Source organism: Pogona vitticeps, chromosome 4 (assembly GCF_051106095.1).
Source record: "Pogona vitticeps strain Pit_001003342236 chromosome 4, PviZW2.1, whole genome shotgun sequence".
NCBI classification, from domain to species: domain Eukaryota; kingdom Metazoa; phylum Chordata; class Lepidosauria; order Squamata; family Agamidae; genus Pogona; species Pogona vitticeps.
Genome location: NC_135786.1, coordinates 41266626 through 41367678, shown reverse-complemented (window position 1 = coordinate 41367678; position 101053 = coordinate 41266626). Strand labels below are relative to the sequence as shown.

Here is a 101053-nt window from a genome sequence, read left to right as displayed (position 1 = left end):
CTCAGTCTGTTCTTTGTAGTTTGTGCCTGTTCAGCCTTTTATCCTGGTGGGGAAATGCTTTCTTTCTTGCAGAACAGGAACAGATGAGGTCATGCACATAACTGGATTGTTGGTGAACTCACCCCAGATTTTCTGAGATTTTCATACCTCCCTGTTTCAAGACTGTGCTGTTGCTTAACTTCGGCTTGGGGAGGTAGAAAAGGCTAAGCGAATCTTTGGCTGGAAATGGGGTCTAGGCTGTAGCTGGAGAGTACTGCTGCTGCTTTCCTGGTACTGACATGGAACAGACATCCTGAGCCTTGCTTAGCAAAATGAAAAAGAAGAGCCCAAATGCAGCAGGCTAGCCTACCAGATTTTGCAATAAGTTGGAGAGGGACATTCTTGGAGGCCATTAAGTCCCAAATCAGCAGTAACATACTGATGGAGAGATTGTTTCTAGAGTAGAAATTAGTACATATGTATGGCATGGAAAGATTACAGTTGTTTTGGTATGCCTAGCTTCACATCATCTGCAGGAAGCAGAATATGAGAATCCAATGGCTGGAGCATTCGGGAACAGCTCCAGGGGTGCCCAGTAGAGATGGGCAGAAACCAAACTGACAATTCAGGCTGTTTCATGTTCACAACTCCGTTTGGGGCTTCCAGAAAGGAAGCCAGTCACTGCCTTCTGAGCATGTGCCTGCCTCCCAGCTGATCAGCTGGAGGTTATGTGCCTATGCAGAGGCAGTACCTGGGCTCCTTGTGCACTTACCACCACAGTAGCACTATGGTGGCAGGGTGGGGGGGATGAGGGAGGCAGCAGCATGTTGGGCACAAACCGAAAACTGGACTGCAAACCAGTTTAGTTTTCCCATTGGTTCATGGTGGTTTTAGCTAACCACGAACCATGAACCATCACAAATAACCATTTTTCAGCTTGTGCTCATTTCTAGTGCCCAGTATGTGTCATTGCTACTGCAGCTCCAGGGACAATATTGACATGTACTGCAATGAAGAGGCCTGAATTATTCCCTCTCCATGAAGGCAATCTGGTACACTTCACGATTCATTCTCTCTCTCTCTCTCTCTCTCTCTCTCTCTCTCTCTCTCTCACACACACACACACACACACACACACACACACACACACACACACACACACACACACACACACACACACACAGAGAGAGAGAGAGAGAGAGAGAGAGAGAGAGAGAGAGAGAGAGAGAGAGAGAGAGAGAGAGAGAGAGTCCATGATACATTTCTTTCTTTAGCTAGATCGGGGGCCCTTTCCTTGCCACATTCCCCTCAATCACATCATGACAATCCAGTTTTTTAAAATAAAGGCTTAGAGATTATCAGCAGCCAGCTGTTCATGTGGGCTTTTTCTTTTTCTTTGCCTGCTTCATTTTTCTTTCTTTCATGTTAAGTGCATCTTCCCAGCCTGTACCAGATGGCATCATAAAATGAAACATGTTCAACAAATCTTCAGGGGAAGGAAGGACAGAAAAACGACATTAACAACTGCTCCTGCTATTCCAGTGCGCTGTGACTCCTTATTCCTAACCTAGAAGGATGGGGGGAAAAAGAGGATTTGTGAGGAAGGGGAAGCACAGAAAAGGTCATTGGGGATCTCTCAATAAGCTCAGTTGGTTGACCATACACAGTACTGTATTGCAGGGACAGCAAGAGAGCTGGGTGCTTCCAGATGAGGTTGTTGTTGCCCTGCTCATCACAGAATTTTACAGGAGTTCAGATGATGCTGGGAGTTTTCAGTCAAGGCTTTTATTGTACAACTCTTTTTCCTCCCTGCTGCTTGGACATCCCTGATCTACATGACATTGCGCTTGTCCTACTGCCAGATGATTCCAGCTCATTCTAATCATAGCTGTTAACTCCGATTTTAATATAGGATATTCTGCTATTTTTGGGGTGGTTTTTTTTGCTTACTATGATATGTGTTAGCATGTAAAGAATTACTGTTCCTGTCATGTCTTTCCTGGAGCTACAATTTGCTTGCTATTTGGGCCTATGTTCTATAGCCACAACCTTTTTCACACAGATTTGCTTGCAAGGATCTACATTTCCTCCTCCTTCTGCTGGCTTCTCAAACACAATAGGTAACCCTGGCATCAGGAAATCATATTTTGCAGAAGACCAAGCTGCAGGGTCTCTGTGACCTCCAAAGGATCTATGTAATGCATCTAAATCAGCCAAGGAAGAGGTATAAATGGAAAGTTCCTATGGTAACAAATGCATACTAACAAGTATGCATTGGGATGTTCCTGTGAAGTAGCTGGGAAGCAAGAGGAGATACTAAGGCAGGGGTCAGGGAACTTTTTTACCTTCCCCCCCCCAAAAAAATTATATAAGCCAACATTACCCCCTTGATTTGAAAGGAAGGAAATGAAACAGTATTTGATGAAGCCACCCTTTTTCCCATCTTAGTTCAAGCCTTACCTGTTCTTTTCATAGTTTTAAGTCAGTCTCTCTCTCTCTCTCTCTCTCTCTCTCTCACACACACACACACACACGAACACACATCCTCCCTCCCTCCACCCTTTTTTCCTGCCTTAATTCAAGTCTTGCCTGTTCATTTTTTCATAGTTTTGAGTCAGTCTCTCTCTCTCTCTCTCTCTCTCTCACACACACACACACACACACACACACACACACACACACACACTTCCTTTCTTCCACTTCAGAGTTTATTGTTGTATTATTGTATAATGAATCTAATGTAAATTATATGCGTATTATTCCAGCATTCTTTGATGAAACATGTTACATTCCAGATTGAAAGTCACCAACTAGAGAAATGAGCAAGTTAACACTACAGCTCAGCTCAGCTTTTCCTATGCTAATGGCACAGGAAAAGCTTGAAACTTTGTTGAAAGCTTAGAAGCTAGCCGACAAGTAAAGATATCATAACTTATTTATTGTATTTATTTATTTTTCTCATTTATAGGCTGCCTTTCTCCCAAGGAGGAGACTCAAGGTGACTCACAGCGTTAAAAATAAAAGCAAAATAAAAACAAAAACCCAATTATACATTTAAAGCAATTAAACTATATTAGTAACTAAAATACACTGAATGATTAAAAACATTTAAAACTTTAAAACAAACTTAGCTAAAAGCCAACATTCAGAGGCTCAGTTATGGTTATTAGAAGGCTGCCTAATGAAATGGGTCTTGAACTGTTGGTGGAAGGGTAAAAGGGACAAGGCTAACCTAATCTCTGAAGACAGAGCATTCTACAACCTGGGAGCAGCCACAGAGAAGTCCCTCTCTTATGTCCCCATCAAACATGACTGTGATGCTAATGGGACCCTCTGATGGTCAAGGACCAGAAAAGTTTGTATGCAGAGATATGATCCCTCAAATAGCCTTGACTCAAACCATGTAGGGTTTTATAGGTGATAACTAGCACTTTGAATTGGGCTGAAAAAATTGATTGGCAGCCAGTGCAGTTGTTCTTGCAGAAGTATCATATGCTACATATAACCGGCCCCAGTCAGCAGTCTGACAGCTGTATTTTCTCTGTTTAAAACATTTATATTATAAGAACAGAAGAGGAGTCATGATGGATGAGACCACAGGACTACCTAATCCAGCCGTCTGTTCATACCAGAGACAGCTAGATGCCAGTGCAAAGCACCCAAACAGGATATGCAAAAGCACATTCCTAGGCACTTTCCCTGGCAACTGATATTAAGAGGTCCCACGTAGCTATCATGAATACAGTAATAGCCATTGACAGCTTTATCCTCCATAAACTTATCTAATTCTCCCTTTAAAACCATCAAACACGGTCACCATTGCTGCAACTTAACTCTGTGTTAAGTGAAGAGTTATATGCCATAACAGTCCTGCATCTCCCACACTCAGTTTTGCTGGGGGAACCTACAGTGTACCTCACAGTGTTATGGTAAAGGAAGGAACTTTTCTCCCTATCCACTTTCTCTGCACCCATGCATTATCCATACACTTCTATCATGTCTCCTCTTTCTTGTGTTCCCTCCCCCTGCAAACTAAAAGGTCCCAAACATTGCCCTTTTCCTCACAGGGAAGCTGCTTAATTTGCCCTTTATGTACTTTTCCAATATTGTAATATCATCTTCATCCTTATTTCCAACTAACCTGGTTGATGTAAGATGAGAGGGCAGTGCAAGTCAGGATGATCTTCCCCTGTAGTCTGTTCTCTTCAGTGTTTGATGAATACTCTTTTGCTGAAATTTCATTTTTTGTCACAACCACTGGCAGATTAAAATTACACCCATATGACTATGGATATTAACAGTTTGTGTGTGTGTGTGTGTGTGTGTGTGTGTGTGTGTGTGTGTGTGTGTGTGTGTGTGTGTGTGTGTGTGTTTTGCAAACTGGGTTTTTTTTTTATTTGTACTCCAGTTTTCTTCCCAATATGGGAGACAAAATGGTCCAATAAACTGGTGCTGATTACTCCTGGATGAAGTGGATTATCTGCTTCCATTTCAATCTGGCTTCAGGTAGCTTTGGTCATTTTGGTAGATGACGTATGCTGAGAGTGTGGTTCTAGTGATTTTTCTGGACCTCTCATCAAGTTTCATCATCAACAACCATGGAATCCTTCTGGATCAACTTTCTAGGGTGGGTCTTGAGGACATGGTTTTACAGTGGTTCTGATCTTTTCTAGAGAGCTGAGCTCAGCAGGTAATGCTTGGGGAATCCTGTTCAATGCCCTGACCATTGGCTTGTGGGGACCCCAGAGTTCAGTTCTATTCCTCCAGGCTATTTAACATTTACATGAAACCACTGGGCAAATTTATCCGGTATTTCAGGGTTGTCTAATGACATTCAGCTTTATCTCTGATCTTGATCTGATTCCATGGAAATTCTTCTGGGCCTCAGCCAGTGCCTGATGTCAGTAATGCACTGAACTGAACTGAACTGAACTGAAGCTTAATCCAGACAAGACAAGACAGAGATATTCTTTGTCTGTCAAAAGGCATATCAGAGAATAATGATTCAGATTGTAGTAAATAAAGTCACTTCCCCCTTAAAAGTCAGATCCACAGCTTGGTTGTACTTCTGGATTCCACTCTGAGGTTGGATGTGCATGTTTCAGTGGTGGCAACAAGTACATTGACTCAGTTAAAGCTGCTGCACCAGATGCACCCATTCCTCCAAATGTCTGATCCAGCTCCAGTGACACATGCTTTAGTTATTTCTAATTTGTATTACTGCAACATGTTCCATGTGTGCCTTTGAGAGTTCAGATGCTCCACCTGGTTCAAAACGCTGGAGCCAGACTGCTGACCAAGCACAGATCTCCCCATAACAACAGCTGGACTGGCAGCCAGTGTACTCCTGGGTCTAGGCTAGTAAGATCTTCTGGAGAGGCCCTTCTCTTGGTCCCACCATCATAATGGCCTTTTTGGTGGGAATGCAAGAGGGCTTTTCCCCCCTATGGCTGCTGCCAGGATGTGGAATGCATTCCTCCAAGAAGCCAGGTTGGCCCCTCCTATCCTTCCACTGGCAGAAAAAGACCTTCCTTTTCAGGCAGGATTTTAAGTGATTTGAATAAGTAGAGTGCCAGATCCCCAGACAGGGCAGTCTACACATTTTTCTTATAAACCAAATTATTTGCAGATCTACAAGAAATAGAAACCTATATTTGCTTATAGCTGGCAAACATTTTCTAGGTTTGTCATAGCTGACATTATCCCAGTAAAGGATTAATCCCAGGATGAAATCAGACAATCATTGGCAAGCATTTCAAAATGCATCTGGGTATCTTAAGTATAAGAATGTTCTTTGTTGTAATAACTCCAGGCAACTCCAAAACTTGTATTTTCACAAGTTTTTTTTCTACATAGTTTATAGGGTCCATAAGCATAACATGGAATCCAATAGTATTTAAAATGTAACGTTTGAGAAGTCAAAGGCATATCATCTTATCTTGCAAAACTCATCCTTACAGTTATAACAAACTGTAAGCACATCACTGAAAAATATATTAATACTGAACTTAAGCCAAAACATAGGTATATTTCAGTTATAAGCATTTAACTATACAAAGCCCAGAACTTTAATCATTTCTGAATCAAAAAGAAAGGAGTCGATTTAAAAGAGACATTTTAAAAACATATGAAAGAGAATATATCTCTGCAATATTTTATTTAAAAACTAAGATATTATAAACTTTAAAAACTGTAAGAGCTTTCTTAAAAATGCATGAAAGAACATCAGAGTTCTTATAAATAGGGAAATATAAAATTAAAAGCATTTATGAGCCCTTAAGTGTGTTTAGCTACAAAATACATGATATTCTAAACCACTTTTTGCTAGATTATGATCAAAGCCTATGTAATATCCATTTACTTTCTGGAGTTACTTCCTTATCTTTTGCCTTGGATAATATGTCTCTTGTGGCAGCTTTGTCCTCTGATTGTGGTGTGAGAAATCAGCATTTATTTATATTTTAAGTTTTGTTTACTTATGCTGCTATAAAGCAATAACTACCCTCCCCCCCCAGTAAGCAATGTCTGTTTACTTTCCCTGCTTCCCAGGTTCCATGGCTTCTAACAAGCGGAGATATAGAAACAACACATGCAATACACCTGCCCAGAAACAGTTAATTGTCTGTATTTAAGCCAATAACCCATCAGACTTCAGTATTTACTATTTTCGTATATTTTATGTATGGGTGGCAAAATGAAATAGGAGATTCCTAAAGAATTCTTATAAACTCAGTGACCTTGCTTACCAGACTGGATTGTAGTAAGCAATGTTTCATGACACACATTTAAAAGTACTATAGTATACTTTTGAGGCAGCATTTTCTGTAGTCCCCATAATTTTCTAACATTTTTGCACAGACAAGGTATCAAATAGTGAGATGGATTATTATTTTTTAGAAATTATATCTATATTTATTGAATTCAGGGATCTTTAAAAATGTTTTTAAAGTGTTTTTGATGGGTTTTTACATCGGCGTACCTTATAATTGCTTTTCAGTATTATATGGTATAATAAGGTGATTACAGTGTTGTTTGAACTGACTGTGAGCCACCTTGACCTTAGAGAGGTCTAGAGAGAAAGGGAGCATGTTAGATAAAACAAACAAACAAAACTATTTCCCATTGTTATGGCTCATAATGCAGCATTACTGATTAACACAGAACAAAATGGGAGCTGCAGTTCAACACATCTAGAAGGCATTAAACTAGGGAAAGCTGTGCACAGTTAAATATGGTTTCACCTAATCAAACAAATTTTATTTATGGCTTGGGGTGGGTTTTTTTAGCTTTTTTGACTATACACTTCTAAGTATTCAGAGCAGCGTTTTAGGTGCAGCCCTATACATGTCTACTCAGAAGCTAATGCCATTGAGATCAGTGGGCTAACTTTCAGGTAGACAAGTATAGGACTACATCCTTATCGTTATTTGTATGTATGTATGTATGTATGTATGTATGTATGTATGTATGTATGTATGTATGTATGTATGTATGTATGTATGCATGCATGCATGCATGCATGCATGCATGCACGCATGTGCGTGCACGTGTATGTATGTATGTATGTATGTATGTATGTATGTATGTATGTATGTATGTATGTATGTATGTATGTAATACAACTAAAAAGTAACAAAAGTTTACAACAATTGTTGTAGGTACTGTTGTACTTTCCTTGTGAAGTAGGAGGATAAACAGTGATTTGTCCAAAACCAAGTCCCAAAACAGAGAGGATTACACCAAACAATTTCCTTTAAAAGCTCTTTCTTTGCACCAGAGGAAGATCAGATTCTTATGTGTGCAGCATGGCTTCCCTGTGCTTGTCTTCAAGTAGATGTACTTACTTTAGCTTGGACCTACATATATAACAGCAAACCTGAAATACAAGGTTGTGGTTTTTCAATGTGCTCAGTCAGCAGTGGTATAGCAGGGGTGCTCCACTGAATGTGTTTCTTTCCAGTCTGGCAAGAGAGCTGTGTTCTTTGCTGATAAATTTTATTTTAGCTGCATGTCAGTGTTAAATAATGTATCACATAAATAAAGATGCACATGTATTTCTGAGCTTTCTCTTTCTCTTCACTAAACTTGTAACTGTGTGGCTTCTTCTGTAGCCAGACAGGAACCAAAGGATAAATGATTACCCTTAAGATTGCCTTAGGGAAAAAAATTATCTCCCCCACCTAAATACCAGTTTCTTTAACCCCCCCCCAAAAAAAAGTACAGAGAGTTGTTAACTACACCCAGGCTACCGGGTTGAGAGGCCCAGCTCTGGAACTCCCTGAGGGAAGTATAGGGGCTTTAAATCTCCATTCTAGGACCTACTGTCAATGGTACACTGCTTTCAATATTTATCCTGTGGAGATCTACATGCATGTAGCTAGGGCTTGCACAATGGCCATGTCCTCCACTTCTACCTTATCCTAACCCCTGTCAAGGGGACATGGTGCTGCTGCGGGTTAAACCACAGAAGCCTCTGTGCTGCAAGGTCAGAAGACCACCAGTTGTAAGATTGAATCCATGCAATGGAGTGAGCTCCTGTCGCTTGTCCCAGCTCCTGTCAACCTAGCAATTCGAAAGCCTGTGAATGTGAGTCGATAAATAGGTACCACCACAGTGGAAGGTAACGGCATTCCATGTCTAGTCGCACTGGCCACGTAACCACAGAAACTGTCTTCGGACAAATGCTTGGAGACGGGGATGAGCACCGCGCCCTAGAGTTGGGACACGACTGGACTAAATGTCAAGGGGAATCTTTACCTTCAACCCCTGTCAGCTGGTGTTAGTACTGCTCTGTCCAATATCTTCACACCTCATGATTGTTTTGCAGTTTTTAATATATATTACTATACACCATCAACAATGAAATAAAAGTTATCATTGCATGTAATGGATCTGGTGATATCGGACACAAACTATCACTGTCTTGTATCTGTCAAATGGCAGTATGAGAGAAAGTAATCCAATATATGTCAAGTATCTGACATATATTAGATTACTTTCTCTCATATGACCATTTGACAGATCTGACATATTTTGCATTGAGCATCCAGCTGATGATAAAAACTATTTCATAACAGTTGTGAAGTATAGTATAGATGTAGTTTCAAAACTATTTTCTGGGGAAGCCTGTGTTATCTGACAGCTTATCAAAGGCTCCTCAATTAGGGTCAAATTAGACATTAAAGGGAATGAATATTCCCAGTAAATACATACATCCACAGAGAAAATATTTTTCAAATTGCAGAACATAAATTCTACCAACAAATAAATACATTTTAAATAAATAAAAAGATATATTTAACACCTTTTCTGAGACATCTGTTCCATTAAACAAAAGAAACCCAAACAGATTAGTAATTATAGTCTAATTAGAACAAGTTGAAACATAATAATTATTTTCCCAGTCTGGTACTTGGAGTCAGAATCCCAGCCAGAGCCAAATCTCTGCATAAATAAAGAGGAAGGATGGAAGAGAGCAGCTTCACACCCAGCCTTATCATCTCCAATTAGTCAATTTCTCAAGCAGATGCTTCTAACCTGGTATTGAAACTGTCCTGGCACAAACCTAGCCCTAAACCCCACCAGTCTGACCCTAGCAGCTTTTTATAGACCAATTCAAACAGAGCAGATTGTTAATTACCCTCATAAATCCCAGGAAACTGTGACACATGACTGAAACATATTGCTTTCCTGGGAAATGGTGCTGTTGAATGTTGTAATAAGCTCAAAGCAGCAGCTTGAATCAAATCTCTGTTTCTGTGTTTTGTTCATGCAGTACCACAGCATGATAAAGTAATTCTGAAGCTAACCTTCTGTAGAAAGACTGATTTTAAGAAGAGGGAAGAGTAGGCCCAAAGGCCTTCACAAAGTCAAATTAGGCAACATGCTTGGGACACATTGTCAAGAATACCCACACTAACCACTCGGATACATTGCCCTGTCTGTCTCAGCAGGCCTGACTAAGCAGTGCTACCAGGGGATTCTCAATAATTCACAGGATTAAGCACTTTGACTCTTACACCAACCTTGCAAGGCTGAAATGCCACCACACCCACAAAACATACCAGTTCCTAGTAGATAGTCAAGGCAAGGCCTGGTTTTAAGTACCATCAACCCTCTTAATGCAAGAGAATCAAACAAGTATAAACATTTTATATTTTATTAAAGGTGGAGAAAAAGTCAAAAAGGGCAGAGAAATTTCAAAAATGTTTTCAATTACAGAAACAGTCAAAAAGACTTTGGAGCAATTAACCAAAATGTTAAGGCAGAAGCAATTAAAAAAAAACCCACACAAAGTAATTGAGCTAAACCATTCTAATACTTGCCTCCTAGCATAGGTTCATTATAGTTTCAGAGCATACATACAGTGTGTTTCCTGCAGCAGTGTAGCAGATTAGCATAGCATTCTCTTAAGAGAAAAGTAAGCCAACTACAGCAACTTCTATTTCCATTTGTATATCAAAAGTTTCAGCATCAAGATTGGCAAGTTTCTCCAAACAACCACAATGAAGAGAGCAATTTCTTATCTTGAGTCAGCTATTATTTTCCTTATAAGCGCAGTACTAAGGAATGAGCCCAAGTCAGCCTTTAACTTCTCTCACATACTGATAAGCTGCAGATATTACTTCCTTCCGATTCCTGGTGGCCATTCCCCCTTCTCTCAGCCAGCTAATCTCAGGCACTGACTAGAAAGCCTGATTTTTTCAGAAGAGCAACAGAGTCCATAACCATTAGTTCTCCCAATCTCTTGACACACATTTAGCACATATGTTTTCTGAAGTAGTGAAAGACATCTGTCGGACATAACATGCGCCTTTCGTCACCTCCATTTCTTGCACTTAGCATGCTTTGTTTTGTGATTGGTTGTTGTTGTTTAGTGGTACTGATCTCTAAACCTGGATTAATCTGCAACAATAATTGGTGAGGCATGTATTTCTGAGAAAATCTTATTGTCAAAGGGAAAATTGTTTAATCAGAGGGAATATACATTTCCCCCTTAACGTCCTGCCTCCTCTAGGCACTGTTGCTAAATGGACACCACTCAAGGGATCAGCTGTTTGACTGGGAAATGAACCATACCAAACTGCCAAACAAGCAGTTTATGCCATTCTCTACACACAACTTCTTTCCTGTCACTGCCCAGGCCTGCAGTGACAGGAAGGAAGTACCATATAAACTTTTTGAATGCAGATGCCTTTTAGCATCAGTCTGGCAACTTCTAGGTAGGAGGAATCAGTCATCCAGAAGAATAGTTGTAAATAGTAGTAAAGTCAATCAGAACAGTAGCCTCAGAGGCAGTGATAGACCTTTTTGTCTAGGTGGAACTGTCACACTTCCAGAAGGAATCTCATATCGATCTTAATGATCCTAATTTCTAAAGCGCTGTGTTTGCACAAGTGATTGCTTATGCTCACTGCATGGAAGTAGTGGAGAAAAAGATGACTTCCTTTCCCTCTAAGACAGGGGTCCCCAACCTTGGGCCTCCAGATGTTCTTGGACTACAACACCCAGAAACCTTCACCACCATCTCTGCTGGCCAGAATTTCTGGGAGTTGAAGTCCAAGAACATCTGGAGGCCCAAGGTTGGGGACCACTGCTCTAAGAGACTTCCCGACTTCATTGCTATATGCATTATGGTAAAGAACTACAATGTCACAAAGTTCTTTCCAGATAAGCCTTTTGTCTCAATTTGGTATAATGTACAATTTAACTGTAGAACTAGTACTGACACCAAAGAAATATGTTCTTCTCATTATAGGGGATTGGAATGCTAAAGAAGAGAGTCAAGAGATAAAAGGAACAACAGGGAAGTTTGGCCTTGGAGTCAAAATGAAGCAGGGCAAAGGCTAATAGAGTTTGTCAAGAGAACAAGCTGGTCATCACAAACACTCTTTTCCAACAACACACCAGGCGACTCTACACATGGACATCACCAGATGGGCAATACTGAAATCAGATTGATTATGTTCTCTGCAGCCAATGATGGGGAAGCTCTGTACAGTCAGCAAAAACAATACCTGAAGCTGATTGTGGCTCTGATCATCATCTTCTTATAGCAAAATTCAAGCTTAAACTGAAGAAAATAGGAAAAACCACTGGGCTAGTCAGATATAAACTAAACCAAATCCCTTATGAATACACAGTGGAAGTGAAGAACAGATTTGGTGGACAGAGTGCCTGAAGAACTATGGATAGAGGCTCGTAATATTGTACAGGAGGCAGCAACAAAAACCATCCCAAAGAAAAGGAAATGCAAGAAAGCAAAGTGGCTGTCCAATGAGGCCTTACAAATAGCAGAGAAGAGAAGGGAAACAAAATGCAAGGAGATAGGGAAACTTACAGAAAATGGAATGAAGACTTCCAAAGAATAGCAAGGAGAGACAAGAGGGCCTTCTTAAATGAACAGTGCAAAGATATAGAGGAAAATAATAGAAAACGAAAAACCAGAGATCTGTTCAAGAAAATTGGAGATATTAAATTTTTATTTTATTTTATTTTATTTTATTTATATCCCACCTATCTAGTCACTTAAGACCAATCTTTGTGCAAAGATGGACATGGCAAAAGACAAAAATGGTAGGGACCTAACAGAAGCAGAAGACATCAAGAAGAGGTGGCAAGAATAAACAGAGGAATTATACCAGGAAGATCTGGATGTTCCAGACAACGCAGATAGTGTGGTTGCTGACCTTGAACCAGACATCCTGGAGAGTAAACTCAAGTGGGCCTCAGATAGCATGGCTAACAACAATGCCAGCGCAGGTGATGGCATTCCAGTAGAACTATTTAAAATCTTAAAATGACACTGTTAAGGTGCTACACTCAATATGCCAGCAAGTTTGGAAAACTCAGCAGTGGCCAGAGGATTGGAAAAGATCAGTCTACATCTCAATCCCAAAGAAGGGCAGTGCCAAAGAATGCTCCAACTACTGTACAATTGCACTCATTTCACACACTAGCAAGGTTATGCTCAAAATCCTCCAAGGCAGGCTTCAGTAGTATGTGGACCGAGAACTCCCAGAAGTACAAGCTGGATTTGAAAGGGGCAAAGGAGCTAGAGACCAAATTGCTAACATGTGCTGGATTATGGAGAAAGCCAGAGAGTTCCAGAAAAATATCTACTTCTGCTTCATTGACTACGAAAAGCCTTTGACTGTGTGGACCACAACAAACTATGGCACGTTCTTAAAGAAATGGGAGTGCCTTATTTGTCTCCTGAGAAATCTATATGTGGGACAGCAACAGTTAGAACTGGATATGGAACAACTGATGGGTTGAAAATTGGGAAAGGAGTACGACAAGGCTGTATATCGTCTCCCTGCTTATTGAAGCTATATGCAGACTACATCATGTGAAAGGCAGGACTGGATGAATCCCAAACTGGAATTAAGATTACTGGAAGAAATGTCAACAACCCCCGATATGCAGATGATACCACTCTGATGGCAGAAAGTGAGGAGGAATTAAGGAACCTTGTAATGAGGGTGAAAGAGGAGACTGCAAAAAATGGTCTGAAGCTCAACATAAAAAAAAACTAAGATCATGGCCACAGGTCCCATCACCTCCTGGCAAATAGAAGGCATTGACAGATTTTACTTTCTTGGGCACCATGAACCCTGCAGTTGGTGACAGCAGTCACATAATTACAAGATGCCTGCTTCTTGGGAGGAAAGTGATGACAAACCTAGATAGCGTCTTAAAAAGCTGAGACATCACCTTGCCATCATAGAGCCCAGGAAATTAAAATCTGTCACTACCTCCATATCTTCCCCTTCTATTTGCCAGTAAGTAATGGGACCAGTGGCCATGAACTTAGTTTTTTTTATTGTTGAGCTTCAGACCATTGATGTTGAGTTTCAGACCATTTTTTGATGTTGAGCTTCAGACCATAAATTTAGCATATTTGATTACTACTGAACCCATCCTGATACAGGAGGGTTAAATAGTAATAAAATCTGCTAAATTTATGTTGTCCTATGAGCACATGTCAAGATTTAGGATATGAATGCTGCTGAGCTTGGCAAGAAAAATAAAGCATTTTTCAATTGCAATATTTCCAAAACCAACCATCTGTGCATCATTTAAAGACCATACGACTACTCTCACTTCAGTACTTCCAGGCTGACATATGTAGGAGGGTGTATGGAGAACAGCTCTGCTTCTTCAGGGATATTTTTAATGTGAGGAATACTCCCCTAAAGCATCACTTGTTAGCTGCTATCATTACAGACAAGATGGTGGCAGAAATGTAACATGACATAGTCTGGCAAGTCTCAGGTTCTTGTGACTGTTTCCGCAACCTCCACTTCATATCCAGTTGAAAATAATTGCTGATATTTCAAAAATTCCAATAGGACAGAAATCCCATTCCTCAAGCAATATGGGACCTAGCAGCAGTGAAGCCCTGTTTGTGTCTATCCCAGCAGAAGGATACTGGAAATAAGACACCAAGTTGATTTTTCTGTTCCAGAGTTTAACAAGTGATCTAATTCTGCCTGTGCATCATGCACAAAATCTTCTGATTAGTGAGGCAGCACTCCTGGATCCAACTTTATGCTGTCACCAGAAATTTCACCTGATGTTAAATTCAAAGTGAGCCTAGAAAATACTCTTACATACTTATGAAACATCCTTATCCCAATTATCCCTTACCTCACCCTATCTCTATAAAAAGAAAAATAAATTATTATTATTATTATTATTATTATTATTATTATTATTATTATTATTATTATTATTATTATTATTATTGATGATGATGATGATGATGATGATGATGATGAAGAAGAAGAAGAAGAAGAAGAAGAAGAAGAAGAAGAAGAAGAAGAAGAAGAAGAAGAAGAAGAAGAAACATCTCAAGATCATCACTGCATTTTATCTAAAGCAATCAATACAAATCTTGAGGCTTCCTTCAGGGGAATCCTTCAAAAGTGAAACCTTTGTTGCTGATGCTGCTGTTAAGGCTAGTATAACGTGTTATGTCCAAGACAGAGTTGACTTGTACACTGCTGGAAGAATGTTTGTCCCCGGACTTGAAAGAAAGAAAGAAAGAAAGAAAGAAAGAAAGAAAGAAAGAAAGAAAGAAAGAAAGAAAGAAAGAAAGAAAGAAAGAAAGACCTGCCAGTAATAAGAGTATATGAAGAGCAATGCAACTCCAGCATCACCATTTCCACAGTGGTCAATCTTATGCTTCTGGATATTGTCTGGAGGTTTGCCCTTTGCCACCCCATAACTGCCTCTGAACTTAAATGTCGTATTAACTATCATAGATAATACTGGCATTGATGGACCTATTTTCTATTCATCTGTCCATCCTTCTTTTCAAAGCTCTGTAGTGGCCGTCACTTAATTGTCCAGCAGTTAATTTCATAAGTTAAATAGGAGTCATGTGATGAAATTTTGTTGGTGTGGAATCTATTTTAAATCACTTTGTTTGGGAAGCCCTGCATTCTAACATTACAAGGCGAGTGGCTCCTTTCTCATTCTTTCATCCCCTGACTCCCACAGCATGTGTCATATTGTCATGTTTCCTTTTAATCTTCTTCTGCCCACCCACCCTGTAACCAATGCCTTAGCCTTTTTCCTCATAGGAAAGTACAGAGGTGAACAATTGAATTGACAGGAGGAAAATGACAAATCAGGTGAAAAAAGAAAGCCATCCTCAATGGGAAGACACATTTTCTGATAGACCCTTTAAATGTATCATATACTATATGCTAAGCATATACTCCACAGTCTTACAGAAATCTTTTTGAAGAAGTAACCACATTAATCTGTGCAAGGATGTCTGATGAAAAAAAACCTACACAAAAACAAGCAAGCAAACAAAAAACCCAAGAGACATAAACATAATGGCAACTTAAAGACCAACTGCTATACAGTATTTTAATGTGAGCTTTCATGGATCAAGTCCACATTCTCAGACATGGATCCATGAAAGCTCACATTAAAATATAGCAGTTAGTCTTTAAGGCATTAGAATGTTTTTGTCTTTTGATTCTGTTTGTTTGTTTTTGTTTTGTTTTGTTTGATATGCTCTCAGAAACCCACGGAAGAATGTTCTGAGATGGCATACAATTATGAAACCCCATTTAATACTTTCTTGTCATTTTGCTTGTTTCTGTATGTTGCTATTAATTTTTAAAAAATTAATATGAAGCAATAAATTTCATGCTAGAATTAACACATTCCTATATGGACTTATCAACTTCTCTCAGCTTGTAGCCTTGACTGCATGGCGACATGATCAAAGTCAGTAACGGTTACATCAAGAAAACAATTGCTAGAAGGACAAAAGCTTTGCTTTATAGCTCTATTCTTAAGAAAAACATGATGTCTTCCTATGAGATATTCCATGGCTAGATAAACAGTTTCCAGTGGAAAACATCCAATGCACAGAAACTGGCAGTCTTCAATGCCCTTCCAATATACAGTAATTTATACTGCTGTGAAATGGCAATGTTTTCTCTTTTTATGTATATCAAATATTTGAAATCTGAAATCTGCTACAGAAAAAACAGGACCCACCATAACAGATTATGTGTGGTAAACTAGGAAGAGTGGGTCTACTGATTCATTAGTTTGTTGCTTTCCTAGCGTCTCCATATTGTTTTTTTTCTTTTTACTTAACTTTGCCATCTCTGAATGGCCCTTAATCAGGGGATTTCTGTATATGTGATTAATTAGCTATTTTGCTACGAGCGATTATCAAGAAGGTGCTAAGATCTAATACCAGGAAGCTTGCAAGGGAAATGTGAAAATAACAAGTTACTAACCTTGTATATTGCTAAATGGATACCAAATGCTGAAGGGTAATTAGAATCTCAGAAGGATTCCATGACTAGTCCGAAAGGGACAGTCAAGCAATTTGCATATTGAAAAAGCAAAAAGAATTTTGCTTCAAGCAATAATATCTAATATTCTAGGAAAATACACACACAATTACATAAGAGTTTTTCACCATAAGGATGCTTGCAGGATTTCCTTAACAAAATCATTTCAGATTTCCTCTCTCTCTCTCCTCCACATCTTTTTCTGTACAAGCTTAATGCTGTGTAGTTTTGACATGGAGTGAAATCATTTCTTTTTTTTTCCTCCCCCTCTCCTGAAGAGCTAAAAAAATGATGCTCACACTGCTTGTGACAAAGACTTTTCTATAGTATTCAATTCCATTTCAGGAGATAGGGATCAGCCCATCTGGAGATATGCCTATCTTAAATGTAAAAATAGAAACTAATTCCACAAATGTCCTAAAGGCTTCTGTGTTTCCCACTCCCTCACTACAGAAAACAGCTACCTTGTCAAGCAGTTGTCAGAGCCATCCAGCTCTGCAATAAAGTGTTGATGCCTCCAACAGAACTGCTACTGTGTTTGTGACACTTATCTCTGCCCTTGGTTTGCAGTGCAGCTAAAGTGACCCTCCTAAGCTCCTCAAATCCTCCACTGGGGGAAATAAAATGAGAACTGGTTTGAGAAAAGTCTGAGGCCTACTTAATCCCTGTTTATTAGAACACTACTAGGCATGGGTGCATTACATTTCGTATCCCTCCCTTCCACCAGTGAGCTCAAGGAAGGCTCTTCTCTTCCCTTACTGTATCCTCACAACAATGTTGTGAAGTAGAGCAAGCTAAGAAACATTGACAAGGCAGAGGCCACCAAGGGACCAGTAGCACCTAAGTTAGGGTTAGATGATATGTTGTATACATTGGGGTCTTGACTTGAGAACTTAATCCATATTGGAAGGCGGTTCTCAAGTCAAAAAGTCTGTAAGTCAAGTCTCCATTGACCTACAGTGCATTGAAAACCGATTAATCCCGTAACAGGCCGTTTTTGTTCCATTTTGGTTTTTTTCTGGTCTGTAAGTCAAATCTCAGTCTGCAAGTCAAACCTAAATTTTGCAGCCAGAGAAGTCTGTAACTCAAAAAGTCTGTAAGTCAAGCCGTCTGTAAGTCAAGGGTCCACTGTATGTTAGTAACACAGAACTCTTTTTCTTTTCTTTTCTTATTCTAAAATAAACACACTCTGTCCTGCTATGAACTGGAACCAGATTCCAGGGTCAACCTTCACACTGTCCAATTTCTCTTTATTGTCTACAAATCCTCCATAGACATAACAAAGCAGGAGAAAGAACCTTACACTGGCAGAGGTTTTTAAACAAAAATCAGATGGGGTGAGATGTAAACTGGATGTGTATTCTCAACCAGAGCAGGGCCATGCATATTTACTTACACTCAATGCAAACATTCTTTAAAAAAAAAACACCAACTCAGAAAGTGTTCTTTAGCATAACTGCCTTTCCCTCTGCTTGCTTTAATGTCTGTTTTCAAGCTTTGAGAAAAGGATAAGAGAAAACAGAAGTAGCTCACCTCAGTTCTGTGCAAATTCAAAATACTTGCTCAGAAGCTTTAATATGAATGATACTCCTGCACATTTTTCTCCTCCCCCCTCAACATCTAACATGTGTAAGAAGACTTCTCCAACCCTCTTTGCACTTTTCTTCTTTGTCTTTATATATATATTTATATATACTGCATTCTGGTGCCAACTACGTGTAGAGGAACATATGATCAATATGATCAAATATTACTGCTATTATACCTGTACATTTAAATGTAAAGAATCTTGTAATCAGCCTCTATAACTAGAATGCGAAAGAACAGAGTGTAACTCAGAAAGAAATAACAACTTGATTTCTCATTATATTGAAAGCTGTTATGTCTAATGATCTGCACTGTGGTTTTCAGCCTTCTTGAACATATGCAATGACCCCTTGAAAAACAATCACATATGGGTGCCATACATCTTATGAGAAACATGTATTAGGTTTAAAATTAATTTAAAATTTTGGGGTACTTATGTAACTCTAACCAATTTCTGAAGTGAGGCGTCTCCAAGGTAGTTTGCAAAATCCAAAAATACAGTAAAACAAGGAATAAAACGGTGTATTCAACCTTTGCAGGAATGCCCATATTAGTTTATCTGTTCTAAAGACTGTCCAATTCAAGTCTGACCTACATAATGATAAAGAACCATAAGAAGGGAGATCAAGGGCCCATCTAGTTAACTGCTGGTCTGCAGACTTAGCTGGGACAGAAATCATCTGACTGCAGTCTTCCCTATTATGGTGAAATGATTGTATTTTTGTTTAAATTATAGTCATTATTTCTAAACTTGCCACTGTAATTATATGCTGTGTTATGTGCTGTCAAATTGCATTGAAGTTATGTTGACCCTAACAGTGTTTTCAAATGATCTGAGATATTTAAGGAATAGTTTTACCATTGCCTCATACTCTCCAGTTACCGTATTTTTTGCTCCATAAGACGCACCTTTCCATAAGACGCACCATTTTTTTAGGAGAAGAAAACAGGAAAATATAATCTGTTTTCTTTGCTCCATAAGACACACAGACTTTCCACCCCCCTGTTTTGTGGGGGGAAAGTGCGTCTTATGGTGCGAAAAATACGGTAGTTTCTGTGCCAAGCTGAGATTTGAACCTAGATCTCCAGCAGCCTAGCCTATCACTGTATCACTACACTAAATTACACTACACTACACACTGGATCATATATATAACAGAATAACACATTTCTATTCAAAGAGTTCTCCCTTGTCCCTTTTTTCCTTGGCACCACTTAAAAGTAGGCAGTATTTGATTCCTTCTTAGAAAAGATGTTTGGTGATCACTGAATGCAAACATGCTACTGATTCTCAAAGAATATTGTCTCCAAATGGGTACTTTTTTCACTTTATGTACCAATTTGTCCTGTTTTTATTATGTCGAAGCAAGCTGCGCTATTTAGGACCAACCGCAATTATTCAATCACTTTTTCAAACACCTTAACCCAGAAATTATATATTCTAGGGCAATGCCACCAGGAATGTAAATACTGTATGTACCAATTTCTTTACAACCTAGTGTTTGAAAAAATTAGAAATAAAACACCACAAAGTATGGTTATAAGCCCAGCACTGGGATTAATGCATTTATTCTTAGATTCCAATGCACTATTACACCACAAGGAGCTAATTACATTTGCCTGTGTAGGAGTTGGACTAATAATTGCTCAATGTTGGAAGGCAGCTGTAGACATTTCAATGAATGTTTGGGAACCTAGGGTGTGGGAATTAGTTTTCATAGAAAAACTCACTGCCCACTCACAGTTGAGGTACCAGAATTCCAGTATAGATTCGTTTTATAAAACCTGGCTTCCTTTTATACAGTATTTTAATAATTATACTGATTCTCTTAGCAAGCCCCCAGCCACTCATGCTGATCTATGGAAAGATACGTTATGTTAACTAGTAATACCATTTGATATGTTTACTGTGGGGAGGTTCATGGTTTATAACTATTTTATTGTTTTGTATATTGTATCTTATTAAATTTTATCATTAAAAAGTTTTTTTCTTTTTTTCCTTAAAAACAAAAGACTGGGTTTGCCTTTTCTTTTTTTAAAAAAAACATACTGAACTAATGCCCTATGATTTTCCTCTCTAGCTTCAGGTTCAATTGTAAGAACAATTATGGCCAGTTACATCATTTCTGATTTCCAGTATGAACAGTTTTTTGTTTTGTTTTTTGGGGGGAGGGCTACAAAATGAGAAACAAGGATCTGCTTCAGAATTAATATTCTAAATCTTTCCACCTGCTGTGTTCTACATTTCAGCAAAATGTAACCACCTGCTTTGCTGCATATCTCCATGATTTGTTGTGTGAAGGGAGTTCCACTTGGAACTAGGCAGCCTCTTGTTTATTGGCTACTCTTCTGTGTACAGGACAAGCCATATATTCTACATTCATTTACTCTAAACAGCTGCTGAGACAAGATAAAATCTGGTAGTTATTTGATAATAAATGGAAGCATTTTTCAGTCTCAACTCTTCCTAGACAACATAAATTTGTATCAGCATATGCAATAGAAGAGAACATGCCGCATGATTTTATTTTTATTTTTTTACGATTTGAACCACTGTACATTTACTTGGAAATAAAGCCTATGGAATTCAATGAGACTTACTCCCAAGTAGCTTTGCATAACATTGTAGGCTTGCAAGCTCTTACACTGAGTGAGATTCCCTTGCCAATCTATTCTAGTGGATTTAGGCAACAAACCTCTGCATAGTATTTAGGACATAGTTCTATTTCTGGATCCCATAACTCATTTTTATGGCTTAAATGACTGAGATTTGACTTAAAGTCTTCAAATACTTGACCAGAAACTGGGTTCTTTACCTTTTGGACATCATTCTTGCATGACAATTCTGCTATGAAAGAAATTAGGTGACCTTGAACCAGCCAAATTCTCTCAGCCTAATCTACCTCGGGGAACTATAATGAAAACAAAACAAGTACAAAATCCTCTTAGTTTCCTGGAAGAATGACAAGGAATAAATGAAGAGAGAGTATATATATATTTCTATAAGCCTCTGTGCTGCAAGGTTGGAAGACCAGCAGTCCTAAATTCTAATCCATGCAACGGAGTGAGCTTCCGTCGCTTGTCCCAGCTCCTGCCAACCTAGCAGTTTGAAAGTATGCAAATGCAAGTAGATAAATAGGTACCACCACAATGGGAAGGTAACAGCGTTCTGTGTCTAGTCACGCTGGCCACGTGACCACAGAAACTGTTTTCAGACAAACATTGGCTCTATGGCTTGAAAATGGGGATGAGCACCATGCCCTAGAGTCGAATACAACTGGACTAAATGTCAAGGGGAACCTTTACCTTTACCTAATATATATATATATATATATAGAGAGAGAGAGAGAAATAATGAGAAAGTAGTGTCTGTACCAGCATTCAGTAGCGAAATAGGCCTTCCACTGTTACACATTAAAGCACCCATACATTTTATTGACAGAAATTAAAGAGGGCTGTAGAAAAGAACCATAAAGTACAGGACGAATAAATGTGTTTTCTGGTCACAACAACAAAGGCAAAATTATCAGCTACCCTAAACAACTGAGCCCTTCAAGCAACCAAGAGGAAGGCAATCCTTAATGCTAAGTGATCCCAGTACTGAAGTCCAAATATATGTAAGTGGATGTGTGGTGAAGAAGTCCAACTCTGGTTGTTTGACTTCATGAAAGGAATCTTCAAGCTGAAGGGACTATTAAAAGTCAAGTTCAATTGAAATGGCAAGAGGATCAAATCTTTTGTGAATGCTTGGCTATTACTCAAGCCCTTTTCCCTCCCCAAAAGCTAGAATGACCAATAAACCTGCTGGCTGAAGATGATGGGAATTGCAATCCAATACAGCTAGAACAGTGGTTCCCATCTGTAGGTAATCCAGGTGTTCTTGTCCCAGAAGCATCCCTTTTAGGAGCTCTTCTCAGGTTCCTGTCAAACAAGGAGATCCTTGAGTGGTATGCAAACAAATATACAACACAAACAGATGAATCTGTGGCCCCTTAAAATGTGCCATGGGCCCCCACGGGCCCATATGATACCCATTGAGAATGGTTGATCTAGAGCACATCAGATTGGGGAAGCCTAGAGTAAACAAGATAGACATATGACCCAATAATACAAGACCATATCCTATGCTCTTCATTACAGAAGGTAGGGAAAAATAACATGGAAAGGAGCCCCAGAGGTCACCAAACTGAGCAAAATATATATTTTTCTGGTGCTGTCAATAACCTACACTGACAGGCATAGCAGAGAGCTACATGAAAGCATCATCCTAGATGACAGGAAAAACCAATGAACCAAAATGGGAAGTTTTCCATACACTTGTTATTATCTACCAGCTGGAAATGAGCCAGTATATGCTTCAAACTGAAAGTCTTGATGGTTTATGGATGCAGACACAGAGTACATTAAAGGATGAAACACCCATCTGAGCAGGTTTTAGGATTGGTTTCTAGCTGCCTGATGTAAGCACTCTGGGGAAGATCACATTAAAATACTAGTTAGCATACAGCTAATGGCACAGCTAATTAAAATAAAAACCTTCTGCCAATGACATCAACAGTGGTGTCATCTGATTTTCCTCTCTATTTTTATTCTACTTTATGCAGAAGGGGACATTGACTGAACTGTTTTTCTCCCCTGAGTATGACTGGTCATTTTTATGTGCCCTGTATTAATTCATCAGGAAATGTACTACACCTTGTTTCTGCCTCAGATTCTGCTTGCTTTGGCTGTTCTGTCACAACCGGTTTTCCATCTTGTCATGACCACTATGCATCCAGTTTTTTACTTCCAAGATGTTACGTCCTCCTCTGGTTTGGTGTAATATTTAAATTTGATGTGCATCCTCTCTCGTCCTTCATTCAGTTCCTCCACAAAGATTAAGGCTGTGCAAGCTTCACTGCCCCTCAATTCTGTTTGGGGCCTGATTTAATGGTTCAGGTTGAACACTGATTTGGTTCAGACCAAGCAGAACTTGACCAAATTTGGTTCCAAAGCCAAACTGAAATCCAACAAGAAGCAAAAACAGCCATAACTCCTCTCCTTTTTCACAAAGGTGCATGAACTATGGAGACATGACAGTCTCTTTAGAGAGATTATGCTTGCTAAATCACATTCAAGTCTACGTTCTTTTGTACTAGCCAGCTTTAAAGTGTGCCTTAAAAATGGCCATGACTTTTTGGCTTTTCCATAAAGCTAGAAATCTTGCACTTTACAATGAATGTTTGCAGAGATATTCCTCCTGAGTTTTCATTCCAGCCATAGACCTTCTGTTAATCATCTATCCATCACAAAATATTTGGAGAGTGGAAACAAAAGGTTTCTTCCCACCCTTTCTTTGAATTATTGACTGTGGGCAGCATGCAGATAGGAGAGCAGGCCAAAAAAAGTCATACATTTATTTTAAAGCCAAATGAAACTGTTTCTGTGGACCTTGTATGTCACAAGCCAATCCATGCGAGAGACAGGCAGGCAGGCTGCAACTCTTCTTTGATATAACTTTAGAGAGTTGGACTTTACATATAAATAGAATCATTTAAAAAAATACTGAGATAAAGATAAATGCACTGCAATCTTGTATATCTGTTCTATGACTAGAAAAAAAGATCAAATAGAGTATACAGAATATACCTCTATTTATATGATAAAATAATTTTGCTCTTTCCTTATAAATTCTTATTTCCTGTTTTAAATTAAAATATTGTTTAACTTGGAATTTAACAGACACTTGTAGCTCTTTATACAGTGCTGCCCAAGCTGCTTGATCTCACATTTGGTAGCGCAGCAATTAAAAGGGTCATGTGCATTGGATCGACTTTTCACATACTCAACAAAATTCTCTGTTATTTGGATATTATTTTTTTTAAAAAAACTGCTAAGAGCTACACAACTCTTGACCTGTGGGACAGTAAAATTGTGAACTGATTTAAGGTGTTCTCTTCACCATTGCCTTCATTTTAAGTGATAACAGACATAAGTGATATTTTCTGCACCATCTGCAAAAATTACTTGGCTACCCTTGGGGGCTATATATATTGGCTGGATGTCATCAGCAGCTCTGGTTCAAGTAGCCAAATCCCAGAATCATGGAACTGTAAAGACGGAAGGTACTCCTTAGGGCATTTAGTCCAACTCCTAACCAAAGGACATTCACAGATAAAGCATCCTTGTTCCTTCTCCAACTGGAAGGAAGTAACAAGTGGGATACCCCAAGGCTCAGTCCTGGGCCCAGTGCTCTTCAAAATTTTTATCAATGACTTGGATAAGGGAGTGTAGGGAACGCTTGAAGGATTTGCAGATGACACAAAATAGGGTGGAATAGCCAATATCCTGGAAGACAGAAACAAAATTCACAATGTTCTTGATAGGCTGGAGCACTAGGCGGAGAACAACAGAATAAAATTCAACAGAGACAAGTGTGAAGTACTGCACCTCGGGGAAAAAGAAACCAAATGCACAGTTACAAGATGAGGGATACCTGGCTCAACAATGCTACAAATGAGAAGGATCTTGGAATTGTTGTAGATCACAAGCTGAATATGAGTCAACAGTGTAACGTGGCTCCAAAAAAGGCAAATGTTGTTTCAGGCTGTATTAACAGAAGTATAGTTTCCAAATCCCGCAAAACAATACACTGTTTCCCCCAAAAGAAGACCTGAAAATGAGCCCTAATATGATTTTTCAGGATGCTCATAATAAAAGCCTTACTTCAAAAATAAGGCCCAGTTAAGTGACACCCTGCCCTCCACCATTGTGCAGCAACTAAAAGAAGATGACCTGACTGTATTTGAATAAATGTAGATTGTTGTCCATGAAAAAAAAAATCATTCTCTGAAAATAAGCCTTAATGTATTTTGGGAGCAAAAATTAATATAAGACCCTGTCTTATTTTGGGGGAACATGGTAGTTCCACTTTATTCAGCACTTGTTTGGCCTCACCTTGAGTATTGTGTCCAGTTACAGACATCACACTTCAAGAAGGATGCTAACAAATTGGAACAAGTTCAGAGGAAGGCGATAAGGATGATCAGGGGGCTGGAAACAAAGCCCTATGAGGAAAGACTGAAAGAACTGGGCATGTTTTGCCTTGGGAAAAGAGGACTGAGGGGTAATATGATAACACTTTTCAAATACTTGAAAGGCTGTTATATAGAGGAGAGACAGGATCTGTTCTTGATCATCCCAGAGTGCAGGACACGTAACAATGGGCTCAAGTTACAGGGAGCCAGATTTCTATTGAATATCAGGAAAAACCTCCTAACTGTTAGAGCAGTAAGACAGTGCAACCAATTACCTCAAGAGGTGGTGAGTGCTCTGGAAGCATTCAAGAGAAACGTAGAGCATTTGTATTACTGCATCGAGCAAGGGGGTTCTATGAAATGGCCATCCAACTTGTTTAAAACTTCTAACAAAGGAGAGTGCACCACCTTCCAAAGGAAGCTCACCATATTCTACCACTGAATAGCTCTCACCAGAAAGTTCTTGATTATTTGACATCCCCTTTCTTATAGTTTGAATCCACTGGTTTAGGCCCATTTAGGCCCTACTCTCTAAAGTGAAAGAGAACAACTTTGCTCTATCTTCCTTGTGACAGCCCTTCATATGTTTGATGATGGCTATCATATCACCTTTTGATCTTCTTCAGGCTTAACGTACCAAATTCCCTCAACTATTACTCTTACTAAATTCTTTCAGGCACATTACTGCCAATTCAGATGTCACCCTCCTATATTTGTACATCTACTTTTCCTGCCCAAATGCAGAACTTTGTTTCTATTCCTATTATAATTATTTCTATTTGTTTTGATCCAGTTCTTCAGTCTTTTCAAGTCACCTTGATTCTGATTCTGATCAGATTCTGATTCTGATTCTGTCTTGCTAAGTATTAGCTACCCAGTTTGATGTCACCTCTACTAATTTCACGAGCACCCCCTCTGCCCGCTTTCATGAAATTCATTTATAAAGTTGGGAAACAATATCAGGCTCAGGATAACCATGCAAAACCATACTTGTCTCTTCTCCACAGTATAACAAGGAGCAACTGGTGTGAACTCTTTGGCATCCTATCTTCACCTAACAGCAGCAGCGTCTAGCCCACATTTTACCACCTTGTCTGCAAGAATTTCTTGAGAAATCTTGTTGAAAGCTTGGCTGAAATCAAAATACACTACACCCTCAGCATTTCCCAATCTATGAAGCTTGTAACGCTGTTAAAGAAAAGAAAAGAAAAAAGAAATATAAGATTAGTTGGCATGGGGTGTTTTTTTGTTTGTTTGTTTTTTTAGATTTTCTGCCTAATAAGCCAAAATAACTCGTCTGGCCTTCAGTGCTCTGTGCATTGACAGGGTGTCATTTGCTGATCTGCCTTAGGTAGCAAAATATCTTCGCCCAGCTTGCAATGTGTTTAGTTCATGAGGGTAGTTCTTGTACAGACAAATGGATGGAACTTTTACATAAGTACAACATGGTGATTTTTTTTTTTTAAAAAAAGAATTGCTGTCCTCCATAAAACGGATCTTAAGTATGTATTCTAGGTTTTTTTTTCCTCCAGTAGTTACAGATATGCAAAAATGTATCCAAATCAGTAGAACAGTGATGAAAATTTTAGAATGTGAGCTTCACTCTAATGGTTAAGAGTTATAGAGTGTTTCCCACAGAATTCTTGTGGCATTTCCCAACAGTCTTGAAATTCAAAATATGTTCAGACACCTTTTTAAAATTGACTTCACATTTTGCCAATTGCTTATATGTAGGTTGTTCTAGCATGTCAGGCAAAAGCAAAACAAAAATAAACAAATTAATTTTAAAAATTAAAATGTTGTGGCACCTTGAAGAATAACTGTTATACAGTATTTAAATGTGAGCTTCCTCAGATACATGGCAAAAATTTATACGTTTATACATGACATCAAGATATAGAGGCAGTGGTTGCAAATTCTGTGAGTCAATGTGTCATTTCACAGTGGGGTGATGATTTCTGTTCGACATTCAGAGGAACAGAGAACAAATATTCATAAACTCACTTATTTGAGCTGTGAAATTGCTGTTTTTTGCTTTGTGCCTGAGATGGTCTTTCTCATTGTTAGCAGAGCTTTAGTGCCTATATCCTGTCATAATTTGATGCACTTCACCCATCATGTCACTATGTAATTGTCTGGTAATTAAGAAAAAAAACTCCAAAATGTTATGTGCCATCAAGTCACCTCCAATGTCTCATGATTATATAACATTAATGACTTCCAAAAGGTCCTGTCATTAACAGCTCTGCTCAGATCTTGCAAGTCAACATCATCTCAGGTTGTTCTCTCTTCCTACTGCCCTCTTTCCCCAACTTACCATTAGTGGCTTCCTTTACTGAGCCAATCTCCCTCATATTAGGTCTTCCTCTCTTCCTATTGTCTCTCCCCCCCCCCACATACACATACACCCCTTTTTCCCAGAAATATTGTCTTTTTCAATCACTTCTGTATTTTTATTATTTTTTATTATAGGCGCATGGAACACATAGAGTGGTTGTATTTGACCAGATAGGCGGGATATAAAATAAATAAATAAGTAAATAAACTTCAGTTCACTCATTTGTTCTCTAGCACCCACTTGATTGAGTACCCACTTTTCTGCCTTTCTGGCTGTCTGTGGTATCTGAAAGGCTTTCTTCCAACAGCACATCTCAAATGAGTTGATTTTTCTCCCTGTCTTTTTTCTCCCTGTTGATTTTTCTCCCTGTCTTTCTTTCACATAGTATGGATGATTTTGACCTTGGTCTCCAGTGGCAATCTTTGCTGACTCTCCGTTCTCCCTTTCTTTTATTTCAAAAGACATCTTTTGATAAACATGCACACAATGTGCTTATAGAACTTTTGGTCCAAAATAGCTTCCTCAGCTTACCTAATTTGAGGAAAGAATTTAGAAACTGGAAGATAGCTTTCTAGTCTGCCTTCTGCAGAACAGGCAAGGCAACATGAGTTCACTTGAGAATACAAAGGGTGCACATATTTTTCCATTGTATGCATTGCACTTACTCATACCTTTCCGTCACCATTTCATTAAGTCCAAAAACAGCCCGTCAAGATATTTTGGCACTGAGGATTTACATCCACATCCCAGATGTTCTTGCTTCTGTCCTCTCCTAGCAAAACATAGTACAGATCATGTGATCATCTTTTGGGATCTTTTCACACTGGGTATTCCTACATGAGTGAAGTTTCTGTTAGAATTTGAATGTAGTTTATATATAGTCAAGTTTCCATTTAAAAAAGTCAGGAAATGTAATTCTTCAAAAAAAAAACCCTTCTGGTTTATGAAATGCTTACAGCATATGCTCTTATGCTTACTACTGGAGATGGGGGTATTCGTATATGAATACAAATATCCCCCCCACAGGTGCAGATAATAAGGGTCCCCCCCCTTGGCCAGACCAACCACTCTGGCCTATTTCACAGCTGCTGCAAGCTCCACAGAGCCTTCATGTCTCCATTGCTCGTGATGGATTAGTCACTCTGTGACCTGGCAGAGAGGCTTGTCATCCCACATTCTGCCAGGACTGGCTAATCTGTTGTGAAATCGTGACTGGTCAGTCTGACCCCAGGGGGCCGGACCCTTGCTATCTGCACCTGTGGGGGGGATATTCTTATTTATATACAAATACCCCCATCTCTACTTACTACCATTCACAGACTGACAGCATGCAAGGGAAAATCCTAGAAGCAGATTCCTTTTTTTTTTAATTAGTTGAGTACTTCTCACCAAAGTTTTCATTGCTATTTTTCAACAAGGGTGAATGGTAGTGAGAACTACAGAGTATCTTGACTGCTGCCAATTGTGCTGTCAACATTCATGCTAGTCTTAGCTAGGGAACATTTGTCATCTTTTTTTCCTGCTGGCATCAAAGGCTCAGTATTGTGCAGCAATATTGGACCATTACCTGGCTTACTGAATCGTGGGTACAGAAGCACAATATCCCATATTCATAAATGGGACTTTTTAAAAAGGAACTGAATTAAAACAACTATCACTTCTCATGCTGTTAAACTGAGACAATAAGGTTAGGTGTTTCCATTCCCTAAGCTACAGGATACGTCTATGACAAGGAGATAAGACCTCCAATCTCTAGTTCATACCCTGAGCTTTGCACAGAATGCCCTATTCACACTTGTTGGCAGCTTCTAAAACTGGTTCATTTTCTGTCTGTTCCATCATAATGTCAATATTGGTTTTTGCTTTTCTGCCAGCTGAGCCATTTACTTTTCAACAGCAAAGGGCTGTCGCTGCAACCAGAGAGAAAGAGGAATGGTTAATACTATGTATGAGGAAGAAGGGAAATGAAAAAAAAACCTGCTTACATTTCAAAACCACTCATAGACTAAGATCTGCTCAATGCCAGAGGCGTTGGGTATCAATGGTTCCCTACACCTAATGGAGCTCAAAGTAAATTGATCAGTTTTCCTACATAAAATAAAATATTCACTCATATTATACCTTGTTTTTAGGGCAAGCTATTCACCATAGCTTGCCCTCAAAACAATGTCAAAGATGGTTTTAACTTTTACTTTTCATTATCAATCAGAGGGCCAGCCAGCAGTCCAGATAAATATCAAAACTGTTGAAATCAATCATTCTTTATGGTAAATATGCTTGAAATACAAACCAGAAAAAACTGCTGTTTTCTTCTGGTTGCTATTTTTGCTGGTTTTTCTGCACGTTATGCTGTCCATCTCAAAGGATGTCATCAACCACAGCTGATAATAAGGAGAATCATGTTTCAAAGCACAACTAACTGTATATGCTTAGAATCTCCTATAATACCTTTGTCTTCAGCACGAAAAGGTAAAAAATGGTGCCAGCACATTTTGTGATATTGCAGATAGGGTGTGTGCCACTATCTTCCTCCATAATTCCAGCCCGTGCACATTAAACAAAATGCCTGAATATTCTCTAATTTACAGGAAAGATATGCTTTAGCTGTAAGAGGGAAAATGCTTTGTTTTTAAGTTAGATATTCACTGCTTTAGCTGACAGGATATAACATCAGATTCTTTAGACATGGTACTTGTGCTGTCCTCATATGAATCCTATGGATTTTTTAAAAAATGAATTTTGTCTGAATTCAGCAAAGTTATTCCTAAATTTGTGAGAGAAAATACAGTAGAACCGTGGCATCCATGGGGAATCGATTCCAAGCCCCCCCCCCCCCGGAAAATGTGGAAATATTGAACTCTGTACATTGCAGAGTCTCTGGCTCTGTCTAGTGGCCCATTCTGAGAAGCACCACCCTGGAAATACATATAAATACATATTTCTGGGAGTTTTTATTTAGTATGTTCAGGCAGCGGATACTGATCTCGTGGATAGGGGAGTCCTACTGTAATGTCAAATTCATGTATGTTTTTTTTCCTGCAATCCCAAGAACATTTACTTCGAGCATAAGCCCCTGTTGAATCAAAGGAACCATAGTAAGGACTGCTCTCTTGCCTGGGCATGGTATCAATAGCTAAATTCATCACTATCTTGTCTTTCCAGAGCTACCTTTTAAAATCTTATTCTTTTTCATTGCATCATGCTAATTCACATGACAATCTATCAGAGAGCAATCCTAAACACAGACATGTGAGATGAGATTCCATTTAAGGCTGGGATGCTGTCTTTACTTTCAGGGCTCTGCTTTCCTAGGAGTCACACGGTCATGCTTCGATTTGCACATCCCACCATTACTTCAACTGCAGGTAGCCTGCTAGGGTAAATGAGTGCTCCTCCCATGCAGACAGCTGCGGCACAAGACACCAGCAGGATGGAACCCTTGTTCTAGCTTTGGTATGCTCTCTCTAGCCTTGCTTCCTGCATCTGAGCAGGATGCTAGCTTTGGGAAGAGGAAGCTCAGCTGCCACAGCTCCAGTTTCAACTATTAAGCTGATTTCCCACAAAGGTAATTTTCTGCTTCCTTGACTCGATTCTATTCATCTTTTAGAAGGTAATTAGTATCCCTTCAGTGTGCCTTTATGCCCAACTAATTGCACCTTGGTTCACGAGTTAAAGTTAATGCCTACCCATTTAAGCTAGTGCAGTAATATCCAATTAGGAATGAGCTCAGGCAGAAATGCATACCAGGGTACCAGGCTCTGGTGTAATATGCCTTGCTGGTTTAATACGCCTTTTTGTTTGCACCAGTAAAAACATTACAGTTTGAAGCCTAAGCCATGGCTGAGCTGTATGCCTTTGCTTTAAAGAGGTTGCTTGCCAGGCACAGGACATTCTACAAACTTGCTCAGCATCAATACCATCTCAGAACTGGTCCAGAATGGGAGAGGTTTCTGCTCATGCAACTTAAAATGAAGATGCATAGTTCATCTCTGGCTTTACTACTGAGTTGTGTCCTTTAGAAGCAATGGTTGGATACTCTGGTTCATGCTTTGGACACAACTTTCAGTTTGTAGCAAGCAATGAAGTTCTAAAACCTGGATCACTTGAAAAATAATGCACCAGATAACTATGCCAAAATAGGCAGGCAATCCAGGAATATGGCTCATGCCAAGCTTGAGGGACATTTCTCCTAGCCATTTACTCAATCACTGAAAGGAGGAGTATGCAATTCATATTTATTTATCAACCTACAACAGGGTCCTACGTGCCCAATGTTGCATTTGTGCTCAGGGTTTTTTTTTTAAATTATAATTGACAGGAAAATTTAGAATGCCAGCAGCCATTCAACAAATTGTAGTTACACGAGCTATTGTTCCAACTCATATTTCCAAATTTATCATCTTTTATGAAGGACAAATAATGTATACAACTTGTGTATTGAAATTGTGACATGAGGTATGAATTAAACATTTAAAAGTTACTAAGAGTTTCAAAAGATGGTACGTACATAAAGTGGGCACTATTTCATCTGGGACTGGCTATTTATAAAGTTGTTCCATTTACTGCTACAACTAGCCCTCTTCTTTCAGGGCAAGTCGCAGTTCATTCAGGACAAATCCCAGTAAATGTCAAAATTATATTTTCTGAGTGATTCGGTACAAAGGCTGTATATTGCATGCAGGGGTTCATACAGTGGACAAGAGAAGATCAGTTTCTGTGGAAAAGTTAGCCAATAGAAGTGCATTTTTCTCCATATTTCAACAACATTGTAGAGAAAAAGGTTACGAGCCCCACGGTGCAGGGGTTAAACTGCAATACTGCAGGCAGGCCTCTGGTCATAAAGTGAATTTGATCCCCGATGGGTTCTGGTAGCCGGCTCAAGGTTAACTCAGTCTTCCATCCTTCTGAGGTCAGTAAAATGAGTACCCAGCTTGCTGTGGGGAGGGGCAAGTTGTTCTTTGCATAATTATGTTGTAAGTTGCCTGGAACATGCTTCAATCATTATGGGGTGGTATATAAACCAAAACTATGAAAACAAAAGCAGCTAGCTTAGCTAGGGAGATGGAAGGGATCTCTGTAGTCCTAATAATCATGATAATCACTAGTAGTAAGTGCTAGTCTAGACAAAAACATGGCTGAAAGATCTAAGGGAAAGGTTATCCCATCACCGTGGGATGAGGACATAGCCCTAGGAGCATGGGCCAGTGTTGCGAAGCAAAATACTCTTAATAATCATATGTAAACCAAAATTAAGCAAGGAGGATATATCTGCCTTGATGTGAACACTTACTGCCTTTGAGTGAGGAGCAGCAGATTGCTTCTTAGCAAAACAACAAATGCAGATTACAAAACAGCTGTGTTTTAAGGATAATCAAGAACAATACCCTACTAAAACATTTCCCAGAGAAAAACAACTAATAAATAGGCTCTCAATGGTTGAAGATAGAATGATAAACTGTGATTAGAAGTAAAGGTTTTAAAAAGTAAATATGAGCTACTGACTCTTAGCAATAGACATTTTCAGGAAATCACAGATTCTCAGGGCCCTGCTAGGATGTCTGTGTACCTTCTTTTACTGAGGATGGTCTTATATTTTGAAACTACTCATCCCCTGTTAGGAGCCTCATGATGCAGTGGTTAAACTGCAGTACTACAGTCAAGACTCTGCTCATGACCTGAGTTTGATCCCAATGGGCTGAGATAGCTTGCTCAAGGTTGATTCAACCTTCCATCCTTCAGAGGGTGGTAAACTGAGAAACCAGCTTGCTGTGGTGGGGAGGGCAACATATTGTTGCTGTTGTTTAGTCGCTATGTACTGTCCGACTCTTCGTGGCCCCATGGATCAGAGCATGCTAGGCCCTCCTGTCTTCCACTGCCTCCCGGAGATTGGTCAAATTCATGTTGGTTGCTTCGATGACACTGTCCAACCACCTCGTCCTCTGTCATCCTCTTCTTCTCTTGCCTTCAGTCTTTCCCAACACCAGAGTCTTTTCCAAGGAGTCTTCTCTTCTCATGAGATGGCCAAAGTATTGGAGCCACAGCTTCAGGATCTCTCATTGCAGTGAGCACTCAGGGTTGATTTCCTTCAGAATGGATAGGTTTGTTCCCCTTGCAGTCCAGGGAACTCTCAAGAGCCTCCTCCAGCACCACAATTCAAAAGCATCAATTCTTCGGCGGTCAGCTTTCTTTATGGTCCAGCTCTCACTTCCATACATCACTACTGGAAAAACCATAGGTTTGTCATCACTTTCCTCCCAAGAAGCAGCCGTCTTTTAATTTCATGGATGCTGTCAACCTCTGCAGTGATCATGGAGCCCAAGAAAGTAAAATCTGTCACTGACTCCATATCCTTCCCTTCTATTTGCCAGGAGGTGACCATGATCTTAGGAGTTTTTTTTATGTTGAACTTCAGACCATTTTTGGTGCTCTCCTCTTTCACCCTCATTAAGAGGTTCTTTAATTCCTCCTCACTTTCTGCCATTAGAGTCGTATCATCTACATACCTGAGGTTGTTGATATTTCCTCCGACAATCTTAATTCTGGCTTGGGATTCATCCAGTCCAGCCTTCTGCATGATATATTCTAAATACAGTATAAGTTAAATAATGATATACAGCCTTGTCGTACTCCTTTCCCAATTTTGAACCCATCATTTGTTCCATATCCAGTTCTAACTGTTGCTTCCTGTCCCACATATAGATTTCTCAGTAGATAGATAAGGTGGTCAGGCACTCCCATTTCTTTAAGAACTTGCCATAGTTTGCTGTGGTCCACACAATCAAAACCTTTTGCATAGTCAATGAAACAGAAATAGATGTTTTTCTCGAACTCTCGGGCTTTCTCCATAATCCAGTGCATGTTAGCAATTTGGTCTCTAGCTCCTCTGCCCCTTTGAAATCCAGCTTGTACTTCTGGGAGTTCTCGGTCCACATACTTCTGAAGCCTACTTTATAGGATTTTGAGCATAACCTTGTTAGTGTGGGAAATGAGTGCAATTGTACGGTAGTTGGAGCATTCTTTGGCACTGCCCTTCTTTGGGATTGGGATATAGACTGATCTTTTCCAATTCTCTGGCCACTGCTGAGTTTTCCAAACTTATTTATTTATTTATTTATTGGATTTATATACCGCCCCATAGCGCTACAAGCACTCTCCGGGCAGTTTACAATTTTAATTGTACAGGCTACACATTGCCCCCCCAGCAAGCTGGGTACTCATTTGACCGACCTCGGAAGGATGGAAGGCTGAGTCAACCTTGAGCCGGCTACCTGGGATTTGAACCCCAGGTCGTGAGCACAGTTTTAGCTGCAGTACAGCATTTTAACCACTGCGCCACGAGGCTCTGTACTTGCTGGTATATTGGGTGTAGCACCTTAACAGCATCATCTTTTAAGATTTTAAATAGTTCTACTGGAATGCCATCACCTCCACTGGCCTTGTTGTTAGCCATGCTATCTAAGGCCCACTTGACTTTGCTCTCCAGGATGTCTGGCTCAAGGTCAGCAACCACACTATCTGGGTTGTCTAGGACATCCAGATCTTTCTAGTATAATTCCTCTGTGTATTCTTGCCACCTCTTCTTGATGTCTTCTGCTTCTGTGTGGTCCCTACCATTTTTGTCTTTTATCATGTCCATATTTGCACAAAATGTTCCTTTAATATCTCCAATTTTCTTGAACAGATCTTTGGTTTTTCCCTTTCTATTATTTTCCTCTATTTCTTTGCACTGTTCATTTAAGAAGGCTCTCTTGTTTCTCCTTGCTATTCTTTGGAAGTCAGCATTCCATTTTCTGTAACTTTCCCTCTCTCCCTTGCATTTTGTTTCCCTTCTCTTCTTTGCTATTTGTAAGGCCTCGTTGGACAGCCATTTAGCTTTCTTACATTTCCTTTGGTTTAGGATGGTTTTTGTTGCTGCCTCCTATACAATGTTAACACCCTCCATCCAAAGTTCTTCAGTCACTCTGTCCACCAAATCGAGTTCCTTAAATCTGGTCTTCACTTCCACTGTGTATTCATAAGGGATTTTGTTTAGTTTATATCTGACTAGCCCAGTGGTTTTTCCTACTTTCTTCAGTTTAAGCTTGAGTTTTGCTATAAGAAGCTGATGATCAGAGCCACAATCAGCTTCAGGTCTTGTTTTTTCTGACTGTATAGAGCTTCTCCATCTTTGGCAGCAGAGAACATAGTCCATCTGATTTCGGTATTGCCCATCTGGTGATGTCCATGTGTAGAGTCGCCTCTTGTGTTGTTGGAAAAGAGTGTTTGTGATGACCAGTTGTTCTCTTGGCAAAACTCTATTAGCCTTTGCCCTGCTTCATTTTGAACACCAAGGCCAAACTTCCCTGTGGTTCCTATAATCTCTTGATTCCGTACTTTAGCATTCCAATCCCCTAAAATGAGAAGAACATCTTTCTTTGGTGTCAATTCTAGAAGGTGTTGTAAGTCTTCATGGAACTGGTCAGTTCCAGCCTCTTCAGCATCAGTGATTGGTGCATAAACCTGGATTACTATGATGTTGAAATGTCTGCCGTGGATTCCTATTGAAATCATTCTATCATTTTTGAGATTGTATCCCAGTACAGCTTTTCTCACTTGACTATGAGGGCTACTCCATTTCTTCTACGGGATTCTTGCCCACAATAGTAGGTATGATAATCATCTGAATTGAATTCACCCATTCCTGTCCATTTTAGTTCACTGACACCCAGGATGCCAATGTTTATTCTTGCCATCTCCTGTTTGACCACACCTAGTTTACCAAGATTCATAGATCTTACATTCCAGGTTCCTATGCAGTATTTTTCTGTGCAGCACTGGACTTTCCTTTCATGTCCAGACACGTCCTCAGCTGAGCGTCCTTTCGGCTTTGGCCCAACCACTTCATTAGCTCTGGAGCTACTTGGACTTCTCCTCCGCTCTTCCTCAGTAGCATGTTGGATACTTTCCGACCTGATATGATGCTCATCTTCCAGCATCATATATTTTAGCCTTTTGGTTCTCTCAATGGAGTTTTCTTGGCAAAGATACCGGAGTGGCTTGCCAGTTCCTGCTCCAGGTGGAGCCCGTTTAGTCAGAACTCTCCACTATGACCTGTCCGTCTTGCGTGTCCCTGCACGGCATAGCCACAACAAGGCAGCAATCCGTGAAGGCGAACATATAGCCTGTATAAATATATTGTAAACCACAGAACAAGAGCTTGAAGCACTATAAGGCAGTACACAAGCAGCAAAATTTGCTTTTGCTTTGCTTTATTTGACAGTGGACTCTTTTTTAAAAAGAGCTGTCTAATCCCTCTCTGTTTTTAACATAAAAACCATTAGTGGAGGAATCATAGACTTTGAAAGTAACCATCAGTGCACAAAAATCAGCTACTCATTGCCACTCAGGTTAATTGTATTGCAATTCCATTTAAACTAAAAATATGTCTAATTTTACATCTATATCTATAAATTAATTAATAACAATTACATGCAACAAAGTCAGTTCTAACTCATGGCTCAGTTCCACTGACAATAAAACTACTTTAAATGGGGTTCTGCTTTAAAATTTTCATTTAAGTTTTGACAAACACACAACATACATGTAGAACAGTGTGATGGGAATTGTTGTTGTTTTTCAAGTGGTAGCAAGTTTTTCTACTCCTCCACCAGAGATCCATTTATTTTAAGGTGGATGTGGAATCAATTGACTGAAATTAATTCCACATATGTAAACACCCCATCCAGTTTTTAAAATTTCAGCTTTCTGATACAGCGCTATATTAGATAGCAATAATTTTTTTAAAAAGCATTTCAATGCAGTTGCAAAAAAAGCTGGTGGTGCTCCATCCCTCAACCAATCTCTTTTCACTTCACCTGTCCCTGAGCCACTCTCACCCTCACCTCTTGCCCCCTCCTTCCCTTTCCACCCCTTTCCCTCTTGTCCTCCTCCCCCTTCTTAATACTGTTCTCCCTGCCACCGCCCACCCCATCTCAGCCAAGCTGAGCTATCTTCTTGGAAGCAAAGTCAGAAACGACTTATAGCAGCCCTAACAGCCCGTGGGATAGGAATACGAAGCTCCCGTGTCTAATACAAATAACAAATTTTGCAGACCTCTCAAACCAAGGGCAGCAGGAAAAAAATTATAATCCGTTTGCTTTGCCTATAAAACATTTTGAAGGGCCAGCCCTCTCCTCTACTGCAGAAAGAAGTACAGTACTGGGGAAAGATCCATTTAGCACTAGCAGGTGCAGCCAAATGAGCCACAGCTGCATAGGTGATCACCAGGGAATTGCTGTGCCTCATTTGCCTAAATGATTCACTCTCAGACCCATGAGACTTTCCCTTCCCCCAAAAGAATGTTTCTCTGCAGAGAGGTCGATGAAATTTACTGACTGAGGGTAAATGCTCCATCTGTGGGGGGAGCGCCGGGCAGGTGAGAATGGAGTCTTCTGTAACTCTGTTTACTTGTAGCTCAGATGAGATCTGTCTGAGAGGCAGTGTGGTATAGTGGACAAAGTGAAGGACTAGGACTCAGTAAACCTGGATTCAAATCCTTGCTCAGCTGTAGGCACTACTTTGGGGTGGGATGGCACTGATAAATCCACACTTCAAGATATTTCATGTATCTTGAAACCCCATTAGAGTTGCATAATTCAGAGACAACTCGATGGTGCATAGCAGCTACCAATGAAAACAAACTAGAGCAACACTTCTACGTTCACCTTTTGTTCAAGCATCTCTTGGAGGTCTTTGCTTTTTGCTTTTATGGGAAGCAGCACCAGCGGGAGAGGCTGAATTTCTTATCTGATTTGTCCTGCTTCTGCCTTTCTCCCTTCCCTTCCCTTTACTGAACTGTACATCTTTTCTGGTGCAAGTGCTGTTCTTTGCCTGCTGTCTTTTTTTTTTTTAATGGCACGTTATACAATGCAGTTTATTGTATTAACACAGTTTTGCCAGCTTAGCATCCCTTAAATTATTACTGCTGATTAAGCATAGGCCATAATGTTGCCTGATTATGAATATATATATATATATATATATATATATATATATATATATATATATATATATATATATATAAAGTATGATGGATAAATCTTTCACTTCTTGTTTTATTAAGTCAGAGATGAATTGTTCCCTTCAGCACAGGATGCAACTAGCTGTAATTATGTCCTATTACTTCTAAGTAATCTGTCAATGTTTCTTTGTTTGATTTTTTTATTTCTTTTTTTTTTTGCATGGAGCTGCATATTAACTCCTTTTTCATTAGCAGAGAGAGGCGAATGAAATAATGTACATTGAACTCAGTATTTTCAAAGCAAACCCAGTAGGGTGGAGGAAGAGATTTGCATGAATTGTTTGTAAAGGGTGGGAGTGCAAAACTACAAGACTAGCAAAAATGAAAATGACCTTTCATAATACAATGGGAGAATCTCTTTGCTTGGCTGAATGGTTGTCTGGCCTTATATAAACGCAAATATTAATGTAGCATCTTAATTGACTTTGGGTAGGGTCACTGTGTCCTTTTCGTGTTAATGTTCTTCTAATGAAGGAGGCTATTAGTAAAAACCAAATGTCACTGTGTTTACCATTGCATGTACTCCAACTGAATTAACAAAATCCAATAGGACTGTGATAACAAAGCAAAGCAAAAACATTAATGTTTGCAGGACTGGTATCTCTACATCTGATTACAAATGTTATCCAAGACATCGTACTGTACCATAGTTGTTGCTTCCCTGTTTATGCATGCTTTCAGCCTTCTGGATATAAATTAAGGTGAGCATGATGGCATAATTGACATGTCAGTGGAATATTCTCACGAACAAGGAAAGGTTATTTGCCATTTTGAAAGTGTGCTCCATCTGTGCTGCCCCAAACCTGCAAATCTGCTTTACAAAGTGTACATGAATCTATTTAGAATTACTTTAAAAGAAAGCTGAGGATTAGTATATGTGGAATTTCATAAAAATTGTAATAAATCAATTAAAGCACGTGATTTTAAAAAAAAGAAGGCGGTGTGTCCAGAAAACAACAGCCATTGAAGCATTCTCCCCTCCAAAAAATGCATCATCAAAAAGGAGGACTAAAGAAGATAAAGGTTTGAATAAATTGTACTAAATTATGCGCTAACTTGCAAGGTAGGAAATGATAGAAATAACAGCTACAATTTAAATAGAGAGGTAATAAATATAGCTTATGTTTCTTGCATTAGAAGAGCCTTTCTGTGTTTACATCAGGACTATTTGATTAATTACTACTCGAGGGTGGCAGCTTCATATGTTATTTTTGCTTCACATGTTGTTTTTGCCCAAAAGCTTTTTTCTTACCAGTAACACCAATAAGATAAAAAAGCAATTTGTAAGAACTATAAAGATGACCTTTTCATTTATATTTTATATTCCCAACAGTGAACTGCATGATTACAGATGTGCAGTTCTGGGAAAGAGGGGGGATTTAGAGGTAGAAACAGGCTCTCCATTATTTCCCAGGTCTTCATATTCCTACTCATGATTATCTGAAATCAGTTCATGTTGCTATAGCAACAAATGCTTTGGACCTATATTGACATGTGCAAGTCCATGTCTTTTCAGGTCACATGCATATTAGCCACTGTACTGTTAAGTCAGCAGAGTGGTGCATAATGCCGCTGCGGTAAAATGTCATGCATTTTATCTACATTTGTTAAAGTGCCCATGTTTGTGTTAAACAGGGAATCTGAATTAAATGCATATTGGGCGATTAATACATCTGTACTTGATAGTATTATGTGCATTTTATTATTATTATTATTATTATTATTATTATTATTATTATTATTATTATTGTTGTTGTTGTTGTTGTTGTTGTTGTTGTTGTTGTTGTTGTTGTTGTTGTTGTTGTTGTTGTTTATTATTATTATTATTATTATTATTATTATTATTATTATTATTATTATTATTATTATTATTATTATTATTATTAACAAACCAGCATATTGAATTATCTTTGAGTTCAAAAAGTTACAGAAGTCACCTTAAAAGCAGGGCAAACAAATAGTAGCACTGGTTATAGTTCTGTCTTGCAAGCTCTTGGGAATTTATATAATGTGCCGCTTTCAAGAGGAGCCACTGTAGTGTAAAATGCACAAGGCCAATCTATCATAAATAAGTGCTTTTCTCCAGAAACTGTGAACAGGAATAACCAGGCCCTTGCAACCCTTTGAAGTAATCACATGACATGCTAGAGCAGCTTTTTGAATGAGGATGAAGCTAGCCAGCATCCCCCATGGAAGGATGACCTTTAAAGGTTCAGCATGAATGGAAACAGCAGAGAATGGCTTCTGACTCCAAGGATCTGACAGGGTGAAGCATTTGTCGAGGGTTAGTTGCCAGCAGCTATTCCCATTGCCGAGAAGTCATAATATAATGCAGCATTCTGACTTCAACAGCTCCAGGGAAGGCAATTTCTTGACATTGTAGGGCAGTAAGAAAGCAGTCTTCATCCTCACAGATTCTGCCAGCCTTCCTTTCATCCCTATTTTCCCAAGTTCACAAAGGCAGCACTTAATTTTTAAAAGAAAAGGGGGCAATGCTCAAGGCTAGCTGGAATTAAGATAGTCATCCATCATCCGTAAAATAGGGTACTCATTTCAGAATGCAGTAGGATTGGTGTAATTCTATGCCATGTGAGACTAGCAGGCCCACTCTCCATATTATGCAAATAAAATTCCCCTTCCCCCTTCAGGAGCCTCAAGGTACAGTAGTTAAACTGCAGTACTGCAGTCAAAACTCTGCTCATGACCTAAGTGTGATCCTGATGGATTCAGGTAGTTAGCTTGATGTTGACTCAGCCTTTCATCCTTCAGAGGTTGGTAAACTGAGAACCCAACTCTGTGAGAGCTGGCAATGCGTAGGCTGAATTATTAAATTATAAATTGCCTAGAGAATGCTTTAAGCACTATGGGGTAGTATATAAGCAGCACACTTTGCTTTTCTGCTTTGCTTTTCCTAGGCTGAGATAAATCACATCTCAGTATTACACGTGGCCTGTTCCAACAAGCTGTGATTTACAAGTGAGATGAAAATTGTTTGTGGGACAAGTGCAAGTTACAATGAAATGAAATGGCAATCTTTGGTAATGGGCTTGTCCAGAAGGGGGAATTTGGAGAGGTCTTGTTTGCACTTGAAAGGTTTTTTATCTTCAGTGCAATCTATTTTATCTCTCACTTGAGCAATTCTTCTGTTCACACTGGCGAAGTTAATTCTCTTGTGAGAAAGGTCCACACAGGTCTTTGGCTCACTAGTTTACTCATGAGCAAGGTTTACCTGGTTTACTCACAAGCAATGTTTACACAGTTTATTCACCAGTAAGGAAGCAGCGTCAACAGTAGCAAAGGACAGTGGCGGTGTGAGGGGGAAACAGTGGTGAAGAGATGGGAGGCAGGTAATCCCCGGCTCTTTCTCCTCATCCAGGGCTTTGGTGGGACTGCTCTGCCTTTGGTGACAAAACCCATAGAGTCAACATAACTTCCTTCCCTGCCTTTTCTTGTCGTCATTATTCAGCTGGTCACAGTGACTTTTCTTTTGTTGTTGTTAAATGAAGTTAGAAGCATACTGAAACATCAATGTTTCAACCTAGAATTGTTCTGCATCAGTTAAGGAAATATTAACAAACAACAAGAAGAAAATAGAGGAGAGGGTCTCTCCATCCTCCCTTTTAATGTCACAACTGACCTAATATGTCACAGGGTTGTCAGCTCAGATAACGCCACCCACAGTTTCATTTGGGTGAAAATAACCATCTGTAAAGCCTATCCAGTGGGATGCTTAGGAACGCATTGAATCATTCAATAAAAAACAAACACAAGTCCCTAACACTGTGCCAGAAAGGAGTGGGGCAGCTTTTAAGGGGAAAGGATGGAGTTGAAAAACATATGTATTAGAATTGGGGGTATTTGTATTGGTATATCCCCCACAGGTGCAGATAACGAGGGTACAGCCCCATTGGGCCAGACTGTCCACTCGCAGTTCCACCATTCCCGCGAGCTCCATGGAGCCTTCCTGTCTATTGCTCTCAATAGATTTGCCAATCCTGGCAGAAGGTGGGAGGACGAGCCTCTCTGCCAGGTCGCTGAGTGGCTAATCCATCGCAAGCAATGGAGAGATAAGAAGGTTATGTGGAGCTCGCAGCGTGATGGACAGGTGAGTGACCTTCGTTATCTGCACCTGTGGGGGGGGATATTGGAGCTGGGAGTTTAGATTGAGATTGGAAATTTGTGCTTTGGGAGTTTGGAGTAGAGAGAGATGGGGTTGGCGGCCGAGAGTGTATGAAGAAGGAGTTAAAGATATTGATTGTAAGAGTTAAAGATATTGATTGTACCTTCATTACCTGCAACAACTTCTATTTGGTTCTTTTAAAATGACACATTGCCTGGACCTCTATGATTAATAATAAACAATGTTGATGTAATCAACTGGTGGCAGCGACACGACATGTAACTTGTGCCCTGTGATTGGTGAAACAACCAAGGGACAGACGAGAATGTCACAAATTGGTATATCTTGACCTGGCGGTTACCATGGAGATCCAGGTAATATCCGTGGTCTGGTCCACCCACTTTCATCTTTGGTGGATCACCCAGCTGCGTCCCTATCTAGACACAGGGGTGCTCACCACGTTGGTGCATGTGCTCATAGTCTCAAGAATAGACTACTGTAATAGGCTCTACGTGGGGCTTCCTTTGAGGCTGATGCACAAGCTTCAAAAGGTCCAGAATACAGTGGCCAGGCTATTAACTGGGGTGAAAAAATTCTATTTCCCCCACCCTGGCCACCTTGCACTGGTTACCTATTCACTTCCTCATTGACTTCAAGGTGTTGACTATTACATATAAAGCCCTAAACGGTTTAGGCCCTTGATACTTGGCAGAGCGCCTTCTTCCACATAGTTCTGCCCGTATCACCCATTCTAATCAGGCCGGGCAGCTGAGGGGCCTAATGCTGAGAGAGGTCCAAAGGAAAAAAAATCAGGCCTTTTCAGCAGTGGCCCCTCATTTCTATAACAATTTGCCTATAGAGATCTGCCTCGCCCCCTCGTTGAGGGCCTTTAAGACCAATTTGAAGACATGACTATATAGGCAGCCCTTCCCAACAGCCATCACCTAGTCTATTTTTCTTCTCCTTTTCTCTTTTCCATCTTGGATTCTGTTGTTAAATTGGGTCGTATTTTTAGTATATTTTTATTTTCATAGTTTATTTTTTGTCTAAACCGCCCAGAGTAGACACGTTCTAGATGGGCAGTATATAAGTCTAATAAAATAATAAAATAAATAATAAATACTGTATGTTTGTTTTTCTCTATGAGGAACGGTAAGTAACATTTTGTTCTTTCTCATTACAGAAATCTCTGAGAGACTGTACTGAGATAGTAAGTGTCAGCTGAGGTAAACTAACAAAGAGATGGGCATGAACTGCTGGTTTGTTTTTTGGCTGTTGGGGGTTGGACCAGTCATGCTATAGCTGTATTTATTTGGAGTGGAAATTGACTTACAATAAGGGTGCATCAATGAATCCCATGTTTAGAGCATGGTGGGTTGATCTATAGTCTGAATTTCCTTATTTTGGAAATTCTATAAACTATAACTTTTTTGCTTTAAAGTTTTGTTCTACTTTGTTGTTTTTATTTTTGTTTTTAGGGTGTTTAACAGCTTTTTCTGAACTATAGGAAACACAGAAACACAAAGATTAATTCTGAGAAAATAAATTCTATCTTTACCGAGGAAACAAAGATAAAAGAAAATTCCTTAAAAGGTTCCATATACAGTAAATACACAAAGCAAACAACAATGAAACATCTTGGACTCATGTAGAATCTCTAAAACACATCTGACCTTGCTGGCAGTCTGGTTTCAAGAGTCACCAACACACGTCCCAATTTCTGAACCATTTACTTTAACCCCAAACTGTATTCAGTTCTTCAAAACAAAAACAAAACAAAACAAAAAAAACCACCCTGGTTTATGAATCTAGCATACTGTGCTTTTTTACCCTCAATTCAAAAAGCCAGGAAATAGCCTGATATTGCTCCACAATGTGTTGCCAGCAGGAAAAAGGATCCTGAGCTTTACATAGCAAAGGGCAGCTTGAATACTGATGACACCAATGGCAGCATTCAAGATGGTCTACAGCATTGGTCCTCAACCTTGGGCCTCCAGATGTTCTTCGACTTCAACTCCCAGAAATCCTGGCCATAAGAGGTGGTGATGTAGGCTTCTAGTAGCTGTAGTCCAAAAACATCTGGAGGCCCAAGATTGGGGACCACTGGTCTACAGTATACCCTCTTCTGCTCACTACCATTCACAAAATGACACCACACAGGAAAAAATCCCAGAAGCTGATTCCATTTTAAAAAATCTGTTATCCACTTCTTGCCCAAACATAAAGCAATTGTTAGGACTGTTTTTTGTTTGTTTTATTTTAGGGGTTGGGTGTAGGCATGGGAAAAATAGGGCATGGGGTAAACAGAGGGTGCAAATAAACATTTTAGAATACTCATTATCATCTGTTACATTTCATATGTACATATGTTCATAGGTACATATGTTCCCGGTAAAACTTAGTTATGGTATACATTCTATTTCTAAATTGATCATAGGCTTTCTATTATCAAAAATTAATTTGCATTCTATTTTTCAGTGAGTCATAACATTTTGCCAACAGTCATTATGATTCTTCTTTCTTGTTGGATCTGACCATTCTGATAATTTATCCATTTCCAGGATTTTTGCTATTAACTCATCTTGTGATGGAGGGCTGTTTTTCAACAAGTGTATAGTACATGTTAGTGAGCAGAAGAGGTCCAGTTTCAAAGTTTTGTTTGTTTATTTGAGGAGCCCCTTTTTTCCATGTATAGAGGCGACTCTATACATGGAAATCTCCAGATGGGCAATATCGAATTCAGATTGATTATATTCTCTGCAGCCAAAGATGGAGAAGCTCTATACAGTCAGCAAAAACAAGACCTGGACCTGATTGTGGCTCTGATCATCAGCTTCTCATAGCAAAATTCAAGCTTAAACTGAAGAGAGTAGGAAAAACCACTGGGCTACTCAGGTATAATCTAAACCAAATCCCTTATGAATACACAGTGGAAGTGAAGAACAGATTTAAGGAACTCAATTTGGTGGACAGAGTGACTGAAGAACTTTGGATAGAGGCTCGTAACATTGTACAGGAGGCAGCAACAAAAACCATCCCAAAGAAAAGGAAATGCAAGAAAGCAAAGTGGCTGTCCAATGAGGCCTTACAAATAGCAGAGAAGAGAAGGGAAACAAAATGCAAGGGAGATAGGGAAACTTACAGATAATTGAATGCAAACTTCCAAAGAACAGCAAGGAGAGACAAGAGGGCCTTCTTAAATGAATAATGCAAAGAAATAGAGGAAAATAAGAGAAAAGGAAAAACCAGAGATCTGTCAAGGAAAATTGGAGATATTAGAGGAACATTTTGTGCAAAGATGGACATGATAAAGGACAAAAATGGTAGGGACCTCACAGAAGCAGAAGACATCAAGAAGAGGTGGCAGGAATACACAGAGGAATTATATCAGAAAGATTTGGATATCCCGGACAACCCAGACAATGTAGTTGCTGACCTTGAGCCAGACATCCCGGAGAGTGAAGTCAAGTGGGCCTTAGAAAGCCTGCCTAACAACAAGGCCAGTGGAGCTGATGGCATTCCAGTAGAACTATTTAAAGTCTTAAAAGATGATGCTGTTAAGGTGCTATACTCAATATGCCAGCAAGATTGGAAAACTCAGCAGTGGCCAGAGAATTGGAAAAGATCAGTCTATATCCCAATCCCAAAGAACGGCAGTGCCAAAGAATGCTCCAACTACTGTACAATTGCACTCATTTCCCACGCTAACAAGGTTATGCTCAAAATCCTATAAAATAGGTTTCAGAGGTATGTGGACCGAGAACTCCCAGAAGTACAAGCTGGATTTTGAAGGGGCAGAGGAGCTAGAGACCAAATTGCTAACATGCACTGGATCATGGAGAAAGCCTGAGAGTTCGAGAAAAACATCTATTTCTGTTTCATTGACTATGCAAAAGCCTTTGAATGTGTGGACCATGGCAAACTATGGCAAGTCCTTAAAGAAATGGGAGTGCCTGACCACCTTATCTATCTCCTGAGAAACTATATGTGGGACAGGAAGCAACAGTTAGAATTGGCTATGGAACAACTGATTGGTTCAAAATTGGGAAAGGAGTATGACAAGTCTGTATATTGTCTCCAGTCTTATTTAACTTATATGCAGAATACATCATGTGGAAGGTTGGACTGGATGAATCCCAAGCCGGAATTAAGATTGCCGGAAGAAATATCAACAACCTCCGATATGCAGATGATACCACTCTGATGGCAGAAAGTGAGGAGGAATTAAAGAACCTTGTAATGAGGGTGAAAGAAGAGAGTGCAAAAAAAAAAAAAAAAAGACGGTATGAAACTCAGCAGGAAAAAAAAACTAAGATCATGGCCACTGGTCCCATCACCTCCTGGAAAATAGAAGGGAAGGATATGGATGCAGTGACAGATTTTACTTTCCTGGGCTCCCTGATCACTGCAGATGGTCACAGCAGCCATAAAATTAAAAGACACCTGCTTCTTGGGAGGAAAGTGATGACAAACCTAGACAGCATCTTAAAAAGCAGAGACATCTCCTTGCCAACAAAAGTCCGAATAGTCAAAGCTATGGTTTCTCCAGTAGTGATGTATGGAAGTGAGAGCTGGACCATAAAGAAAGCTGACCGCCAAAGAATTGACGCCTTTGAATTGTGGTGCTGGAGGAGGACTGCAAGGAGAACTAACCTATCAATTCTAAAGGAAATCAACCCTGAGTGCTCACTGGAAGGACAAATCCTGAAGCTGAGGCTTCAGTACTTTGGCCATCTCATGAGAAGAGAAGACTCCTTGGAAAAGACCTTGATGTTGGGAAAGTGTGAAGGCAAGAGGAGAAGGGGACGACAGAGGATGAGATGGTTGGACAGTGTCATTGAAGCAACCAACATGAATTTGACACAGCTCCGGAAGGCAGTGGAAGATAGGAGGGCCTGGTGTGCTCTGCTCTTTGGGGTCATAAAGAGTTGGACACGACTAAACAACTAAACAACGACGACGATGAAATGCTGAATTGGGCAGTTGCACAATATCTGTTGCTGCACTCTCATGCAGCATTACCATCACTTTAGCCTAATCTAAGACATCTCAATAGAATTTAATGCCACATCACTACAGTGGTGCCTCGCATTAAGACGTTAATTCGTTCCAGCGAAATTGCTGTAGAATGAAAACGTCATACTGCGAAAATAATAAACCCATTGAAACGCATTAAAACCTGTTTAATGCATTCCAGTGGGCTAAAAACTCACCATCCAGCGAAGATCCTCCATAGGCCCGCCATTTTCGGTGGCTGTCTTGCGAGGATTCCATCGCAGAAAACAGCGGGGAGCCATTTTATTTACCTGGCGGCTATTTTGAAACCACCGTAGGAAAATCGTCGTTTTGCAAAGAATCAGTTCCTGAAGCAGGGAACCGATCATCGCAAAGTGAAAAAATCCTATTCAGACCATCGTTTTGTGATCACGAAAGTGATCGCGAAAAAGTCATCATAATGCGGTTTCGTCGTAATGAGGGGCAATCGTAAAGCGGGGCACGACTGTAATTCTAGTAACTCAAACACACACACACACACACACACACACACACAGAGAGCACATCCTATAAAACTGTGTTACTCTGAAAAATTTCTGTCCTATAATTTGCAAATATGCGATTCTATTGCTCAGTAAAGAGATAAAGCCTAGCCAGTGACACTGAGCAGAGAATAAACTTAAACTGAAACAAATTAAGCAGTTTGTTAATAATACAGAAATAAACAAAGCAATCTGGTGTGCATAGTAAAAGAATTTGAGCAAAGCAATGAACAAACCAGCAATAATTCAAAATCTGAATGATTTATTATGTACAAAATAATGTGCAAATACAGTTGAAGCAATTTAAATATTCTAGGTCTTGCAAAAAGTGTATACAGTTAAGTCATGTTTAACTGATTTAATTAGAGCATATCTTTGAACATTTCACATTTGAAAATAGTAATGTGAATGTAGATTGGCAAGACTCATGGCTGAGCAACATGAGGACATGGTCATGGGTATGGCCAAACAACTTGAGGACACGATTAAAGGCAGAAATTATGGAGAAAGAACACCACACAACTGCAATATTTTAAGTGCAGAATTTAAATGTGTGTGTTGCATTTAGAGAAGTCTTGGAGGGAGGAGAGAACATTTGTATACCTCTTTCTGGATATGTAAAATGCTTGACAACACCTACTTCACAAGCTCCTCTTTTCCCCATTTGGGAAAACTTGTGGGCTCCGTTTCACTTTATGGAAAACAACGAACACTGAAATTGAACAATAATGCTGAAGTGGAAGGATAGTGTTTGTTGCTGCTATTTGAGATTGGTTGTTTTTCTCTTGAAGAGGATGTGTTTGCTGCTAACCTCCTTCTACTGTATCTTTTTAAAAGGGAAAAAAAATCAGTCCAAAATCCCTGCAGAATAACCTTAATCATTTTTGTAGAGTGATTTCCCACAGCACTTCAGAGGGCAATTTCCTCATGGGGAATACAGTGTTGCCAATGCTATATGTGTCAATGAAGTCAAATTATGCATATTTATATTCTAAACACAGTGGTGTGGGTTTTTTGGGGGCGGAGTGTAGAATAAAGCAGCTCTGGGTTCCAGAGATGATAAATAGGTCAGCCTGATATAATGAGACTGTAGACAATCCCTGCAGTACTGATATGTTCAGCGTATTGGGTCTCAAGAGACAATTAGGCCCGCCAAGATTTCAAGACATCTCTTCCAGTGTAAAATTCACATTGGCACACATGCACAAGAAAGGGTATTTCTGTAACATTCTCTGTTGCATCTAACAACACTTTGCATTTAATCTTTTCAACTTCAACGCCTACAAGTTTGACAGTCACTGAGGATTCTTCCCCTCCTTTTTTTTCCACAATGATACCTTACAAAAACTAAACTGCGTGCATATAAGCATGAAGTCACTGATATCACATCAGTGACTTTGATAATGCCTGGGACCAGAGAGAGTAAATAACATCTCATCTAAATCATGTCTGCTTAAATGTAGGTTATTTTTTTTCCAAAGCCCTTTAACTCTCAGAAATTTAATATTGTGATGTCACTTGTAAGACAAGTAATTGGATAGGGAGTAGCTGTATGGGAACATAAGATTAAAGGAAGAATTTGAAGTAACGTCAGTCATTTTAAAATTTATTTTCTTCTCCTTTCATCATGAATCTGACTCAGGAGATTTGGCCAACGGGTGATATTCAGCTCCTGTATTTTGCTTTCCTGCTGAGGGAGGCTGGTCAGGGAAATGGATCTTGCAGAGTACCTGAAGGAAGAGAGGGCAAAGAAAATTCTTTGGTTATTAAAGCAGTAAATCCAGAGGGACTTTGGTTTGGTTTGCATTCATCTTTGAGCAAACCCCTCAAATCCCAAATCTGCTGATGTCTTCCAGAAAAAGAAAATGGAAATGCTTTGATGAGATGATGAGAGGGAGGCATATAGTGGCACATGTCTGAAGCAGCTGTCTTGTCCTTCTTTTAAAGATTTAAGGATCCGGCGGTACCTTTCCTTAAGTGCAAAAAAGGAGACTTGTCAAAACAGCCCAGAAAGACTCTAGTCACATTTAACATTCCATCCATTTCTCTATGAAATTTCATAACACCTGAAAGAAATTTGAACGGTGCGGGATCAAGTTTTTCTTCTTCATGAGACATTTATAACAAAACAGCAAGCTTTCATAATCTTGGTCTCTCACACTGCCTTTTAAGAAAAAGTATCCAACATGAATTCTTGAAGGCTTTCATAGCTGGGATCTAATGGTTGTTGTAGGTTTTTCGGGTTGTTTGCCCATATTCTGGAGGTTTTTCTTCCTAATGTTTTGCCAGTCTATGTAGCCAGCATCTTCAGAGGACAGGAGTTAGACAGAAGATTGGGTGATTATGGTGATCAGGGTGTTTTTTGTTATGCATGTATTGTTGTGATAAGGGGGGAGATGATCTGTCACTGTGATTGATGGGAATCATAGAATCATTTCAAAATACAGAAGTACTGGACAACACCAGCAATCATTATGTTAGACTACACAGGGAAGCCACTGAAATCCACAAACACCAGCACAGCTTCAACAAAAAAGAAGAAAGTCTAAAGCTCAACAAAGCCTGGCTCCCAGCACTGAAAAATACAGCTTGCAAAAAGGTCAACGAACTCTACCCAGCCACAAGGACCGGTGATCACCGCACAGAAAAGACTAGCTAACAACACTCCTCAATCACAGTGACAGATCATCTCTCCCCTTAACACAACAAGACACCCATAACAAAAAAACACCCTGATCATCATAATCACCCAATCTCCTGAAAAGGACAAAAAGCTGATCCCGCAGCTACAAATACTCAACTAACCCACACACTACACCAGAACACAGAGGACTCCTGTCCTCTAAAGGTGCTGGCTACAGAGACTGCGGAAATGTTAGGAAGATAAACCCACAGAACACAGCCAAACAGCCCAAAAAACCTACAGCTACCCAACATAACTTACATAAAATCAGAAAAAAAATTGTGTACAGAGGAGTGGAATAGCAATGGCGCAGAATACAGCTTTATGACATTTTTCACAGCAGGAGTAATGGCAGAACCTGCTGCAGTGTCAGAGCACCTGGCAGGATGTGTGTACTTTGGGAAGTGAATGAGGTGATAACAAGAATTGCAAATTTTAGAATAAATTTTGTTAAGTTAACTTTGTAGAGGAAGTCCCATTAGCAATTTAAATGGCAGTGGTTCTTTACAAAATTATTTCAGTTTCAATTAAAATCTAAAGTTTACATTTTGGCTGAAGACAGAGAGCCTATTTAACCTCATGTATTGTGTTTGTGTGGTTGAGATGCACAGACTACACAGCTCATTGGCACTTATTCTCTGGGAACTATGCATAGCATTGCAATCATGTCTTTGAGATGTTATAGATGTTCAGGTTTGGACATCTTGTTTTATGATGTGTTAACCACAACCATATTTTTCTATGCTTTTAGTTGTATTTAATGTATTGTAATTTTATCCTTGCTATACTTTTTGACTTTTGATTTGCGCCCCTAATATATTGATGTTGTTATTTGCTATTTTGCTACTTTGTTGTTTTATGTTACTTGTAAACCACCCAGAGTGGCCTTGGCTGCCAGATGGGTAGTAAATAATAATAATAATAATAATAATAATAATAATAATAATAATAATAATAATAATAATAATAATAATAATAATAATAATAATAATAATAATAATAATAATAATAATAATAATGGTGGTGGTGGTGGTGGTGGTGGTGGTGGTGGTGGTGGTGGTGGTGGTGGTGTTAGGTCCTCTAAATCAGTGGTCCCCAACCTTGGGCCTACAGATGTTCTTGGACTACATCTCCCAGAAGCCTTCACCACCACATCTGCTGGCCAGGATTTCTGGGAGTTGAAGTCCAAGAACATCTGGAGGCCCAAGGTTGGGGACCAATGCTCTAAATTATGGAAGAGCGGGGTATAGAAGGAAATATTTGTATATATATGTCCTGTTTTAAACCACGATTCCCAAGCCAGCATCAATGATGGAATCTGAGACTAGCAGCTCAAGAAGCAATTTTCCCAGATTTTGCGTATGTATGTATTAGGGTTCATGGCTAGGAGTTCTGCTGGGTTAGACTGGGGAATGCCATAACAAATTCCTACATAAAGTGATGATTAATATAAGGCAGGATGAAAGTCCACATGGAAACTTGAATAGAAAAGGAGAACACACATACACACAAAATCAAATTAGTCAGATGATTTCTTTTTTTAAAAAACTGGCTGAGTGGATCTAAATTACACTAAGCAATTCTGGGCTTGGTTACACTACTGAAATGAATCAGAAGCTGGATCGGGAGTTTTGAACCTGGTTTAAAGTTCCATAGTTTTTAGATCAGTGTATGTGTCCTCTTGGGACAACTTTTAATCTGGTAGTAAGTTGTGTTGTGTATCGGTCAATGGGGCTACATGTGTTTTTAAATCATTGCGTTGATATGTGAATTGGCACCACACAACTCCTGCTTCATATTTCATTTATTTATTTTTTGGGGGGTCCCTTGTCTTTAACTAAAAATATTTTTTTAAAAACAGAAGGAGAGAGATTTTCAGCTGCTTCCCCTACATCAGTGGTTCTTAACCTTTTTGAAAGAAACGCCCCCTTGAGCCATTGAAGAAGTTATCATCGCCCCCCTCCCCGCGGTAATAATATCTTTCTTATTTATTTATTTATTTATTTATTTATTCATTCATTCATTCATTCATTCGTTCATTCATTCATGACACTTAAATCCAATGACCCCTGAAAACAAAATTCAATTCCAGGAAAATGAAATGCCCCCCAAAAGTAACATTTAATGATTTAGTTGCAAGCGAATTTTAAGACACAAAAAGAAATTTTAAAAGGGCATAAAAACAAACCACAATGCAGGAACTAAAAATTTCAAGACGAAAACTCTGAAACTAAATTAAGATTGGAGGAAAATATATATTCATGCACACTGTAAAAAGGCTGCAGCCATCTTAACAGGTTTGGCTTGCTTCAGCGCCCTCCTACCGCCCCCCTTCTGCTCCAGTGCCCCCATGCCGCCCCTTTTCGTTCTACCGCCCCCCTGAAAAATGAAATCACCCCCTGGGGGGCATTATCGCCCACGTTAAGAACCACTGCCCTACATCCCAATTTCAAAAACAAATCTGGGGGAGAGAAGCAGCTTACACACATGCCCACAGAGGGAACTTGCAAGATGCCATCTGGAATTGCACACCAGCTTGCTCACTCTCTGCTGAGCTGCTAAGGAAGGCAAAACTGATGCCTTGACAGATGCTGGATGGTGCTGGTGGCAGAAGGGGAGGAGGAAGCAGCAGAGGCATTGCTGCCACGGCTACTTCTGCTGCCTTCTCTCTTTCTTTCCATTTGTCACTTTAGAAATACAGATTTTGCCTCCATCAAGGTGCAGCAACAGCTGCCCCTCCCATCTTCTTCAGCTGCATGCAGCTGCCTCAGATGCTGTACTTCCCTGGAGGAAAAGAGAAAAGGCAGGCAGGCCAGAAGGGGTTAAAGTGATTTTTCAAGGTCCTTCTATTAATTTTTTTTCCAAAGTAGAACAGCACTAAATCAGAATTACAAAGAGAATATATATATCTATTCTATTGTCTATTTCATGAACAAAACCAGGAATTTAAAACATGTAACTCTTGGGTAGAGAAAGGCTCCATATCATCCCTTTTCCCATTATATTCTCTCTCTCTCTCTCTCTCTCTCTCTCTCTCTCTCTCTCTCTCTCCTCAACATAAACCATTGCTCCTACATCATTCATCTTCCCGAATACCACAAGCATGTGTCTGCTAGGAACAGTAGCTCTAGATCTATGATTAAATTTTGGCCAATGAGTGGGATGGCTTAATCTGCTTGAGCAGTTTATATCACTGGGCATTAAATGTTCCACACGCCCACACAATGCTATTTTGAAGAAAAATCTTCCTTATCCTGACAGAGCCCTGATTCCTGTACAGAATAGAACAGAAACTGGCTTCATATTGACCAAGAGTTCCAGAAACCCCCAAGTTTTTCATATTTTGAAACCACAGCAGTGTTAGATGTGGGTTTTTCGGGTTCTTCGTCCGTGTTCTGAAGGTTGTTCTTCCTGACGTTTCGCCAGTCTCTGTGGTTGGCATCTTCAGAGGACTGGAGTAGGAACTCTGTCCATGTTCTGTTGGTGTTTGTTGGATAGCATTTATACCTGTGGGAACAGGCTTTTGTCTTTTTTCAGGAGATAGGGCGATCAGTATGTTTTTGTTGTGATGAGGGAGTGGGGGGAGAGAGAGATTATCTGTCACTGTGATTGATGGGTGTGGTTAGCTGGTCTTTTTTTTGTGCAGTGATCTCTGGCCCTTGTGGCTGTGTAAGAGTTCCTTGACCTTTTGCAGATTGTATTTTTCAGAATGGGGCACCAGGCCGTGTTTAGTTTCAGGCCTTCTTCTATTCTGTTGAAGTTTTGTTTATGTTTATGGATTTCAGTGGCTTCCCTGTGCAGTCTAACATGCAGATTGCTGGTGTTGTCCAATACTTCAGTATTTTAAAATAGAATTTCATGTCCAGCTTGTTTTAGGGCATGTTCAGCTACTGCTGATTTTTCCGGTTGTTTTAGTCTGCAGTGTCTCTCATGTTCTTTGATTCTGGCATGAATGCTGCATTTTGTGGTTCCAATATATACCTGTACAACTGCAAGATATCCGGTATATTCCCGCAGTGGTGAGGGGGTCCCTTTTGTCCTTTGCTGACTATAACATTTGTTGTATTTTTGTGGTGGGTCTGAATAAGTAACATGGCAGTGTTACCTTATTTTCTTGACAATAATCCACACCTTTCTTTCCCTACTTCTGTCTCTCTTTTTCTTAGAACCATTAATCTTAATTCTGGCTTGGGATTCCTCCAGTCCAGCCTTTCGCATGATGTATTCTGCATATAAGCTAAATAAGCATGGGGACAATATACAGCCTTGTCGTACTCCTTTCCCAATTTTGAACCCATCAGTTGTTCCATATCCAGTTCTAACTGTTGCTTCCTCTCCCACATATAGATTTCTCAGGAGATAGATAAGGTGGTCAAGCACTCCCATTTCTTTTAGGACTTGCCATAGTTTTCTGTGGTCCACACAGTCAAAGGCTTTTGCATAGTCAATGAAGCAGAAGTAGATGTTTTTCTGGAACTCTCTAGCTTTCTCAGCAGAAGTTACTTCAGAGTAAATAGTTCTCTGAGTTGGAGCACCTGTGGTCAGGAGTTCAATTCTCCAGTGTATGTTCTGGGAGAGGATCCAGCCTGTTACCTTGTGCAAGCTATACCATCCCAGAGCACCTCCAGAAAAAAAAAGGCACTGGTAAACCACTCCAAATTACTTTATCCTAGAGAACCCTAGTATGGTAGGTTGTGCGTGCAATGTAGGTTTTGGCAAGCTCTATGAGCTGGGTTTTTGTGCTCTGCTTTACTTCCTCCTCCTTTTTGGAGGCCAATTAATTGTTATTTCCCTTTGTTAGAGAGGGTGGTAGCCACGCACGGAATCCCCTTCTCCAGAATATCCCCTGTGTAGAAGCTATGTGCAAGAGCTTCAGGAAATGTATTCAGGGATTTTGTTTTCTCCTGCACTGTCTCTTACTGGATCGCCTTATTCAATAGAATAACATGTTCCACCTTTACTGAAATCCCAGTTATTGGGGCCACTCCTGTTTAATAGCCATTAATTCATTCAGCAACAAACCACTGTACTCTGCTAGCATGAATACCAAATACACTTACAACAATGTATTCAGTGCTCCCTCTGCCCAGAAGAGAACGGACACACAGTTTGAGAGTTTTCTCAGATTGCACCTGAAGTTCTTTGATTCTGAAATATTTAGGCAATCCACGTGACGGAGTGAGCTCCCGTCGCTTGTCCCAGCTTCTGCTAACCTAGCAGTTCGAAAGCATGTAAAAATGCAAGCAGATAAATAGGTACCACCTTGGTGGGAAGGTAACGGCATTTCATGTCTAGTTGCTCTGGCCACGTGACCATGGAAACTGTCTTCAGACAAACACTGGCTCCCTGGCTTGGAAATGGGGATGAGCACCGCCCCCTAGAGCCGGACACAACTGGACTAAATGTCAAGGGGAACTTTTACCTTTACTTATACTCTGATGGTCTTGGAACTCTTGAGAAACACCCACATGCACCAACTACTGGAGCTGGTCCTGGTCCCATACTCATGATGGTTGTGCAATTCATTGGCCTAATCCTGCCCACTGAGGGAAGGAATCTGCCCTTCTGGAGGCGCCAGGTCCCTTCACTCCCAGTAAATGGTGACAGGAAGAATACCTCACAGAAATTGAAGCTAACTGTGAGGATTATATTTCCTACTCTCAGTCAGAAGCTGCAGCAAAGTGCAAGGGAAGAGAAAACTCAGCTGCCTCACCACTGTAACTTCCTGGAGTTCCTGAAGCACCCACCACCTGAGAATAATTTTCTCCTATCATGCTTCACCACAGAAGGTAGAGGGAGGAGAAAGGGCCAAGCCCCTTGATGTCATCCAGCTGACAAAGAGCTATGGAAGAGAGAAGCCAGCCCCACAACCCCTTTTAATTCCCCTCACTCTTGCCTTAACATTGCCATGAATGTTTCATTTTCTCTTGGTCTTAGCTTCTATCTGCCTGAGTGGGAGAGAGATCATAACTTTCCTAGTCGTTGGGGAAAAAAAGGCCAGCAATATTAAAAATGTATTCAGAACTGCTAGATGCTTGGATTACTGCAGGAACAGCAGCAACCAGATAAGTAGTTGTCGATGGGGAAACCTGCTGAGAGCCTACTGGTGCTCTGATAGTAATCCAGCCAGCAGCATATCTTCAAAGGGATGAACTCTATATGAGAAGCCTTTTCGTCAGCTGGAGACATGGCCTGAATGTAGTGTAGCCACATATGCTACATTACAGTGAACCGTTCTCTATTGTGCAGGCTGTCAAAGGACAATCCTCTGTTTAAAATACTGTAAAAACAGCCACAAAATACAAATGCTTTAGGTTTTGAAATTAGCACCTTTTCTTTTCAGAAATCCTAAATTCTGGTAAGGATAACTATAAAAACGTTGTTTAAGCTGATAAAAGATTTTTCTTTCCTTGAAACCTTATAGCTTCTGACTTTACACTTGGAATTCTTCATGTGCCCCTAGAGGGTCATGTTCCTACTCCTAGTTTGGAAATCAGTGCGTTGTGCTACTATTTAAATTATAGTATTCTTTTTCTGAATGTAACCTATAAGTTATCAACAGGAATTATTAATATGAGTATCAATATGATCAATTTAAATTTCCATGTGAAAATATTATTGAAGTCTTGCATTCTCTTTTGTCATCTTTCTTGGTAACTCACTTAAAAAATGTTTTGTACTGTAACCACTCTACCATGACCAAACAACAATACTAACAGTAATAAATGTGCTTTGAAAAGAGAAAGAAAACAGAGCACAAGTTTTATTATATATATACAGTATATATATTATTTCATATACTGTATATATAGACAGATAAACACACCCACACACAAACATCTAAGAGCCTCTGCTTCTGCTTCTGAAGCTTTAAGGCAAATAATGTGCTTTTCTTTTTCTTTCCCTCCTCCCTCTTAATGTGTTCCTTTTCAGAATAACTACCAGAGAGAATTGGGCTTTTATTTCCCTGTAAAAATTGTGATAAGCAAACAGTATTTCAGGAAGGAATTCTCTGAAGGTTGCCTTATCTTCCATCTCTGGTACCCCTGACAGTGTATGAATGGTGTTCTCTGTTGTAATGATTACAACATTTGCTTTACTAAAATAGAACAATGGTCTATCTCACTCAGATTCCAGAAATTTTAGAGGAGGTGTATACATCTCTTAACAGGCATTCTCACAGCAATCCTGAATGCATTACCTGGGAATAAGTCCCACTGAACTCTGTTGAGCTTACTTCTGAGTAGAACTGTATAGAACTGCACTGTAAGAGATTACATAATACAGCACTGGGCACTGTCATCTGAATCCTTCTCAAGAAGCTCCCCTGCAGAACTCTGTTTGTGAATCCCTGTCTTGTCTGTCTTCACAGCCAGCTACAATAGCCAGTTACCTGAAAACCTTTTATTTAATTTTTTTTGTTAGCAAAAGAGAGTTCACTTTATCTTCCAAAGGGGGAATGCAAGCTACTGTCTGATATTTCCAAAGATCTAGCTAGGAAGGTACTGCCTGATCTCATAGAGGCTGTGTGCTTTATTACAGTTGAGCATGGAAATGTTTGTGTACTCTCCTTTTTTTAAGCAGAGATCTGAGTTTCATTTGAGATTCATAGAAGAAGAATATAGCTTTTATTACATTGCTTAGGTATTTTCTGTTGAGCTCTGAAAGATCAGTTGAAATGAAAGTAAAGATTCTTGTATTTCTCTTTGCTGCAGAAGGACATGGATCTTCCAGCTAGTTCTCCAAAAGAAAAGACTCCAGCTTATGAAAATGTGGGCTGATGTCGCCTGCAAGCAGGTACTACCATGTTGACTTCCCCCCTTTTTTTGGAGTTTGCTTTAAAGTTGATACTCTCATGGTTTAGAGCAGATGGGCAATTGCAAAAGGTTTTGAGGGCCCACATTCCACAACCCATTGATCACCACACATAATACTCATCATTATATCTACATGGTAACTGAGCAGAAGGGCCCTTCTGGTTTTCAGATAAGTGCCTCTCTGCGAGGTGCAGAGCTGCCGGGGCGGGGCTCCTTTGCCCACCTGAATAGAAGAGACGGACACAGCCAGGTGGGCTACATCACATTATACAAAGGCCTGGGAATCAACAAAGCCTTTAAGGAGGCTGCCCATCCCTCGCCCACCCTCCCACCCTTTAAGGTAAGGTTGGCTGGTTGCTTTGGGGCCAGATGGGAATTTTTGGCTGGCACTTCAATTGGCCAGGAGTGCCAGTGTTTTTTTCGCACATCTCATTCTTACCTGCGAGGGTGGTTTGAGGCTGTGCTTTAAAATTGTCCCATTAAATAGGTCACAACAGCGGGGAGTGCCAAAGGAGAAGGATAGATCAGTTCCTAGGAGGGCACCTACAGGGTGCTAAGCACCCCTCCTCTCAGAAGGGCACCAGCAATGGTTTGGTTGAGAGGATGGGAAGCTGGGGACCCCAGGGAATGTGGAGCAGCTTGGATTTGGAGACCCAGTAAACTTAGGGTGATTCACGGAAACGTGCTGTACAGTAAGACAGTGAGCTTTCGTTATAGGAACTTGATTGGTGGTCTGGGCTGGAGGGTCAAGGCTGACTCCAGCTACAGACCAGTTTCAGGCACTACATTAGGCCCCCTTGTAAAGGGGAAGTTTGGCTATAAATAAGTTAATAAAGTTGTGTCCCTAGTTCTCCCATACCTCTGTGTCTGTTTCGTTATTCCGGGCTGGGCGGGCAATTGTAATTCTTGCCAAAACAAGACTGGGAGTGGAGAGGGAGAACAGTTAATAGGAGACTTGCCTCCCTTGGAGGCTTCTGATGTTGAGACTTTTGGTCTGCCACCCTAATTTTGTGATGGAGAACCTGTGGGAGCTCCAGGGGTCTGGTGGCTACAGAAGAGGCATTGGTTGACCACATCAGAGAGGGCCTTCTTAGTGGTTGCTCCCATGCTTTGAAATGCACTGCTGCAAGAAGCCAGGTTGGCCCCTTCCCTCTTATCTTTCTGTCATCAGATAAAAATACCTTCCTTTTCAGGCAGGCTTTTAGGCAATAGGTGGGGGTCTAGGGAACATTCTATTTATGAATTTTGGATATTTTTAAATGTTTTAAAATGTTTTTAGAATTATTTTTAATATTGATTAATGTTTGAGTTTTTAAAGTATAGTTTTGTACAATATTTTAAATGTGTTATTTATGTACAATTTTAATTGTTTTAAGACATCTTGGGTCCCCTATGGGGAGGAAGGTGATGTATAACTTATGAGTAAATATGTAAATTTAACACCATGATTGGCACAGGTAACAATGCTTCAGGATTGGAGTTCTGTTGCTTCTTTCCTATTGAGACTACACTCGCTCCTTTTGTTTTTTAAATGCAATTCAAGACTTCCACCTTTTAGCAACAGAGCAATTTTATACTAGAATTTGTTACAGCTACTAGAAACATGTCTGTCATAGTCCCAGTAGGTGCATCTCCCAGGGTGCTGGAGAACAGCAGGTTACCTAAAGTGGTGATTTTATGAAGTGAGAATTTTGATTTTACTCTTTCCACAGAAGTACTTTCTAATGTATGAAACAAGGTAACGCATGTCAGCTCCCACATTTATGTGATCTGCTAGGTACAGTTATATATGATGGTTTAGTTGTGTGAAGGAGCTCTCACACATTAATAATCCATGAGAGTTAAACAACACACTTATCCGAAAGATCAAAAAGAAGTATATAACCTAGTAAGAGACTCCTGACTCTGCGCAGAAAAACTGAAAAGTTAACATTATATAATGGCTCTATTTACACAGAGCTTTCGGAACATGAGGCACAGCTGTCTGGTTCCTGTGACTTGAGCTTGAACTATGCATCGGTTAAAAGTTTCATAGTTAGGAGGACAAAACTGAATGTGCTTGTGTAACTTTGGTATGTGGCACTTTGTGAATTGAAAAAAGGACAGGGGAAGGAGCAACCTTGCGTCCCTTGTTGGGAGAAATGCGGCTTAACAACAACAACATGCATCTTCAAGTAAGCATGGAAAGCTGTCTCATACGGAGCCAGGGCATTGGCCCATATAGCTCAGGAGAGAAACAGGCATTAGAGACGACCCTTAATTAGAGCTGAAGTCACGTGAATGTTGCAGAGGGGTGATTGAGTAGTTTTTCAGTTTGTGAAATCAGACTTCAAAGTGGGTTGCCCTCTATGAAAGTGTATGCCAAATAAAACTTTCTTGTCTTAAAGGTGCTACTGGAGTCTCAAAGGAATCCCCTGCTTAAGTCTAGAGGGGAAAAAGCAAACTAATATGCATATTCCAAGAGCTGGGGGGGGGGGAAGTGCTGTTAACACTCAGACACTTTCAGCAGTTAGGATTTTTACTCTTCCTATCATAGGCTATCTCCACTCTCTGTTTCTGGCTTCAATATTGCCACCACCGATTGGCGGCAGCACTTCAGGGCTTCAGGCAAGATTCCTTCCTTGTCCTACCTAGAGAGCTCTAGGATTTTCTGGTGGTTTTTCATCCAGGTGCTAACCAGGACCAATCCTGATGAGCTTTCAAAATCAGGTTAGCACAATTCTGTTCAGAATAGTGTAGAATAATTGTGTTTGTTTTCTTATGGCTCTCTGAGTCTTATTTTGCTCATATGGCTGGCAGAGTTGCAAGCCTGATTTGTATTATCATTGTTTTCTCCTCAGGGATGATCCAGGTAGTGTGTCTTTATACTGTCATGCAGTATAGTTACTTTTCAGCATAGAACAGCTTGACTCAGGGTTTTTATGCCATCTCGGATCATTTGCCAGCCCTAGTGATATGTGCAGACTGTGCCTCTAAATACGAGAATTTTTTAATAAAAGAAACAGAATTGTTGTTATTGTGCTCACAAGTCAACTCCAATTTATGGCAACCCTATGAATGTGCGATCTCCAAAATGTTCTGTCCTCAACTGCCCTGCTCAGCTCAAACTCAGGCCTTTGGCTTCCTTTAGGGAGTCTGTGCATCTTACATTTGGTCTTCCTCTTTTCCTGCTGCCTTACATCTTTCCTAGCATAATATTTTCCAGAGAATCCTGTCTTTTCATGATGTCCCCAAAGTAGGACAGCCTCAGCTTTTATATTTTTGCCTCCAGGTATTGATTGATTGATTGATTGATTGATTGATTGATCGATCGATTGAAAATATTTTTATCCTTTACCCTGCCTTTCTCCGCGAGATAGTTCAGGCTAGATTTGCTCTAGACCCACTTGTTTGTCTTTCTGGCAGTCCAGGGCATCCACAAAACTCTCCTCCAGCACATTTCAAATGAGCCAGGTTTTTTTTTCCTATCATCTCTTTTTACTGTCCAGTTTTCACACCCATACATAGTGATCAGAAATACAAGATTGAGGATGATCTTGGTCTTGCTCTCCAGTTATATATCCTTATACTTTATGATCTTTTCTAGTTCCTTCAGAAACAGATAGCTTCCTAAATAGTGACCTCCCTAGAACCTGTGTCATCTGAACGAAGAGAAGACATTGGTTCAGAAGATGCATTGACAGCCACACCTGATGTTCTCAGTGGCACAGATGGAGAATGGTCTGAGGGCGGAGAATATCAGCCTCCTCCCGCTCTTCTAGACAGAGGACTTTCTGCTTAAATTCATTCTGTCGCCTATGAGCCCTCCCCACAGGAAGATCAGATCTGTTAAAATGGTCCACCCTTGGAGGCTTTTCGACCCAAATAGATTCAGGGAGGCCTTGGGAGGGTATCTGGTGGATGTGGCTAGCCATGCTGTCAAAGCTAAGGTTACCAGGTGGCATACCAAGGTGGCCTGGGCTGTGAATACAATTGCTCCCAAACACCCTCTCTGAAAGGCAGCATAGAAATCAAATAAATAAACAAACAAACAAACAAACCCTGTTAGAGGCTATTTTGACCAGGGCCCCCTCAGCTTGAAAGTTTTTATCCGTTATAATTAACGCATGCACCCATTTTTACTCATATGAATCCCACTGTTTATATGGAAGCTATCCTTCCATGTTGATCTATTTTTTTTCTAATTACAGTACATGTATGTTTTAAATACTTTAGTGCTGTAAGTAAAACTATTTGGCTTTATTTACTTGCAGCTGTCTTCTGGAGTCTTCTGTTAGATGCCACTTTATTGTGAACTAAAAGCAAGAGGATTTCACTTCTCTCCTCACCCACTTACCAAACAGCTCAAAACATGTCTTAAATATATGTCCTAAAGTAAAAAGCAGAGAGGGTGGGGGTATTTGACCCTTCCCATCTGTATATGGCAGTATCCACTCTCTTTTTAGATTACTTAATTTAACTGCTCTCATCCCAAAATCAGAAATGTGTATCATTAGTTAGGCACTCTGGAAGAGCCAAATTCAGTACTAACAGACAGGTTCTGCGTGCCTGTATATAAGGATTAGTATTCTCATGTGGTCCAGGTAAGAAAAGGTGATAGTTTTTGTTCTCCAAATAAAATGAAACTCTGTAGCTTGTTATTGATAAATTCCCTGTCAATTGTTGGGCCACTAAGTCATTAGTTTAAAAACCATTCTGCCTGTGATCATAGCGCACCACTATTTCTCCCCCACAATGTAGTTGTATTTTAAAATGATGAACATAGCATTTGTCAAGTTACCAACAACAAACAGACTTTTTGAATCAATGATCTGTCCCGCTCTGCCGGTGAAAAAAAGTACTTGCTCACGTTTGGGGTTCACACGGAATTGTCAGATCTCGGAATGCCGGCCAAAGACTCAGGGATTTGCTAAGCTTTCCCAGCTCTGCCTTTGGAGAGACAAATCCCAGGGTGAACGACAGGAGAAAGAAGGCTAGAGGAAGGAAGAAGGAAAGGAAGGTAGCTTGGTTTTATTGTGTGTGGTGGCTTTGACACCTTTGATTCCCAAATGGGACCAGGGCTTATTAAGTTAATTCATTGGATATGGCCCCTGTGAGATGTGCATAAAAGGACTGAGGAACTTTGGGAGAAGGAGGACTTTATAGTTCACCCCATACCCACTGGGGGACTGCACCTTCCTGCAGGGAGGTTGACTGAAGTACTAAGACAGTGTTTACAGGTTTCCCTTCCAAATTCTTCCTTAATGTAACTCCCCTTGAGATCTTTATGTTGGGTGTTGTGTTATGTTCCGCATCTCTCCCACAGCACTACAGTACTTGGTACTAGGCCTTCCAGGAACATTCTTAGCTTTCAGCTGCAATTAGTACACTAGTTCCTAGCACTTTGATCTGCCAAGGCAAGGCTTGATGAGGCATGACCAAGACCAGACTTGAAAAGTTGTGAGCAGCCAGAGAAGGTGGAGCCTTTTGTGGAGATCTCTTCTGCCTATCTTTTTCTTCCGTTCACTGCAAGAAGGGGAATCGTTTAAACAACACAAACATATGAAGATATTATATGCTGTAACTCAGCATATATAATTCTGTGCTTTTCTGTCTTGGAACATGTTTATTTTTACTTTTTTTTTCTTTAAAAGATTTCTAATTTAATGCCCAAAACACAACAAAAGAAAATGGGTACAATTGTGATCCAAAGTTGCCTGGTGTCAGTTATTGGGGTGGGGGTGGGGGAGTTTTAACAGTAGATCAAACTCAATGATGTATGTGCAAACATGTATTCCTGCATCGGTGTGCCTGTTTGGGTTATCCCATTCTTGGGAGATTTTCTGGTGGCAGTCAAAAGTAGTGTAAGAACAGGATAATGTTTTGAACATTGAGATGAAGATCCACCACCTCCCAATTGATCACCAGCTAAATTTGCACACACTGCCCAACCAGCTACCAGTATGGATATGCAAGGTACAGTCATCCATGCTAAGGAGGCAAAGGATATCTGTATGAAGATTTAGTGCCTGGATTCACTTATGAGGTGATCTGAGACGGCACTTTATTAAGAACAACCATCCTTGTAATCTGAGTGGGGAGGTGCGGGGTGGAATCAAAATCTCTTGATCCAAAGTGGCCAGACATGAAAGTTGGATATTTTAAATTTTCCACTGCAGCATTTAAAGGTATTATTTAGCATTGCAAATGCTTAAATTACACCCTTATGGAATATTTGTGTGTATGCACATTGATGATCAGGGGAATGGGGCTGGGAGAACAGCAAAGCCGAGAGTTGCAGCAGCCACATTGGAGAGGGCTGGCCAAAGTTTAGCTAACAATCAAAATGCCCCCTCCCAGCTGTGCTCCTTCTCCTACTTAAGGGAGAATCACAGAAAGAATACTGTAGGTATGAGGCTTCAATTGTCTTTTTAAAAATAAGCTTTAGGGAAAAGGTTAGTTATTGGCACTTCTAGCACCGCTGCTGTGATCAACTTTGTGGCATCATTTCTCCTGCCTACATTTCCCTCCCATTTTTAAAAAAGCTGATGCACTGAATAATAATACTGCACAAAGCTGTCATAACCTAAAGGATTTTAACCTTTCCCCTGCCAATCTAACAACACAGACCTCATTTCAAGCATTGTCATCCACATCTCTCTCTTTCTCTCTCATGTTTGCAGAGTCTCATTTTCACACCACAGAACCAGCACTCCAGTCCCTTTAGGTCCATGGCTCACCCGAATGCTTCTACAGAAAAGAGGAAAAGACTGACTGGCTGGATATGTACAGTACAAAAAATCGAGGGTGGGGAGCTTTGTCCCAAAGGCAGGCAGAGGAAGAAGTCTTCTGTGCCTCACTAAAGACGACTCAATCAAAAGGTGTCTGGCCCTGTAGTAGATCAGCACATTTGATAATCGCAGACAATGCCAAAGTAATCATTTGGAGTGCTTTGGACTTGAGTAAGGGATCAAGGGCTACTGTATAACAGTTTTTCAGCATGACCTTAAACTTGATTAGAAAGAGACAAAAAATGTTGTCCTTTTGAGATGTAAATATTCATAATTATTATTTCAATTAAATAATATGCCTAAGCAATGCACAAAATAATGCACATTCATTTTTTAGAAAATCCCTGTGAGACCTGAACTCAATGTAGCAACATTTATAGGAGTATTTCTCAGTCCCAGAAGAATTCTTATTGTCACTCTACTCTCCTGTGTGATTTCATGAGATCACTGTCACCAGCTGTTTATAATAATAGTCTCTAGATCTCTAGCTTTAAGGCTTATTTCACCCCTAAACCACAAAGCATGTTGTTATATACTTTGTTTGCCAAAAGACACTTCTCCATTAAGCCTCTCTCTCTTCTCTAACAGCTTCAAGAGGTCAAACTACACTGAAGCCCAGTAAAGATTCTGTGGCTGAATTTTTTTCAAGCTACTTCCACTGCAGAATAGAAACAGGATATTTAACAGCTCCGGGCATTTTTGAGCCAAGGTCTTATTGCTGCATATATAGGATTCTGCTGCCGGCATCAGTGACTGAGCAGCTGCAGGGATGTTCTTTTCCTCCGTGTGACATTGATAAATGACCTGCAGGAATGCTTAACAAGGTTTGGAATATTGTCTTGTTCTCTTACTCCCATGGACAACAATTCTGCATGTATTCTAGCAAGAGTCTTTTTTAAAAAGTCAGGGATTTTAAGCTGTTATATCTCACCTCGTTTTCTGTGATACTGGAGCAGAAATCAGACCAGCCCCCAATTAAAATCTATAGCACAGCAATTGTAAACTCACACAATTTGCTTTGTGAATTCAATAAAAGGTATTTTAATTTTATTATTATTATTTGCCACTAGTCTTTACAGCTATCAGTTCTTCTCCTCTCTGAAGTAAACAGAATGCTCTCTGTCTTGATGGCCACCTATAAAAACTTGACATTTGTTGCCTTCACTGGTTATAGTCTAAAATTGTTTCCATATAGGTATGTGCAATTGTTAGCAAGTAGATACCAGCGATTAAGTTTTGATAACCAAGTTTTTGTGCTGATTTTGTGCTGATTTGCTTGTCTCTTTAAAAGCTTTGAATCTAGAACTCTGTTTCTCCCTGCTGCATGTTGTGCATAATCTGTGAATCCACAGGATGAGGCTACAATACTTTTCTGACTCAAGATTTATACTTCACCCTTCTGCTTATCTGTGATAACCACAATGATTGCTAACATGTAAATACTCAAGCCTAAATACCCTGCCCTAGTGCCTTGTATTAGCATTGGCCTTTTCTGGGAACCTATGCAATCTGGCATTCAAGTAGGCATATGTATTGTGCATGTTTAGGTTAGACAAAAGATCTTTTTGTGTTTATTTTAGTTTGTTTCTTTCTTCATTTTTTATTTTTTTTATTTCCTTCCTTCCTTTCTTCTTCTTTTTTAAATGATCTCCAATTTGGACCTTGGAAATCAATTGATTAATTTGGAACACCTTAATGGATGGTTATCACAACCCCAGCAGTTTAGGCTGTATGACACAAATTTTTTTAGCAAAAATGGGAAGACAAGTTGAATCTTTCTTTAAGCAGCAATTTAGGAATCAGCTGGCTATGTCCCAAATCCTAGGCTAACATCTCTAAAGGATGTGGGCTTCTTACAACTCACTAGTGAAGGAGGATCTAAGCTAGATGATGGCAGAAAAACATTACAGATCAGGGAGTGTGTAGCTTTTAATCCACCTTGGACTGGTGAATGTAATAGATCTGTTACATAGCATCTTCAAGCCAACTTTGCCAGCTGAGAAATAATCTTTTAGCTCTTAACAAACAAAAAGAAAGACGTTAGTGCTTGATTGCCATTTAGAGGTTCCCCTTGACATTCTTAGTCCAGTTGTGTCCGACTCTAAGGGGTGCTCATCCTGTTTTCAAGTTGTAGAGACAGCGCTTGTCCAAAGACAGTTTCCATTGCCACATGGCCGGCATGACTAGGGAATGCTATTTTACCATTCCACCGAGGTGGTACCTATTTCTCTACTCACATTTGCATGCTTTTGAACTGCTAGGTTGGCGAGGAACTGGGACAAAGTGACGGGCGCTCACTCCGTCGTGTGGATTCGATCTTACAACTGCTAGTCTTCTGACCCTGCAGCACAGGCTTCTGCGGTTTAGCCCACAGTGCCAACACATCCCTGATAGCCATTGATGCTCAATCAATTAAACACAAACTCAGCAGACAAGTACCAAAGCAGATGTAGAAGTGTCCCTGGGTTCTCAAAAGGCTATGCCAGTGGAATATAAGTGGGTGAAGCTTCAAGTACAGTTCCAGACAGGCAAGCTGTGTATCTGTCATATGATGACCAGCCTAGCCAGGAATGGAGGGATTTATCACAAGAAGAATGGCCACCAGGAATGGTATTATTTTGATCAATAAAATCACAAATCTTCAAGGTACAGGGGAAAAGGAAATGTGTTAACCAATATTGTTGGTGTTTCTTGTGAGTGTCATGCAGTGGCTCAGTGACCTTCTATAGGGACAAGCGGTATACTGGAATCACTGAATATATCTGTAGCAAATCAGGTAAAACTAGACACTGGGAAGTATTCCTTGTGACTGGCCCATAGTGATACACAGTAGATAGGCAAATGCTTCTGCTTCCCAGTTCTTTAACAATAGCAAGAACAAAATGATTTCCTTACATCCTAAATTGTATTGCTGAAATGAAAGTATGTGTCTGGAAGGGAGAGAGGGAGGCAGGAGCAGCCAGGACTGGGTTTTTGTAGAGAAGGACTGTGACCTTCATTTAGCACTGAGACTCAAAACAAATGCTGTGACTTCAGCACCAAGCAAGCTGTGCTTACTGGATCTTGTCATTCTAATAAGAAAGAAAGTGGACTCCAGAAGCCTGAGCTCCATTTACCCAATAAGCATTTGCTTATTAGTTAACTCGTTTTTCAGAACAATATTAGTGTGAGAAACAGGCCTTTCCAGGGAGGACCTCAGTCAGTTGCTACGGGAGACATGAGCTGCTCCACAGGGATTTGTCAAGAAGATAGAAGCTGTATATACTTCCCTCCAGCTGTTGCTGTGCTGATTAATGCTGCACAGAATCAGTGCAATGGCTTCATGCTTTCCCTCCTTTCAGGGTATTGGTCACAGTGCAGTATACAGTGTGTTTTTCCCGTGCCTCCCTTCTAACATTTCTGTCAATCTACTTAACAGTGAATTCTGCCAATACTGTACTGTATATCTATAGCCCATGCACAAGGCACAAGGATCCCTGGCCACCCTTTCCCTACCTATTTGATTTAAGAGACTCAGTTGAACAAAATTCAGTGGAGACTACATTATAGGGTTGTGGGAGGTTTGTTGTTGTTTTTAGAAGTCTCTGGTGATTTAATGGTAATCCACTGGTTTTTAGAAAGCATTAGCAAACTGAGATTAGAATAATTGTCTATGTGAACATATGCTATTGAGCCCTGGGACACAAGCTCTCAAATACAAATTATGATGACTCTCACAATATTTCTACAAAATGATTGCATCACAAATTCTTTTGGCATTAGAACTGCTTGGATGCAGATGAATGTTCCTTCCCAATGTATCCCACATAATGGATAGCATGTGTGCAATGCTTTTCATGCCTTCCTTTCCCCGAGGTAAAAGGAGGAGTGAGGCAAGGAGAGGCATAAAAATAATTAACCTTCTGTTTATGCTGCGCAGAATCTGCATTGGTCTTGTTGCTATAGGCTCCTCTGCTGGAATAAATGCATTATTTTCCCGAGAAAAGCATTTCTTGAATCCTTTCTTACCAAGACCATTTACCTTTTGTGTAAGCTGGAAATAGCTGCAAGGATACATTAGTTAGAAGATGATGGTCTCCTTTCACAAGGTCTTTTGTGGCAAACTCCAACCGAGGTATTGGCAAGGGGGTATTGGTGGGGCACAGGAGAAGAACACAGTGCTGCTATTCAGCTGAAATAGCATCTCTTTCTATACGCAGAATATATAAGAGCCTGTCTGGGTCATATCAGAGCTTGGGAAAAGTTACTTTTTTGGACTATGGCTCTTAGAATCTGAAAGAATGTTTTAGGAGTTGTACTCTTAAAAATTAATTTTCCAAGCTGCAGTCCAGACCAAAAATCTGTTTAGTCCAACATCCTGTTTTCCACAATGGCTGGTCAGAAGCTTTGGAAAAATCACAAGTTTAGGAGGTCAAAAACTTATCAGGCAACTGTTTTTACAGAGGCATGTTGGCTCTCAAAGCTGGTGGTTGTTCACATAGCCAGTGTGAGTATAAACCATTAAGCGATGGACTTATTCTCCATGAATGCATCTCCATGATTGCACCTAACACCATCCAAGCTTGTAGCCCTCACTGGTATAAGCTGAGACAGATATGGAAGACATGTATGGATTAGTATACAAGGCTCATCCAGTTGCAGAAATTATGCAACTAATCATTTCTGTTGCTATATTGGAACAGAAGTACATGCCAGTGGAGCACCATGACATCCAAAAGAAACCTGTATCCTAGCATATCCTGAAATTCTGCTAAATTTTCTGGAGTGTAGAGAGCTTTTGTAGAGTGTGTTTGGGTCCAGAAGCAAAATTTTCCACAATATTAATGTTGAACCCAAATGGAGGATGATTCTTGATTTCTCAGCACTGCTACTGTGGGGTAGCCCTATCTCTAGAGTCACACTCCATATTGGAAAGGTAATCCTTTTAATCAAAGTTGGTTTTCAAGTAATGTCTGATCCATACAATTTAGCTTTTAGCCAGTTGTACATATCACACATTAAGAAAGCTTTATTTGATCATATGTAAAATACCTTAATAGGGTTTTAATGGTGCCACCCCCGTCCATTGAATTGAGGGCCATGGGGACTGCGGGCTTACAGTACTACAATTTGATCTTGTGGGACTGCCACAGGAGCTACTAGTGGCTGCACCATAGGGATTTCTAGTGGTTGTGCCACAGAAACAGCTGGCAGTTCCACTACAGAAGAGGCTGGTACTTGTGCCACATGCTGATGGCATTTGCACCACAGGGGCCACGGGCAGTTGCGCCACAGGGACTGCTGGATTCCCATCATCCGGCAGTGGAGCTGGTGGGATGAAGCAGGAGGTGAGATATATTCTAAAGTTTCAGACAGAATCGGCTTACTGGTCCCCGCCTCCTTATGCCTGATCTCCTCTGTTCCTTTACTCTCCATCAGTGCTGCTATGAAGACTTTATAATACTCTTGGGGAAGGGGCACTGGCGAGGAGGCTTCAAAACCCCAGAAATCATGTGGGTTTTGGAATTTATGAACTCAAGGGGCTCCCTTATATCTTTCTGAGTGGGCTGCTCCTGTTGCAAAGCATCCTACATATGAGAGATTATCCTCTTCCCCCCTCTTTGTCACCTCCTCAGCCCAGCGCACCACTGAGCACAAATGCTCCAAAGAAAAATTCCCCTCCACAGGCCAAGGAGGTGACAGAGGCAAAACCGATGGCCAGAGACAAGAAAAACCTTAAACTAATACAGGTTACATTCTTCTAGTTAGTTCTAAAAGTCTTTCTGCTTCTAAAACTGTGTTTGTACATATCCAGGTATCAGAACTGCAGAGCTGGAAGGGCCCCTATGGATCGAGTCCAGCTACTGTCAAGGAGGCCAAGCGGGGAATCACAGCCCCAACCTCTGGCACTGCAATCAGGTGCCTAAGCCACTGTGATATCAATGTGCAGATGCAAATTTAGAAACACTGTAATTTATAATACTGTACTTCTCACAATTGGAAGGGAAAATTGTGACCAGTTGAAGTATGTGTCTGTCTGCTCTACATCTTGTCCATCCTGCCACTTGAGCAACTCCAGAGCTTATGGAGAATAGGCAACTCCAGGGTCTCTGCTTTCCCTCTTGGGTTTTTTTTTAAATTTTATTTTAAAGTCAACTGGGACTAGATAGCTCAGCAAATAGAGGATCCTTGCAATAGAGGACAGCCCTCAGTAAAGAAGGCCTTTTGGCCATTCAATGAATCCCTTATTTCAGCCTCGCTGCTTGTACCGGAACCTGCTATCTACGAGAGCCATCATCTGAAGCAGAAGAGAGTAATAACAGCTTGTTCCTAAAACAGTGTTTGTCTGGTTGATAGCGGTTTATTTCACATGCCCATGGAAGAGATACTCAATCAAGGGGTTTAGTGTACAATTCTAGTGTAGAATCCAGTGTTCCAATAATTTCAGCCTTTCATACTTAAATAAAAAGGATGTTTCTAGCCCTCATGGCTGCAGAGAGAAAAAATGTAATCACACAATCACTGTGTGAGTTGTAATAAAGTAGGTAGCTAGATATTTCAGTGGTTTAGGCATTGATTGAGAATTCAATTCCCCACTGTTCCTGCTTGACAGACTGGGTTCAATGATCCATAGGGTATCTTCCAGCCCTTCAGATCTATGATTATAAGATTATATGTCATGATTTAGGGTCTGACAAAGTCTTGAAAGTCAACATGATACAGCGGAACAACGAATGGTGTGGAGATTAATATGCTGATGGTTCTTATATTTTCCCACAGCACCTACAGGCCCTTTATCACCAATCTCTCTGCATTTTTTTTTTAATATAGGCATAATCCCTGATAGATACACATTCAGAATTCTTCAGGAGGGGGACTTTATATGAGGTAAAATAATATGCACATGTATACCTAGTTATGACTATGGATTTTTTTCTCTCATAGGTGAGAATTTGGACATGCCATTTAGCTAGAATGCATAGATCCCGCTTATATCCAGTACCTTTTTACTTGCCATGTTCATCAGATGTTTATGTGTAAAATAGTTTCTCCAAATTTCGATCACTAAACTGTGATCTTTTTGCCAACTTGAAATTGTTTTATGGTGATAAGATTTCCAAAAGAAGCACAAGGAGTTATGTCAGCGAACCAGATATTCTTAAAAAAATACCTCACTGTCAAGAAATATCACTTCTAGTCAGATAATATATGGGTGCTATTCAAAAATTCTACCTTTCATGAAGTTAAAAGTCTCAGCCAGCATGGCCATCTGAAAATGCTCTCCTCGTTTAAGAAAGATGATGAAATATTAACAGCTTGCAGTCTCATTTTGAATTACTCTTTCTATCAGTCTAAAAATACTCTTATAACAGAACAAAAGAATGCCATATATTTAAAAAAATCTACCTTGATGCCTGTAGAATGTAATCAAAGTTTAAATACCTCTGTTGATAACTTCAACTGAAGCAGAAGATTTTATCAGAAAGGTTTGGGGCAATCCCATTACTTACCAGAAAATCTGTCAGTGATTGATGGGCACAGGGCAGGAGCATAAACCTTTCATGATATATCTGCAGCCATAAGCTGTAAGTACAAATGGCCCAAAGTATAATGTAGATTTTGGTGTTCAGGGATCAGAATGGATGCTGACTGATTTTGTGGGTTGATGGGCAACCAGAGGGACCTCTTTCCAAAGAACCCCTATCAAAATGCTTCTGTAAAGTAAAGATTTACATTGCATGGCTGAAGGCCTCTTTGTTTCAAATTTTGCATCCATTTCTATCCTTTTACTGTATCCACTGCAGTCATACTTATCAATGAAGCCTTTGTTTACCTCTTGATGGCCAATCACAAAGCAAGTTAATTTTCAGACTATGAGAATCAAGAAAAACCTGCACTTGATCATCAGGAATCTTTTAGCCATATCACCTCAACATTACGAGCAATATAATGGATATAGCCCTCCTGTCACTACTTGATCCTTATTCCTCTGTTTTATTTTTTCTCACTTTATTTTTTCATATGAGTTTTATCTTCCCATCTCGAACAATATTATTATTGTTGTTTAAATTGTTGTACAAAGTGTTTTTCTATTTTATTGTAAGCTGCCCAGAGTAGATGTTGTCTAAATGGGCAGGGTATAAATAAATAAATAAATAAATAAATAAATAAATAAATAAATAAATAAATAAATAAATAAATAAATAAATAAATAAATAAATAAATAACGGCATTGTAAGAAATGTATTTTAGACACAAGTAAGTGAGGAAAGGGGGAAACTCCCTTCCCAATCTGGAAATGTGTATAAAAATTACACTTTCTGAGGTCTGAACACTTTCATGGTTTGCAGTCATAAAAATTTATAAGAGAGTTGAGGGTCATGGTACTGTCTTCTCCTTTTTCAGATTTACAGAAGTAGTAGGGCAATTGTTTTACAGGAAACATATCATCTGTTCCCTTTTAAATTAAACAGGTAAGCATCCTTAACAAACTGGTTACTAGAGATGGCCACAAACCAGCAGTTGTGGTGGTTTGTTGATGTCCATGCATCACTGATTGATTTTTTTTAAAAAAACTGGTTCATGGTTTGTTCAGTTCAGGCCAATCTCGAAATAAAGGAGGGAGTTCTCTATACTACTCAGCTACATAACCCCCCTCCTATGGACTTCCCATCCTGTGCCCACCTTGATTACTCCCCAGGAGCTACCTCATCTACACCTCCCCCTCCATTGTTGTTGTGCTCCGCAGCTGAGTAGGTTGTCTGGGGCCTACGATTTGCCCTAGTTTTTTGGAAGGTTTAGGATTTTGTGGGAAGTGTAGTTCTTTGAGGGTTCCCTATATATAGCCATCCCTTCATGGATTGCTGCCTTGTCATGACAAATCCAAGGCAGACCTTTCAACATCACAGTAATCCAGGTTTATGCACCAACCTCCATTGCTGAAGAGGCTGAAATTGACCAATTCTATGAAGACTTACAACACCTTCTAGAACTGACAGCAAAGAAAGATGTCCTTCTCATTCTAGGGGATTGGAATGCTAAAGTACAGAGTCAAGAGATAAAAGGAACAACAGGGAAGTTTGGCCTTGGAGTCAAAATGAAGCAGGGCAAAGGCTAATAGAGTTTGTCAAGAGAACAAGCTGGTCATCACAAACACTCTTTTCCAACAACACACCAGGCGACTCTACACATGGAAATCACCAGATGGGCAATACTGAAATCAGATTGATTATGTTCTCTGCAGCCAATGATGGGGAAGCTCTGTACAGTCAGCAAAAACAATACCTGAAGCTGATTGTGGCTCTGATCATCATCTTCTTATAGCAAAATTCAAGCTTAAACTGAAGAAAGTAGGAAAAACCACTGGGCTAGTCAGGTACAATCTAAACCAAATCCCTTATGAATACACAGTGGAAGTGAAGACCAGATTTAAGGAACTCGATTTGGTGGACAGAGTGATTGAAGAACTATGGATGGAGGCTCGTAACATTGTACAGGAGGCAGAAACAAAAACCATCCCAAAGCAAAGGAAATGCAAGAAAGCAAAGTGGCTGTCCAATGAGGCCTTAGAAATAGCAGAGAGGAGAAGGGAAACAAAATGCAAGGGAGATAGGGAAAGTTAAAGAAAATGGAATGCTGACTTCCAAAGAATAGCGAAGAGAGACAAGAGGGCCTTCTTAAATGAACAGTGCAAAGAAATAGAGGAAAATAATAGAAAGGGGAAAACCAGAAATCTGTTCAAGAAAATTGGAGAAAATTTTGTGCAAAGACGGACGATAAAGGACAAAAATGGTAGGGACCTCACAGAAGCAGAAGACATCAAGAAGAGTTGCAAGAATACACAGAAGTATTATACCAGAAAGATCTGGATGTCCCAGACAACCCAGATAGTGTGGTTGCTGACCTTAAGCCAGACAGCCTGGAGAGTGAAGTGGGCCTTAGAAAGCATGGCTAACAACAAGGCCAGTGGAGGTGATGGCATTTCAGTTGAACTATTTAAAATCTTAAAATATGACACTGTTAAGGTGCTACACTCAATATGCCAGCCAATTTGGATAACTCAGCAGTAGCCAGAGGACTGGAAAAATTCAGTCTACATCCCAATCCTAAAGAAGGGCAGTGCCAAAGAATGCTCCAACTACTATACAATTGCACTTATTTCACACACTAGCAAGGTTATGCTTAAAATCCTACAAGGTAGGCTTCAGCAGTATGTGGACCGAGAATTCCCAGAAGTACAAGCTGGATTTTGAAGGGGCAGAGGAACTAGAGACCAAATTGCTAACATGTGCTGGATTATGGAGAAAGCCAGAGAGTTCCAGAAAAACATCTACTTCTGCTTCATTGACTACACAAAAGCCTTTGACTGTGTGGACCACAGCAATCTATGGCAAGTTCTTAAAGAAATGGGAGTGCCTGACCACCTTATCTATCTCCTGAGAAATCTATATGTGGGACAGGAAGCAACAGTTAGAACTGAATATGGAACAATTGATGGGTTCAAAATTGGGAAAGGAGTATGACAAGGCTGTATATTGTCCCCATGCTTATTTAGCTTATATGCAGAATACATCATGCGAAAGGCTGGACTGGAGGAATCCCAAACTGGAATTAAGATTGCCCAAAGAAATATCAACAACCTCAGATATGCAGATGATACCACTCTGATGGCAGAAAGTGAGGAGGAATTAAAGAACCTCTTAATGAGGGTGAAAGAGGAGAGTGCAAAAAACAGCCTGAAACTCAACATCAAAAAAACTAAGATCATGGCCACTGGTCCCATCACCTCCTGGCAAGTAGAAGGGAAAGATATGGATGTGGTGACAGAGTTTACTTTCCTGGGCTCCCTGATCACTGCAGATGGTCACAGCAGCCACAAAATTAAAAGATGCCTGTTTTTGGGAGGAAAGCCATGACAAACCTAGAAAGCATCTTAAAAAGCAGAGAAATCACCTTGCCGATGAAGATCCGCATAGTCAAAGCTGTGGTTCCTCCAGTAGTGATGTATGGAAGCGAGAGCTGGACCATAAAGAAGGCTGACCACCAAAGAATTGATGCTTTTGAATTGTGGTGCTGGAGGAGACTCTTTAGAGTCCCTTGGACTGCAAAGAGAACAAACCTATCCATTTTGAAGGAAATCAATCCTGAGTGCTCACTGGAAGGATAGATCTGAAGCTGAGGCTCCAATACTTTGGCCATCTCATGAGAAGAAAAGACTCCTTGGAAAAGACCCTGATGTTGGGAAAGTGTGAAGGCAAGAGGAGAAGGAGATTACGGAGGACAAGGTGGTTGGACAGTGTCACCGAAGCTACCAACATAAATTTCTCCAAACTCCAGTTGGCAGTGGAAGACAGGAGGGCCTGGCGTGCTCTGGTCCATGGGGTCACGAAGAGTTGGACACGACTTAATGACAAAAGAACAACATATATAGCCAATTGACAGCAAAACACTTCCCATTATATCCCAAGCCTCCCAGGAAGCACTGGGGTAGGAAATAGGTTTAAATATTGTTTATTCTTTATTGTTCATTGTTTGTTGTTTAATGTTTATTGTTTAATGTTTCTGTGTATTTTTATTTTCTGTTATATGTATATGTTATTACATTTTACCTATCTGGAAGCCACCTAGAGTGGTCGTTTGACCAGATAGGAGGGGTACAAATAGAATGAATGAATGAATGAATGAATGAATGAATGAATGAATGAATGAATGAATGAATGAATGAATGAATGAATGAATGAATAAATAAATAAATAAATAAATAAATAAATAAATAAATAAATAAATAAATAGGTCCCAGACAGCTTACAGCCCTACTGAGCTGAGCAGTGTGGCAGTGGAGGGGAGGAAGAGGCCCGGAGTGAGTGAGGTAGGTCCTAGGGCCCATGAAGAGGGGCTTTCTTAGGGGCAAGGACTTAAGCAAAATGAAATGCCAATAATGAAAAAAGTTTGCCATTTCATTTTGCTTTGTGAAAGTGCAGTTCCCTGAACTGCCCATGAAACAAACCACAAGCCAGCCCAGTTTGTGGGATTTTTATTTTTTTTTTATTTTATTTTTTTTTTTTTTGTGGCTCATTTCCTACCCATCTCTACTTTTAAAAGCATCTCTAGATATTTGTCTAAGATGAAACAGGGAATGGTGTAAATGTGACTTTGTGAAATGTTGGAATAGCAGGTGGTCAACAGTTAAATTACATAATAAGTAAGATGATAGATTATTATGTTAAGCCTTGTATGTATTACTTGTAACATGATGGATTGTCATGATTTATATAAATAAAATTTTATAAATTAAAAAAAAACCTTATGTAAGCATCTGGACTCCTGATTTAATTGCAAAAACACCATTTAAGTCTCCAATTGTGTCATAACCCTGGTATGAACTCCTCCTCTTTGGGGGATGAGGAATGGACTTGAAGGAAGGAAGAGAGGAGCAGTTTTTGAGTTTGTACAATTTCAAAGTTTGAGGAAATGCCCTGTGGGTCACAAAAGTGTTGCAGGGAGGATGTCATATATGTAAAATCATTGTATGTCCGAGTATAACCAGTCATGAAGCAATAGTTTCACATTTTAAAAAAAGATAAACTGCAAAAAAAGAAAAAAATGGGGAGGGGGGAGGAAAAAGGTGGTTTGGTATTTTGCCAGATCTAAGATTTCTCAAGGAAGGTTCCAAATGTTCATAATGCAGTCTCCTCATGCTGAACAGAGCATATTTGCATAAAACTTGAAAAGCAAACAAATCTTATCCACATCTCTAATAGTGACACAGCACTCCACATTGCAACATCTTGTTGAGAGTCCCCTGTGTAGCCTTCTGATGTCTGACAAACATACGTCTTCTATAACTCCCATTTTGATGCTTCTTATCTCGTTGAATCCCACAGCCTATTTTGTTTACTGGTTCCGGCAACCCTTCCTTGTCATAGTCTACAAGATTTTTTAAAATCTAAAATCTTTATGATCAGAACAAACTAGGTCACAAATTCATTAGCAGCAGAAGATTCTACCTCTCTGAGAAATACCGATTGCCATGAGAATTGCAAGCCTCTTTGACAGGCCTGACAGAGCTTTGTGTGGAAAATCTGTAAAGCGTTGTTCCAGGCCATGCCCTTGGCTCCACATGTTCTTTCATGGGAAGAGGAGAAGATGCTTTAACTATCATCCAGTAGTCATTCAAAGAGAAATCCTAGTTGGCTGTCTCCTCTGAAGGCACCTACTGGCATGCAGTAATAGGCCGAAGTGGGTGATTACTCTTCGTACATCTTTTTCTGCAGATAAGAGGAAGGTTTGCAATAAGCACTGTATGTTGGTTCAGTGGAATTCTGAACTTGTCTCTCCATTGTGGTTAAGTGACTGTGAAGGAAGATAAGGCACTAAACCAGGGAATGAAATGCAAGGAGCACAGACAATGTGAGTCACAAAAGATGGAGCAGCCAGATGACAAGAGATTACTTACGAGGAGGTGATGTGTTCTTTTGAGTGGAACCAGATATGGCATGTTTTACAGTATGATATATGCTTCATGGAGGATAAAAGACACTGATAAACACTAATGCAAATATAGGTTACTACTAGAATCAGTCCCTGAAAACAGGAGTCTGTGTATTAAGCAGTCATTCATGTCCCAACAACTCATGTGGTCATGGACTTGGAGTCTGAGCAGTCAGTAGAAACACTCCCAAGTCCATCAGGTCTGCAGCCCCACAATGGTATAACCTGATCCACCCATACCTGAGTGTCATGCACTTGCTAGAGAAATCTTTCTCGGGTGAAGAGCCAGAGCCTCCACAGCCTAGATCTTCAAAACTCTCTCTTGCAAAGAGAGGGAACCCAGGGATGCTCTTCTCCCAAAATAAAGGCATGAGCCAGGTTGGAGATAAGGTGGTCCCATGCCTGGCTGTAAATTAGGTCTCCTTAGGACTAGATGCCTGCTTGTGAATAAAGGGAACTCATTGAGAGGAGGGGCTTCCTCCTGGGGAAACCTGATGTTGGAGAAATTTTAGCTGACTCCTTGGATGGGTCACAGGCCAGCTCAGCTACTGAATAATTATTGACCAGGATCTAATATCCCATTCTTGGGGAAGGTGCTAGGGGCTGTGAGGCCTGCCAGCTCCAGATGTTTCTGGATGAGATGGGTTATCTAGATCAATTTCAGTCTGGCTTCAGGCCTGGTTATGGGACAGAGACAGCTTTGGTCACCTTGGTGGATGCCCTATGCTGAGAACTGGATAGGGGATGTGTGTTCCTTTTGGTTTTGCTGGACTCTCAGTGGCTTTCAATACTATTGAGTAGAGATGGGGATATTTGTATTCATATATAAATACGAATATCCCCGCACAGCTGGACCTAATGAGGGTTTGGCCCCTGGGACCAGACCATCCACTTATACATCCTGCTGTGGTGTCAGTCCTACTTGTCCTTCCAATGTGCAGGGAGACCCTGCCCCTTGCCTGGAGTGGCCAGTCAAGCAGGAAGAGAGTGGGGCTTTGGGTACCATTGGAAGGATGAGCGAAACCAGCACTACAGCAGGATGTGTGACTGGATGGTGCAGCTGGCCTCATTAGGTCCAGCTGCACCAGGATATGTGTATTCATATATGAATATCCCCATCTCTGCTATCAACCATAGTATCCTCCTGACCCATCTCTCTGGGATGGGACGTGGGGAGACTGTTTGACGATGGCTCCAGTCCTTCCTGGAGGAGAGAACTCAGAAGGTGGTGCTGGGGGAATTCCTGTTCAAACCCTGGCCGCTGACCTGTGGGGTCCCTCAGGGTTCTGTTTTGTCTCCTATATTATTTAACATCTACAACTTGCACCATTAAAAGGCAAAGCTAAGAACAATGAAAAGGCAAAGCTAAGAACAATATTAAAAAGAAAAAGAAAAAACAAATGTCACTCTGAGAAATGGGAAACCCAAAAATTGAAAATACAAATCAAAGCAGTAATGCATAACAATCTATCTAAAAACAAGCATAACAATCTATCTAAAAACATACAAGTAACTAGTTACTGAGGGGAGGATTGTCTGACAAGAAAGGTCTTTGCCTGCTTGTGGACGGATCTGTGCTTTGCATGCCTGCAAGTTGTGGCACTGGGACTTAACTAATGGGTAAACAACCACCAAGCTCCCTAATTGGAATTGGGCCCCTGAATATATTATGTTCTATGTAGTGAATCGAAAATGTAGTAGGAAGATTGCTGCTTGTTTGAGAATAGCATCAAAGCACCTACTGGCTCCTTAAAGAACGAAACATCTTGTGATCCACGTACACTTAGACTGGATAAAACATGCTACTCTTTAAGGAGGTACTTGAACTTTTGTTAGTTTTGCTACAATGCTATTCCTTGGAAATATTTGCATGAATACTGTTTACATTTATTCCACAGTTTGATATAATCTGCACTAAAGAGGGGGCCTGCTGCAGTGTTCTACCTGTACCATGGTTATGTTTCTGCTTGTCCTTAGCTATTGTTTTAAATCCTCCACTCCAAAGAAGGCTCTATTGGAGTCTGTGATATCTCATATGCAAAGCTGGACTATAACAATGTTCTGAATTATTGCTGTCAAATCCCCTGTTGTGAGGAATTTTCTCCCCTTTTGTATCAGCTTCTGCATGACTTAGAATGTGACTCTCTCTCAGTAGGAAAATGCGCATTCACACAAGAAAGAGGCACAGGTGTGTTGTAATAGTGCACACTGTGCAGAGGAGGCACAATCTTATACTACTGCTCTCGTTCACATTTTCCTTTTTAAAGGCCGTGCTTTGTTTGCCAACCAGTACTAAACCTATTCAGGCAACCTGATTCAGAAAAGAGTAAACATACAAGAAAGAAGAACAAGCTAACCTTGTCCACCTTTCCCTTATGTTGTGGTCTCTGGCACACAATACACATGGATGATAGTTTTCAAAAGAAGAGTTGTTTTCCCTTCATAAAGTTGCCCTCTAGGTGTGTAGAGAGAGATGGAAAGTTTAGAAGGGCTGGAGTTGGGTGGGGTGTTATCGAAATGAGAAAGTGACAAGTAAGGATCTCAGTGCTCATAAGCTCAAGAACAGAGTAGGAGACAGCCATTCAGTAGGTAAAGCTTTACCTTGTGCTATGTCCATGGTGGAAATGGCTGCTGTTAAATTCCTGTCATGAAAATGAGTCCTTTCCTGCACAATTCCTACTTTTATAAAACGAACTAGAAGCACTTCCCATTATTGTTCTCCATGGTAGCGGGACGGGCAGTGACTTTAAAAGAATCCAGAGACAAGGTTACACTCTGAAATATACATACTCTACATGCAGATCTTCTTGACATAATCCTTTCATTGCCTGAAGAAAAAGTCTCGGGGAAAATCATGGTAAATGTGGTATACAGGAAAGTTTCTGCTTCGAAATGTCCAGCATGTGAGGGAGCTTGCACTATCCGATGATGATTCTCCTTTCCCCACCCCTCCCCACCCCCATACAAGTCTGTCTGTCTTTTGATGCTGCTATTGCCTAGGACACCATAATAAGGATTATCTTCCATCTGCTCCATATGTCCTTAGAGCATGTGTTGCCAATACTACATTGTGTTGTTATCCTCTAAGCAGCTTTAACTGCCCTGTATGGAAAAGATGAGCACAAGATTATCAAAACAAATAAAGAGGAATCTGGTGCTTCCTGAAATTATGAAAAGCAAGTCTTTGCTCATTAGTTTTTGAAAGTAAGCTTGATGACTCTATTCATGACAGGTTAGTAATGTTAGTAACACATTACTTGTTACTTTTCCCAAGTTTCAAATAGACTCTAAAATACAAAAATGGCCCCAGATCCCCCAGCTGACTCTACCAAGGAGGAGAAACAGGTAAACATGATTCATAACTCTCAACAAAGAACAATATTAACAATTGTTGTGCTTTTCAGAAATAATGTTAATAATAGCTGAGTTATCCTGCTCACACACCCCAAAATATAAGTTACTGGTACTGTTGTTGCTTGTAATAAGGGATGTGCACCATATTCAACTAAATGACAAAACATTAAACAAATCAGAGCTATTTGTGTATCTACATGGCACAGGACACAGCAAAAAAACCCAAAAGTTCACAAGGTAGAGCAGCAAGCACACACAAACACAATCTCTTGGATTAAATCTGCTATTTATGGAGTTAAAAGTATTACAATAAAAAAGATGGAATGCAGTTAAAAAGAGGAAAGGGACACTGAAAGTATTAATACCATGTTAGACAGGTGGGGAGCAGAAAGTAAGCAAGCAGTGGCATAGAAGTAATGCTAACTTGTGGGTTCAGTGCTTTGAAACTCAGAATGACTAGGCAAGCTTTGTAAAGGGGTCATGTCAACACTTTCTCAGTAAGAAAGTTTGTGTTTATTAGAGAAATACACTTGGGATAGAAAAGATGGTAAGGTAAAGGTAAAGGTTCCCCTTGACAATTTTTGTCCAGTCGTGTTCGACTCTAGGGGGCAGTGCTCATCCCCGTTTCCAAGCCATAGAGCCAACGCTTGTCTGAAGACAATCTTCCGTGGTCACATGGCCAGTGCGACTTAGACAAAGAACGCTGTTACCTTCCCACCGAGGTGGTCCCTATTTATCTACTCGCATTTGCATGCTTTCGAACCGCTAGGTTGGCAGGAGCTGGGACAAAGCAACGGGCACTCACTCCGCCGCGTGGATTCAATCTTACGACTGCTTGGTCTTCTGACCCTGCAGCACAGGCTTATGTGGTTTAACCCGCAGCGCCACCACATCCCTCAGAGAAAAGATGGTAGAAGCCCTAATTAAAGATAATTAAGCTGGAGAACTTGGGGGGAAATGGCTGCCCCTTTAATGTCCAGAAAACAAGGAAAGGGGGTCTCTTTCTTGGAAAGACAAGAGAAATTTGTAAGAAGGAAGGAATCAACATCAGCAACCTGATGAACAGCATCTAAGATAAATTGAAGGTTGGCCAAGGCCAAAGTATTGTAAAAGACAGCCTAGGAGATCTCCTGAGAAGATCATCTCTCTTCTCTTCCCCATGGAAAAAACATGCATTTTCATGAGTATAAGCTCCAGTATAAGCTGAGTTGCGCCCAGCCACTTCCAGCAGAGCTAGGGCAAAGGAGGAAATTGATAGTGTCAACCCTCAATGAAGCCCAAAATCTTTCCTCTTATTCTGCAGTCACTGAGGTTCTGGGGAGTGCCTTTGAGTGAAGTCACCATGCTCTAGCAGCCACTCTACCCATTACGGTTGTAACTGCAAAGTGTAGGGTAGCATATTACCTGGTTTTACTTTTTATTCCTTTTTTTAAAAAAACTTTGTTAGCTATTCTACCAGGACTGAGTGTGTGTGCTATGCATGTAAATGCACAGATCAACATCTGCATTCTTGTGTTAATTCAGAACTTCACTTATGACAATAGATATGTGTAGCAATCATCCTAAATTATGCATTGAAAGTTATGCATTGTTCATGTTATATGTTAATGTGGTTAAGAGGCGGGGCCGAAAGAGATGTTAAAAGGCGGAGCCTGAGAGGAGAAAAGTTCAGTCAGTCAGTCTGAGTCGGGAATCAGAGAGAGAAAGATAGTTTGGGGTCTGAGGAGTGATTGGTTAGAGTGTAACCTGTGATAATTAATTTAGAAGGTTAATATTGACGATTGATGAATCTTGAAGAATGTGCTTGTAAATTATTCCAGAAACCACCTGTAATTAATAAACCTGTTTTGTTGAAAAGTCAGTGTTGGATGGACCTTTGTTTTTTCTTAGTAAACTACGTTCGTCAAAGAGATCAACTGGTGGCAGCATATGAGAGGGCATGCTGAGGTAACTTGTGAGCTCTGCGTTTGGGGAGACAAGCAGGGGCCATGAGGGCAAATGCCACAGTCTGCCTTACCACTTCTAACCATTTGGTTTATCTTTTCTTGTTGGTGCTGTGGTGTTATTGCCACAATTCATAATATCTGACTCATGATTTTTTTTTAATTTGTGGTCTCTCTGCTGGAGGTGGGGAAATAATTCTGTCATAAATAATTTGATGGTAAGGTAACATGGAACCCTCCTCCATGCCAAGTCATAGTTATTTTCTTTCCCTCACTCATGGGAATAGTTCTGTTAATTTTTTTGTTGGTTTGGGGGAGGGTCTGAATTTTCGGGAAAATTGTTTCGTTGTTGTTGCTGTTTAATTTAGTGATGACCTGAAAAACAGAAATATCGGCATGGATATGAACAAGTATTATGCTGAAGTGTCTCCAAAATGACATAGTGTGGGTTGGCCGTCGTTGTTGTTTAGTCGTTTACTCATGTCCAACTCTTCGTGACCCCATGGAGCAGAGCACGCCAGGCCCTCCTATCTTCCACTGCCTCCCGGAGTTGTGTCAAATTCATGTTGGTTGCTTCGATGACATTGTCCAACCATCTCATCCTCTGTCGTCCCCTTCTCCTCTTGCCTTCACACTTTCCCAACATCGAGGTCTTTTCCAAGGAGTCTTTTCTTCTCATGAGATTGCCAAAGTACTGGAGCCTCAGCTTCAGGATCTGTCCTTCCAGTGAGCATGGTTTGGCCACCAATCTGTATATCCTTACTTGGGTGTGGGCCAGGTGACAAAGCCAATGCATATTTCCAAGCTCTCCATTGGCTTTAATCCTGTTGCATATCTACTTAGGGATAACTCAGCATTACACTCATGGTAGCTACAATTGTGTCAAGACAGAAATGCAATCCACAAAGCAGTTCTGCCAGTGCATATTGCCAGTAGTCAGACAGGAACTACATGATCAATTGTACTGCTGTGTTGTACAGTCCTTGTTGTGGGAAAGGAACACCCATCACATTTACAACAAAGTAATGCTAGTTTACACTTTGACAAACTAGATTCTGGCCATTTAATAACACTGAAGGATCCACTTGGATACTTCAGCTGATTGTACTCCTTCTCCAAGAACTGACAACCCCCTCTCTCCTGCAACCCCCTGTGTACCTTGTGAACCTACTCCAGAAGATCCAGCTCTCCACAGCAGATTTTGGGGATATACAGATCTCTAGAAGGTTTTGCCATTTCTGGAGGAAATAACGAGGTCCAGCTTTAATATCCAATTGGATACCTGTCCCTAAATAGTCTTTCATTCCTCAGAACTGGTTGTAGTAACTGGAGTGAGTATTAATAATATCCTTTCAAGGATGTGATGCGATTTGTAAAGGCTGATAATCCAATAGATTCATCCTTTCTTATATAAGTATTTTTGCTTCTTCCAATAGACGAGGAATCTGCAGCTTATGGGCAGGAGATCTCTCCATCCATCCTGGAAAGGCTCTGTCCACGCTCTAAAGCTTGGCTCCTCAGCCCAGTCTTCAGGTGCCACTTTAAGACATCTTGAAGGTTCTCCTCACTCCACAATTTTCTTATGAGGAAAGCCAAAGAAGTCAGCTTTTTGAGAAACAACAACCTCCAGGGACCTGAAATACCCTAAAGTGGCAACTGATGTGAGGATTGCACCAAATGGCTTACCAGATCTCCTAGCAAACTCTTTTTAGCCCACTCTAGCCCTCTCTAAGTACTACATGTGGACAAGTCCTCATTTTCAGGAACATGGGAGGGCACACAAAAGAGTTAAATTTTTAAAAGAAATCCAATATAAACACACACACACCTGGTGTATTCTCTCCAACTATTGCTTGATTTAATTCTCTCTTCTCAGTGCTAAATACAGTACAGTAAACTGGTGTGATATGGGTGCAAGGCATTTTGTGTGTTTTTCATTGATTGATTGATTTAAAGGGGGACGGTTCAAAAATACCTACCTGCAATCTACTTTATACTTCAGGACGCAGACACTTCCTTCTTCTAAATGTGCAGTAGATGTTTGAGGGACACTGAAACAGTGTAGTAGGTTCTGAAGTAGAAAATAATGTGTTTAATATATACAAACCTGGGAGAGGAGCGGTGCAAATGTCTATTCCCCCATTCTTTTACCATTCTAATGGCACAATAACATCTACAGGAGACTTGAAAGCAAAATTTAGGCTACTGCAGAAAACAGCAAGTACTGACAAGTGAATAAGTTAAAGCAGCACACTCTATGCTAGAAAATGCTACTGAGGAATGAATGAAAATGTAATTGCAACTTGCTATACACGCCTCATTTTTTTCTCTTCCAAGGGGGCTGTTATCAGTTATTGATAGTGCCCTCCATGCGTTTAAATACATAGGGTGGGAGCACTAGGCATTGCTGTTCAAAAATTAGAATATATGCAGGATGCCATATATAATGCACAATCAATTATAGGGTCCCACAGAAGGAAGCAATTTCTGGGAGCTGAAATTTGTCATTAGGTAACACCTGCTGGGCCTTTTTTTCTAAACAACTCCTTCCTAATAGGTGGTTTGGCCATTGAGCTTTCTTTAGAAAACAAGAGAAAAAGACATCTCTTTCGGAATTGGTGAGAAACCATTTAAAATGCTAATTTTTTTAAATGCCACTTTATCTCCTAAGACAAGCGACAGGTGTACTGTGAGGATCAAATCATTGCCCTGGAGTTTGAATAGTTACTTGCATGATTGATTATGGGAGTTATTTTAGACCTGAATTGCAATTGCTGAGCTTATCCCCAGTATAGTTTGAATACCAAAAGTGATCCCGCTCTTATGTAATAAATGTGTCAAGTCAGCCTTCTACTGTTTAGTGCCCTGCTGATGTTTTAGACTGCAGTTCTCATCAGTCCAGACAGCATGGGCAGTGATCATGTTAACAGGGTGTAGTGGGTTCTGTAGTCCAGCACAGATTGGGCTACACTCTCAGAGACCAAGTAGGCCAACGTAACATCACAAATATTGCTGGCCTACTTGTATACTCTTACGGGAGAAAATAACAAGTAGCCTAGTTTCAGAATATCGAAGCAATAATGAACTAAAGAATTAAGCAGAGCTTGGGAAAATTAGTTTTTGTGGACAAAGCCCACAGAATGTCTGAGCAGCAGGGCCAACAGACATGCTGGCTAAAGGATTCTGAGAATTATCATTTTTTAAAAAAAGGTTTGGTATATTGCATGCACGATTGCCTTTTCCTAGTGTATGTGTAAGAAGTATTCACTACAACCTTGCCCATGTGGAAACCTCATCATTTTCAGTTGGATCACTTTCTAGTTCATCTCCTTGCAAGCTGAAGATGGCATAGAGTCCTACAACTAAAGGACATTGTGCCTTGTGTTTCCTGCAGGGGATACTAGCTATTGAATGTATTCAGATGCTGCATTGTCATATGACTGAAATTCTGTTGTAACTAATATGCTGTCATTTGAATTTTTCATGTAATATTTCCTAACTGGTCTTCACAACTGTTAAGTATTTTTTTAAAAAAGGTCCTGGAAAAGTGGGACATGGGGCTGGTAAGATGTGGAGCAGAATAGATTACTCCCCCCCCCCCCCGCCCAAAGCTGCAGAAAATAGACTCTATCTGTTGTTTTATTGTTCTATCATTCTGACCTAAAAATGATCCCAAAATGTGTTACCTGGACTGCCAGTTAAAGCAATATACATCTCATCATTATTGCCATTCATAGGAATCTTCCAACATCTAAATACATCCAGCTCCCGCTTCCTGAGATCTGGTCATTAGTGTTCCCATTAACAGTGTACAAGCTCTTCCAGGTGTGGCTATCATTATAAATTTCCATTTACATATGTTTTTATTTCAGCAGTGACTTGCCATTAAAAAGCCTATAATTAATGTAATTAGTACAAAAGGATTTATCTTGCAATCAGCATTCGTTTCAATTATTTTTTTTTTTAAATTTAAAGATGGAAATGTTTAACTTAAGCTACAATTTGTATACAGAATGACACCATGTTACTAGCGCTAACCAAGTGTTTAGCTATCCAATTAATATGAGGAATTTCCTGGAGGACTCCACCCTCTTCTCCTTTAATTCACTTCTATTGGTGATCTTGTTGAAGCCTTCTAAAGCAGCAATGCAGATTTCCCAGCTGTAGAAATTTACAGCTGCTGGGCCCTCCAGAGAATATCCTGGCCTCTCCACAAGCCTTCAAGTTACAGAGCCAACAGAAAAGATGAGCAGTGGTTCTATAGCAACAAGATTACCAAGTGCTAAATTTTAGTTGGTGGGACCTTGTTATTAAAACCCAGTGAGAAAATTCTTTGCGCTCTTGATGAGACAATGCAAAGTGCTCTCAAAAATTTGAAGAACAAACTTTAAATTTCAGGACACTTTTTCAACTTGTACTGTAGCATGTTGAGTAAGACACTGGTTCTTAACCTTGGGTTACTCAGATGTTTTTGGACTGCAACTCCCAGAAGCCTTCACCACCAGCTGTGCTGGCTGGGGTTTCTGGAAGTTGCAGTTCAAAAACACCTGAGTAACAAAGGTTAAGAACCACTGGAGTAAGACATATGCTTGTACTGTACTACTCACTTTGTTTGTTTGTTTCTTTTTTTTTTTTTTTTTGCCCCACTTTTCTCCTGAAAAAGTATCCAGGGCAGCTTACATCACTAAAAGCACAATATTAAAAGCTAAAAACAGTAAATTATTTAAATGTTTAACAAGAACAAATAACATTATACTAAATATGTTAGGATATAGCATTACTAAAAAACAGATTTAGAAGCAATAAAATATAAACCATCTTGTTTTAAAACCTCTTCTAGTCATTAAGGGAAAGCCTGCCTGAAGAAAAAAGGTATGTGCCTCCTTGCAAAAAAAAAAAAAAAAAAAAGATGGAGACAACCTTTTCCAAAGACTGGGACATGTGACAGAGAAGACCTTCTCCCATGTCCTCGCCAAGCATACCTGTGAGGGTGGTGGGACCAAGAGAAAGGCCTCCCCTGAGGCAGGCTCATACAGGGAAATACAGTTTTTGAGATAGCTTCATTAATTAATTACATTAGTACTACCTTTCCTCAGCTGAAAGGTACATACCCACCTTTCCTTCTCCCCACTTTCTGCTCACAGCCGAAAGGTATTGTGAGGTAGGACAAGCTGAGAATGAGTGGCCCAGGATTAGCAAATGAGCTCTACAACTCAGTGGACATTGAGGATGCAACTGCATAGTGTGGAAAATAAAGTTTTTCAAATCAGGTCCATGCTGTTTTTCATAGATGAAATCACTGTTGCTATCGAGATAAAAATAAACAATATGTTGCAGGAATCTCTAAAGCAGAGACAGTCAAAAGAGATTGATAATTTCCATGGGACTACCTCTTCCCCTTGCCTCTTTTTTATTTTTATCTTCTGAAGCGACATAGCAATAATCCGATATTGTACTAACTTTGGACATCTCTTTTTTAAAGCATTTTTTTGAAGACAGTGCTTGGTTGAGGGGAACTGACACCCCCACAACCATCCTTGTACATTCGATCAAATGACTACATGGGGCAGAAACCAGAGAAAAGTGGTGCCAGCCAAATCGGAGCAAAATAAACCATCCCCTCTTAGTGGAACAAAAAGAGACCATCTCCCACTGTAAAACATCTTGCTTCCCAGAGTTTACCACTACCTGGTGTAATAATAATAATAATAATAATAATAATAATAATAATAAGAAGAAGAAGAAGAAGAAGAAGAAGAAGAAGAAGAAGAAGAAGAAGAAGAAGAAGAAGAAGAAGAAGAAGAAGAAGAAGAAGAAGAAGAAGAAGAAGAAGAAGAAGAAGAAGAAGTCAATTCTGACTTATGGCAACACTTTTCAGGATTTTCAAGATGATGAATACTCAGAAGTGATTTACTGTTCTCTTCTTCTTGGGGCATCCTGGGACTATACAACTTGCCCAAGGCCACACAGGCTGGTCCTACTTGCAGGAGGCACAGTCGGAACCAGACTCTCAACCCTAGACTCCACAGCATGATGCCTAACCACTGAAACATCCAGTCAGCTTTACCTTTTATGCTCCCTAGTTTTTAATTTGATTTCATCTGTGCCAAACAGCAGAGTAATGTAATCACTCCCTGTCAGTTCAGCACTGTAACCATTGCAATACACTGGCTCATACAAATGGTCCTTTTCTAAAGGTTGCAAATAGGGACCTGTGGGCTTTTAGAATAATCCTTGTTTTCCATACAGAAATATTTTCCATTTTGTTTCCTGACCCAGATCAGGCATTATTTCTACTTGAGCTTGATATGTAAAGTGACCACATGAAAAAGAGTACAAGGTGTTTTCCTATACCTTTAATAGTCAGGTAGTACAGGAAATGTCATCAGATTTTGCTTGTGCTGACAGGTTGCACCTGTTGAATTTCCTCTTTCCACCCAACTAATAAAAGTACAGGAGTCCTATCTCCTGGGGCCACTGTACTGATACAAGTGGGAAATGCTGGTCTGAGAAGAGGTAATCAAAGCTTATCCGTCAGACATGCAGAAGAGATAGACATTTCTTTATGTCTGGAAGGAGGTGAACATAGAGGTATGCCATGCAGAATGGACACAGTCTCTCGTGTTGGATTCACATAGAAAAATCTGCCTGGATCCTCTGAGTCACTCTACAGTGGCAGTTCCTGGAACTGGGAGGGCCCACGTTGTTAGACACTCCATGTTTTAAAGCAGTGGTCCCCAACCTTAGGCCTCCAGATGTTCTTGGACTACAACTCCCAGAAGCCTTCACCACCACCTCTGCTGGCCAGGTTTTCTGGGAGTTGAAGTCTAAGAACATCTGGAAGCCCAAGGTTGGGGACCGCTGTTTTAAAGGACTGTCCTGGATAAAACTCTGATACTCTGGATGATCATGAACCTATTCATCTATTTTTTTTTTTCTATATCTCTTTTAACAATGTCCTTTCAGTCAAAGTTGGGAGAACATATTTCGGACAAGACCTTTTCCAGCTCTGCTCCGAATGACCCAGAGAGAGAGGAAACTTGAAATAGAAGGGTTCTTGCTGTTTCCCACATTCCAGAGTTGCATACTTATCCAACTTATTCATTTAGTGAATGCAGTTTGATAGTTCTAGATGTATGTTTCATAAGACAGAAAAATTCATGGAGAAATGTAGTCTTCCAGTATTGGTTAAAGGAATGTACGAACTGCTGGATATCTTTAGATATCTGGTTGCAGAGCCAGAGGTTGGGAGTTCAATTCCCCATTGAACCTCCTTGCCAAGGGCTGGATTCAATTATCTATAGGGTCCCTTCCAGCTCTGTAGTTCTAACACTATTATTATATGTGTGTTTGAAAATCACTTTTAAAATTTTAGCACTGGGATGTATTTCATCCCATCCTGCCCCACTCTTCATTCATTCATTTGATTACAAGCATGGCATGCCAATTTTCCAAGCCTCACACACTTTGATGAAGTGCAGGCAATTTGTGAAAAGCTGTATTCTATTTAATGTTTCAGAAGACCATTGAGTTAATTTTACAACCCATGGGGGAAGTTTACTAGTTTAGCTGCATGTGGATGCCACCCCATTTCACAGGGCTATGAGACCAGAAGGAAAGGAACAAGCTAAGCTGCTTCCTTAAACTGTGCTTCATGCCGTCCCAACCCTCCCCTTGTTATTTTCAGTCTTCTGTTTGTGCTGGCCCCACTCATGTGAGAAAAGGTTGATGCAGAGGTTTCCTATCAAGGTGGATCAAACTCAGGCAAACATTTAAACTCATAATTGGTGGCCTGTGACAAAAGCAATTTGTCCCAAAGGGTAAATCAGAACCAATTACTGGAGACAATCATGTAAGTGCTAAAATACTGTGACAGCATATATTTGGTTGTTACCTGCAGGATGCAAAAAGATGTCTGTCTGTTCATATTTCCCCATCTTTCAGGTTGCAACCCTTAAGATCTCTTGGGGATGAGCTGCCCTTTAACTCCCAGATTTTAAAATATCAGTGGGCTCTTTAAACAGGCTTGCATTCCTCAAGGATAGAACAAAAGTTAAAATTAGGACCAAAATCAACGCTTTCCAGAGGCAGCTTGTGTAACTCTAATCTAAAAGCATAAAATGTGTTCTGCACTTGTTTAGAGGCATGCACCTTTATTATTTCACCCATCCCCAGGCTGAATTCTGTCATGACATGACCTTTGCCAGCTGTGTTTCCTGTATCCAGCTTGTATCTGAGCAAGAGTTTTAACTGCCCCAGTCATGTACTAGCAACTGTGCCACAAGCTGCCAATGAGTGCTTTATTACTTTAGGGCATATTACAGCATTTACAAAAACTGCAGTTACATAAGGCCATATGTTCTAATGTTTAGCTTACAACTGAACAGACTAAAAGGCAATCACCACTGATTGCAAAGTATAAATAAATTAGTACTAGATTTCTGATCAAGTTTGATTTGCCATGAATTATTCTTATTAAATTGCACTTCTTATTTTTGAGCATTGTTAGTGCTCAGGTGGACCAAACGATCAAGCCTAAAAAATTAGGATGGGGAAAAGGATGATCATATTCTTGCAATTTTTTGCCTTAATGTTTGGTACTTTGCAATTTTTGTGCTTTCTGAGATTATTTATTGATGGAACATTTGAAGTTGCTTATTGATGGAACTCCAACTTCCATAAGGCATGTTTTTGTTTGTTGGAAAGCATTACATAAAAATCAACTGTTTTTATTTGTGATAACTTGATTGCTCCAGTATAGTATTGCAGTTTCATTCTCTATAGCTGAAAGTGGTTAGAATTTATAATATGAGTGATAAGAGGTAATCCATAAGATTTAACCAATTCTTCAAAACCGATTTTTTACAACTTGATTATGTCTGCTGGTGCTAGTTTAAGATATCCAGTTATGTTATCAGAAATTTCTTTAGATTCACAACAGGCCCGGAATAATGTATATTACTCATATCTCGCTTCATCGTTATTTTCTGGTAGTATCTCGTGCAAATAACTTGGATTGTGCACATTCATGCCTTAGTTTCAGCCTGAAGATGGCCTAATTTAAATTTGTTTTTGCTAATCAACTTTATGATCCAGAAGATAACTGTGGTGCTGTTTGTGTAATAATTAATGATTCCTCTAGCCAATCACCATCATTTTTTTGAGGGGCGGCAGCAAGTGAAACTTTTGTCATGACCCTCCAGGCTTGTCTTGGAAGATGTACTCTGAAGAATATCTCAGATGTTTATTGTAGGTTGTGCTTAGGTTCAGGATTGGCAAAGTATTCCATTAAACTTTAGAATGCCAATCCGTTATTGGCTTTGTGCTGCTGTGGGCCAACAAGGAGGGAGCAGGTGGCTGATACAGTGTGCTGAATGTGTGAGGATAGAACAAAGTAGTTCTAAAGTGATTTATAATAGAAAAAGCCCCCGACGGTGTTATGCTTTAGAGCAGTATGGTCAGTCTTGTGAAACATGAGGTGCCACAATACCAATCCCTGCTTTGAACTATTATTCCCACTTATTTAGAGGGATTAGAGCCTTGATTAGCCTAAACTTGGATAATTTAAGCTTTGGGTCATTCATGCTATTTCATAGGTTCTTCATACACCTGTTTCAGAGACTCAGGTCAAAACTGGGCTGAGTGTGGAACAAAAGACATCATGTCCATGGTTGAACAGTTTCTGGAGAAAATTTCTAATATATAAACACACCAGAGGAGCTAGTCCTCAGCTGTGCACTTGCTTTACTTTTTGCATGTGGATGAATTCACCAAGGCTTCAAATTGTTTTCCATGCCTGGAAAGAGGTGGAATAATAATTGAGAGGCGCTCCTGTAAACATGTAGCGATAACTTCTCCCCACACACTTGAGTTTAGAAAGCAAAGGCTTCCTCCAAGCAAGATAGATTCCAAGCATCTTTCTTCTGGAAACTAGCCAGTTGTTTTTATCTCAGCTGTGGAGAAGCTCCGCTTCCTTCCATACTGGCAGATGAACAATCTAATTTTGTGAGATTGAATTAATTCCTCAGTTATGCAAACACAGATATTGTTCCAGAGCTTTGCTTCATCAAAGAAAATGGAGAAACGCACTGCCAGACTACACTTTTCCACACTTCCCTCACCACCACTGCTTTCTATCATCTTTCTTCACATTTTCTAGGAGGTGTAATTAGCACATCAGGCTTGAGAGAGTAGCCTAGGCTATTAGCTACTATGTGCCAAGAGCATCCACTTAAATGAGAGAGGGGAGAAAGGACTTTTAAAATCTGCTTACGGAAAGAAAGGACTTGGCACTTTCACAATGCATCTTGCCAACGAAATCTGAGGTTCTTCTGGCTGCTTCTGCCTTTAATGAGCACTCACACATTAGTGATTGTGAAGTTTTTATCCATTGCTAAAAGGGCATGAATTATGCAGCAGCATGATGCATTAGTTAGCAATGTGTTGATTCTCCAGAAGCAACAGTATTGCCTAGCTCAAGGGATATCTCTTGTTAAACCAAAAACTAATCTTTGCTCATAACATAGCTGGCTGGGAGACTGTTGGACATCAATGGATTTAGCTGGCTTCTGCAAATCTCCTTGTAGGGGGGAACACCGTGGTCTCTGACATACATTTTGCTCTATCCCAGTGTTCCAGCTGGTGGTATTTCTTGGGTAGTTCTTTGTTTCTCTTCTGCCCCCCCCCAACCGTGCTTCATGTTACACAGAGTAAATGGCTGCTACAGTTTCCCAAATGTCCAGTGATAGAAGTAGATGTTTCCTTTAAAGAACACGAAGGGAACATTTACAGCCCAGCTTTGAGATGCTGTCTATTAAAAGTAATTCATTTGATTTACTCATTATTTTGTTTAAAAACAGTTTGTTTTTCTTATTCAATACAATATTTAGCTGCACTTGCTTCTTTGTTAATTTTTTTTTTTTTTGAAGGAAGCATTAGAGTTGATAACAGAAAAGTATAAAGCTCGGGAAATATATATTAAATGACTAAGGCCCTTTAAAATTCAATTTAAATAGTAATCTAGAAACCATTATTTATTGTATCGGTTGAATAAAACTTCACACCCATTGCATTGCTTCTGGAATGTGACTTTATCTTTGTTCCTGTCTCTCTGTTATTTTATTACAATAATGCCGTCAAGTCAATTCTGACTTATGACAAGCCCTTCCAGGATTTTTTAGGTAGAGAATACGTAGAAGTGACTTACCATCCCCTTCTTCTGGGGGTGCCCCGGAACTGTGCAGCTTGCCCACAGCTACAGAGGCTGGCTCTTCTCCCAGGAGGCACAGTGAGCAATTTGACTTCCAACCTCCGGCCCCACAGTGAGATACCTAAATTAATGAGCTAGCCAGCCAGCCACCTTGGGTCCTTTTGGGGAGAAAGGCAGGATAAAAATATTTTAAATAAATAAACTCTGTGCCATCAAATCAATTGTGACTTATGGAAACCATTTCCAGGGGTTTTCTACCTCCACAAATAAAATAAATACTAAAAATACTAAAATAGAATAAAATAAATACTAAAATAGAATAAAATAAAAAAGTAGACAATACTAAGAAGTGGTTTACTATTCCCTTCTTCTGCTGGCATCCTGGGCTGTGCAACTTGCCCCATGGCTACAGAAGCTCACTCTTCTCCCAGAAGGCACAATGAATAATTCAACCCCCAATGTCTGGCTTCACAGCTAGACACCTAAACCTCTGAGCTACCCAACTTGCTGTTATTTCATTTGAGGTAACTCGTATATTGCTTTTAATTCATTATAGGTTAAGACATTACTTCTAACTCATTTTTTCTGAGCTCTGGCCTTTCATGATGCATCTGCTTTCTTTCTCTTTGCTTTCTTTATGCAAGGCAACATACAACTTTTTTTAACGAATACTAGCTGATTCTTTACGATTTCTTTACCTCCCCCTCCCCTTTTGAACCCATTTGTGGAGGTGGAGAGAGAGAGAGAGACAAGAGACTTCTTTTGTTCTTCCAGTGGCTTTTCTAAAAAGCTACAGATTGAAAAAATCCACCTGCCAGCACAGCGGATCCTTTTCTGGGCACAGTTCAAAGTGCTGAGGTTCAAACTTATAAAGCCCTAAACAGCTTGGGTCCAAGCTATCTCAAGGACTGTATCTCCCATTTTGAGCCAATTCGGGTGCTAAGATCATCAGGAGAGGCCTTTCGCTCAGTCCTGCCACTTTCACGGGTATACTTGGTAGGAAGATTGGCCTTCTCTTTTGCAGCTCCCAGACTTGGGAACTCCGTTACTTTGAGAACCCTCTTAGGGAGGCTATAATTAATTTTTTATACCACACCATCTAGTTGCATGCCCCTATTCTGGGCAGCTTCCAGCAAAAGAAGACCTTGTTTCAGGATTACAGGGACAAAACAACATCAAAAACAGCTGTTCTGCTTATGACAACAGCCTAGCTGTTCCTTGGCCTCAAAGTGTCCACCCATTGGTTTGTTCTCTCCAGCTTACAAGTGATCTGTCAAATGCAGGCGGCAGTCTTTATTTTTGAACTGTGCTACTAAATATCAATTATACCTATTATTAAGCATATAAAAAGCTGCTGGATAGTTCAGTGGTATGGGTATCTGGCTGCAGAGACAGAGGCTGGGAGTTCAGTTCCCCACTGTGCCTCCTTGACACGGGCTGGACTTAGTGATTCAATATAATGGTACCTTTCCTTCATACAATCACATTTTTACAGGCCATGCCCTTAATTTCATATTTAGGATGGTACAATACAAATTAGCATGTTGTTGTCAGGGAGTAAAAGACTTTCAGAACATGAACCCCACTTTTAATTTTTATTCTATTTTAATTTATTTAATGTCTTTTTTTTTTCCAACAAAAGGACCCTCAGAAATTTACAAAGCATGAATCCCTTTGCTGGGAAAACAAAATATATTTGGCTGTTCTTATATATATATAAGAATATGTTAAAAACAGCTAAAAATTCAATAAAGTACAGTGTTCAAAACAATTAAACATATAACAGTTAAAACTACTCAATAAAAGCAATTTAAAACCATCTCAAAATATTTGAAATGCTAATATTTAAAAAAAAAATCTATTAGAATCCCTTTCTTAGAAGCTTCTTACTCTAAAAACCTGTCAAAAAGGAAATATCATTGCCTGCTGGAAGAAGGGATGCAGGAACAGGGCCACCTCCCATGAAAGGGAATTCCACAGCCTGGGAGCAGCTAGTGATAAATTCTTCTCCCATGTTTGTAACCAAGTGTCCCTCTGAGAGTGGTGGGACCAGGAGGAAGGACACAATAAATTAGGTACATTTTATAGCATATGCATCCTTTATGCTTCAGAATTTTAGTTTACAATTCAGAAACATTGTCTATATGTTGTGATTGATTTCTTAATGCATCTTTTGTACTCTTGCTTGTGTATGTTTCCTATGAAATGTGTTCTTCTTTAATCACTATACATGGGAATTGCTAACTGAATATTAGTTCCCAAACAATCATAATTCTGTAGGACTTTTTCATCTACATCTTCATCCTCATCTTAGAACTATGAATCACTGAGTCCAGCCCCTGTCAAGGAGGCACAATGGGAAATTGAACACCCAACCTCTATCTCTACAGCCACATACCCATATTACCAATCCTGCAGTTTTTATATGCTTAATAATAGATATAATTGGTAATAACTGATGTGCAGAAGTTGAGACATTCTGTTAAGAGAATCTTATTTGGACAACCATTTATCAAGTTATGGGAAAGAAACAAGAAAGATGTTGCTCCACTCTGATTTCTGTAAGCTGTACTGGCAGATTATAAATGAGCATCTGGGAAGGAATTTTACACAGTTTTATTTTCTTTCACAGCTACCCTGATCTATGAGCCATCACAAGCAAAGCCCTACCCAAGAAGCTATAATAAATCATAAATATTTATGGCATTTAATCACAAAGCAGCAACGATGCAGGAGAAATAATATTCAATCTAGTTATAATGCAGTCAGCATATTGCCCATGAATATAACTAGTTTGGTACCATTTGCTTAAAAATATTCTCAGCTTTGAATAGGTATTCCATAGTTCCTGCCTCCAGTATCTCTAATCCGTCTTTGCAAGTAAAAAATGTGAAGTGGGAGATGTCAAATGGGAAGACTGAATATATGCTCTGATGTGAAAAGGGAGATTCTCGGAAGCTGTCAGGAGCAAAACACAAAACTAGCAGTGTGAACAGCCAATTAATCCAGATACCAGTTTCTACTCTTAAAAAAAAGACTCATGAATGTCATATTAAGAAGTACTGTAGCTTAAAAATAATAGACATCACAGCATCCAGCAAGCTAGAGTCCAACATGTATATTTCCCTTGCTTCTCAAAATATGTTTTTATAGGTGAAAAACTTCAGGCTTTAGGTACAGATGCTAATCCTTTTAACCAGTTTTTATGAATGAATGAAGAAAGGAAGGAATGTATTATTTCATCCAAAGCATTTCACTTAGCTCTCAGATTGGTGAAATATCATAGTGAGAAAAGGAAAGAGGTGAATAAGGGATTATTGAAATTTAGCCAGAAGAATGTCTGGGAACTGTTCAAGTGTGGAAAGTAGAGGTTTTATGGTTTGGCTCCTCAGAGGACTACTGCTATGCTTGATCACAAGATATGATCATTGTGTAGACGAGTGTACAGTATAACATGCTTCTGGTACAGGAGCATGACTTGGGATTGCAGGCAAGAGTGATATCGTGTGCCAGCTGAGTCTCCTAAAGACATAGGCAAAAACAAAATAAAAATAAAAAGATAAAAGAAGAGATAAACATGTGGTGGCACCTTCAAAACTAACTTACATATATTTTTAATGTGAGCTTTCATGGACAAGTCTACTTCATCAGACATCTAACGAAGTGAACTTGTCCACTATAAGTTAGTCTTTTAAGGTGCCACCACATTTTTGTCTTTTTTTTTAAAAAAAAAAAACTTTTTTAAAAAAATTATTGTCATCTATAATGCTTGCACAGACTAACACTGCTATCCCTTCTAAAGGTGTGTCAGCCCCACTTCTGGGTGTCCAAGAGAAAGTGAACACATCAGCTGTTGAGAAGAAGAGAAAAGGAGATGGCCAGATAGGGGTCTAGAAAGCATCTCTCTCCCCACACATTACCCAGAACAGAACTTTTAGACATGAGATTATCTGCAGATTATCTGTTAACTTTTTGGTTTGGACAGAGCACAACTTAAGTCTGTCCAATATATGACTGTAGTGGTGACTTGTACCTAAACCTTAGGAAAGTCCTGCTTTTTGGATAACAAACAAATGGACATGCAGGCTATGGGTTTCAGGGCACTGTAGTCCAAAAAGTTATCTTTGCAAATGCTACTTGTGTATTTGACTGCACAGTCCTCCTGTGACAACACCTGAGTATTTACAGATCTCAATTTTCCACTCATACTATGTGAGCAACAACCCTGCCGTTGAATTGTGGAAGGAGTTTGTGTAGGTGAATATATTTAAGTCTGAACAGTGCCAGCATGTTTCAGTAATAAGAGCAACAGGAAATGCCTCAAAGCGATTGAGAATAGGGCAAAGGACTTGTTTTAAATGCTTGTTAGACAATAAAAAGTCAGGGTGCACCAGGGAACCTGTCAGCCATGAAACAGGTGTCTGAAAAATCAACTTTTGCAATATCACAGTGAGATTCAGTTTGATGTTTGTGCATTTTTAGGCAACACAGTGTGGGGCTCGGGGCACTTCATTCATCTTGTGTAAACAGCAATTCATCATATTAAAATATCTGCAGAAAAGTTTTCTTGAAAGCTACAGTAGCTTTTTGCCATGTTCCAAGAGTATAATTCTGTTCTCTTCTCTTGATCAAGCATTCTTGTAGTAATTCAGCATAAGGTACAAGGTTATATGAACATGGCAGTTCATATCTTCATATCTTCAAGGCTGGGGTTATACCTTAAGAATACCTACCCATTATGAACATCTCATTAAAGATGTTTATAGACATCTGAGAAGAGGATGGGACGACCTTAGAGACCCAGCACACTAGCTAGACCCCCAGAGATAACACTGCTATAGTGGAATCATAACACTCTGAATGTTTCTTTTCAAAAGTTACTCATTAATTTACTTGTTTTCTCCCTGAAGTGTCAACTCATTACTGCTATCATCTGGATTTCAGAAGGAACTCACTGCATTATTGTCACATTATTTGGTACATTATTCATTAATTGTGTATGCTTATTTAAAGTGGATAACAATTTTGAACCTTGTATTTACCTTTCTAACAACCACAAAAGCCATGATCTGTGGGAGGCAGCTGCCTGCAAATTCCTGGAGAGCCTAGAGTGCACCTTCATTCAGTAAGATGTCCTTCTGTTCTTTAGCAACTGATAACAGAAATGCACCTTGCTTATGGAATGGGAGTGACATATAGAGTGTAGGTCCCCCATATCCACTGAAGATTGGTTCCAAGACACTGGCAGATACTAAAACATGCCCATAATATAAAACACAATTAATATAGCATGGTAAAAGGGGAAAAAACAGAAAAAATATTTTCACATGCATTACCAG

General features: G+C 40.0%; 2 long non-coding RNA genes across 7 annotated transcripts; one reads left to right on the top strand and one right to left on the bottom strand.

The window, feature by feature from the left end:
* The first annotated feature begins 38000 nt into the window (after positions 1 to 38000).
* Positions 38001 to 97519, top strand: LOC110072379 (uncharacterized). Of its 6 annotated transcripts, none has more exons than XR_012086250.2 (6): positions 38001 to 38166; positions 39404 to 39512; positions 44115 to 44157; positions 58867 to 58948; positions 59138 to 59308; positions 66327 to 97519. It is a non-coding gene; the product is annotated as an uncharacterized LOC110072379 (long non-coding RNA). The 6 variants fall into 6 exon arrangements; XR_012086249.2 differs by having other exon boundaries at positions 38002 to 38166; positions 44115 to 44141; XR_012086251.2 differs by lacking the exon at positions 38001 to 38166 and adding an exon at positions 38351 to 38479 and having other exon boundaries at positions 44115 to 44141.
* LOC144589177 (uncharacterized) lies at positions 43912 to 55789 on the bottom strand. Its single transcript, XR_013545126.1, has 2 exons — positions 53639 to 55789; positions 43912 to 50198 (listed from the first exon to the last, which is right to left on the bottom strand). It is a non-coding gene; the product is annotated as an uncharacterized LOC144589177 (long non-coding RNA).
* Positions 97520 to 101053: the final 3534 nt, after the last annotated feature.